At 38.5% G+C, this 121896-nt stretch overlaps 2 protein-coding genes across 4 annotated transcripts; both read right to left on the reverse strand.

Annotated features, from left to right (window-relative positions):
- Positions 1-22802: 22802 nt before the first annotated feature.
- SLC35D3 (solute carrier family 35 member D3) lies at positions 22803-25093 on the reverse strand. The gene is made up of 2 exons (XM_059941918.1): positions 24655-25093; positions 22803-23632 (listed from the first exon to the last, which is right to left on the reverse strand). Exons 1-2 carry the CDS (start codon positions 25091-25093, stop codon positions 22803-22805), a joined length of 1269 nt encoding a protein of 422 aa, XP_059797901.1.
- Positions 25094-28120: 3027 nt separating this feature from the next.
- On the reverse strand, positions 28121-119751 carry PEX7 (peroxisomal biogenesis factor 7). Of its 3 annotated transcripts, none has more exons than XM_059941118.1 (10): positions 119530-119751; positions 117565-117622; positions 116538-116688; positions 107739-107816; positions 107246-107354; positions 86373-86479; positions 84609-84722; positions 83313-83368; positions 54190-54289; positions 28121-33031 (listed from the first exon to the last, which is right to left on the reverse strand). In XM_059941118.1, the coding sequence occupies exons 1-10, from the start codon at positions 119657-119659 to the stop codon at positions 32963-32965; spliced, it is 972 nt and encodes a 323-aa protein (XP_059797101.1). In that variant the 5' UTR covers positions 119660-119751; the 3' UTR covers positions 28121-32962. The 3 variants fall into 3 exon arrangements, with proteins under 3 accessions (XP_059797101.1, XP_059797103.1, XP_059797102.1); XM_059941120.1 differs by lacking the exon at positions 119530-119751 and adding an exon at positions 119228-119490 and having other exon boundaries at positions 117565-117657; XM_059941119.1 differs by lacking the exon at positions 119530-119751 and adding an exon at positions 119228-119490 and having other exon boundaries at positions 117565-117660.
- Positions 119752-121896: the final 2145 nt, after the last annotated feature.

Here is a 121896-nt window from a genome sequence, read left to right on the forward strand (position 1 = left end):
CTATGGAGTTTTATCTTCCATTCTATACTAGTATTTCTAAGGAAAAACAGATGAGGTCAAAAACATAGTATAACTAACATTTATTTAACTTCAAAGGAACACAAATCTTTGTTTCTGTGGGATTGTTGGGCCCCTGGTCAGCATCAATTTCATTCTAATGGACACTCTGTTTTCTGTTTTACAATTTACATTTGAATTCCAAATATTTCCCTTTGATACATTTCCAAAAGACGATTCAGACAAATTGTCTGTTTTTTCTTTTAAGTGCAACATTAAAATCTCCTTCTATGCCACTCCCCTGGATGCCTCATTAAAATTTTTAAAAAGTCATCACCTTTGTTCTATCCACGGAGGTTTTTGGGGGGAGAGGGAGGTTGGAACAAGATGAAGAGGATGTTTTCATCAGAGGAGAATTGTTCCGGGATGAAAAAGCTCACAGGAATATATGATGTGTTTCAGAAGAATGAAGGAGAAAAAAAACAAAGGCTGGGAGAAATCTTCTCCTGTGGGTGTCAGCCCCGCCAGAGACACTGCTCACGAATGACATGTTTCAGATCACTTGACAGGGTCATGCAAGCAACAGAAAGCTATATGGTTTTTAGTCTTCAGGTAGCGGTGAAATGATAATGTGGGTGGATCAGGGGGGAAAAATGAGCTTCTCATTTTGTATTTAAATTACTTTTGAGCTAGTTCTAGACTGTGGAGGAGTCGATAAGCCACTCGATTCATACACACTCACACCTCCCTCCTCCTCCACATCCTCACCAAAGTTTCCCACAGACTTGCTCTAGCCAACTCATCACTCACTCAGATTGCATTTATGGAGGGACTGGTACATGTGGGCATCGTGTTATGCCCTGGCAAAACAGATGAAAGAACACATTTCCTGCCTCTAATGGAAAAGTCAGGCAAGTAGACAGACAATCACAATGCAGGGAGGGAAGTGTCCTGTTCTGAGCAGGATGCTATGAACCAGACACCCAACCCAGCTGGGGCTGGAGTGCAGAAGGCGAAGGTGAGAGAATCCTTCCCAGAGCTGACTGTGTTTTGAAAGATGAACGGAAGTTGTTCAGGAAAAGCGAAGGACATTCCTGGCAATCTCAGCTGCGCAATCTCAAGATATAAGATATGGAATGAAAAAGTGAAATTTGGAAAAGAGAGCCAGGGCAATCATAGAGGGTCTTGAAGGCTATACTAAGAGCTTGAGCTTCATTCTGAAGTAGATGGGAAGCGATGACTAGCAGGTTTAAGAAGGGATTAATCTGATTTGCATTCACAGCGTCAGTGTTGTACATAGGCTGTCACCTCCTTTCTAAATGACTCAAATCAAGAAAACCAACTAGGATAAAAGGCAGGGCTAGGGACTTCCCTGGTGGTCCAGTGGTTAAGACTCCATGCTCCCAATGCAGGGGGCCCGGGTTTGATCCCTGGTTGGGAAACTAAGATCCCACATACCGCAACTAAGCCCACGAGCCGCAACTACTGAGCCCACGCACTCTAGAGCCCAGTGCCACAACTAGAGGAGCCTGAGAGCCACAAGTAGAGAAGCCCACGCACCGCAACAAAGAGCCTGCGCGCCACAATGAAGACCCAGCGCAGCCAAAATAAATAAATAATTTTTTTAAAAAAAAAGACTAAATAATAATAGTTAAAAAGAAAAGGCCGGGTTAGAGCAGTGAGTGTGAGGACAAGAAACACATATGCTTCAAGAGGATTTATAAGAAACGAGGGTACCAAACCTATCGATGGATTCGTTGCTAGTAGTGAGGGAGAGCTAAAGCGACAGCATAGATGGTGGTACAATTCAGGGCTCAGGAATAGGGAGCCTGATAGAGGAGGAGGAAGTGGAGAGAGCGGCAATGGTGGACACAGCTGAGACGAGATGAGTTTAATCAATGGAGCATCCCACGGGCGACTGATACAGAGACGTAGAGCTCAGGAGACAGGGCACGATAGAAAGACACATTTGGGTGCCATCTGGCAGGTAGGAGGAGTCACAGGTGGGGGTGAGATGGTCAACGAGAGGTAGGGAGTCCTGGAGATCACCTGCATTTCAGGGACCCTGAAAAAGAGACTGAGAAGCAGCGGGCAGATGGGCAGAATGAAAACCATGAGAGCCATGTAAAATCCAAGGAGGGAATGTGTTTCAGAGACAGAGTGATCGACAGGGACAAACGCCACAGAAAAGTAATAAGATCAAGCTAAAGAAGGGACTTGACTTTTGTAAGCGTGGCATCTTTGAGGATCTTCCAGAGCGGTTGCAGTGGAGCGGTGGGGCTAGAACCCAGATCTCAGAGACTGAAGACTGAATGGGAGATGCGAGCGCGCAAACAGCAGAGCAGACTCAAATTTCAGGAAGCTTGACATCGAAAGCTAGTGGAAAGAGGGGACGGGAAATAGTCAGGAGATTCAGGTCAAGGAGGAACGTGTGTGTGTGTGTGTGTGTGTGTGTGTGTGTGTGTGTGTGTGTGAGAGAGAGAGAGACAGAGAGAGAGAGAGAGAAAGAGGGAGAGGGAGAGAGAGGGAGGGAGACAGAGGTGAGTTTTGCTTTAAGAAGGTGCTGTCACCTTCTATTTCCTGCCTGCTGAGAACTCTGGGACTAATCTGATCCATTTCTCAGGTTTTAAATGAAAAAAAAGAGTGGTGTGTGTGGTGCAGGAATTCATACAACACTTAGTGCCTGTCAGACCGTTGTGTGTTTTTTCCCTTTTATCATCCCAGCAGTTCTACCGTATGGGCATTATTATATTCTCTCTTTAAGCTTCTCAGGAAATTGAGTCAGAAAGGTCCACTGGTTTGCCCACAGCCCGGGGTACATAAACCATCGAGCTGGAATTTGGTTCCACATCTATCTGAATCTAAAGCACCAAGGCCCTGGGAGTGAGAGCGTCAGCCACTCTCTAGCAATTTCACCTCTAGGAGCTTGTTCCCTTCTCCATGAGATGAAAGCTTTGGACCAGGAGGTCACAATCATGACTTCCTTCTAGTGCACCAGGCCGTCAAGACCCAAGAGTTCTGTCCAAGAAGCAAACCACTCAGTAAACAAACCATGTGATAATCCATCTATTTATCTTCTTGCCACTTTAACTCCCATCTACACACCTGAACACACAATTCTATTCTTTTCAAACTCCAATTTAAGTCTAGGAGGAACTGAGTTAGTTTTAGCACCTCAAGCGGCTGGCTCAGCAGGACAAAGGCCCATTACACTAAACACAAACGCCCTTACTGGGTAGTTTCAGAAAAGTTAATCTGGAAGGAGATCTTTCTTCTTTCTCTTTATACCAGGTTTCTTAATACATACATACACACACACACACACACACACACACACACACATATATTTTTATTTTAACTTGTCATTGATATGTAATATACATTCACAATAGTGCACACACCTTAAGTATGTAGCTTGATCAATTTTCACAAGATGAACATATCCTTGTAACCAGCACCCAAATGGCTGCCTCTTTCTGAAAATTATTTGTTCTTTGTTTCCACAGTTATAAAGCTTCCTTGATAATTCAACTCCTTACCTCACAGTGAATTTAGAAGGGCTAGCTAATTATAGCTTTAACTGTAAAACACTTTGACAAACTTGAAGTAGTTAGAGAGCTGCTTAAATTGATTATAATGTCACATGGTTTCTAGTTAAATTATTTCACCTGGGAAAATGTCAAACTGTCCTCATTAACAGATCATGAAAGAGATGTGTTTGAAATTCAGTTTAATGGAGACTCGTGAATTTTTTTTTAAACCATTGGAAGGCAGCTTGTTAACCAGAAATATTCCTGTTTGAGTTTTGAGTCAGCCTCTTTCCCTTCTCATAGCTCTTTCTACATTCCTTTTTCTGTAGCAATGGGAAATTTTGTGTTCGAAAGTAATAGTGGTCCCCCCAAACCTCCATGTATTACAAGTTGGTTATCACCGGTCCTTGGCTTCAACTGTTGGTTTTCAGGCATTGTTAATAATGTCTTCTACAAAGCCACATTCATATTTTAACCTTCTCCAGATATGGACCACCTTTCAGAGTCTGATCTCATTCTAGGTCATTTCTAATCCGGAGGGGCATTGTTTGAAACAGCTCGGGTAGACTCATCTCAATGTGGGATGAATGAGCAGAAAAGCACCTGGCCTCTTTTGAGGATGATGCTTCTACCTCCTCAAGGGGAAGCGGGAAGGGAGAACCCTGTATGTGACAAGGACTCTGATGGTGAAATCTAGAGAATCCCAGCGTGAACAGTAAGAAAGGTTGATTTAGCTGCACAAGATTTTGGTCCCAGAAAGTCAATAGCACATCAGCCATTGTGGTTATTCCACAATGATATGAACAGAGGAAGAATAATGCTTTTTGTGGCACCTGAGAAGGAATCTCATTAACATTATTTCTACTTACTGATGCTTGGTGTCCAGTCATTCCAGCCTGCCTGGGAATTGCTGGAATGATTTGTCCCCTTTCCAATAGTTACTTTGATAAATCTAGTCATTTCACGTAGCCTCTATGAAATTCGTTTTTCTTCCACTTACTAACCTGTCTGAAGGATCTGGCTCACAATCTAGACTTGTACTATCTGTAGACCAATAGTTCTCATCCCCAAATTATATGCCTCTAATCTTTCAAGCTTAGAGACTTACCAGGGGAGTGAAATTTAATCCTGCTTTGGTAGTTACTAACTTTATTCTGCCTTGGAGCAAACATCTATAGTTTGCAAATGAAAGGTCTGTTGTTTTGTTTTGTTTTGCTTTTGGTACTGACATGTACTATTTTGGATTGTTAGGTCACTTGCCATGTACATATATCTTAGCTTCCCAAGGAGAATGTTAGCTCCTTGAGAGCAGGAGCTAAGTCTTATGTACATTTCTTTGTGTGCCCAAAGTGCCCTACTCAACAAAGTGCCCAAGAAATATTTGTTACCTGGATGATTGGTCAAGGAAAAAAAGAAGCCTAATAGATCATATTAATATTTTTCAAGTTTAGGTATATACTCTCTAATTTTGATCTGTCATGGTAGCTGTATAAATCCAGAGTCTTTTTCAAATTTAAACCACTGTTGCAGACACTAAAATCCATCATCCGAGAAGGTTGAGTATCACTCAGAGAGAGTGATAACACCTTTCTTTTAATAATTCTAATAAGAGCTTTGGACAAGGACCAATCATACTCCATCTCAGAAAAGGAAGACTCGTGGAGGTGGGTCTGGCAACTTTATGGGTCGTGGAGGAAACTTTGGAGGCGGTGGAGGTAACTTTGGCCGTGGTGGAAACTTTGGTGGAAGAGGAGGCTATGGTGGTGGAGGTGGTGGCAGCAGAGGTAGTCGTGGAGGAGGTGATGGTGGATATGATGGATCTGGAGGCGACGGTGGTAACTATGGCGGTGGTCCTGGTTACAGTAGTAGAGGAGGCTGTGGTGGTGGTGGACCAGGATATGGAAACCAAGGTGGAGGATATGGTGGCAGTGGGGGGGGTATGAAGGTTACAGTGAAGGAGGAAATTTTGGAGGTAACTATGGTGGTGGTGGGAGCTATAATGATTTTGGAAATTATAGTGGACAACAGCAGTCAAATTATGGACCCACGAAGGGGGGCAGTTTTGGTGGAAGAAGCCCGGGAAATCCCTATGGTGGTGGTTATGGATCTGATGGTGGAAGTGGTGGATATGGTAGCAGAAGGTTCTAAAAACTCAGAAGAAAAGGGCTACAGTTCTTAGCAGGAGAGAGAGCGAGGAGGTGTCAGGAAAGCTGCAGGTTACTTTGAGACAGTCGTCCCAAATGCATTAGAGGAACTGTAAAAACCTGCCACAGAAGGAACGATGATCCGTAGTCAGAAAAGTTACTGCAGCTTAAACAGGAAACCCTTCTTGTTCAGGACTGTCCTAGCCACAGTTTGCAAAAAGTGCAGCTATTGATTAATGCAACGTAGTGTCAACTAGATGTACATTCCTGAGGTCTTTTATCTGTTGTAGCTTTGTCTTTTTCTTTTTCTTTTCATTACATCAGGTATATTGCCCTGTAAATTGTGGTAGTGGTACCAGGAATAAAAAATTAAGGAATTTTTAACTTTTCAATATTTGTGTAGTTCAGTTTTTCTACATTTTAGTACAGAAACTTTAACAAAATGCAGTTTTGAAGGTGTTTCCTTGTGAGTTAACAAGTAAAGAAGATCATTGTTAATTACTATTTTGAATGAATTTTGCTAAAGTTAACTGTAAAGAAACACCTACTGACTTGCAGTTTAAGGGGATCTATTCTCCCCATTTCCAAACCATGAAATGAATGGGCTCTGACATGTGGAGAGAATAGATATTTGTATGTTTGCAATGTGTGTTTTAGATAATAGAACTGGGTATTTAAATTAACATATTTGTGAATTTAATAGCATTAAGATTTACCTTCAAATGAAAAATCTCAAAATTCCTGTGTGGTTTTTGTGCATTTTCTTTCAAAATGTAATCATATGATTTTAGAGTATTAGCTTTGCTGAGAGTCCTAGCTGTGTTTAGAACATCTCCATTCTACATTCACCTTGGTCACATGTGAACTGCTGCCATAATTTTATTTGGGTGTAAAGAATGTCTACTGCCCTCTGTTTAAATTCTGGAAAGGGATAGTGAATGTTTTCCCTTTCCTCTCACCTTAAGAAACATTCTTAAAATCTTCAAAATACAGGACCACTAAGCCTGCTGTATCTGAGCAAATTAGTGGCTACCTTTTTTTTTTCCTTTTTAAAGCACAAGAGGACCATAAATCTTCAGTTACTTTCCTTGGTTTAATATATATATTTTTTGATACAAGCTCTCAGAGCAAGAGAATAAAAATCATGCATTGTTGAACCCTTAAAAAAAAAAAAGACTTTTTTCCCATAAGCAGCTAATAAAACCATCACAAACAAGCTAGATGCTTCTCTACAAAATATTTTAGGTTATATTCTTACTCTCAGTTTTGCCAATTCATACAGTCTTAGGAAAACATCATTTTACATATCTGACAATGAAAATTATTCTCTCAGCAAAGTGCAACACCTCAAGCAAATCCATGAGAATGACATGAAGAGAAGGAAATAAGAAAGGCACTTTGGGATGCATGGAAATGAACAATGTAGGGACTTCATTGACCTTCTCAGAGAAGACAGTCTTTATAACTCTTGAATAGTGGTATTATTAAGTATTTCAAATGCAAAAATATGGATATATCTGTTTTGCTAATTAAGATGTCTGTTTAACACAAGTATTTGGCACCTCATTTAAATAATTATCTACTGGGGTACCTTGCACTTCTATGTTGTATATTAAGAGTGTTCAATCAGGAGAAATTCTAGCCTGCTTAGGAATGTTTGTTAGTTAACAAATTCGGAGATTTTAATCAGAGTGCCTCCAGCTTTGGGAAAATCCTCAAAGTTAAGCCAATAAAAATTACAGTTCTCATTGTTCATCCAGAACTAATAACAGTCTCTGGCAGGCATTTGAATGCATTCTCAGCCACAAAGACGTAGCTCCATTGATTAGGCCTCTTTTAGAAAGCCACCTTTCCTGCCCTTCCACAGCTGGACTCATCCAGCTTTGCTAGTTTCCCTGAGGATCTTTTTCCAGTTTTGAACCTGAAAACAAAACAACAAAAAACAAATTCTTTGTCCCTAAATGTCCAGCTTACATAACAGTGACTTGCCTAGGTTTGAGGACAACATAATTTGCAAGTAAGAAATGCAGGGCCGACTTAATAAAAAGGGAAGAAGAATTAACTGGATGTCTGTGGTATAATTTGGTTTTAACATTTTGACAACACTACCATAGCAGGAAATTCAGGGAGGATTTTCAGTGCATCACTGTTTTTCAAGGTCTGCCATGGAAGGGCCTGTGAACACCTTTTATTACACGTGTTTCTTTGTTTGAAAACATATTTTCAACACAGAAGGGATTCGTGCATTGAGCAAGCACTTACTAATTGCATACTAGGTGCTATAAAGCACATGGTCACTAGAAATACAAAGATGAACAAACCCAAGCCCTGCTCCGTGGAAGCTCTGTCTAGTGGGGACACAAATACACAAACATAAATAAAAACATAACTGGTGGAACGGTGGGGGGAGTCCTCTAACAGGTGTTGACGTGCATCCTTCTGGGAGAGGCTTGAGGAAGCTGAACAGGCTCTTCCGAGGCGGTCACTTTCTTTTTTTTCCCCCATGTGGTAACTTTCTAACCTAAACAGTGTTTAGAATCTGTAAAGCAAGTTTCTGCAAAGCAAATCATTTATTTCGTTTTTAGTCAGATTTTGACATATTAAGCTTTTAAGAATAACCAAGGTGTATTCATTGTTCTTAAAACAACAGCAAAAACAAAGAAACTAAAAACCTTAATCCTGAAGCTCTTTGATCATCCCAGTTTTCAAAGAGGAAAACTGAGACCACCCTGGGTAATAATGGGAGCCTGGTGTAAAGCATATGCTCGTGCCTTGCAGTTCTTCATACACATCTTTAACTTCCTGCTAACGTTGAAGGACTTGGTAACTAGATTGGTTTCTATTTTGGCAATTAGTCAACTGTCCTCTAAAGGGAAAAACCTCCTTAATTTTCTTATTGAACCATTAAACCTAAAAATCCTATTGGACCCAGGGCTTCTATTTGATTATCAAACAATACCTCTGATAATATGCATTTTTTCCCTTTGCATTTGAGTTGGTGACTACATATTTTTCTCTTTATCATTGTGTTTTAATCAGAGGTTCTCTTGGGTGTGACTTAGATTGTGTTAGCACTGGATACATATATATATCAGGGATATATATCATATACATATATATATTAGATTGTGTTAGCACTGGATAAACATATACATATATATATATATCATATATATATATCAGATACAGACCACTGGTTCACTCCCAACATCATTAAACTCTTCTGCTGTCCTAATTAAGGATCCTTTCTCAACAGCAAGAAAACAAATAATCCCATTAAAAAAGGGACCAAAGACTTTAACAGATACCTCACCGAAGAAGATATACAGATGGCAAATAAGCATATGGAAAGATGCTCCACATCATATATCATCAGGGAAATGCAAATTAAAACAACAGTAAGATACCACTACACACATATTAGAATGGCCAATATCTAGAACACTGACAACACCAAATGCTAGTGAAGATATGGAGCATCAGGAACTCTCATCCATTGCTGGTGGAATGCAAAATGGTACAGCCTCTTTGGAAGACAGTTTGGCAGTTTCTTACAAAACTAAATATACTCTTACCATACTATCCAGAAATCATATTCCTTTGTATTTACCCGAAGGAGTTGAAAACCTGAATCCACACAAAAACCTGGATGTTTTTGCAGCTTTATTCATAATTGCCAAAACTTGGAAGCAACCAAAATACCCTTCAGAAGGTAAATGGATAAGTAAACTATGGTACATCCAGAAAATGGAATATTACTCAGCACTGAAAAATAATGAGCTATCAAGCCATGAAAAGACATGGAAACTAAAATACATACTATTAAGTAGGGAAAGAAGCCAGTCTGAAAAGGTTAAATATTGTATGATTCTAACTACATAACCTTCTGGAAAAGGCAAAACTATGGAAACAACAAAAGGATCAGTGGTTGCCAGGGGCTGGGAGTGTGGGGGAGGGATGAATAGGCAGACCACAGAGGATTTTTAGGGCATGAAAATACTCTGTATGATATTATACTGATGGATGTGTGTACATTTGTCAAAACACACAGAATATACAACACCAAGAGTGAACTGTAATGCAAACTATGGACTTAGAGGGATGTGTCAATGCAGACTAATCAACTGTAACAAATGTATCACTGATGGGGGATGTTGATAATGGGGGAGGCCATGCATTGTGTAGGGAATCTCTGTACTTTCCTCTCAATTTCACTGTGAACCTAAAAATGCTCTAAGAAAATAAAGTTTTTTTTTTTAAAGGCTCCTTTGTTTTCTGCTCATTCACTGTCTTCTATGGTTCCTTCTTCCCTCACTCACTTGGTTCACTCTCTTGCTGTCTCTTTTCTAGTGTTATCCTTGGATGTTGCCAAGCTTCCTTAAGGTAACTCAGTGCTAACTGAGGAGCCACTAACTGTTCTGTGAAGACCCACATTTCTCCAAACTCAGTGTGACTGTTATCTCAGGGTGTCTTCTTTTGTGGGCCCCATTAGGGAGATTGCTGGCCTCCAATGGGCTCAGTCTAATCATTTCCTATTTATTAGTTATATTGATCACCATGCCCAGAGGGATGACAAAAACCCTGGCACAGATATTAACTCCACAAGACAGAACAAATTTGTTCATCGGCCAAGAGCTCTTTCAAACACTGTTCAAAAGATTAAAGAAAGGCCAGGACAACTTCATCCTTCATTTTTTGTCTGACCTATTTCTACCATTCCTGTCTGAATTGTTAACAATGTTCTATATTATTTTTCAAGACAAGCATCCTAGCCAAAAAAAAAAAAGAATAAAAAAGTTTCTTTATGAACATTTTTATTGGATTGAGTCAGAGCAAGTCTCCTAAAACCTGAGTGCATGGAGCCCCGGGGCGCCAAGAGTGCTGGGCGAGAGCTCCCCACCTCGCTGAGCAGACCGCCCAACAGTCTGCACCAAGCCTCCCTGCCTCTGCCTTTATGCAGAGACTACACAGCCAATTCCTTACCCAGCAGATTCAATTTACAGCAGTTTATTTTCCAAGAATGGCACTTTAGGGAAATCAGGCTTACCAATCAAGCCATCTTAGAAGAGCTTATAATCCAATGTAGTTTCCAATTGAATGAGAAAACTGAAGTTGTGCTTTGATTTTTCATGACTTGGTTTTCTTTTGTCAGTCAGTCAACAGATATTTATTGAGTGCTGGACCGCGTTCCAGGCACAGTGCTGGGCAGTGGGAAATAGGGCAGTTAAGACAGTGGAATACCTGCCTTTGTGCAGTGAACTGTCTGGCTTACTGACTCCCTTTCCACAGTCATTTCTCCATATGGTGATGGAATTAAAGGGGACAGTGCTTATTTACAAAACCATTCATCACATGGAAGAGGTAGTGCCATCCTATGATTACTGCAGCACTCTGGAAGGCTTAGGGAATATTAGGTAAAGTGAATTTGCCTTTATACCATCACAATGACAGTAAGTGCCTACAGAAATGGCCGTTTACCCAGTCAGTAATAACGTTTATAAAACATATTGCAGATTTTGGAAGACACCCACTAGGCGAATTGCAAAATGTAAAACTTTCCCCAATTTGCCTGTCTAATTCATTTGAAAATTGAACATTACTCCTGAAAGGAAAATAGGAAACTGGTCTTTTGAACTGGCCTGCTTGCAATGGGCTGCTTTAAGGGTAACTGGGCATAGCAATCATTGATGAGAAAGAATGGTAGCCCTTCGGAGAACTGGGCAATCAGTGTGAAAGCACTCCACATATAGTCAGGACTTTTGAATTTCAGACATGACCTGTCTTAACTTCCACTAATCCAAGGCAGGGGTGCTATATAGCAGAGATTTATAACTGGTGATGTTTTATTAAATCACACAATACATTAGCACTCTAGATTCATCATAATTGTGTGGAAAACCAGTCCAAGACCAACAGCATCTCTCATTCATTAAGAGATCTTTGATACAAGGACACATACACACACACGGCTATTTTGCATGAAGCCAAATAGCCAAACAAAAAGCAAGAAATTTGGTCCACTGTCCAGATCTCTCTGAATTAGGTCTGCATCAAGATAGAAAAACATCAAGATTATCAAGTTTTTAAATTTTTCAACAGGTGTTTTGGCATCAAACAATTGAAATCAACCTTTGTCTCTTCCATCACACCACAGGAAAAGGTTGATCCAGAGGCAGAAATGAACCAAACATATCTGGGATTACATCATGTGAAGAGACATAATCAAAGGCATGCCCTTTGATAATAAGTAATTGTTCTCTCTGTTGCACCAAATTTACTTTATGGGTTATTTTGAGGACATATCACTGAAGTTAATCCATTGCTACATTCTTGCAAGCTCTGAAGATCTACAGAATTAGTTTATAATAAAGGATGGATTTAAGAAAAGTGATGGTTTCTACCCTTTTGCTTTCATGTTCCATAATCTTTTCTGTAGTGAAATAAAAGGAACAAATGGCAAACAGACATTACTCAGATAGCTAGGGAAAAAATTGATTTGCTTATTTGAACATAGTTGATATATTCAATTGACTCTGTTGGCGTGAACCATGAACTAATTCTTATTTAAGTTCTACTGTAGAATATTGTACTCGTTGAAACTCCATCCACTGTGAATGAAATCAATGGAAAAAAATTGGATAGTAGTAGCTTACTCTTATATACAGTACTGTGCGTTCAGCAATTCTGTAAATTAGAGTAAAATTATGTAGTGGGTATAGGAATTGTGGAACCCTGGGACGTTGCTGGTTACAAATGGAGTGTTGGTCAAGATGACGGAGGGAAGGAGCAGAAGAAAGAGAGTAGGTGGATGCCCTCAATCCCTGTCTCTTTTTTTCAAAATCATTGTCTTTCTCACTGTGACAAGTGGGGTGACAGTGTTTGGGTGAGAACACTGGCTAAACTGCTGAACTAAAAAGAATCCTGAGTACAGAAGCTCAACAAACAAGTGTATTTCTCTCTCACAATACTCTGAAAGTAGGGGTAGGGTTGTAATGGTAGAAAACCTCACTCACAGGATTATTCAGGTTCCCAGCTTTCTTCTAAAGGTGTTTTGTCATAGCTGGGTCAGTGCCACATCCACAGTCCAGCCATGGGACAGGAAAGAGAGAGAGGAAAGGACAAGCAGGTTTCTTTTACTTTTTAAAAATATGCATACCGTACAATTCACCCATTTAAAGTGTACAGGTCAATGGACTTGGGTATATTACATTATTAATTTTTCTAATAGTGGTAAAATATATTGCTATGGACTGAATGTGACCCTCCCCAAATTCATATGTTGAGGCCCTAATCCCCAGTGTGGTGGTATTTGGAGGTGGGGCTTTGGGGAGATGATTGGATTTGGATGAGGTCATGTAGGTAGAGCCCCACGATGGGATTGGTGCCCATGTAAGGGGATGAACAGCCCAGAGCTCTCGCTTAGCCAAGTAAGGACATGGCAAGAGAGTGGCTGTCTACATAAGCCAGGAAGCGGGTCCTTACAGAACCCAACCGTGCTGGCACCCTGATCGTGGACTTCCAGCTTCCATGACTGTGAAAATAAATGTTTGTGGTTTAAAATGGTATTTTGTTATAGCTGTGTTACCAGACTATATATAGTAAAGTTTGCCCTTTTAACCATTTTTAAGTATACAATTCAATAGCACTGATTCCATTCACAATGTTGTGCAACAATCACTACTATCCATTTCCAAAACTTTCTCGTCAACAAGCAAGTTTCTTTTAAACAAGTGATATGGGCATCGTCCTCATTCTATTCATTCATATCCCATTGGCTGCAGCTAGTTGCAGGGAGACTTGGGATTGTAGTCTGAGGTCTGCAGCTAAAGCAAGGCGCTCCAGTACCAGAAGGAAGAGGGGAGAAGGAATGCCTGGGGAAAACTAAGTGCCCACCAAAGGTATTTATCTAAAATAAAATCTTTGTCTCTTTTGTAAGAACAATAATCCATTTATGAAGTCTCCCCTCTCAAGACCTAAGCACTTCCCAAAGACCCCACCTACTAATACCATCACATTTGGCATTATTTTTTCAACATATGAATTTGGGGAAGACACAAACATTCAGACCTTAGCAATCTTATCGGGCACAATCACATATTTTGAATTACTTTTTAGAATTTGATTTATTTATCCTCTATACTTTGGGGGGAATATTAAGGATTCACCAAGCCTTGGTGTATTTATTAGTGGGTTGTCAGTATCATGTTCAACAGCAGCCAACAAACACCAGTGTTTAGCAAGAACCCATGGAAAGGGGAAGTTGGGAGACAAACAGGCTTTGTTGGTCCCATCATGGAATGTAGTCACCTTTTTAAGTTATTATGCTAATAATTTTAAGTAGATAATTCACAGGACACAAAATCCAAATGGTACCAAGGGGTACACAGTGTGTCTTTCTCTGACCCCTGTATCAATGTCACCTGATTCCCCTTCACAGTGACAACTGTGAATTATTACCAACTTCTTCTGTAGTCTTCCAAAGATATCATATGCATACAAAAGGACAGCATCCCTTTTTGTAGACACATGGTAGCATACAATCCACACTTTTCTATACTGCACGCTTTTCCTAGACATATCTTGAAGATCATCCCCAAGTCTTTCTTTGTAAATGACTGCAGGTCTTCTATTGTTTGGCTGTATCATAAATTATTTAACCAGTACTCTTTAAATAGAAGTGTAGGATTCTTGTCATTTTTGGTATGGCAAAAATGGTTTAGTCCTTGTACATATATTGTTGTGCCCATGTGCAATCATATTTTTAGGATAAATTCCTAGAATGAATCGCTGGATGAAATAATAGCTGTGTCTTAGTCAGTTTGGACTACAGAATTCCATAGACTGAGTGGCTTAAACAACCGAAATTTATTTCTCACAATTCTGGAGGCTGGGAACGTCCAAAATCAAAGTGGTGGCAGATCCCGTGTCTGGTGAGGGTCTGATTTCTGGTTTGCAGATAGCCAGCTCCTCTTTGTATGCTTACATGGCAGAGAGCAGAGAGAGAAGGCACGCTCACTTGTCTCTTCTTATAAGGACACCAATCCCAGGTAGGAGGCCTCCACTCTCATGACTTAATCACCTCCCAGAGGGTCCACCTCCTAATATCAACACCTTGAGGGTTAGGATTTCAACATATGAACTGGGGGTAGAGGAGGGAGACATTAACATTCAGCCCATAATAAGGTGCATTATTTATTATCCATTTTCTTGTCTTCAGAGGTGGTACCAACATGCTTTCTCCTGAACAACCTTCGTTCCAACAGCCTTGCTGACACGCGTGTTTTCATTGTGGTTTAATTTGCTTTTCTCCTATTTAAATGATGTTAAGGATCCTTTCATCTGTATAAGAGACATTTGATCTCCTTTGCTAAAAACTTTCTTTTGACACTTTTTGCCCCTTTTTTATCACATTTCTGGTTCGTTTTTTAAACTCTTGGTGAATATGGGAAACATTGTCCAGTTGTGTCTTTCAGATAAACTTTAGAAGAGAAACCTTAGAGTTTTTATTGCCCTTTCAAAGAATGTTTGACTAGTCTTTATCTTCAAATTAGCCCTTTTGGAAGGAATCCTTCATGTATATAAAATCACTAATTACATTGACTATAAAGAAATATTTTAAAAAAGGAAACAAATTTCAGAAATTGGTATATAATATTTACTTAATAAATGTTGAATAAAGGGATAAAGTATGGATAGATGGGTTAAAATCAGTGTTGCAATGGAAAAAAGTTTTGCTTTTCAAGTGTATTTTCTTTCAGAAGCAAAATTAATTATCAAATTTAAATTATATCAGTTGGGAAGTTTTTGACTGAAAGAAAAAGAATGCCCAACTACAAATGACTTTAGAATAGGAATTTATCCTCTCCTATAACAGGAAGCCTGAAGTAGGCAGTTCCAGTGTTCCTAATTCAGCAGCACAATGAAGGTGTCAAGAAACAGACTCTTTCCCTCATTTTCTTGGTTGCCTTCAGCACACTGCTGTATACCCTTAGGGTTGTCCACTCATGGCTGCAAAATGACTACTGTAGTTTCAGACATCACATCCACACCAACTGCATGCAAAGGCAGGATAAAGGGAGTTTCTTCTGAAGAGCGTCTTCTTATCATAGCGAAATTGCCCAGAACCCCTTCCCTAGCATACTTGCTCATTCACCTCATTCTCTAAGTGGGTCACAGGCCCACCGCTGAACCAATCATTGGCAAAGAGCTATGGGTCCACCATGATGGCTTTAGAAAAATGATGACTAATCCAACTAGGGGGTCGGCCCATCTTCCCTGAGCACATTGCTGCTTGTACCTGAACAAGTTTAGAGTTCTGTGTGCAAGGAAGAATAGGAGAGGGGCTGGGAGATGACAGATGGGCAATCAACTTTGCATTAGTTGTAAAATCTTCCAGAGTAACTTTCTCTATCCATGTGTGTGTGTGTGTGTGTGTGTGTATATATATATATATATACACACACATATACATATACATATATGTGTATATATGTGTGTATGTATATATATGTATATATATATATCTCCCCATATATACATATCTGTGTGTGTGTGTTTTGTGTAGTAGGACAGAAAAGGGGTGATGCTTTAATAACTATGGCTTTTCCACATTCTAGGATGTGGTGAAGAATTATATTGGAGAATGATTGCTCTTTTGTCTTAGAGAACAGTATTATAGCCTTTCCGGTTACTTCTTCAGAAAAATATTAAGAAAATAAGGAACTTGGGGGCTTAAGTCTAGGCTAAGTGTGACTACGGGAAAGGGACTGTGCATAGCAGCAAGCAAGGGCCAAGTAGGGAGAGAAATACTCAGAGACACCAAGAGCGAGGACTCGCGACATTAACTTTCAAGTTTTCCTTTCCTGCACTGAAATGCCCTTATGATAGGGAGCTTCAAGCGTTTAGTAGATCTCCTCAACTGCATCCCAACATCAACTTTCTATTAGCAATACCTGGCCTAAAAAAGGAGCACAGGAGCAGGTTAGGAAGAGCAGCTTGAAAGAGCAATTTCAGGACAGCAGGAAGCATCCAACCAGAAGAGGCAAATCCATCGAGGCTGAAAGTAGATTTGTGAGGCTAGGGGCTGGGAAGATTCAGGAGAAATGGATAGTGACTTCTAATGGTACAGGATTTCTTTTTGGGATGACGAAAATGTTCTAGAATTAGATGGTGGTAACAGTTGTACAATTCTGTAAACATACTAATGACTATTGTGCACTCAAAATGAGCAAATCTTATGGATGTAAATTATATTTCAATTAAGCTTTTTTTTTTTTAAGTGATTGGCACAGCGGCTGGGAGCAGGAAGTAATCAACAGCACTGAGCATGCTCAAGGAATCCTCAGAAACACTCGTCTGAAGCTCTGTACTTTTCAGGGTTATTTAAGGTGAAGGATTAAGTTGTTTTACTTGAATATTAAATGAGAGATGGACCAAAAAGCCTGGAGATCTTGGGGACTTGGTTATAATAGCAATTGGACCCCTGTCTCTATTCTGTTTTCATGGTACCTCAACTGCTCTCTGGGTCCCTTAGTGCTCACAAACAGAAAACTGTTCGTACATACAAACATATAGGTTGGATCCTTTTCCTTTTTGAGGACAGCAGAAAGGAATCACGGATAGAGTCTGGGTCCTCACTGAGTTGCAAAATTAACAAGCATTGGAACTGCCCACCACCACTCCCACCTTCTTCAGCTTTATGATGTCAGGTTGAGTGCTTCTTACCAAGAGGCAGAATAGCATAATGGTGAGACAGATGGGCACTGGAGCCAGACCACCTGGGTTCAAATCAGCTCCCACACCTACAAGTTACCAGCTTTGAGACCAGGGCAAGTTACCGAGCCTCTTCATGCCTCAGTTTACCCTTTGTATTATTGGGATAATAGTAATGACAACCTGTAGGAATATTGTGAGAATTACATGAATTAGTCCATGTAAAACACTTAGAACTGCACCTAGCAAATAGCAAGCACTGTAATAATAAGCCTCAGGTATTATTATTTATAATAGTGTGCAATACACAACATTGCTCCAATGTCCAGTGAATTTGTGAAGCATGAATGTGGGATTCAACTGAATTGTAAACTGAAGGGAAAGACGACAGGTAAAACCATGGGTTGTTTAAGACCATGGGTGATACATGGTAGATGGTAATTTGTAAGAGACCAGGGTGACATATCTAATCCCTAGTCAGGTGCAGGTAACAGCTTGCATGGCGAAAAATGAAAAACAGAAACAAAACAAACAAACAAAAACCTCTTTTTTTCCTTCACCCCACCCTGTTGGCTAAGAACCATTCATTTATATTTGTGCCACTTGGGACTCTTTGGGTTGAAAGTGGCAGAAATCTCAACTTAAAATGACTTAAGCAAATAGCAACAATCAAAAAGACTTTGTTTTATACTAATGACAACTACCGTGGCAACCGATCTCAATGTGCATTGGCTCTTGCTCACACTTGGACTCAAAAGTTGCCCACACTCACATGTGTATATCACCACAGCTTGAGTGCAGGAGTGGCCAACACCACATGAGGTGCAGCAGGCAGGAGTTACAAGAAGGGCCAGTAGCTTTGGGTGCTTTTATTTTCTTTTGGAACCTTCCTTAGGAATGTCTACTTTCCCTTCACAATGGCTGTCGTTTTAGAAATTGAGCAGACTTTTCAAAAATCTTCAGCCAGGACTTCTGGTTCAGCTCCATCATATAAAGAGCTTGGAAGTTGTTACTACCTTCCTTACAAGCAGAAAAAGATGAACAAACTGAAAATCAATGACTTTTCAAGGACTCATCAGAGAACTGAGGTCACAGGGCAAACTGCCACCCCCAAATCTGGAGAGACAGATGAATCCAGAAAGTTACAGCAGAGACCTCCTTACCTGAAGCAGAAGCCATTGGAGCTATAAACTGGTAGAAACACTTAAATGGTAAATTTTATAAATTTCTGGAGGCTGAATGTGGACTATCACGTGAGAAACTCCTGGAGGAGTCTTAGGGGAGCCCCTACATTTTCATGGGTTTGACTTCCCGGAAACCTTGGCACTCTGGCAGAGGGAGGGAAAGAGTAATCATTCTGAAATATACCCAGAGGGTTCTTCACAACAGAGGCCTACTCTCCAGCAGCAGGGACTTACCAGACTTTCCCACCCTGGGGAAAGGGCATTTTTCCCACTGGAGGCCCCTCTGGTCTTCCTGTCCCATCTAAGGAGAGAAAAAAGAAAAGGCTAAGAAACACCTGTGAAGGTCACAAACCAGGGACACAGGCCCCTAACAGACTGAGATGTAATAATAAGATTGTAGAACACGTCCCCTCCCCTACACTTTACCAGCACACCGACAAGGCCCTAATTTAATGAGTGGATTACAGCTGTAAGAGCCGTGGTGTGTCAAACTCTACTTAAGGAGGAGTTCTTAGAGAAGCCCAAAGGCAACAGGGAGATAAAAACAAGAACGCTAAAGGAACTTAAAGACTCTGGCACCTACAGTTGCAGCAAACATTAAACAAAGTCCATATTACCATGAAATCTCACACTAGAAGCATATTTACCTCAGTTTCTATTATCCCATACATCACCTGGCTTTCAATAACAACAACAAAGTTATAAGGCATGTTAAGTAGCAAGGATGAAATATGTCTGAATAGACAAAGCAAGCATCAGGACCAGACTCAGATTTGACACAGGTTCTGGAATTACCAGACAGGGAATTTAAAATAACTATAATTAATATGCTAATGGATCTAATGGGATAAGTAGACAACATACTAGAGCAGATGGGCAATGTAAGCAGGGAGATGGAAACTCTAAGAAAGAATTCAAAGGAAATACTAGAAGTTTTTAAAAAAAACCTGAAACACTGTGACAGAAATGAAGAATGACCTTGATGGGCTCATCAACAGACTGCACATGGCCAAAAAAGACTCAGTGAGCTTGAAGATAGGTCAATAGAAACTTCTCAAACTAAAAGGCAAAAAAAAAAAATCTTCAGTCAGGTAAGGACTTGTGAGTTTCACCTAGCTTTGTCTTGGTGAACTATTGCTATTAATCATACAGACTAGTAGGCCCTCTGACACCACTTTTCAGGATGGCTAGTCTCATAGAAGTTTCGGTCACTGCTTCAGCTCTGTTCAGCAACCCACAGTAGCATGTACACACCTTCTCACCCGCACAGTTCTGGGAAATCTTTTACCCCAGAGCTTCTGATTGATCTATGACTCAATTAACAATAGAGGGCTAGACAGCATCTGGGTAGGGGTCCAGCAGCAGGGCCAGCATTGAGATGGCTTGACATCATGCTGTGTTCCACAGACAGATTCCAGCTGAGAAGTGGCAGGTGAGTGTGAGGCAGGGCCTCCATCCTGAAGAATTGATAGAGGAACAGATTGTCAATTGGGACCAGACACCAAAAGGGGTACAATGTGGGGGCATATTCTCAGAAAAAGGGAGAATCCAAGTTGTCAGAAATGGGCACAAAGACTGGGTCACTTACACGACAGTTGTGACTTCCAGCTGAGTCCCTCCCATGGTGATACTCCGGAGAATGTCAGAAGCCTCCTTCGTGCTTGACTCAATGCCTTGCCAGAGCCCAGAGGTCAGGGTGGACCTGAGTCTGTAGATGGACTCAAGTGCTACTGACCATGGAGGAAGGATTTGCAAACCAGGCCATGGCTGCCACCTGCTCACGCCCTCCTGTGGCTGAGCTCCAGCACTGACTCCTATGCTGCCCTGCCCTGTGACTTGCTTCTCCACGGAGAGACTCCTAAGCTTGGCCCAAACCAATGCATGGGACACTTTTGATCTTCCTGGGGTTTTTCTATCCTATCATACCCCCCCTCATCCCTCCTACCATAGGTGTCTGTGATGGTTACTTTTCTATGACAACTGTCTAGGCTGTGGTGCCCAGTTGTTTGGCCCAATAGTAGTCTAAATGTTTCTGTGGAGACACTTTTAAGACATAACTAGTATTTATACTCAGTAAACTTTGAGTAAGGGAGATTACCCTCCATAATGTGGGTGGGCCTCATCCAATCAGTTGAATGCCTTAAGAGCATAGACTGAGGTTTGCCGAAGAAGCAATTTTGCCTCAAGACTGCAACATAAAAGCCCTACCTGAGTTTCCCACTTGCTGGCCTGTCCTACAGATTTTAGATTTGCCAACTCCCACAGTTGCCAATTCCTTAAAGTAGATAGATAGATAGATCTTCTAGGTTCAGTATACACACACACACACACGCACACATACACACACACACACCTTCTTGGTTCTGTTTCTCTGGAGAATTCTAACTGATACAGTGTCTCCACAAGTTTATTGACAGAAAAGAGTTAATCTTTTTGTAATAAATGGAAACCAACAGTTTTAACCAAAAGGAATTTTTTTTTTCAGTGAAAAACAATCATTTTATCCATTTGCCTGATAGTGGACTTAACAAAAATATATATACTTCATTCAACTTCGCTGCTTTTCACTAACAATTCTCAGCTTCACAGAGTTGCAGCAGGATGTTGCCTTCCGGCATGCTGGCATTACAATTAATGCTTATTTTGAAAGAAGTCAGTATAACTCTAGCCAACCATTTCTAACTGCAGCCAAATGAGAGCTCCTACATCTTAAATGGCTTGTAGAGGTACCTATGAAAACAATCAACTGCCGTGAAAACAAGCAAGCCAGAACCAATCACAAACCATTACAATGTCACTTAACCAGCTTGTGGAGACAAACTGATGCCTCTGCTGTTTGCTCTGTTTTGATTTTTGGAAAATAAAGAAAAATAAAGGATGCCACCATCTGAGAGTCTCAGAAATATGCTGGCAAATAATGAGTGTCTTCACCCTCCAAGTACCTCTCCGGGAGAGGGCTGACTGGAAGACTTCCCCCTCGCTGCCCGCTAACATTATGTCTCAAACTCTATGTTAACTGAAGTCGGCTGTGGATGGCTTTCATACTACAGCATGAGGCAGGACTTTATTTTACTTTACTTTTCCTTGACTGGAAAATGAGAGTGCTTTTGATGCTGTTGTTGTTTGAAACCAAACTGTCGTGCTAATTTAGGAAGTTCCTGATGGGACGGGCCCTGCTTCCCAGATATTAGACACCACCATGGAAGGCAAACACAAGCCACACAACAGCAAGAGAACACAGATGTGTCTAAAACAAATTTCTAACATTATCCCTTTTAGCAGAGAGACTCATACTTTATTTTGACAAATTTAAGATAGAAAAATATCATAAAGTGAATATAGCAGTTGCTCTTTTTGTAACACGGTTTGGATGTGCAGTGCAACTTGAAAGGCCTAGCTTAACAGAACGGTCTCATTTCTGTTTGGGTTTCAGTTAATACTGAATTATACGTCAGCCGTTGCATTTATTTGAGAGAATACTGGACACAGTAAAACTGTTCTTTTAAAAAGGTTATGGCATTCAATAATAAATATTATAAAGCATGAACCAAAACAACCTCTCAAATTGTTTTTATAATTACTAAAAGCCAACTTTAAACTTCATGATTAAAGCTGAGGATTCATAGTTTCAAAATAGCTTTAACATTTTCTACCAATATATAATAGAATAATAGAATAGTAGAGCACTTATATATTTTTTAAAAGTGAGGAAATATTAGAGGAAACATATTTCAGATGACTATAAACAGTAAACATCAGTTCAGTGTACTTAAAAATGTCATTTCAATAATATACTCTTCCCAGCTGGCCATAAAAACTATAGTTCTAACTATCATCAAAAAGGTGCCCCTACATGTAATCTTTGAGTTTACTAAGCGCTGCCATCATTTCTACACTCCATCTTTGTAAGGGGTGGTTGAAGGACTCTTGGTACGTGCAGATATGTGGTTATGGTCATAATGACAAGAAATGTGCCAGGAGTCTGCAGCCGGAAACCCTGCCTTAATTCGTTAGTCACCTTCACATTCTTTTGTCTCTGTGATGCCTCGGCTAAACTCGCGCTAAATAATTCACACGCCCTTGCTAATTTTGTTGCTGTCAGGCGTTTCAGCTTCTGTCTTTGCTTCCCTTCCCCACTCCTCAAAGCAAAATATTGGGCGGCTCCTCATTAAAATATGTCATCTCTAACATAGAAAATAAGTGTATGTACATATATACATACATGCATTTCCTTTTCAAGGACTGGGTAACTCTTCATTTTCTATCAAATAATCCTTCTTCATATACTTGGCTCCCCTAACTAACCTCCACACTTCGAGGTAAGTATCCTTTAATGACCTCTTGCTCACTTCTTCAGGGCTGTCTGAGATCTGCGAGCTCCCAGCCACCAGCGGGACTCCTCTGGGGCCGCCCCTCGCCTCTTGCCCACCCTGCTGAGTGGAGCCACCTGCTGCCTTCCCACCTTCTGACCCGCCATTTCCACCCTCCGCGGGCAGCTCCTCCAAGCCGAATGGCAGCTGGTCTCCACTTGGCTGCGCCTCCTCTCCCCCAGGCTGCGTCTCCAAGTCCTCGTAGTTGCTTTGCTTTCTGGTTTCCAAAAATTTGGCCACGCAGTAAATGATGGAGCCCAGGGTGTTCACCACGACTCCGGCAATGAATAGAGAGGTGGGCTCCACGTCGCTGAAGGCCACCATACCCACCGTGATGGTGGCGATGCTCTTCACCACCCCCACGAAGCTGGTGGTCACCGCTGAGTTGATGTAGGTGCAGTGCAGCGTAGTGAAGTTCATGGCACAGCCGATCAGGATGCAGGCCACGAAGATGCACACCATGGCCGGGTCCTTCCAGCCGGGGAAGGTCCAGGCGTGGATAGAGTCGCTGCTGGCGAAGGAGAAGATGACCAGCAGCGGGGTGGCGGAGACAGCGATGACGTACTGCGCGGTGAGCGGCCCGTGCTCCGTGTCGGCGCTCGCCTTCTGGATGAGCACCAGGTAGGCGGCGTGCACCAGCACCGCCAGCACGCCCGTTACGTACCCGATGGGGTCGCCGGTCAGGTCGCCGGCTCCTGGAGCGCATCAAGAGGACGGAGGAGCCAGGGCAGGAAGGAAAAAGAGAAGACACCGGGTTGGCAAGGGTGGGTACCCACTGGGGCAACGGCATCGGTTGGAAAGTAGACAGGGTTCACGCCCCAGCTCTACCCACGCTTATCAAAAGGAAGAGCCAAGTTCAGTCAATGCCCAGTTCGAGGCAGGAGAGGCGCGCCTTCCCTTCCTTATCCCCGGGGGTCTCCCGTCTACCTCTATCCAAGACAGAGGCCCAGGACAGCGCAGATGCCCTCGGGGTAGGCGCTGTGGCTTCACGAGCTGGCACGGATGTCACCCAGGCACGTGGTACGCCTGTCGCCTCCGTGGGGCACCAGAGGAGCGAGCGGGCCCCGGCTAGTGGCTTCTAACCGCGGGCGGGCTGGGAACCGGGCGAAGAACGCCCTCCCCTCGACCCTCGAATGAAGGCATCCCGCTTCGCCAGCTCCCATCTCGCTCAGTCCTCCAAGCCCGACCCGCACGGGTCTCAATCCAGTTGCCTCTGCCTCGCGCCCGCAGCCCCCCGCGCGGCGCCGGAGATCCCAAGCTAACCCCGGGGCTCCAGCTTGGCTCCCGTCGTCCCTCCCTACTCCGGCCCCGAGTGACCCAGGGAAGTTCACGGCCCCCTCCTTCCGTCTTGGTCTGGGGACTCTAGCTCCCAGGCTCAGGCGGCTCTCCCACCCCTCCCGGAGGAAGGAACGAATAAAGGGGGAAGACGGAAGGGGGAGGGCGAGAACGGAAGGGCGATACGGAGTGAGACGGGCGGGGGTCGGAAGCCAGGACGGGGGGGGGGAGGGGGCTCTGAAAGGGGGAGGCCGGAACCCTGGGGTAGGCTCTGCTGGGTCTCAGAAGTACCGTTTTCGAGCCGAGCGACCACGTTCAAAGCTTTCCGCCTCTCTCTGCCTCAGTCTCCCCATCTGGAAGTGAGGGCTTTGCCCTAAGTGATCTCCGCGGTCTCTGACTGCTGGGGTGGGGCATACCGGGGGTCCGCGCGGGTCCCGCTCACCTGCCAGCGCCGCGCCGCAAGTGGTGATGAGCACGGCCGCGAGCACCCCCGGCGAGGGCGCGCCGTTCTTGAGCACCAGGACGCCGATGAGCATGGTGACCAGGGGCAGGCAGCGCTTGAAGACCACGTACATAGGCAGGCTGAGGCCGCGCAGGGACCAGAGCGTGAGGCTGGACTGCAGCGTGGAGAGCACGGTGACGCCCGCGAAGGAGCGAGCCAGGCTCAGGCCAAAGGGGGGCACAGCGATGAACCCGAGGCGCCGCAGCAGCTCCAGGCTCAGCGCCGCGGTGGAGCTGGTCAGGCACTGCACCAGGGTCAGGAAGGTGAACTGGTAGCGGCTGATGAGGAACTTGAGCAGGATGTTGAGGGAGCCCGAGAAGACCCCGTGCGCGATGGCCACCGAGATGCCCAGCACGCGGCCCCGGCACAGCTGCCGCATCGCGCCTGCCCCGCCGCACCCGGCGGTGGTGGAGCTCCGAGACCTGCGGAAGGAGAGCGGGGAAGAGAGCCGGGAGGAGCGGAGCGAGGGCGGCAGGGGTGCCCGCCCAACACCACGGCGAAGGGCAGGGGGCGCCGGCTCGGCTGCAAAGGGCAGCTCCAGCCAGGCGTCCTCGCGGCTCTGCGGCTCCGCGTCCGACTGCCCCGCAGCTCCGGGGAGGCAGTGACGGGGGCGGGGGACTCCGAAAAGTGGCAGGGGTGGGGGGCTGGTCTGAGAGGAGTGGCGGGAATCCTAGCGACAGCGATTTGTAAGTAGGTGACGAGCTGCGTTGGGTTGTGTCCCGCGCGGTTTCCCCGTCAGGGAGGACGCTCTGCGGTTGGAAGCCCCGGCAGCGGCCGCAAGCGGGACCGGACCTGCGCCCCTCGGGCACCTAGCACCCACCCGGGCGGGCTCTCGGGGCGCGGTCCTCTCTTCTCCCGCATGGCCAGCGGCTCCCGCTTGTCCTTGCTTCCCGGCTCCGAGGTGAGGGGCGCGGGCTGGGGGATCGCTGGCACAGCTAAAGATTTTAGAAACAACTGCGTTCCACGGTCGGGCACCGTTCATTAGCCGCAACAAGTGACGGCTCCCTCAGGCCCCTTCCCCCTGAGCTGCAGCGGCTTTTCCACCCACGGTTCCTCCCGGCGTAGCCGCGGGACCCTGTTCAGCTGCCGGCCAGGGAAGGGGAAAAGGTCGGTGCCAGCGGGCTGCGGGGCTCCCGGACGCTCGGGCGCCAACGCCCCAACATCGAAGGACCCCAGGGCCCCAGGCCGCCGCCGGGACGTGCTTTATTTAGAGCGGGAAGCTGGTCCCTCCCAGTCCCGGGCGACGCGCTCTTCTGTCTGTGCGCCTGCCGCGGAGGAACCTGGAATTACGCTCGCGGCTAGGGGCGGGGGGAGGTTCCCGGGGGCGCAGTGGCCTCGCGGGGCGGTCGAGCCTGGGGGCGGGGGCAGGGACACCTATTCCAAGTGAGGCAAAAATGTGAAATAAGCAAAACAGCAGAAACTAAGTCCAAGTAGCCTCTACTAGTTCCGGAGGATCGCCGGGGCAACGGTTCCCAGGGGCGAGCGGGGAGAGACTGGCCGCTCTGGGGAATGGGGTGTGGGCGGAGGCAGGGGAGGGAGGGCGTGGTCCCAGGGGCGGGAACCCGGACGTAGAGCCGAGACTGGGTGCAGCTTTCTCTGGATGCCCTGGAACCGACCGCCACCTGCGGAACTGTCACGGGCCGCTTTGGGGAGGACAACCCCTACCTCCTGCCTCCCCGGCCCAGGGCATGTCTGTCTCCCACAGGACTTGTGAACTGTTTACTTCTTACTTGGCTAAGAGTAAAAAGAATGAAATTCTTACTTTCTGCAGGTGCAAGACTTCTGTGTCCCTACGATCTGAATTTCGTTCCCTGGAAAGTAATGTCCGGACCCGTAAACTCGGTAGCAACAGCGGGTTCGCTCGGCAGAGGTCACCACAAAGAGTCAGCACAGTTTAGTTTTCGCGCTGCTTAAAAATTACCGGCTTGGCCAGGGTTCGGGAGCGAGGAAGAGAACGCGAGATCGCTGCGCCCTACCTCTCTTTTCCTTCACTTCTATTACCCACCCACCCCGACTGGGATCCCAACCTTCTAAGCACCACATTGCCCTAATACACACGGTACATTTCCCTACTAATTCTTTTGTTTTCTTCTCCATATTTCCACTTCTGTGCTAAACGCAACGCTTCCAGGCCAGATGTTGAAGCCGCGATTATTATTGCCGCAGCAGCAAAGTAACAGTTTACATCGGGGATGGGTAGCATCGCTGCAGTCCTTCATCTGGGTCAGCTTTGTGTGTGCTGGGAGCTCACTTTGGTGGGAGAGAGCTTGGTCTCGACCAATCCTCCTGCTGGTATGCCCAGGGCCTAGTAGGGCCCCCAGAGGTGGGCACTAAGAAAATGCTTGCGGAATGGCCCCCTGTGGCAACCGGAAAGCATTATACTGAAAACTGTGCTTCCGGTTCCCTGGGGAATTCTTGGGTTTTGTAGCTACAAGCTATGGTTACATTCTACTGGCTATTTCAGAGACTCTGTTTTTCACGTGTTGATGTTCTTCCTTTAGAAAATAATGAGGTTTGAAGCAACAGTTGAAATTTATGTTTATATGTGTGGTATAAGCATATATTCATAGTACACTCAGATAAAAACTTTGAAAATTAATTTTTTAAAGACAGCATCAGCAAATAACACATTTCTACTTCTGGGGACTGTTCCAAGTAAAGAATGGTTGTTTTAAGCCATATTAAGTGAATATAAAGAATTGTCTGCACAGACCTAGTTTTGGAATGATTCATTTCTGCCAGCAATTATAATTGCTTCCATTTGTGATACTAACATTAGGTAAAAGATTTGGGGCTGATTCAGCTACCTTACCCTTCTCATTTAGGCAAGAATATTTAGCTTAATGTTTGAAACCTACATTGGCATGAAACAGTACATTTTATCCATTTTAACTGCATATAATTTTTTCCATTAGGGCTTTCATTTAAAAAAAGATTTAATACCATCTCCCACACCAGTTACTAGATAATCTCCTAAAAGAAAAATGGGAAATCTTCTAAGGGAAAATGGGAAAAATAAGAATACTATGTTTAGCAAGGTTAATTGAACACGAATGTAGATCTGAAGGTCAAAAAGCTATTGGACCTACTGGTATCAAGGGTCAAGACTCAACCTCTATTACCTTTGGAGCTACACAATAAATTTTGATGGCATTAAATAAATCCTTTAGTTCATTCATTCAACAATCATATATAGAGCTACTATTTTGTACCAGGCAGTCTGTTAGCCACAGAGGATTCAAAGATGAGCACTCATCTTAGTCCTTAGGGATTCACAGGGGGAGGTGCGGCAACACAATGACACTCATGCAACAGTGGGGGCTTGTGGCAGAAACAGGAGAGTGCTGAGGAGGGCAATAACATCAGCTTGAGAAGGGTATCAGAGAAGGCTTCCTGGAGAAGGAAATATGGTCTTATTTCATTATTTTAATTGTAAAAGTAATACATGCTCATTATAGTACATAAAAGGAAAACAAACTTTGTAAGCAATAAGTGAACATGCTGTCTTCAATATTCCCCACCCCCAGACCCACTACACGGAGCTGGATACTGTTAAGAGTTTGGCGTGAACCTTTCAGTTTTTCTTGTGCATATATGTATACATACATAATTCTCCCTTTAAAAAAAATAAAATTAGGATATCATACACATTTGTCTATAAAAGCATATTGTGGTAACCAGCCTCCAAGAGAGTCCCCAGAGATGGCTGGCTTCCTCATATTTACACTCCTGTTAACCCCTCCCATATTGTACAACAGTCGGTCTGAGTGACCAGTAGAATGCAGCAGACGTGATGGCGTCACTCCTGAGATTAGTGTGCAGAAGACCGAGGCTTCCATCTTGAATTTTCTCTTTCTCTTGTATCATTCAGTCTGGAGGAAAGCCAGATGCCATGTCGTAGGGACACTCAGCCAGCCAGTGGAGGGTTCTACACAGTGAGCATCTGAGGCCAGCTAACAATCATGTAAGTGACTTTGGAAGCTGACCCTTCAGCCCCTGTTGAGCTTCAGATGTCTGCAGACCTAGGTGAGGGCTTAATTGCAATGTCATGAGAAAACCTAAGCCAAAACAATGCAGCTAAACTACTCCTGGATTCCAAACCTCTAGAAACTGTAAGATAAATAAATGTTTGTTGCTTTAAGCTGCTAAGTTTTGGGGTGATTTGTTACACAGAAATAGATAATACACATATCAATAACAGTCTGTTTTTCCATGTCAGCACACATAGTTCTACCTTATTCTTTTAAATGACTGTTCTATCATATAATCTTTCTTCTCCAGACAGGCGTCTAGGTTTTACCAAATACTGATGTAATGATTACACTTGGAAATTTGTTCTTAGACACTTCTGTAAGGATTTGGTGGGGGAGGCTGGGTACAGGCAGGGAATCCTAGACCTGAAACTGCTGGGTCAACAGCTAATTTAAAACCTTTATTGCCAAACTGCCTTCCAAAAAGGTGCATAACAGTACTTTCGCTTTAACCAATATTGGATATTATCAATATTTTAAATGTCTGCCAAACTAATAAGCAAAAAAATTCTTTGTCATCAACGAGACAAAGTTCAACTAAGTATCCTTTTGAAGTATATTAAACATTTGTTTTCCAGTTGATATCCTTTGTTGCTTTTATGTTTGGTTGTCTTCTTAGTGATTTTTAAGAGCTCTTTATAAATTCTGGATATTAAATCATTTGTTACGTATGTTGCAAATATATTCTTCCAATACGTCTTCTTTTAGCTTTGCTAAGAGTGTGTTCTGCTATTTTAATTTTTGTGTGTTGTCAAACTTTTTCTATAGTCATTTCACATGACTTTCAAATAAATGATGGGTAAGAATTTGCCAAGCCAAGAGCAGGGTAATCCAGGCACATGGACTACCTTAAGCTAAGATAGAAATGAAAACCTGCATTATTTACACAGGGAGTTTGTGAGCACACTGGTGTTGCTGGAGCACAAAGTTCGTGACAATGTGGAGAGAAGCAATGCTGCAGAGAGCGGCAAGGGCTAGCCCCAGAGGACTTTGGCTGCCTGGTTAGTGAGCTTGAACTTTTTCCCATAGACAATCCTATAAGCAGAGAAAAGTTTTACACTGAAATTGATGTAGTCAGATTGCATTTCGGATCAGCTTCTGGCAGCTGTGTTGAGGAGGATGGCTCCGAGGGTACAGAACTTGAAACAGACACAGCATTGAGGAAGCTGCTGTGATCGTCCAGAGAAAAGCTAATGATGGCCTGAACGAGGGCAGTGGTGTTTGGATTGAGGGGAAGAGACAGAATGGAGAAGTATTTAGGGTGTGAAAGGGATAGGACTTAGTGACCTATTTGATGTGCCTTGGACTGGAGAGGTGGGAATAAGGAAAGGAACAAGGATGGCATTTAGGTCTTTAGCTTGAGCGCCTGGGTGGACAGTATTGACAACAAATGAAAAAAGCATGTGCAGGAGGAGCCCATTTGGTGAGCAAGATGAATTTGGTAGAAAGAAAATGAGTGCAAAGGCTGAGGGAGACCCAAGCGGGGAAGGCAGGAGATTTGGGAGTAGTCAGTATGGAAGTCAAAAACATGTAAGCGGATTATCTCTTTCAAGAAGAGGCCAGTTAAGTAAGAAATTAATGAGTTCATTGCTGGAAGAGCCAAATTATAGCTAAGATATACAGAGAACACTCACTGCCAAAGGCAGAAGGGACAGCTGGCTCTCAGCCTGGGTCTCCCTGGGGGTGACATACCTCAGGGTCACCCCAGACCCAGGGTCAGCTTCTTAGCGCTTTAGACTTGGAAACACAATTTTGCCAGTTTTCTCAGGAACGATCAGGATCTAGTCACCAGAATGTCCCACAGCTTTACTATTTCTCAGTGGTCCAATTTCTGTTATTCCTAGGAAAAGGTGGCCACATGGCAGGACCAGATCCAGTCACAGCAGATTTCAAATTCCAGCTCCATATTTCCTGGCTACTATGACTCCCGAGAGCCTTCATTGCCTTGTCTGGAAAATGGGAGGGCTTCCTTGCAGGGATGTTATAAAGATGAAAGGGGATTAGATACAGAAAGCATCTCACGTAATGCCCAGGTCACAGAAGACGCTCAGTGACCTGGGTTCCCCTCTCCTGCATCCACTCCTCAGTCTGTGTCGTCACTGCAGGTGCAGGAGGAGCTTGGGGGGGGGCAGGCAGGATGAAACCCAAGAACTCAGTTGCCAGGAGACAAATTCTAATTTTCCCAACTAGAAGAATGAGGAGTGGTTGTCCTCTAAAGTCCAGAGGCTGCTCGGTTTGTGAATTACCAAGAATTCAAAAATCGTGTGCATTCCCTTTCAGGACACAATCCAGCTCCTTTTCCTCTAGTTTGCCAATCCTCGCTCAGGGAACTCACTGAAGAAATGTTCACCCACCCTCCTTCAGATTGAGAGACTCCAAGCACCTGAGTTAAGTATTATGAAGGTAGGGTTCTAGACATCTCTAACATCCCTGAAATAGAGGGGAAATAAATCAAGAGAGATATTAGTTTTTAAAATCACAAGTATTTGTTTCAAATGATACATGGTAGATTATTTTAATAAAATCTCTTGCATTCTAAAAGAAAAATGAGTAATTTCATTTCACTGTAAATATGATCTGGGTTAGGTATTTTAAAAGGTCTATTATAAATTCTGCCGATACAGAGAACATTCACTGTGAACCCACTTTTATTGAACTGCATGCAACACAAAGCAGCTCTATGAACCAACCTAATCATCGTGACACATCGCAGGATGTGTTTGAGCACCTTGTTCCTTACACGACCTTCATGTGAAGCAGTGTCCTCTCTGTGTGGGCCTCTCAAAAACAATTAGCACTGATTGGTCTAAGAACTGAAAAGAGTTATACTTTCTGTGAGACCATTCATTCATTTGACAAATATTCATTGAGCACTTTCTATGTGCCAGGCATGGTGCTAGGGCCAAGCCAGGGACTAGGACGAAGTCCTTGCCCTCAGGCCTTGGGCAGCATTGTGTACTTGACCAGACTTCCCATTTATGCTGCCAGTAGCAACTTTCTAGGACTTTAAGGCATATATTTTCAAGCACACTCCTGGCTCCACTTTATGTTTCGTTTTGTTCTTGTGGTCTTGTTTTTGTATTTTGTAAGCTGTCTTAATCTTTTTTCTGTAACAAGTAAACAGGGAAATATGTAAATTAGACAATATACATATATTTACATTTATTTTTGTTCTGATTACTACAAGTATATTTTGCTCTTTAAAGAAATCTCAAAAACTTGTTAAAAATTTAATGACAATTTTTGCCATTTATAACACATTTTATTTTAATATTATATAAAAACATAAGTGTTATGCAAGGTTGTCTATTCTACTAATTTTTCCCTTTTAACCTAATTTTTTATAGGTCATCACACCTAAAGGTTTTTTAAGACTTAGGGAGGTAGTAAGGAGGGTTTATAGCATTTCTTAGGGCTTTCATTACTTAGTTTCAAGGGTAATTGCTTGAAACCTTGGTGGGACCTAAGACTTTTTGCCCAGTGACCAGTTTTTTAAAAATTTGATTGTAGAGAAATAGGAAGAGAGACATAGGGTCATGGGTAAATATCTAAAAATATTTGAATAAATGTAAAATATATGTAACCTCTTAACTCTCTGAATCCATGTTCTTAAAGCATGACAGACACCAGTCCTTGAAAGAATCTCATTCATTCCGTGTATCAAGCACACAGTAGATGCTCAATAAATAACTGCGGAATAAATCAGTGATTATTAGAGCCCTGTAACTGAACCACAGATATATCTATATTATATAGTGTTATATATATATACCATATTAGAAAAAGTAACCTTGTTGGGGGTGTCATAAAATCATAAATGATCAAGGGATGCAGTTTATTGTGATTTTTATCAACAGCAGTGATTATATTTTCATCAAAAATATCAAATTAAAAATGAAATATATCACTATCAATATAATCTATAGATCTCTCATATTTAATCCATTTTATACTAGAAAGGTTATATTTTAATAAACACTACAAGATATACCATAACTTCAATATTCCTTAGGATTTTAAGAAATATGGCTTATGTACCAGGCTTAAATAGTGAGCCAAAGTCTTTATCAGCTTCCTCAAAACTGATTCCAGAATAAATTTTTAAATTTTGAAATCTGAATAGTATATAAAAACATAAACTCTATGTTATCAATCATTTATTTCCTGCTAAGCAGTTCTTCAGTCATATCCTTTGTTTCTGAATGGAGTAGTTTATCTCAAGCAGGCATGGTAAGACAAATAGGATCATATATCTTTATTGTTTCATCCCAAGCACAGTCAGCCACCTGAAAACAAAAAGGAAACATAATCTACAAATGTTCAAAACTGGCAGAAAAGCCTAAGTCTTTTAGAGTGTAAGTAGATCATCCACCAGGGAACATCTCTTTAAATAGGAAGTACACAGGGACACGTTTTTGAAAAAAGGTCTATTTTCCCTTTTTAAGATACACTTTGGGGATTGGTTCCAATTGATTGAAGTTGCCTGTAAGGATTTCCTGCCAGAGCTACATAATTCCCTATAGGTCCTGAGATAAATGCTGAAAAGATACATTCCTAAACTGTGAACCAAGGCACCATACTAGCTATTGTGGGGATAAAAAAGGAGGAAAAGTATAGCTCTTGCCTTCAAAGAATGGCTCATTCAAAACCAGAAGTGGAAAGTGCTCTAATAGAGAGTCTCAGGAGAGGAACTCTTTGAATCCAACTGGGGCAGTGTCAGAAGATTTCACAAATGCTGTGGCATTCACACTGGCCCTCTTTAGGGGCAGACATGGGAGATACGGACATTCAAGTCCAAAAAGTCACATAAAAACATGAAGGGAAGATAGTTCATGGTGCTCAGGAACTGTGTGTTAAAAATTTGGTGAGTGTAGCAATGTCTCAGGGTATAAGATTACTATATAAAATCAATCATATTTCTGTATACTAGCACGAAAAAAATTTTAAATTACAATCAAAAAATTCATTTACAATAGCATCAAATAACAAAATACTTAGTAACACATTTAACAAAAGATATGCAAAATGTCCACACTAAAACACGGCTGAGAGAAATGAAAGAAGGCCCAAATAAATGGAAAATATACCATGTTCATGGGTTCAGTATTTAAGAAGTTAATTCTCCCCCCAAATAATTTATAAATAATTCATAATCCCAGCAGGCTTTTTAATAGAAATGGAGAAAGTGACTTTTAAAGTTTAAGTAGAAAGGCAGAGGACCTAAAATAACCACAAAAATCTTGACAAAGAACAACAAAGTTATACTACTTACACTGTCTGACTCAAGACTTATCATAAAACTACAGTAATCAAGACAATGCAATACTGGAATAAGGATATACAAGTAGGTCAAAGGAACAGAACATACTCAGGAAGAGACCCCACACTTGGACAGCTGCTTTTCAACAAATGTACCAAAACAATCCAACAGGGAAAGAAAAGCCTTTCAACAAATGATGCTAGAACTGGATGTCCACATGGAAAAAAATGAACTCAACTCCAACTTCACACCATAAACAAAAGTTCATTTGAGATGCATGGCCCACAGACTGAAATATAAAAGCCAATGGTATTAAGCTTTCAGAAGAAAACACAGGAGAATATAGTCTCAATCTGAAGGTAAGTAAAGATTTCTTAAACAGGAAGCAATAACCATAAAAATTAGATAACTTAGACTCAATCAAAAATAAAACTTTTGCTCATCAAAAGACACTGCTAAGAAACCGAATAAGCAAAACACAGAGTGGGAGAAAATGTTCACAAAACATATATCTGGCAACCAGAATATATAAAGAACAACTATAATTCAATAATAAAAAGACAACACAAATTTAAAAATTTTGTATTAACAGATAAAAAAAGATATATGAATGACCAATAAGCACATAAAAATATTCACCATCATTAGGCATCAAGGAAATGCAAATGAAAACCACCATGAGATACCACTACTTACTCATGAGAATGGCTAAAATTTTAATTTTAGATAGACAATATCATATGTTAGCAGGGATGCAGAGCAGCTCCAACTCTCATACCTTGCTGGTATAACCACTCTTTGGAAAACTGCCCATTCCTTATATACCTAGTGATTCCATTCCTAGAGGGGTTTCCAACAGAAATGAAAACATCTTCACAAAGCAATGTATGCAAGGATGTACACAGCAACTTCATTCACAATACCGCATAATTGGAAACAACCAAAAGACAGACAGAAGAAGGGGTAACAAATTGTAGTAAATTCATGCAACAGAATGTTGCTAAGCAACACAACGGAGGGAACTACTGATGGGCACGACAACGTGGATGAATCTCACAGATAATAAGTGGAGTGAAAGAAGCCAGAAACGAAAGAGTACCTCCAGGAGATTCCATCATGTAAGTTCTAAAACAGGTAAAACTAATCTAAGATGAAAAAAAAAATTAGGCCTTTGGTTTGTTTTGTCTTTTCAGCTGGAGGGAGGGATGGGGCCAGGGAAGGTCTGGAAAGGGGTACAAGGGAATTTTGGAAATGTTTTGCAAATGTTTTGTATTGAGATGGGATGTAGATTACACAAGTGTATCTGTCAAAAACCTATATCTAAGATTTGTACATTTCACTGTATGTAAATGATACCTAGAAATAGTAAGAATAATAATGACAACAACAATAATAGCAATAATAATAATAATGAATGAGGAGTGGGACATGAGTAGAGGAATAAACAAAACAAGAATGTTGATAATTGTTGAAGCTGGATAATGGAAGTGCCTTATCCTACTGTTTGCTTTTTATACGTTTGAGATTTTCCACAATAAAATAAGAAGAAGAAATGAAAAAATGTAGATAGTAACATGAAAGATGAAGTAGCAGGAGAGGGATTTGACCCAAGTTATTTGCACTGTATTTCCCGTCCTTTAATGGTTGCAAAGGATGAAAGTTATATAAGGGAACTCACAGTCCTGGTCCATCTAATTACCTGGCTGTCACTATAGAACACAGGAACTGCTCAGATTAATCAGAACATACTAACTCCTTATCATCCATTAACAATACCTCAGATCAGAATCCAAGCTAGAGAAAGCATTAGAGACCTTTTAGTCAAACTTTTTTTATTTAAGCATTAAAAACCAGACTCTTCAAGATTTGGCTGCTACCCACTTCTTTTACTCTCACTGCACCAGGCTCACACACTCAAATCCTGGCATCTTGTTCATGCCTCTGTGCTCTTATCCTCTCACTGATCCCCTCCCCTGAATAACCTCTTTCTCCTTCCCTTTCCCTCTGCCCCTCACCTTGTTTTGCCTGGAGATGACACCTCTTTTGGGAAGAATCCGTTTAAGCATTACCTCCTCTGTGAAGTCATTCATTGTACCTATAATAATCAGCTGTGCTTATTTATTGACGCATATGTCTTCAGCTCTTTGAGGGCATGGACCATGTCATGGTCCATGTCATAACAATGACTCAAGGAAGATTAGCTCAAAGAATGTATTTTATAGATTAAGACTGCAGAGATTAACTTTTTCTCATAACCACACTAGAGCAGCAGAGTTGGAACCAGAACCTAAATCTGTTGAGTCTGTCCACTGAAAACAGTGCCTCACAAAAGGCCAACTGACACTCATCATCTGCCTAATCCTGCAATTGTAAATTTTTATACCACGGAATACAAAGATCATTATATAAATTTATCCGTCTCATCTATGTATATTTTTTTCCAAGTGCTGGGCCTTTCTGCAGGTTAAGTGTCAACTATTATGGAGAAGAGAATCAGAGAAATGAGACTTAAGCTTCTAATATAAGGTATCCATAAATTACCTTTCTGAATCCCTATTTAGCACCCTTCAATCCAGCTTCTTAATTACTCAGAACTTATAACTAACAGATGTCAAGGCCACTGAATCAGCAAATGTTCATAACTCTATACTACATTAATTGGTAATATGAGAAAGACCTAAAACTGCAATGATACAGAATTATGAATAGACTGACTCAAATTAATGCAAACACTATTTCTCCATTAACTAATTAATTAAACCCCATCTAGCGTTATAAGTTTTAAAAAGCTAACAATTAAAAAAAAAATAATAAGGTAAGAAGCACTTTAGTAAACTAACAATGCAGCTCCAGATTCTCTAAGGAAGGCACTGTAGAGACTTCCTGGTAAAGAAAGGTGACCGTGTGGTCGCTGTGGGTCTGGGGTTAGGGGGCGCTCGTTAATTACCATCACCACTCCAATGGCCTTAAAGGCATTCTATAACTTAGGGTAAACATGGGGCTTTTTCTTAATTTCCCATACTACCTATCTGAGGCCAGCCTAAAAGACATTTAAAAAACAAAAAAGACTTTGCTAAAAATAAGGGTTAACAAAAAGACCAAAAAATAAACAAGCAGATGACATGATGATAAAAAATCTGCTTTACTGGATGAGATCCACTCATTGTTCTAGCTTGCCAAACACAGCAAGGGATCTTTCCCAGGTCCCATCCTGCTTCTCTACAACGAGCCATCTTTCCCTCCCATCCCCGGGAATGCACTCCTGCCATGAAGACTCCTTCAAGGCCAGACTCAGCATAGAGAATGAGAAGACGATAACAGCATATCTCCTTTCTCATCTACCGAAGATCCTCTTTCTCCATTTCAGTCTCCTATATGAGGACTCATTTCTTTGCTCCTTACCTTGTTGTCAAGAAAAACTGTGAAAGATTGCAATCAGCAAAAAGATTGCTAGGTGTTCTTTCAGCAGAATGCTGGCATTGTCCTAGAGCCCCACAGGGTTACCTGATTCTATAGGGGTCTATGCCTTCCAATGTCTTTGACTGGATTATTTTACAACTCTAAAGTTATAGAAAACTGATAGTAATCAAATGATTCTCAGCCATTAAAATTGCAAATGAAGGTTGTCCTGTGGAGATGCAACCGATGCCTCATCCTGTCTCCCAAGAGATGATTCTAATCATTAAATGTTACTGCCTTATAGATACTGACCAGTTCTGCACCTATTAGTAAATTCATTTTCACATTCAGCAGTTGCCTATATGTGTTTTTTCTTAGGCTCCTCTGAGCTAGTTGTAAAATCCTTCACAAGTTACATAAGGTCTTTGATACATGTTCATGCTATATTTGTATGAGAGCCATGACTGCCATTTTGAAAATTATCCTTTAACATGGCCAAAGAAAAGCCATTTCATTAAAAGAACACACATGAAATGGGGATAAGCGGCCGATAATTATACTAGGAAAAAGAGGCTAAGAATAACTGCTAAAATGGGGTATGAAACTGAGCTCTATCTCCACCTTCTGACAGCAAAGCTGACAAATGCAAACAATAATGTAAGATAAGCAAATAGCATAATAAATTTACCAGTTCATCAGGGGAGATAAAGTTTTTTCTAGAACTTGACTATAAGAGAAATATATAATAATATACCTCCACTACAAAAAGCATTAAATACCAAAAGAGTGGATTTACAAGAGATACAAGTCATTCTTCACATGGCTGTTTTTAAAATAAACATCCCAACCCTCAATTAAGACAAAAGCATACTATTAAACTGCAGTTTCCTAGAGGCATTTCTATTGGGCAGTAGTTCTCAAGCTTTGGCGTGCATTAGAATCACCTGGAGGGCTTGGTAAGACAGATGACTGCCATCCTCATAGCACTGGTCCTCAAGGTGTGGTCCTGGGAGCAGCTTCATTGCTATCACCTAGGGCTGATCTACAGCCTGGGGTCTTTAAACCAAGGTCCACAGATGGGATTCAGAAAGTCCACAATGCAACATTTTGTGGGTATGTACATTTTGAGGGGAGGGGAGGGGAGAGAAAATCAATCATTTCCTTCAGAGTCTCAACCCCTGGCCCTCCAAAAGTTAATCCAGAGCATTCTCCAGCTGAGTATTATAAATACGTAGGGAAGATTCTAATATGCAGCCAGAAATGAGAACCTCTAATATAGAACCCCTGATATACAGTCCTCCCTTAGTATCTGTAGGGGACTGGTTCCAGGACCCCAACACACACCAAAATCCATGGATGCTATAGCCCCTTATATAAAATGCTGTAGTGTTTGCATGTAACCTATATACATTCTTCCATATACTTTTAAATCATCTCTAGATTACTTATAATGTCTAATACAGTGTAAATGCCATGTATATAGTTGTAAATACAATGTAAACGCTACAGAAATAGTTGACAGTGTGTGGCATATCAAGTTTTGTTCTTTGGAACTTTCTGGAATTTTTTTCCCCTAATATTCAATCCGCAGTTGGTTAAATGTGTGGATGGGGAACCCATGGGTACAGAAGGCTGACTGTATATCAATTAACAGGACTTTTGTCCTGTGCACTAACCTGGAGTTCTTTGGGAGTACTTTATGTGCAGAAATTTTTTGTTGTTGACTAAAAAGAAATTTAGCATTATTCAAATAATCTTCTAAAGGAAAATTTCTCTTCCTTTCTTGAGGAGAAAGAAGAGGTTAATTTGCCACTAATACAATGGAAAACACCTTGTGCCATATTTTCACATTTTTATTTAGAATCTAAGCTTCAAATCTGGTAGGTTGATATGTGGTAGGAAGACTGTGAATTGGGAGGAGGACTAAGAAAGAAGAAACATGACTGAACTATCTTTAAAGAAAAACACTAGTCCTACCTGAAGCGTTCTTAACCAAAAGTTTATGTAGCTTCCTGATCTTATTCTATTGATACGTAAGCAAGTATCCAGAATTTCTACTTAAACGCATTAGAAAATTTTATTACCCATTTAAACTATGGTTAATAACAATATTTTTATTTTACTCATTTTATTTGAGATTTGTACCCTGGTGAGTTCTAAATGGGCTAAAACCCACAGGGCCAAATTAAGGAAATGCAGATTTTTAAAAAATCTGTTCTAAAGGGAACAAATGGAGCAAAATCTTTCGGGCATCAGAGCTGAGCACATTACCACACTTGCACAATAAATTAGGCTCTAAGCTTTATGACAACTAAGAAGAAAGTGACAGTATTCTGGGCAATATAGCTTCTGTTTTCTAACAACATTCACATATGGATGTAAACACTTTTGTACAACTAAACCTAAACAGAATCTTTTTAGAGTCAGTGATTACATATCTTGAGCAAATCTGTATTCCTTGTGTTTTGTATATAATAAACCTTTAATAAATGTTTGTTGAATAAATGAATGAATGAGTGAATCCATGTATGAGCAGTGATTTTCCTCCTCCAAAGATTTTCTTGAGTAGAGCCTCAAACATGGTAACGAGCACCTAATCAGGTGTGAGGTCAGAGATCTGGGTAAAGGCAAAAAGTTTTATAGGATTTGGGGGATAAATGAAATTTCTGAGCACCATGAATACAGGTATACCTCATCTTATCGTGACTCGCTTTATTGTACTACGAAGATACTATGTTTTTTATAAATTGAAGGTGGCAACCCTGCATCAATCAAGTCTACTGACACCATTTTTCTAACATTTGCTCACTTTGTGTCTGTGTCACATTTTGGTAATTCTTGCAATATTTCAAGTGTTTTCATTATTACTATATTTGTTATGGTCATCTGTGATCAGTGATCTTTGACACTCCTATTGTAATTGTTTTGGGGTGCCACAGCTGTGCCCATACGAGACAACAAACTTCATCAATAAATGTTGTTTGTGCTCTGACTGCTCCACCAACTGGCCGTTTGCCCCATCTCGCTCCCTCTCCTCAGGCCTCTCTACTCCTAAGACAGGTCAATTAAAAACCCTACAATGGCCTCTAAGCGTCCAAGTGAAAGGAAAAGTTGCATGTCTCTAACTTTAAACCGAAAGCTAGAAATGATTAAGCTTAGTGAGGAAGGCATGTCAAAAGCCAAGACAGGCCAAAAACCAGGCCTCTTTCACCAGTTAGCCAAGTTGTGAACGCAAAAAAAAGAGTTTTTGAAGGAAATTAAAAGTGCTACTCCAGTGAGCACACGAATGATAAGGAAGTGAAACAGCTTTATTGCTGACATGGAGAAAGTTTTAGTGGTCTGGATAGAAGATCAAACCAGTCACAACATTCCCTTAAGCCAAAGCGGAATCCAGAGCAAGGCCCTAACTCTCTTCAATTCTAAGAAGAAATCAAAGTGGTGAGGAAGCTACAGAAGAAAAATTTGGAGGAGCAGAGGTTGGTTCATGAGGTTTAAGGAAAGAAGCCTTCTCTATAACATAAAAGTTGAAGCAGAGGGTGCTGATACAGAAGCTACAGCAAGTTAATCCAGAAGATCAAACTAAGATAATGAGGTGGCTACACTAAACAACAGATTCCCAATGTTTAGACTACTAAACAGGCTACTTTTGGAAGAAGATGCCATCTTGGACTTTTATAGCTCAAGAGGAGAAGTCAATACCTGGCTTCAAAGCTTCAAAGGACAGACTGACTCTCTCATCTGGGGCTAATGTAGCTGGTGACTTTAAGTTGAAGCTAATGCTCATTTACCATACTGAAAATCCTAGGGCCCTTAAGAATTACGTTAAATTGACTCTGCCTGTTCTCCAGAAATGGAACAACAAAGCCTGGATGACAGCACCTCGGCTTACAAAATGGTTTGCTGAATATTTTAAGCCCACTGTTGAAAACTACTACTCAGAAAAAAGATTCCTTTCAAAATATTACTGCTCATTGGCAATGCACTTTGGTCACCCAAGAGCTTTGATGGAGATGTACAATTAGATTAATGTTGTTTTCATGCCTGCTAACACAACATCCATTCTGCAGCTCATGGACCAAAGAGTAATTTCGACTTTTAAGTCTTATTATTTAAGAAAAACATTTCATAAGGCTACCATAGATAGTGACTCTTCTGATAGATCTGGGCAAAGTCAACTGAAAACATTCTGGAAAGGATTCACCATTCCAGAGGCCATTAAGAACATCCATGACTCATGGGGAAAGGTCAAACTATCAACAAGAACAGGAGTGTGAAAGAAGCTGATTCCAGCCCTCATGGATGACTTTGAGGGGTTGAAGACTTCAGTGGAGGAAGTAACTGCAGATGTGGTGGAAACAGCAAGAGAACTAGAATTAGAAGTGGAGCCTGATTGAATTGTGATTCAATTGAATGAACTGCTGCAATTTCATGATAAAACTTTAACGGATGAGGAGTTGCTTCTTATGGATGAGCAAAGAAAGTGATTTCTTGAGATGGAATCTATTCCTGGTTGAAGATGCTGTGAAGACTGCTGAAATGACAACAAAGGATTTAGAATATTATATAAACTTAGTTGACAAAGCAGCAGCAGGGTTTAAAAGGATTGACTCCAATTTTGAAAGTTCTACTGCGGGTAAAAATGCTATCCAACAGCATTACATAGTATAAGAAGTTGTTTGTGAAAGGAAGAGTCAATCAATACGGCAAATTTCACTGCTGTCTTATTTACGAAATTGTCACGGCCACCCCAGCCTTCAGCAGCCGTCACCAATGAGATAAGACCCTCCACCAGCAAAAAGATTACAACTCACTGAAGGCACAGATGATGGTTAGCATTTTTTAGCAATACAGTATTTTTAAAATTAATGTATGTACTTTTTTTTAGAGCTAATGCTATTGCACACTTAACAGACTACAATAGAGGGTAAACATAACTTTTATATGCGCCAGGAAACCAAAAAATTTGTGTGACTCACTTTATTGAGATATTCGCTTTATTGTGGTGGTCTGGAACCGTACCCGCAATATCTCCGAGGTCTGCCTGTATTAATTAGAGGTTTCATAGGGAGCTTTCTTTTATGTCCCAGGAGCTGTTAGTAAAATACTCCTCTGTACTACGAAGCTATCTAAAATATAATTCACATATACATATATACTTATATTCATCCATTTATTCAACAAATATTTGCTGAGCACCTCTTCTGTGTCAGAAGTGTGCTGGAGATACTACAGTAAACAAGATGGTCCTTGTCTCTGTCCCCACAGATCTGGAGTCCAGCAGAGAGATGAATAAGTAAATAGACACCTACAGTGCAGAGTGATGTGAACAATGATAGAAGAATGACAGGGTCTAGTAGAAACAGCAAAAGGATCACTATAACCAAATGTGAGGAAAGTGGATGCTTTCAGGAGGACATATTATCTAAGCTGTGGCTTAAAGAAGTATGCCTAAGCCAGAGAGCCTTTGTTTGTGGGGCAGGGATACAATGGAGAGAAGGAAAGTGTTCTAGGCAGTGGAATAAATAAGAATAAATGAAGACCAGAGAAAGAAAATACCATAGGATATCAGTTACATGTGGAAACTAAAAAATACTACAAATGGGTATACATGCAAAATAGAAACAGACTCACAGATATAGAAAACAAACTTACGGTTACCAAAGGGAAGAAGCAAGAAAGGAGGGACAAATTTGGAGTATGGGATTAACAGATACAAGCTACTACTACATATCAAACAGATAAACAACAAGGACATACTGTACAGCACAGGGAATTATACCCATTATCTTAAAATAACCTGTAATGGAATATAATCTGCCAAACTACTGAACCACTATGCTATACACCTGAAACTAACAGAATATTGTAAATCAACTATACTTCAACAACAAAAAAAGAATAAATGAAAAACTGAAAGTTCTAGCTTAAAGGTAACTAAATTGCATTGTAAGTCCTCTGATGAAACTCTTAATCTTTTGAGAGGCTTTTTTCTGGCTCCTGTCTGACTCCCATCTAGGGTTTCTTGAAGGCTGGCTGCCAAGGCCTATCTTGTGTGACCCTCTCCCCTTGCGGTGACTGTGCACGTGGACACCACAGGGTAGGAGCCTCCAGTCTCTACATCTTCTGCCCAAGGATATTCAAGTAGAAAATTTATTTCTCAACCTGCAAGCACCCAATGCAGTACATTTCATCCCTATGTCCTCTAAGTTTCCTTCAATCTGAGATCAAAACGCAAACCAGCCATGTGTCAGGAGTTACATAGTGAATTTATGCAAACTCCCTGATATGTATGTACTAAGTAAATGTTGAATGAATGAATGAATGAAAAGACCTTTTTTTAGTATATTAGTCAACACTTTCCTTACTTTTACTTAAACTCCATACTGATTAACATAATAAACCACGTTCTTCTCTGTTGTCACTTCCTTCCGGAAGCTGGTTGAGTAAATAAGACATATTTTCTTTAGCCCGTTATTTAATACATTGCAACATAATGTCTGGGCTGCTTTTTCAAAATTTGACTCGAATATCTACTGAAGAAAAAAAAGAGAAAGGAGAGAAGGAATAGAAGACCTTGTCCAGGACTTGGAAAGGCAGAAATACTTTGCCCAGGCAGAAGTGGAGGACGGTGAGGGGAAAAGTGGCAAACACATGGAGATCACAAATAATAAAATACAATTGGTATGAAATAGGGAGATTCCATAGGATGGTTGAGAAATAAAATTAAAAAGCAACATAGATTATATTGAGTCTTGAAAGCAGGATTAACAGTTCAGACTCTACTATGGAGGTAATAAGCTGCCTCTTGAAAGGTTTCTGAGAGGACATGATCAGGATGACAATTTAACTATGTCGATTTGTAAATTAAAACTGGTATGTAACCAGTATGGCAGAAAGTTAACGGTCAGACTAGTTAAAGAGCAATCACAGGAGTGACTGACCACGTGTTCCAAAAAGAGAAAGGCCTGTTAGGAGGCAAACGTAATATCTTTATAAAATGAGAAAGGCCTAAAAAAATGACAGCCGTAAGAAAAAAAAAAACGTGTTCTGTTGCAAGAACATGATATGTCTGTTCATTTATTCTAGTCTTTTTTAAAAGTCCCTTAGTGAAGGCATATACATTTTAAAATTTTTATTCTTCTTTGTATCATACATACACACACATAGTTGTTGCCATGTAAAAGTAATTTTTGCCATTTTATTTTCTAACTGATGATTACTGGTATCCACATGGTATTCATTTTTGTATATTTTAATTGATCTTCTTATTGAACACTTATTATTTTTAATAGGTTTAAAGTTGATGTTCTTGGATTATAACATTTGACAATAGTATGAAGTACAAATAATGATAAAATTTTCTACCTTTTAAAAATATTTATATTCCATTTTGTTTTCTCCTATTACTAATTGGCTACAATTTTTAGAACCATGCTGATTAACAGTAATAAGGGTGGCAAACTTCATCTTGTTGCTGCCTTTAATGGGGCCATTGATATATTTCAGGTCAAGGACTAACAAAATCAGACTTGCATTATGGAGAGCTCTCCCCATAAGCAGTGCTGAGAAATCAGTGGAATGATGGAAAGAGCTTAGAGACCAGTTAGGAGATTACTGCAGTCATCCATGGCAGAGATACTAATAAATGCTTATCTAAGGCAGTGGAGCTAGAATAGTATGGTCCACATTTCAGAGATATTGGTGAGGAAAAATTCATAAGCTTGATGCCCATTTGAATTTAGGGATGCAAAGAGAAACAAGAAAACTAGGATGGTTTCCCAGGTCTCTAGTCTGGCCCCATCATGCAATCAATTGACCACGTTAGGAATACTGAAGGATAAGTATATACTGAGATCACACAGTAAAGGCAATCGGATAAATGGGTCAAGCATCACTAACATATAATTAAACGCCAGCTTCAAGAAGAAGATGCATAAAAGTTAGAGGACTAAGACTTGTATATTGGAGAATATCTGCTTTTGGAAGGATGGTAAGGAAGAAACTGGCCTAAGAGATGGAGATATTTAGCAAACAGGTAAGGAAAACTGCTTAGCGTGGTTAGCATTAAAGCAATAGGAGGAGAAGATTTTTCTTTTAAAAAAATTAACATTATATAGCTAAAAAAAGTCTGAGAAAAGGCTAACTTGGTTTTCAGGAGCTTTTACTAGTGACCTTTTGGGGCTTAACTTCAACTGAATGATGAAAGGAAGACAGATACAGGGGCTTAAAAGAGAGTGTTGACTTTGAGAAACTAAAAGCAACAGGTAAACTACTAATTCTCAATGTCTAATACTAGATGAGAAACTGAATTTACTGGTAGGGAGGTAAGACAGTGGGATCAAGTGAGTTTTGAAAATAGAGAAAAGAACTGACTGATGGTCTAAAAACAAAAAACAAAACAAAACAAAAACCGGTGGATTACTGACCTGGATGAAGAAGCCAATGAGAAAATTAGGAACCTAAACAATAAGATAGGAGGTAAGGACAAACGTCCGGAGTGTTAATGATACTGCAGAAGATTGAGGAACGACATTGTGGAGAGTGGGTTACAAAATCAAAAAGACTTCAGAGGTAAGTTGAGTAGGACCAAGAGCCCAAATGAAGTTTTTTTGAAAAGTAACTTGTTGTGTGTCAAGTCTGTTTTTTAAGAAGTAATGCTCTATAGTCTAGAGAAAGAAAAATGAATAACAGAGTAAATGACTGATTCAGGAATGGGAGCCCAGAGGCAGCAGAGGCTAAGGCGTCAACAATTTCAGAAGCTCTCATTGCAAGGGCAACTCATGCAGTGCAGGGGGCAGTAGACACAGGGTTACACCAAGATCCTACGGAGCTGGGCCTGGGGAAGGTTTTATGGCTGGGGGAAAACAAGCATTTGTTATATAGTTTTAAGCTAAAAATTACACAATTATGAAAGCATCAAAGAAGAAACAACAGAGACTAATGCCTGAGGACACTGGGTGCTTCTGGCACGTGTTCTTTTCAACTCTAAAGCTAGTCTGCGACAGATGCAGAAAATATCACCTCAGATTAAAGGTGAACAGGACACATATATCCTAACTACCAATAATGCTAGCCATCTTCAAAATCTGATTTTCCAACCTCATACCGAGAATTTTAAAATATTTTATCCACTGTCAACCTTTAAACCTGATATCTAAGATTGTGGGAATAGGGATTTTAATCAAAACATGAGCTGAATTTTTAACTGATACCCTAAAATTTTTGTTGTTTCTTTATCATTTTATTTTAATTGAGATAGAACTGCCATATTACATCAGTTCCAGGTATACAGCATAATGATTCTATATGTGTGTGTATATATATATATATACATACACACACACACACACACACATATTGCTAATTTTTTTTGCTAAAACATCAATAAAGTCAAATATACTTTTAAAAACACACCTACAGAACTAGTTTAAATCAGAACCAAATCTAAGCATCCTCCACTGAAACAAAATGAAAAGGAGAGTACTTATCTTTGGGAAGGAGAAAGGGGTGTAAGATTTGGGAGGAAACATGAGTGGGCTTTTTAGGATGCTGGTAGTGTGTTCCATACTTAACCTAAATGGTAGTTACACAGGTATAGTTACTTCTTGATAACTTACTGAGTTGCACACTTAAAATATGTGCATTTTCCAATATGGGTGTTACACTTCAAATAAAAATTCCTTAAAAAGGGCTGAAAAGAAACAAGTTAATATGGTATAATAGAGATTCTTTCTAGAGTGGCAAAACCATGGGTAATCTTTTTTCTTTCTTCTAAATATAATTTCCCAATTTCATCATGGGGAAAAAAGATAAATTTATTAAACACATAGATGAGATGTCTTGGAATGAACTAATAATGCCTACTTTAAAGGGGATTTAAAAGAAAAATAACTATCTTCCAAAAGGAATGTGTAATGATATATAAACCTGTACCCAGCTTATACATACTAAACTAAATATCCATGAGCATTCAAAAGAGCAGAGTTGATACTGCAGAGCACAAAGTCAGGGATTCTAAAAATACATTAATACAGAAAATCCCAATTATACAAATGGACATATTACAGGTCTAGAATCATAAGCCTAAAAACAGAAAAAAAGGTTTCCAATATAGAGATAATAAGGATAAGAAAGAAAAGAGAAAATGCCTGGACTATACAAATCAAGATCAGAGGGAAAAAATTCAAAGAAAAATTTTCTGAAGTGAAAGATGATTTCAGCCTGGTTAACAAGAGGGCACAGAGTATTTCTCAGCAATTATCCTTAAAGAATGACCCCAGACACTTATTTGTCAAGTTTTAAACCTTTAAAGACAAGATCTTACACTCTGTCAAAAAGAAAGAAGGTTATAATACAAGAATGTCTTTGGATCTCATTTTTCAGATCTCTAAGAATGGAGAGGCTAAAAAGAAAAGTATAAATATAAAATTATAAATACAAGAAAAATCTCTTTTAAGACAGGGAATATATTAAGACACGGGAGCCCAAAAGTAACATCAGCAAAGTCTCACAGCTGTTAAGATCACCACAAGAGATGACAAGTTTTTGAAAGCAGATGGAAAGGTACTTTCTAAGAGAATAAACTATGAACAAAGAGTGAAATTAAATTAACATGCAACCAGTAAACCTGAATACATATTTGTGAGAATAAAGGATAAATATTATATGTCAAAAATAACTTAAACTACCAACTATACCAACAAAAGGTTAATGTGGTAGATTTTAAATGGCTACAAATTCTTTGCAGCTCCTCCCAACAAGAGGTGGAGTCTCTCTGTCACTCTCTGAATCTGAGCTGGCCTTGTAACTTGCTTTGCCACAGAAGGAATGTTGTGTGACTTCAAAGTCTAGTCCTGAAGACACCTTGCAGCTTTTGCTCTCACCCTCCTGGAAAGCTACAACTGTTAGGTGAAGAAACCTGGACTTATCTAGAGACACATGGATCAGAAGACAACCAGTGCTACACCCTACACATCTATGTGAGGCCATCTTAGACCACCCAGTCCTGGTTAAGCCACCAGATGACTGGAGCCACCTGAGACACCAACAGAGGAACTGCTTGGCTGAGCTCGTCCCAAATTGTTGACTCACAGAACTGTGAGCAAAGAAAATTGTTGTTTAAGCCACTAAATTGTGGGGGAGTTTGTTATATAGCAATAGACAACTGAGATAAAATAAGTGAGAAAAATATAGGGAGATGCACTAAGAACTTGATTCTTATTTCCCCTAGAAGGGAGTTTAATGTTACTTGGTAAAACTATACATTAATAATAAAAATAAATGTTTGGGTTAAAATGTGTTAATGTTAGATACGCTTTTTTAAAAAAAACATATTGGTTGGGATCATGATCTTAGTTTGAAAGGAAAGTTTAAAGCCCAAGACACAGTATAAATAAAATGGAGAACAGGATAAACTAATCACTGAAAATGTTATACAGAGTAACCAAATCCTAGAACTTGGAGTCAGAAAACCTCTTCTTCAAACCCCAAATCTGATAGGTCACTAAATCTTGACCTAGTCTTCTCAAAGTCCCTCACATATCTATCACTTTTAATGTCTTTTAATTTTGGTGTTTAGACCATTTACATTTTTTTTTTTTTTAAACATCTTTAGACCATTTACATTTAATATAATTGTTGAAATGGTTGGATTCAAAGGTTTCCACATATAAGATCATGTCATCTGAGAAAAGATATAATTTTACTTCTTTCTTTCCAATTTAGATGCCTTTTATTTCTTTTCCTCGACTAATTGCTCTGGCTAGGACTTCCAATATTATGTTGAATAGAAGTGGTAGAAGTGAACATCCTTGTCTTATCCCTGATCTTAAAGAAAACGCTTTCAGTCTTTCACCAATGAGTATGATGTTGGCTAAGGATTTTTCTATGTGGCTTTTATTATGTTGAAGTAATTGATTTTTAAAATAATCATCTCCACCATTGGCTTATTAATGATAGCTCTTTTTTAAAAATTTCTTAGAGGTTACCATAGGGTTTACAATATACATCTTGAATTTATCACAATCTACCTTCAAATAGTATTATAGCACTTCGCATGTAGTAATGCCTTTACAACAGTATACTTCTAACTCCTCCCTCTCTTCCCTTGTTCTATTATTGTCCTACATTTTACTTTTGCATATATTAAAAACCTTACAATATATTGTACACAAATGTATTGAATACAATACTACTTTTGCTTTAGGCAGTTAATTATTTTTCAGAGTGATAAAATTAACTTAAAAAGTGTCTGGTACATTTACTTCATTTTTGCCATTTCCAGAGGTTTTTTTTCTCTCTCCTTCTTTCCCTCCCTTCCTTCCCTTCCTTTCATTTTCCTTCCCTTTCTCTCCTTCCTTCTTCCTTCCCTCCCTTCCCTCCTCCCTCCCTTCCTCCCTCCCTCCCTCCCTCCTTTTCTCTCTTTCCATAGTTTCACGTTTTGGTCTGGGCTTATTTCTCTGCACAGAACTTCCTTTAACATTTCTTACAGCAGAGATGTGCTCTCAGCTTTCCTTTGTCTGAAAATTTCCTTATTTTCTCTTTATATTCAAATGGTACTTTCACTGGGTATAGAATTATGGGTTTACAGTTTTTTCATTCAGTACTTTAAAAAGACATTTCATCATCTTCTGGCCTATATGATTTATGACAAGAAGTCTGCTGTAATTCTTATCTCTAGTCTTCTGGATATGTTTCTTTTTTCCTCTGTCTGCCTTTAAAATTTTCTCCTTATCTTTGTTTTTTAGCAGTTTGAATATGGGTATGCCTTGATGTTTTGATTCTTTGTTTAAATCCTGCTTGGGTTTCTCTGGACTTCTTGGATCTGTGGTTTCACAACTTTTACTATTTTGGAAAATTTTCTTTTTTTTGGCCATGCCACGCAGCTTGCAGGATCTTAGTTCCCCAACCAGGGACTGAACCCGGGTCACAGCAGTGAAATCACTGAGTCCTAACCACTGGACCGCCAGGGAATTCCCTGGAAAATTTTCTTTAAATACTTCTTCCCTATTCTCTCCTTCCTTCTGGACTCCAATCTGATATTTTCCCATAGTTCCTGGATGTTCTGTTCTCTTTTACTTCCCTCATTCTTGTTTTCTCCTATTGTTTCAGCTTGGGTAGTTTCTAGTGACCTATCTCTAAATTTACTGATGAGTATGTTGAAGGACTGTATCCCTTGTACTGCACTTCTAAATTTTTTCTATTTTCATTTGATTCTTTCTTATATTTTCATCTCTCTGCTGAAATCCCTCATTTGTTCACACGTTGTTCACTTTTCCCACTATATCCCTTTCGTATAGCAGCTGTGTCTTCCTGTGCTTTGTCACAGGTAAAATAGTCCTAGTGTCCCATCTCTCCTTAGAGGAAGGGGTCTGTCTCTCTTTGGATTTCAGGCTACTTCTTTTCCCTGCCACCTCAGCTCTCTGATGGGTTCACAAAGTTCTGATTTTATAGTTTATCTGCCTTTTTTCTTATTTTTACAGTGAAAAGATTTTCATCTTTTTACATCTTAGGAAAAATCAGAACTTTTCCCACTCTATCTCTCTTTTTTTAAACAGCTTCACCGAGGTATTGGGTTGGCCAAAAAGTTCATTCAGGTTTTTCAGAAACAACTTATGGAAAAACCCAAACGAACTTTTTGGCCAACCCAATATAAATTAAATACCATAAAATTCACCCATTTTAAGTGTACAATTCAATGATTTTTAGTATCATTACACAGCTGTATAACTATTACCACAATCCAGTTTTAGAACATTTCCATCACTCCCTAAAGACCCTTTGTGTTCATCTGCAGATAATTCCCATTCTCAGCTCCTTCCCCAAGTAACCACTAATCTCCTTTCTATCTTTATAGATTTGCATTTTCTGGACATTTTATATAAACAAAATTATACAATATGTAGTCTTTTGTATCTGGCTTCTTTCACTTAGCATAATACTTTGGAGATTCATCCATGTTGTAGCATTGGTATACCACGTTTCGTTTATTCATTCACCAGTTGATGGACGTTTGGATTACTTCTACTTTCTGGCTATGAACATTCACATACAAGTCTTTATGTGGACATATATTTTCATTTCTGAGTATATATCTAAGAGTGTAATTGCTGAGGTGTATGGTAAATTTACATTTAACTTTTTAAGAAACTGTCAAACTTTTCCAAAGTGATGGCAACATTTTATATTCCCACCAGCAGCATGTGTGATTTTCTCCTCCTTGAACTACTATTTTCTTTGAACTTCAAAGATACCATACTTTTATAGTTTTTCTTCTACCTCACTAGTCATTCCTTCTCAATCCCCTTTGCTGGAATTCTCTTCTTTCAGGCTTCTAGCTTTTTCTGAGCCTCTTCTTCCACATATTCTCTCCAGATAATTTCACTCTGCCCCCAAACTTTTAAAGCCATTTATATGCTAAAAATTCCCATACTTGTGTCTCTAGCCCTAAACTCTTCCCTGAGGTGGACAGCCTCTATCAAACTGCCTATCTCCATTTGAATGTCTAACAGGAGACATTTGAAACACAACTCTTGATTGTTCCTATTTGAAGTTCCTTCCTCTTCCCCTATCTCACCTTGTTTTTCAGATCCAAATCCAAATTGATTCTTCTGTTTTTCTCATAGCCTACTTCCAATCCAGCAGCAAATCCTACAATCACTATCTCCAAACTATTAAGTTGATCCATATGAAACATCCAGCAATTTATTCTGAATCTTTCCATCTCTACATCTCTTAGATTTTAAGTCACCATTGTCTTTTGCCTGATTACTCCAAGATACTCCAATATGACTTCCCCGCTTCCAATCATATCTATGGTCTATTCTCCCACAACAGCCAGAATGACCTTTAAAAACACTAATCACTGGACAGCCACGTGCAAAAGAATGAAACTGGACCACTATCTTACACCATACACAAAAATTAACTCTAGGACTTCCCTGGTGGCGCAGTGGTTAAGAATCCACCTGCCAATGCAGGGTACTCGGGTTCGATCCCTGGTCTGGGAAGATTCCACATGCCACGGAGCAACTAAGCCCATGCACCACAACTACTGAGCTTGCGCTCTAGAGCCCACGAGTCACAACTACTGAGCCCACGTGGCACAACTACTGAAGCCCACATGTTCTAGGGCCTGCGTGCCACAATACTGAAGCCTGTGTGCCTAGAGCCCATGCTCCTCAACAAGAGAAGCCACTGCAAAGAGAAGCCCATGCACCGCAACAAAGTGTAGCCCCCGCTCACCAAAACTAGAGAAAGCCCACGCACAGCAACGAAGACCCAATGCAGCCAAATAATAATAATAATAATAAGCGTTGGTGAGGATGTGGAGAAAAGGGAACCTTTATACACTGTTGGTGGGAATGCAAATTGGTGTAGCCACTATGGAAAAAAATACTGGCGATTCCTCAGAAAATTAAAAATAGAACTACTATATGATCCAGGAATTACACTTCGAGGTACTTATCTGAAGAAAGTGAAAACACTAATTCGACATTTGGCTCTCTCCAAGACCCGGGTGAGGAACTGCCATGTGTCACGGAGGCACATGTGTTGCCTCAGGCCACAGTCTGGGGATCACAGAGATGGGTTAATAGAAATATATGAGAAGGAAGACATCTATTTAGGGTCATTTTTTGGGTATTGCCATATTTCAATAGGTACGTTACAACTTTTTTAAATTGGGATAGCAAATGGGTATAATTATTTTATTAAAAAATCATCTATAATAAATGTTTTTCTCAGAAAAAGAACTAGTACATTTAAAGCACATTGTATACACATTAAAGATAATGCCATTTCACCCCTCACTATTTCAATTTGTTCTCTTCTTAGATGCTGTTAAGTCATTTTCAAACAATTATTCTAATGTTAATGAGAATATTCTAATGTCTAATGAAAATATTTTAAACTCAGAATTGTCTTGAACTCCTAAAATAATAAGAAACCCATGTATTCACTTAAACTTAAGAATACAGTATTGAGAAATGTAATTTGTTTTTTGTCTAACTTCTAAAATTTATCATAAATGCATAACTTCTTAGTCATACTGTAGAATTTTCACATATTACTTTGTTCCATTGATATGTTGGTGTTTTCACATAGTCTGTATTATAAAGTATCTTATCACTCAACATAGTCCAGTGTTTCTGACCTGAGTTTACAATTTTCAAAACTGAAACTGCTTTTTTAAAAAACCTGAAGAATATATAAAATCTAAAATATTGACTCTGAAGTCCTCAAGAGAAAAAAAGGGGGGAAATGTGAACTTTAGTAATTAAAACAGTTGCCACTCTCCTCTACTTTGTTCTTCATGTAAAGCCTCTCTTCCGTTGTGGGGTGTGGAGATGAGGGTGACAGTCCTGACAGAGAAATGACCTGCCCGTCATCTCAAATGCTTAGCGGGACAGCTGAATCCAGGACCACATACTCTTGACTCCCACCAACCTCTGGGGACAATCCTTCCTCATTCCATTCTTCTTTTGTTACCCATTGGAAGAGGTCTACAATGTTAATAAGCACAATACTTTTGGGGAAGTTTCCTTTTCCTCTCAGACAGTCAATCTCTCAAAAGGAGAGAGGTATGCCAAGTTTCTGGATACCTCTTCTTCCCTAGTATTTCAAATGCTCAAGTTTATACAGCAAAAAAAGATCAGGTTTATTAAGTAAACGTACTTTGCCCTGCCCTAAAGGCAAGACTCTTGCTCATAAAAGCAACACATGCCACATGTAGAGGTATTTGTAAACTGTATGGGTAGAAAAAACATGAGGAGATTGATCCATTACCTGAGTAGGACTCTGAAGACTTAAATCTAAACCGCAAGTAAATTCTGTATGATGTTCCACTGTTTCAAGAAGAGGGTCAGGCTTTGAAAAGTTCCAGAATCTGTGAACATAAAGAAAAAGAAATAATTTAAATATTAAAACTACAAAAAATTTTATCTAAGAAAAAATAGATATTTAACATAGCAGATTTCATCAACAGGTTCAACCAATTCATAAATGCAGAGCCCCACTACTAATCTACATTTAAAAATCTAATAAAGAAAAAAATGTGCTCTTTTCTACTGTATATAAAAAGACAAAAACCAAATGGAATTATTAATCAATCTACCCTTGCAAAAGTTTATTATATTCCTATTAGCATACTTTGTAGGATGGAAGCCTAACAAGTTTTGGTTGTTTGTTTTTTTTATATAGTACAAGGACATTTGAGATGAGAGACAGTAGAGTTTTTTAGCAATTTCTAAAAGCATTCATGGCTATAAAATAAGGATATTGGATTACATGAACTCTAACATTTTGTGTTTTTAAATACTACTTCATTTCTCAACAACTGACATGAAAAGATTGCAGGTTTAATTTACATTTCAACAGCAATTCAAAGTCTTTAAAAAGAATCTGTTCTCTTATGAAAATCTCTGCAATTCTGAAACTACCTTTTTTCTGAGGCACAGCCTTTCTTATAGAGTCCACGTCAATGTAATTTCTAGCGTAAAGAAAAACTGAAATATGTTTTCCTGGGCCAATATTAAGTATTCTATTTATCCTCTATAGACTGGGAGTGGTAATATTTATCATAATATATCTCTGATTTCTACTGCACGGAGAAGAATTTGGCCCTATTTTCAATGCACAAAATAGTACTTTATGTCTAAAGCTTTATTTGCTCATCATCTTTATTATTTGACTCTAAACACACCACAAAAATGGCATATTCAGAATCATAGAGTCATATCCAATTCAGCTTCCCTAATGATCTACGACATGGAACACACTGAAGGTTTAGCAGATCTCTTTGAAAGAGAGTAAATACACAGAACCAACAGTCAGTTTGTTTAACCTGGTGGTATTATTTCCCTAATAAATACAGAGTCGGTCTCATTAAGTTTGAAAAGGATTGTTGCTATGGATAATCCACTGTTGGGTACCAGAGAGACAATGAATAAATAGCTCATTTATCAGATTACTGAAATCTACACAATATTTAAAGAGAGTGATTTTACTTTTGAAAATTTTCCTGTCCAAACAAATGAGGGAACAGGCTGCAGTCTCTCTCAGAAATCATAATAGCGGTCTCCACTGTCTTTGCATATTTGTTCCTTTGGGTCTAGAGACAGAAATTGTACTGAAATCTAATGTTCCAGATTTTGAATAACCAAAAGTAAATATGTAATTGTGTAATTTCATTCCTGAAACATGGTTATTTACTGATTTGCATTATTTGAAACAATAATCAAATGATTTTGTATATACCCACTTTGTTCCAAAAAATATTCAAGATGGTTTTTAAAATATGCATTTAATATGGCAAAAATATGTAAGTTAAAGGAAAAGTAAGGATAGTAAAGTAAATTCAAACCTGCAATGAGACTGGTAAACAAAAATATATTCATGAAGTTGTATATATTTGACAGGGAGGACCTTGAGACGCTAAGCTTTCCATCAGCCAAAGAAGAAAGGGAGACACGATCAGGCCCTGAATTCATAGTGTCTACATCTAAATTGCTCTTGGAAATCTCAGAAGGAAATTCATCCTTGGGAGTTCACAGAGAAGAAACCCTATGCTTAGGTAATGAAGAGCATCCTCAACATCTCTTAAGGAAACACAGAGATGTTGTTTCATGGGCTGTTACTCATGAGTCAATGGCATCACCCCAAAGGGTAGTTTAGCAGAGTCCTTCTATGGGAAGGTCAATTTAATCCAGGTATCAGCTCTCTGACTTCATTTGGGATTTAGATTTTATTTCAGTAGAATGGGTTACTCTTTAGACAAACCATAAAGACTGGTTTCTTTTAGAATTTTTTAGGGATAATAAAAAGCAACAAGGATTCATTTATACCCTCCTGACAAGTTCCTAGAAAACAGTTTTTATTGTTATTTTAAGCCAGTTAAAGGATAAGGCTGCACTGAGGACAGGAGAGGTGGGCCTTATGAAAATCAGGTTACCTAATGAGGACACATGTGTGAAACCATCCAACTTTAGCTTGAATAAGTGTGATAGGGAAAGTCACACATGCAGGAGAGCTGAAATTCTACTCAAAAAGTCAATTTGAATTTGCGCTAATACATAGCTTAATGGGCAGTCACAGCCCCACCCAGTTCCACACCACAGATTCATACCATCCTAATTTTAACACAGGAAAAACTATCACGTATTTATCTGCATTTTGCAAAAAAAACTCATCAAACAAAATGCATGCTAAAACTCTAAGGTTAGTATTTGGTGAAGGGAGGGCTAGTCTAGTGAATGCCATAAAAGTGCTATTGGTTATGATACCATTTCATAGCTCTGATAGAAACTATGTAATATACAAAGTGTATATTATGCTGCAAAAATGATGGGAGGTTCATTCCCAGCAGAATAGCTGACTAGGTGCCTAGACCAACACTCTTACTGAAAAAAACCAAAATCCTACATAATACAGAAAAACAAACACCACAAAAACTTCACAGAAGCATCAGTGAGGAACACGCAGGTAAAAACTATGTGAACACTGATGGGCTTCCCTGGTGGCGCAGTGGTTGAGAATCTGCCTGCCAATGCAGGGGACACGGGTTCGAGCCCTGGTCTGGGAAGATTCCACATGCCGCGGAGCAACTAGGCCCGTGAGCCACAATTACTCAGCCTGCACGTCTGGAGCCTGTGCTCCCCAACAAGAGAGGCCGCGACAGTGAAAGGCCCGCGCACCGCGATGAAGAGTGGTCCCCACTTGCCGCAACTAGAGAAAGCCCTCGCACAGAAACGAAGACCTAACACAGCCATAAATAAAATAAATAAATAAATAAATAATTAAAAAAAAAAAAAAAACAAAACTATGTGAACACTGAAACCCACAGGAGGACATGGAACATGAATCCAGCTGTTGCCTTAGAGGGTGTGTGAAATAGGGAGAACCTGAGCTTCAATTTTCTCAACCTCAAAGGGAGGAGCCAGGAAAACCAGAAAAAGCAATATTAATATTAATAATTTTCAGTAAATTAAAACGTCTTATCAAAAATATCAAGTTGAATACAGTAAATTGCGTAAGCCAAATAAGTTGAGAAAACCAAAAGCTGAGCACTATGACTATAAACTATAATTTGTTTTTTAATCATAATTGGCCTTTTCAATAAATAACAAAAGAAATGTATGTCTTTCTTTCCTCATTCCACCCTCCAAGGGCAACCACTGTTAACAGTTTGACATGTATACTGCCAGAATTTTTTTATCTATCTCCGTTCAAATTCCAACAGGAAGGGGTGAACTGTAAGGAGGAGGTGAGTTTTTCTCCAGGTTTTCTCACGATTGCTATTAAGGGAGTGGGCAAGGTCTCTCCTTGCAATCTTCCTCTGGACTCTAGGGCCCCAAAAGTTCTATATATCCGAGAGCCTTCATGCACCTACCACACAAGTAAAATAGGCTCCTTTTAATATGGGAGAAGTCAGGCTACATATATCATTAAGTGGTCAAATAAGGCACATTATTTTTAAGTGAAATGTTTGTTTTGGTCCAGCACATATACTACTTGGTGCCTTTTTGTCTCTTTGCTGATGAAATCACTGACTATTTAAGCTCTCTCATGGGAAGTAAATATACTGGACAGGCCTCCAATGATTAAAAATATTACAGAACTGTAGGGACATTTTTCATTTAAATTGGAGATGGACAGAGAGAAAAATTCATCATAGTACAATGTCTTGGTTGAGTTCCTTTTTGCCTTCTGACTGCACAATTCTTGAACAAAGCAAGCATGTAGCACTGTGTCAAATAAAAGACCAAAATTATTTCAAAAATTAAGCTGAAATTACTTTTTACTTGATTAAAATGTAATTTGAAATCTCTATACTAATGCTTTTGAAATTAAGCCTACAGGTGAATTCAGCAAAGGGTTTAAAATATTTTTCAAAGTTCTTCCTTTTTCTTTCCTGTTTTCAACTTGAGTTAGTTATTAACTCTTTGTGAGTCTTTCCTAACTACAAGAAAAAGATGGGGAAATGTTTTGGCAACTTTTCAATGCCTTACATGTACATTAATTTAAATTGGTTATTAATTAGTAATCAGATAGTAATTGTGAGGTTTTTGTTTTCACACTGCTCATAATTTAATTTTTTAGGGATCAGAAGGCATTTTAGGTCCTTCATTAGTAACTCATAGTCATCTAGTGTTTTTGAAATTTTAAGCAAATTGCACCATTGTAATTCCCTCTGTTTGCACTATTTGGGTCCAGCACTCTCTAGAGTGATGAGCAAAAATGTAACAACAGCTTCTTTCCTCATTATTTAATTACTTATTCATTCAACAATTTATAAGCCCTAGAATGTGTGAGGTATAAGCACTAGAAGCAAGAGAGACCTGGCCTCAGCCCTTCCACAGCTCACAGGCCAGTGGGGTAGACTGACATTTTTTTTTTAATCACAAAAACACAAATGTAATTGCAGTTGACAAATGCCCCAAAAGACAACGCAGAAGGATGTAAGAATGAACTCCCAAGGAAGTGACACTGAGCTGAAATCTGAAGGTTGAGGAGTTAGCCAGGTGGAAAGCAGAGAAAGCAGGTTGGATTTAAGGTGGTAACAGTGAAGATTAAGAAAGGTTCATGGATTGGAGATAAATTTAGGCAGAAGACTCCATAGGACAGAAGAAATCAAGAATGATTCCCATGTTTCTGGCTTCTATCATAATACTTACAATGCTTCCATGCATTTACTTACTTACAGATCTATTTTCCTCTAATAGGCACTAAGCTCCTTGAATTCAGGGACAGTATCCTATTTGTGTCTCTTACATGTATAAAAGTATCTGTCTGACACATGGACATCCAAAGAATATTTCATGAATGGATGAATAAAAAAATTAAGTGAGGATATTAAGGACAAGATAGATAACTAAGGCCAACCTCACAAATAAGGTAACTTTTAAATCACCTTTTGATGTGGTTCCCAAATGATGGACCAAAAACTCCTTATACCAGACATTCAGAAAATACACATTCCCCAGCTTTGCTGAGGAATTTTTTCCTGAAAATTCCAATTGACTGGGTCTGAAAGGAATCCAGAAAGCTTTTCGCAGGGAATGTTGATGCTCAGCCAGCTAGGTTTGGGAATCACCATCCAAAGCAGTACTTCTCCAACTTAACTTATTTCAAGATACAGATCTGATAAATTCCCATTAGAAACAGTAGTGATTTCAGGCAGAAGGTGAGGCCAATAGGGCAGTGGTTCTCAACCTTGACTATACTGGAATCAACCGAGAAACTTTTAAAAAATACTGACCTGTGACCACTATTCCTAGAAATCCTGATTTAATTGGCCTGGGGTGCACCACCGGCTTCGGGAGGTGCAAACATTCTCCAGGTGATTGTAACGTGCAGCCCAGGTTGAGAACGTCTGACCTCCGTGGGGGGGCATTACCAATTAATTGAGAAGCACTGATCTAGACCAGTGGCTCTCAAACTTAAGTTTGCATTAGAGTCACCTGGAGGGCTTGTTAAAACCAGATTCAGAAGTTCTGGAGTGTGGCTTGAGAATTTGCTTCAGAAACAAGTTCCCAGGTGAAGCTGATATTGCTGGTCTTAAGCCCACACTTTGAGAATCACTGACCACTGGTGGTTAACAAATTACTGGGAAGAATTTATTAATAACCTGTTAGTGTATTAACAGCTGTTAGTTCCAGCTTACCAATAATAAAGAACAAAGACGATCCAAAACTGACTCCTCCACTTTACCCAATCCATCCTCAGCAACAAAGATTGACACAGTTTACACAGTGCCTTCTCATTCTCTTGTACTGCTTTTGATCAGCACAAAAACTTTTCAAAGTAGATATACAGGGTATAATTATTCTCACTTCAGAGATGAGGAGAATATGGTCAAAGAAATTAAGCAGTTCATGGTGACATAACTAATTAACGGCAGCCCCAAGGCACGAGACACTACTGGCTTCAAGTCCAGTACATTCTACCGAAAGATGCTCCCATTCCCTTTTTCTCTAGGCCTGGGCCATGCCAGGGAATCTGGAATATAGCTGGGAAGGATCTGGGACTCTTCAGGTGGTTTTGATTAACATCCTGAAAATTCAAATGAACTGGACCAAGTCAGGCTTCCCCCAAACTCCTCAAACTCCATAGAAAATTTCATAAGCCAAAGCCCACACCAAGACTCCATTAGCCTGCCAATTTACATTCAAAACCAATACCCCAAGGAAATCATGAATTGGAATAAATCTGCATTCCCATGGCAAGAAGCATAGGAATCTTCCTTTCTCTCTTCTAATATTTTTGTATGTGCACTTACTGCATCCTCTCATCTACCTTGCTGTCTCTTCCTAACGTAGGTATCACTCAACTGATCAGCTCTTTTTGTAACCTCAGAGATCCCCATCCTTTTGAAGTCACAACCCCCTGAGTAGAACACATGAAATCATGGCCTTATTATTTTATCATCTGTATCACTTTTGGAGGGGATTAAAAAAACAGAAATTGTAGACTATCAAAACAATTTTTTAAAGAGGTAAACTTTCATTAATTAATTCAAAAATGCTTATTGAGTGCTAATGCTCATTTTATTTGAATGATTAGACTGGAGAGTTATTTGTGTTTTTTGTTTGTTTTTGGAACTGGTAATAACAAAATAAAGTTTAAAACAGAAAAATACTACTTGCCTGCTAAATGAAGAATATATGATTAATTTTGAAGAATTACTTAACAATTTTCACAGATGACTTTTAGAACACTGAATTACAGATATCCGGAAACCATACCATATTTACAAACTTTCAGGGTTAAATATGATAAAATTCTAGACTTAAGCTTCTTTATCCAAATGAATTAATAATAATATTTCAATTAAGACTTTAATTAGATCAGTATTTTAGATGGGCTGACTCTACTTCATCACAATAAACATTAAGCCCAGGAACCATACACCACAAAGCCTAGAGTACTTTGGCAAATTAAACAAAACCATTAGCTGATGGAAGGCTTGTTCTGGAAGTATTTATGGCTGCGATCCACAGGGATGCAGATGACTTTCCGAAGAATGCCACACCTCAACAAGAGGAGATAAAGGAAAAAAGAAAAACTCACACTGGGTTTGTTCACTGCTTACTGGTCCAAACTGAGGAACCATGAAATAATTTCGCAGTAAAGTTCCAAACAAATATCTGACTACAAAAGAAACTAACTAAAAAAGAAATGGTAAGAACGCTATCTACTCGTGAAGTAGTATCAGTATCTCAGGGAGAAGAATAGTCTATGTACATCTCAACTGTAACTGGTGCCAACATGTGACTACCTGGAGCAGAAGAGCATTTCACAAAAGTACAGACGATGACGTGATTAACATGATCAGGTGAGGCTGCAGTAGAACCTCACTCCACACCTCAGTGCTGAAGAACGTTCAACTCACAGCAGCTGCCTGCCTGTGCTCTGGTCATTGATTAGCTCTATCACCATGAAATACTTAATGTCTTCACCTCAGCAGCTAAGCATTTGTGAATAAACCCACTCGGGTTATCAGGCTGTGAAATGTCTGCACAGATTACAAGGATCTCCTTTGTTGAACAACTCTCTCCTCAGAGGAGGATGGATACAGTGAAGGGGGTGAGGGGAAGAACACCAGACCAAGTAATTCTGTTTCTTTTCTGGTGATTGGACATGAAAGCTTAAGGGAAAAACAGAAAAAAAAAAAAAAAAAATCAGTCTGCAGAAAGAGGAGGAATGATGAAGCAGGCATTTGGAGTAAAGCAGTTTCAGTACTTTCCTTAGGTTCTGCTACACGCCTACCCTTGGACTCTGAGGGATCCCATATTTTGAGAAATATTCCCCTTTTCTATTGAAGCTAGTTCAAGATGGTTACTGTTTTACACACACATGCGCGCGCACACACACACGATCTAATAAGAAAGAAAAGGGACGCTGCTGAGCTCTGTTTAAGATGAAAACAGATTAATAATTGGTTTTTATTCTCCATATAGTTCATTCTATTAGGTCAAATCTCTAAGAATTCAGTTTTAGAACATTTAGTATTCCCACATTGTACCCTGGGGTTTCAGGACAGCCCTCAAAGGTGAATGAATTATTTATCCCTGAGTTCTCAGGGGACAGAGTAAACTACTAACAGCTGACAGGTAAGTACCCCATTGATCTAAATAAAGAGACTGACTATGCATGCAAGTCACTAAGAGAGGAAAACACTGAGGTTCCCTGCTCTATAACTTTTTTAAAAAAACCGTAACTGCACAGATTAGAGTCCATTACTTCTACAAGGTTCATGACAAAGAGCAGCCGCTTCCTGCTGTACCTCCTCAGCCCTTCACCTCAGAGGCAATCACTTTAAATTCTTTTAGCTGTTTCTTCTGATATTTTAGTCCATATTTTCTAAATAATACACACACAGAATTCATTGATTATTTTCATTTTCAGATTTTATCTTCTGACTTCCTACTATGGAAGATGAGGCAAAGCAACATTTACATTAGATGCTGTATAAATATATACAGCAAAATCCACTCAGTTGCCTTTTGACACTGCACAACAGACTTTTTAAATTATAATGCAAATTAACTGACAAAATCCATAAATTTTCTGTTGGAACTAATCAGCACAATTCAGAGTTCAAAGCGGTGACTTCTACTGCATTAAGCTAAGGCTTAACATTCCTCACTCCTTTTATTTATTTATTTATTTATTTTTACAGTTTCCCAGAGTGGCCTTTTTTTTTTTAAACATCTTTATTGGAGTATAATTGCTTTACAATGTTGTGTTAGTTTCTGCTGTATAACAAAGTGAATCGGCTATATGTATACATATATCCCCATATACCCTCCCTCTTGCATCTCCCTCCCACCCTCCCCATCCCACCCCTCTAGGTGGTCACACAGCACCGAGCTGATTTCCCTGTGCTATGCAGCTGCTTCCCACTAGCTATCTATTTTACAGTTGGTAGTGTATATACGTCCATGCCACTCTCTCACTTCGTCCCACCTTACCCTTCCCCCTCCCCGTGTCCTCAAGTCCATTCTCTACATCTGCATCTTTATTCCTGTCCTGCCCCTAGGTTCTTCAGAACCATTTTTTTTTTTTAGATTCCATATATGTGTGTTAGCATACGGTATTTGTTTTTCTCTTTCTGACTTACTTCACTCTGTATGACAGACTCTAGGTCCATCCACCTCACTACAAATAACTCAAATTCATTTCTTTTTATGGCTGAGTAATATTCCATTGTATATATGTGCCACATCTTCTTTATCCATTCATCTGTCGATGGACACTTAGGTTGCTTCCATGTCCTGGCTATTGTAAATAGTGTTGCAATGAACATTGTGGTACATGACTCTTTTTGAATTATGGTTTTCTCAGGGTATATGCCCAGTAGTGGGATTGCTGGGTCATATGGTGGTTCTATTTTTAGTTTTTTAAGGAACCTCCATACTGTTCTCCATAGCAGCTGTATCAATTTACATCCCCACTAACAGTGCAAGAGGGTTCCCTTTTCTCCACACCCTCTCCAGCATTTATTGTTTGTAGATTTTTTGATGATGGCCATTCTGACCAGCGTCCTCACTCCTTTTAGATCTATTTCTTCATGTGCTTGCATTAGGTTTTGAATTAGACATGGATTTGATGTGATTCTTAAAGAAAAATGTTAGTACTAAATAATTCTGAAAAATGTTCTGCAGTTATAAATCAAGGTATTTAAAATCCAAAGTCTTACACATTTTTTCTAATTAATGTATGTGGTTTCATTTTATAGGAAATTATTTTCATTTTTCACCTGGCATTTAACTAGCAAAGTTATGCTTCACTTCATCAAAAGATATTTCCAGTATGAGAATAATTACCTTAAGAATTTTCTAATTTAAACAAGTCAAATGGAAAAAATCTTTGGGGACATATCAACGAACTTGGGAGTTACTGGTTCATACCTACAAATATCTTAACCATTAGGAATATAAAGCTTAAAGAGATTTAACAGCAAAGTGCATATTACGATTGTAGAAAAAAATAAAAATATCTTTCTGTAACTTTAGTTAACAATTAGGATACCAATAAAAGATTCCAAGTTTTGTTCAACAGTAAAATTTTGCAATCTAGTCATTACTGACTTAAATACAAGAGAACAGCAAGTTTTCTCCTTGAAAAATATCATTTTATCTCAGTAGGACTTTCCGTTTTAAATTTGGTTTTATTAATTACTACTTCAAACATAATTAAAGTGAAAACCTCATTTAAATACAATCTTTTGCAGGCTTTTAATATCAGAGTGACCAAAGGATATCATAAATTTTCATATAATTTAAATTCACTTATATTTATAAACAATTATTTAGTATATCCATGCCCCGGATGCCAGGGACAAAACAAGGAAACAGATAAGTCCTACCCTGTAATCAGGCAACATGCTTTATTAACATATTTGGTACTAAAATATCCTTGCAAGAATTAAACAAAGGTGTGAATGCAAATGTTCTCATTGTTAAAAAAGAAACCAAAGACGACTACATTAAGATGCTTTCTTAATATCAGTGATGAGGTTTACTGAACCTTTGCTACAAAGCAAAAAATGTGATAGAGTTACAAAGACATTTGTATCTAAGATCTCTGAAAGGCATGGAACATTAAACAACTCTTGGATCATTTTAAGAATACAGTGGTAGTTCCCACAAATATTAACAGTTAGTATCATATCATTAGCCACACAACTTCTTGCGGTTTGAAGAACAAATGTAGAGGAATTAAAAGCAACTATCTTAAAAGATGAAGCAAAATGATCATTTGAAGCCTGCACAGGCGCTCACATTCAGCCACATTTCTTATCTATTTACTTTAACTGACCTTTTTTTGTGAGTAAGGGGGACTAGGTAAAGTTGAAATGAAAGGTTTGTGAGACAGAGTACATATTCAGCTATACTATCTGTTTACTTTGGCTGACCTTTTTTTATGGGGAAGGGGAAGAAAAAGAAGTATCTGCTCGTGGAAATCTCTGTGCTAATAATCATAAGGATCAAAAAAAGCCCATCATGCACACCAAAGTAAAGACACTTACTGTATAAAGGCAAATCCCACGAGAGTAAATGTGACAAAGATAAAAGGTATTTCTGTGTCTGCTGCTTTGTTAGGCTTCTAAATTTACTACAATCCACCTAAAGGCCATTTTCACACTTATGCAACATAATAAAGCTATTTATCTTATTTTACAATTAAACATTATAATTAAATATCACATTTAATAATTAATTTAAAGGTATTGATAGTAAGAAACATTTTCAGCATCTTATTTTACATGAGCAAATACAGATTATTTTTCTCTCAAATGTTTTTATTTTAATTACCAACCCACAGAAAAATTCAAATAATATACTGAACATCCATATACCCTTCATCTAGATTTACCAGTTGTTAAAATTTTGCCACATTTGCTTTATCTTTCTCTCTCTACACATACGCATATAAAATAATATCTGCTGAGCTATCTAAAAATAAACTACAGACAACATGACTTGAGTCTTTTAGTGATTCTGCTTGTTTTCAGCAATTTCGATCAGAAATATAAAAGCCCTAGGCTTACAAGATGTTTTCAGGTATCAAGTAACATAAAAAGACTGGAAATAGAAGATCTAGGTTCAAGTTGGCTCTATGTGACATCAGCCAGTCTTTCTCTCTCTCTGAGTCAACTGTCTTCTGTATAAAATGAGCACACGCCCCACAGTAGTGTTGTGTGAAAATATAAGTTAGACCCAGGTAACCAAAACTAAGAAGTTAAATGTAAGAACAGATATTGATGTGGAAGGATTTTTGGCATAATAAAGACTCATCTCCCCTTGGCCCTATCCCACTCAGTGTTCCGACTGCCTGAAATCCAATCCAATCGGGGCACTTCTGACACTGGAGGAAGGGGAGCCAATTCCTAACTGTAGCGACTGTCATTGCCACTGCAGGACCTTATGCCTGGTCCCTGCCCACCAAATGCCAGTATTGTCTTCCACCATTGCCACAAAATCAAATATGTCCCCACTAAGAACTACTGAAGGTGTAACTTAAAGTGTAACTAGGAAAACATACACGTTAAGCCTTAAGCCCTTTTACCTCTGTATAAATAAATGGGTAAGAATGTTCTTCTAGAAGCCCATGGAGACAATGTGAAAGTTCCAGAAATCTAAGATGCACTGAAGGGAAAAAACATTCTGCCAAGGGGGCAGAAAGCCCCTGAAAGGAGAAGAGGTAGAGAATGCTTACGTAAAGTTTACCTGGTGTATACCTTTCCTTTCCAGACATTTTTCAATGAAAATGTAGATATATGCACATATAATTAGAGAAGTTTTTAAAAAATCAATAATTATTAAGATAGCAAGCATCTAGGTCTAGGGCCAGCCCCAGCAGAGTGCTGGAGCCAGCTCATTCTGGCTTGTGAGAGCTGGATGCGCACATCTCTTCCCGACCCCATGTTTACTGACATCATAACACACAGGTAGCTTGATACTGCCCTGGTGGGCGTATTGACACCACTGAACTCCTATCTCAAACACTACACATCAGGCTCCCCCCACCCACCTAAAGAGCTGGTTGTTAAATATCTATCAGCACACCACTGGTCAGCCCTCACTGTGTTTTATGTTGAATAATAAATTGTTAATAAATTCAAATGGTGTCATTATCAGATCTACACACAAGAGAAGCATTGATAAAATACTCTTACCTTGTATTTATATTTTTAGAACTCAGAGCTAGAACTATGAATGTAAAAGTTATGTACTGGAGAACATGCTGACAACAAGTTTCACACTGTCACTAAGAAACTGAACTCCAAGGAGGCAGGGGCCAACAAAAGGCCAGGTTGAGGCTGCCTGTTTTGTTGTCGTAAAATAAAAATTATCTTACCCTTGAAGACTAGAGCTGAAATGGGCCTCAACCCCACAGAGATGCTCTTCTGTCACCATCCATTCTGGCGATAATAATAATGACTATAGTAGCAAACACTTATATAGCATTTACTATGTGCCAGAATTTGTGTATATTAACTCATCTAATCCTCACAGCAATCTTAATGCAGTAGGTACTATCGTTATCTCCATTTTACAGATGAGGACATTGAGCCACACAGTTTTAAAATAACTTATTCAAGCTTATACAGAGAGTTAAAGGCAGTCTGGCTTCATAGTCTGTGGCCATAACTCCTGTGTTACCCGGGAATGTGCCAACCCACAGTTAGTCCCTTCAACATGTATCTTTCACTACCCCACATCTATTTTTGTGACTACATATCTCCCACTACGCCAACACAACTGACATGCTCGGGGTTCCTTTGTGTGCTTCTATTTCTCTTTAAGCCTTTGCTTTTATCATTTCCTCAGCAAGATATTCCAAACTGTCTACCACAATGGCTGACAGATAACAGCCATTCTGTAAAATATGCCTGAATTTTAAAGCAGAGTACAGTTGTACCATTTTATATCCAAAAAGGAGCTTAACAGTTGAGTTGGAAACATTAAAATTGCTGGTATGGGCAAAGAGTTTCACATCATACAAGCTGTAGATGAGTACAGTTTGAAAACATTGGAATTAAAATTCACTTCATATTTTTCTTGCCAAGAAAAAAATCTGTAAGTCTAAAAAAAACCCTGCTATTTGGTTTATTATTACCAAAGACCACCGATTTTAAAATGTTTTAAAGGTTAGAATATTTATAAAAGTATCATGAAACAGAAAAGTGTTACTCTGTTTGAGGCTAAACTAATTGTTTTAGCTTTAGCAATTTATGAAAGCTATATCTTTATCTGAGAAATATTTGCTACAACATGGAAAAGACAAAATATTCTTCCTAATGAAGAAACATAATTATAGCAGCTTTTATTTTTATTTGGCTTGTTGATTTCTGCCTGTGTTTATGAAATGATCTACTTGGTATAAAACCAAACACTAGCATTTAGAACTCAAACCATACCTAGGTGTGGCTGGTACAGCAAACACGGCTTGACAGAAGAAGCAGTAACCTAATGGAAAGTACATCAGAAGAAAGATAATATGCTAAAACCTATGGTGATAACATTCATAAAAGAATGGAAATAATCCACTCCGAAATATTTTAAATTTAGTACTATCTTCAGTGAAGTTTAGAGAGAACCAATGTCTATTTTTACAGAATATATTGCCCATCAGCTGAAGAGAGTTCTGATATTTTTTCCAAAAGGTTGGAGTTTTTATTTAACCTAAATCATACAAAATAATTTCAAATCTGTTTTATATATTACTTTCTAGATCTTTATTACTTACTTGATGAAGCATAATGAACTACTATACAGGTAAAGGACTTAAAGATTTTCCCTATTAGATATGATAATATATCCATGTAAAAAAATATGGAACTTGTAATTTATAAAACTAAAATATCCATCATAGTGTCGGTTTTGATATAATGCCCACCATATAAACTATTTTAAAAGCTTAAAAAACTAAACAAAATATAAATTAGCAAGTAAATGAAAACTTACATTTGAAGAGTTTACGTTACAAAAACTAGCCATACAGAATCTAGAGCGATATCTGTATAATTAACAGTGCTAAAAACTAAACAGGTTACTGTTGGTCTTATGTCTCAAATCTTTTTTGTTTTAAAATAATTTTTCTGCCACTAAAAATATCATCAATCCACTGAGATTTAAAATTCTTCAGAGGATAAATTTAACTCGTATCACATGGTGTAAAAATCTACCCAAAATGCACCTTTTCTGACCTTTCTAATGAGTGGTCACCACACAAAAGTAATGAGAGACTAAACTCACACAAGGCATTAGTACAATTAAAAGTCGTATTTTCAACATGTGATGAGTTACAAATATGCATACAAATACACATACATTCAAAAATTAAAGTTTTTCAAATCATTTTGTTTTCTTTTTTCTATTCATTTTCCTTTGCATAAGAAAGCCTTGATAATCCAACATTTGAATATACGATTAGTAGCCCCAGTTACATTTAGTATGAAGGTGGAACAGTAATAGTAGCTAGAATGTATGTTAAAATTAAAATCCTATTTCTGGAAGTAAAATGATGTCGCTTCTATATACTGCCAGTGAAGCAATTTGGTTTAAGTTTTCTTACTCCACTTTAGACTGGGAAAATGTTTACCAATTTTGTAGGAAAAAAGGAGAACTCCAGGTTTCAGACTTGACTAGAGATACTGTTCTCATTAACTGAGACAAATAATGTAGATAAATAAGCAAGCCTTGCAGAGGGAAGGAAGGGAAGAAATAAAGAGCTCAGTGTGAGATGCTTGTTTGGACACTAGGTGCCTGCATCCAGCATAGAGCTGAATAAGCAGGCCTGAAGCCCTCAACAGAGGTCAGAGCTGGAAAAGGGGGGTGGGCATTATCACTTAGAATGGACATGTAAAAAAGTACTAAGCCAGAGTCTGCCAAGTTTAAGGGGGAGAGAAAGAGATTCCATGATGAAGTACAAAAAGGAAGGGTCAGGGAGGATGAGAAAAAAAAAAAAGAAGAAGAACATTGGAATCCCTGGGGTAAGGAGTTTCAAGAAGGAAGGTGTGATCAACAATTTGAAATACAGCAGCGAGGTCCAGTGTGACAGGTGCTGAGAAGTGGACTGGATGTGGTATTACTGAGGTCAATGATGGCTTTTGACAGAACAATTTCAGTAAAGAAGTGTGGCTAAAGCCAGCTGTGGGCTTAGGAGTAAATGGACATATAGCCATAAGTGCCTAGGACTATACACTTTCAAGGGTCTACAAAAATGTCTAAGAGCTGAAAATTAAAATAAATTTTTAATTAAATGTATATAAATTAACATTATTAACTGATAAGTTTTGTATTAAACATTTCATTCCATTTGAAAACAATTTTTAAGTTAGAGTTTTTTACTTCACAAAAATTCCTAAGTAAGCATAATAATTGCCAAGAAATCATAATCAATCGTAAGTGAGCCACTCATTGCCAAATGACTTCAAAAGCCAAAGTATAAAAATCTTTTCAAGATAATTAGCCCTGTTTAATCAGTGATGTGGATCCATTTTACAGATTCAAATGATATGGGGTAAGACCTCCAAGCAGAGCACCCTGGGACTGCAGAGCTTTTATGGCCTTGGTGAATGGAGCTTAAGGCGACACTAAAAGCTTGGCTAAGAAGGAAAGAAAAGTTAAAGGAAAACACAGGATAAAGGAAGGAGTTACAGGCTGAGGAGAAAGCCAGTAGAGAGTTGGAGACTGAGGATGTAACAGAGAGAATAGGTAATTTAATGGAACAAAGTGCTGAAGGACACAGAAGTGTATGGGGTTAAGAGCACGCATGTGCAAGGCTTCTGAATAGCAGAGGAGGAACGGATAGGTATAGATTTAAGTAAGTTTACAGGCTTGCAGTGAAAATAGATAATCTGTGCTTGCATCCTACAATTATTTTTTTTTTAAAGAGAGATAAGGTTGTTTGCTGAAAGTGCAGGGAATAGGGCTGGGGGGATGGTGGCTTGAGAAGAGAAGCAAAGGTTGGAAACCGAGATAAAGAATTAACACAGCATTTTCAAGTATGTTCTCTTACACAGTTCTTATGATCACCTTGCAAGCTTATGAGGACAGATATTACTAATTCCATTTTACATAGTAAAGAAACCTGAACTCTAAGTTATATAGAAAAATTGCCTATTTGAAGTCTTTTTCAACTATGTTTAAGATCTCGTATTACCTAATTATAATCTCAATTTTTCCAAATGCTTACAAATCTAGCTCTGATGCTTTTGATCTTGTAGTATGTCATAGAACCATGACCTAAGCCATCTCTCTCTCCCCAGAAGCACTAAACATCTATCCCCCAATCTCCAGTCTTGCTCAGAATTCAGGAAAGAATCAAAGCCTAATTCTTAAAAGTGGAGAGAAAAAAAATCTATAAAAATACTGAATCACGGGCTTCCCTGGTGGCGCAGTGGTTGAGAATCTGCCTGCTAATGCAGGGGACACGGGTTCGAGCCCTGGTCTGGGAAGATCCCACATGCCACGGAGCAGCTGGACCCGTGAGCCACAACTACTGAGCCTGCGAGTCTGGAGCCTGTGCCCCGCAACGAGAGGGGCCGCGATAGTGAAAAGGCCCGCGCACCGCAATGAAGAGCGGTCCCCGCACCGCGATGAAGAGTGGCCCCCGCTTGCCGCAACTAGAGAAAGCCCTCGCACGAACCGAAGACCCAAACACAAACAAAAATAAATAAATAAATAATAAAGTAGCTATTAAAAAAAAAAAAAATACTGAATCACTATGTTGTACACCTGAAACTAATATAATATTATAAATCAACTATACTTCAATAAAAAGTGAAGGGAATATTAAGACACTGAGCCAAAAACTGTAATGATTTCTGAGCATAGTTAGGTACCTACAAGATTTTAGAGTACTGCAGTTTGCATTCAAAAGCCCAGTTTTAACATATTCCCGAGTTAAACCTACATCAACAAAGGTAAGGCATCTCCCAACTGGGTGTTTCAGGATACTTAAGTGTATAGATAAAACAGGGAGTGGTCAGTAGAATTAAGATCATAATGACAATTCTGAAAAGAAAGAATAAGTAGTCACTAGGTTTTCCCCTTTAGTTAGAAACAGAACAGTGAAATGGATTTAAGACGTCAAAAGATTAATGCTCCCACCTCAGTTGTCAAGACTTTGGCAATCAGCTTTAAACACCAGAAAAGACTTTGAAATCCGAGAACTAGATTCTATATTCGGAAATCCCTTTTGAGCCCACAGGTGACACTATGTAAGAGAGAAGATTCCAAGTTCACTCTTCATCTTGCTCAGCCTACCTGGAGGATCTCACATTACTGATCCACACCAGATCCACATCTGGTTGACATCCTCGCCAGCAGTTTCTCTGACATACTGCATGTTCTGGGGTCTCCTCCTGTTTTGGGTGGGCTGTTCCCTTCTTCCTTCCAACATTAATTCCCTCCTGAAGATAGTTTTTTGTTTTGTTTTGTTTTTGTTTTTTTGCTTTTCTTTCTCTAAACTTATCACCCTTTGATTGATGCATTCCTATGGACCAAACCATCAGTAAGTTAATGGTCTTCAAAGCCATATTTACAGCCCTAACCTCCAGCCAATGATCTAGCTCCAGAGATGCACTTTGGAAAAGATTGGGGTGGGTGGTGAACAACCGATAAGTTTTCCTCCTGTCTGCCAGGTTGCCGTTTTTTGGCTCCCAGGCTAAAAATTCTATAATCACTCCATACTATTTTATACAGACTATTAAAGAAAAAAACTGGTTATGGTACCCTTTTAATTGAGAGCTGAAAGACAGTGTGATTATATTTCCCAGTTTGTCTGCCTGCTTGTATTGGATCAGACAAAAAAACCAAGTTAGAGCATGTAATTTCTCCCAAGGCATTGTTCTAATTTATTGTTAGAATTACATTCTACACTAACAAAGTTACATAGCTTCTGCCATATCAAATACTGACTCAGAAGTAAAGGGGAGAGGAATTCTAGGTAGTTTGAAGCAATGAGGCCATGTACATCCAAACCTCTTAGTGTATCCTCACAAAAACCAATACAGAACAACAAAAAGAACAAATAAAACTCAGGCTTCAACACATCCAAACTTGTAATTACATGTAAAAAAACAAAACAAAACAAAAAATCCCCCAGAGTCCCAATGTGCATTCTCCCATGTTCCAGATCTAAGCTTTATTGGACAGCAAGGGCAATTTAGGAAAAACTGAATAGAACAGGGAAGAGCTAGGATAAGGTCTAAAACTGATTTAGAGCCACCACCAGAAAGAAAAAGCCCATCCTATGGGTGAAAATATTGAAAAAAGCCTAGCATAGAATAGAGTACAGATTTTAAAGTACATAGGACACAAGGAGCTATTTTAGGAAGTTAATAGTTTAAAGGGAAAAGAGGATTAAAAGGAAGGAAAGGTACTAATCCCAAACCATCAATCATGTACATGGATATGCAGAAACACATAAAGTCTTAATCTATTTTTTAAAAAACATAAAAATAAAATGGATACCATAAACTCAAACATTTCACCTGACAAAAGACCACCTCAGGGGCTTCCCTGGTGGCGCAGTGGTTAAGAATCTGCTTGCCAATGCAGGGGACACGGGTTCGAGGCCTGGTCCGGGAAGATCCCACATGCCACGGAGCAACTAAGCCCGTGCACCACAACTACTGAGCCTGTGCTCTAGAGCCCGAGACCCACAACTACTGAAGCCGGCACGCCTAGAGCCCGTGCTCCGCAACAAGAGAAGCCACCGCAGTGAGAAGCCCGTGCACTGCAGTGAAGAGTAGCCCCCGCTCGCCGCAACTAGAGAAACCCCACATGCAGCAATGAAGACCCAACGCAGCCAAAAATAAATAAATAAATAAAATAAATTTATTAAAAAAAAAAAAAAAAAAAAAGACCACCTCAAAAAAATAAATAGCAAAGTGTAAGAAAAACTGTAATATAACATTCTAAACTGAATATCGCTAAACAAGCATCTGGGGACAGGAAGGAAAAATAATTGACCTAGATCAGTGTAGTATAATAAGAAATATATTTGATCTTGGTCCGCAGTTCCTGGCACAGAGCTCCTAAAACCCCTGGAAGTTCCTGAATGATAGGAATGTCTTCTGTTATTCATAAGGAGTCCCTTTGGAACACACCTGAGTTTATGCTAATGAGGTGACTTAGGATGGAGTCCTTACATAGTCTCATGTGATTAGAGGGCTGGAATTTTCAGCTCCATCCACTGAACTCCCAGAGAAGAGGGAGGGCTGGAAATTAAGCTCTATAAAAACTCTTGAACAAGATTTGATGAGCTTCAAGGTTGGTGAACTTACCCATGTGCTGGCAGGGTGGGGCACTCCAATTCCATGGAGACAGAAGCTCCTGCACTCAGGACTCTTCCAGACCTCACCCTCTGTACCTCTTCATCTGGCTGTTCATTTTTATCCTTTACAATATCTTTTATAATAAACTAGTACACATAGTGAATGTTTCCCTGAGCTTTGTGAGCTATTCTAGCAAATTATCAAACCTGAGGAGGGGCTCTTGGGAACCCCAATTTACAGCTAGTCAGTCAGAAGTACAGGTAACAATCTAGGCTTGCAATTTGCATCTGAAGTAAGGGCAGTCTAGTGGAACTGAGCTCTTAATCTGTGGGATCTGATGTTATCTCCAGGTAGATAGAATTAGAATTGAGTTAACTTTGTAGGACACACCATTGGTGTCTGCTGAGAATTAGAGAATTTCTTGGTGTGGGAAAACTCCACATACATCTGGTGTCGGAAGTATAGAGCTTTCCCCTTACAATCAAGAATTCAAAAACAAAGAAAAGAAGTGGACAAAAACAGGAAAAAGTGAAATAGAGCTAACTGGACACAAGAAAGAAATAGAAGAAAAACGGCAAATTCATATCAGAAATGAAGACAAAATTACATGGTGCTCAAAGAATAAATTTACACAAAAATATAAGGACATCAAAGACAGGAGAAAAATAACCAAGGAATGAAAATGAGACTAAAAACGTATCAGAGAGAAAGTATCTGATATAGAAGACAAGTAAGAGAGATTCAATTTATGTTTAATTGGAGTCCCTATAGGAAAGAAATGTAAATCAAGGAGTTCATATTCAGCTAAGCTATCCTTCAAGCATCGAGACTACAGAGAAATAGTTTTAAATATGCGAGAGCTCCTGAGAAGTCTGTACCCATGAGCCCTTCTTGAGGAATTTACTAGAATATAAACTTCATCAAACTAAAACATGATGAGGAAATTTTAGCAAAAAGATTGATGATGAGCATTTAATATATATAGTTATGTACCTAAGATGAAAACAAAATTGGAGACAAGACTGGAAGAATAATATATAATATGATATGTATTACATGTTATATGTGGTATGTTCTAACAAAATATAAATAAAACAACTCAAAATTTGATGCAAAAGGGAGAGTAAAAAAAAGGAAGGTAAAATAAGCTCATCGGTTATTGTACATGCAGTAAGTAGGAGTTAAAATAAATACCATTAAAAACTCACAAACCTGCAAAAATCCTCAACAAAATACTAGCAAACAGAATCCAACAGCACATTAAAAGGATCATACACCATGATCAAGTGGGGTTTATCCCAGGAATGCAAGGATTCTTCAATATACGCAAATCAATCAACGTGATACACCATATTAACAAACTGAAGGAGAAAAACCATATGATCATCTCAATAGATGCAGAGAAAGCTTTCGACAAAATTCAACACCCATTTATGATAAAAGCCCTGCAGAAAGTAGGCATAGAGGGAACTTTCCTCAACATAATAAAGGCCATATGTGACAAACCCACAGCCAACATTGTCCTCAATGGTGAAAAACTGAAACCATTTCCACTAAGATCAGGAACAAGACAAGGTTGCCCACTCTCACCACTATTATTCAACATAGTTTTGGAAGTGTTAGCCACAGCAATCAGAGAAGAAAAAGAAATAAAAGGAATCCAAATTGGAAAAGAAGAAGTAAAGCTGTCACTGTTTGCAGATGACATGATACTATACATAGAGAATCCTAAAGATGTTACCAGAAAACTACTAGAGCTAATCAATGAATTTGGTAAAGTAGCAGGATACAAAATTAATGCACAGAAATCTCTTGCATTTCTATACACTAATGACGAAAAATCTGAAAGTGAAATGAAGAAAACACTCCCGTTTACCATTGCAACAGAAAGAATAAAATATCTAGGAATAAACCTACCTAAGGAGACAAAAGACCTGTATGCAGAAAATTATGACACTGATGAAAGAAATTAAAGATGATACAAATAGATGGAGAGATATACCATGTTCTTGGATTGGAAGAATCAACATTGTGAAAATGACTCTACTACCCAAAGCAATCTACAGATTCAATGCAATCCCTATCAAACTACCAATGGCATTTTTCACAGAACTAGAACAAAAAATTTCACAATTTGTATGGAAACACAAAAGACCCCGAATAGCCAAAGCAATCTTGAGAACGAAAAATGGAGCTGGAGGAATCAGGCTCCCTGACTTCAGACTATATTACAAAGCTACAGTAATCAAGACAGTTTGGTACTGGCACAAAAACAGAAATATAGATCAATGGAACAGGATAGAAAGCCCAGAGATAAACCCATGCACATATGGTCACCTTATCTTTGATAAAGGAGGCAAGCATATACAGTGGAGAAAAGACAGCCTCTTCAATAAGTGGTGCTGGGAAAACTGGACAGATACATGTAAAAGTATGAAATTAGAACACTCCCTGACACCATGCACAAAAATAAACTCAAAATGGATTAAAGACCTAAGTGTAAGGCCAGACACTATCAAACTCTTCGAGGAAAACATAGGCAGAACACTCTATGACATAAATCACAGCAAGATTCTTTTTGACCCAGCTCCTAGAGAAATGGAAATAAAAACACAAATAAACAAATGGGACCTAATGAAACTTAAAAGCTTTTGCACAGCAAAGGAAACCATAAACAAGACCAAAAGACAACCCTCAGAATGGGAGAAAATATTTGCAAATGAAGCAACTGACAAAGGATTAGTCTCCAAGATTTACAAGCAGCTCATGCAGCTCAATAACAAAAAAACAAACAACCCAATCCAAAAATGGGCAGAAGACCTAAATAGACATTTCTCCAAAGAAGATATACAGATTGCCAACAGACACATGAAAGAATGCTCAACATCATTAATCATTAGAGAAATGCAAATCAAAACTACAATGAGATATCATCTCACACCGGTCAGAATGGCCATCATCAAAAAATCTAGAAACAATAAATGCTGGAGAGGGTGTGGAGAAAAGGGAACCCTCTTGCACTGTTGGTGGGAATGTAAATTGATACAGCCACTATGGAGAACAGTATGGAGGTTCCTTAAAAAACTAAAAATAGAACTACCATACGACCCAGCAATCCCACTACTGGGCATATACCCTGAGAAAACCATAATTCAAAAAGAGTCATGTACCAAAATGTTCATTGCAGCTCTATTGACAATAGCTAGGACATGGAAGCAACCTAAGTGTCCATCGACAGATGAATGGAAAAGAAGATGTGGCACATATATACAATGGAATATCACTCAGCCATAAAAAGAAATGAAATGGAGGTATTTGTAGTGAGGTGGATGGAGTTAGAGTCTGTCATACAAAGTGAAGTAAGTCAGAAAGAGAAAAACAAATACAGTATGCTAACACATATATATATAAACTAAGGGAAAATAAAGGTCATGAAGAACCTAGTGGCAAGACGGGAATAAAGACACAGACCTACTAGAGAATGGACTTGAGGATATGGGGAGGGGGAGGGGTAAGATGTGACAGGGTGAGAGAGTGGCATAGACATATAGACACTACCAAGTGTAAAATAGATAGCTAGTGGGAAGCAACCGCATAGCACAGGGAGATCAGCTCGGTGCTTTGTGACCACCTAGAGGGGTGGGATAGGGAGGGTGGGAGGGAGGGAGATGCAAGAGGGAAGAGATATGGGAACATATGTATATGTATAACTGATTCACTTTGTTATAAAGCAGGAACTAACACACCATTGTAAAGCAATTATACTCCAAATAAAGATGTTTAAAAAAAAAAAAAAACGAACTAACAAACCAGATAATAAATGGTTAAATTTTTTGAAAAACAAGGGACTAATGATAAGGATAGCATTAAATCTGTATATTGCTTTGGGTTGTATGGACAATTTAACAATAGTAATTCTTCCAATCCATGAGCACAGGATATCTCTCCATTTCTTCGTGTCTTCTTTAATTTCTTTCATTAATTTCTTATGGTTTTCAATAAACAGGTATTTCACCTCCTATATTAAATTTACTCCTAAGTATTTTATTCTTTTTGATGCAATTGTAAATGGGGTTATTTTCTTAATTTCTCTTTCTGATAGTTCATTATTAGTATATGGAAGTGCAACAGATTTTTGTGTACTGATTTTGTATCCTGCAACTTTACTGAATTTATTAGTTCTAACATTCTTTATGGAGTCTTTAGGGTTTTCTAGATACAATATCATGTCATCTGCAAATAATGACAATTTTACTTCTTCCTTTCCAATCTGGGTGCCTTTTATTTCTTTTTCTTCTTTAATAGCTCTGACTAGGACTTCCAATATTATGTTGAATAAAAGTGGCAAGAGTGGGCACCTTTGTCTTGTTCCTGACTTTACAGGAAAAACTTTTAGCTTTTTTACTATTGAGTTTGATGGCCACTCCAATGGCATTTTTCACAGAATAAAACAAACAATCCTAAAATTTGTATGGAACCACAAAAGACCCTGAATAGCCAAAGTAATCTTGAGAAAGAAGAACAAAGCTGGAGGCATCATGCTTCCTGATTTCAAACTATATTACAAAGCTATGGTAATTAAAACAGTATGGTACTGGTCTTGTAAAAAGAAACAGGTAGGACTACACCAAACTGAAAAGCTTCTGCACAGTAAAGGAAACCATCAACAAAATGAAAAGGTGACCTATGGAATGGGAAGAAATATTTTAAAATCATATATCTGATGAAGGGCTAATATCCAAAATATATAAAGAATTCACACAACTCAATAGCAAAAAACCAAACTATCCAATTTTAATAATGGGCAGAAGATCAGAACAGACATTTTTCCAAAGAAGACATAGAGACGGCCAACAGGCACATGAAAAGTTGCTCAACATCATTAATCTAGGGAAATGCAAATCAAAACTACAATGGCTGTTATCAAAATGACAAGAAATAGTAAGTGTTGGAAAGGATGTGGAGAAAAAGCGAACCCTTGTGCACTGTTGGTGGGAATGCAAACTGGTGAGGCCACTATGGAAAACAGTACAGATGTTCCTCAAAAATCTTAAAATAGAATACCATATGATCCAACAATTCCACTCCTGGGTATTTATCTGAAGAAAACAAAAACATTAACACAGAAAGATATATGTATCCCCATGTCCCTTGCAGCACTATTTACAATAGTCAAAATATGGAAAGAAAGTGTCCATCAACAGACGAATGGATAAAGAAATTGTGGCATATGTATACAATGGAATATTATTCAGTCATAACGAAAGAATGAAATTGTGCCATTTGCAACAACATGGATGAACAAAAACAAAAACAAAACAAAACAAAAACAAATTCACAGATAGAACAGAAGATTGGTGGTTGCCAGAGGCAGCAGATGGGGAGAAGGAGAAGTGGGTGAACTGTTTGCAGTGTTTTTTTTTTAAGTTTAAATAAAACAAAATAAAGGGAATAAAAGCATTACAAAATTTATAAGACCAAAGGAAGCCACTGAAACAAAGAAAAAAACTTACCTAAATATAAATTTTTTAATAAAAGAGCAAAAAAACCCCAAAGCACAACAAAAAATACACCACACACAGAAACAATGAACAGAACATAATACACATAATAATCATAACATAAAATAATATGACAGACTTGCTATCAAACATATTTTTATCAAGAAATATGAATAGGTTAAACTTGCATATTATAATAAAAAGATTTTTGATTTAGCTTGCCAAGCAAAACCCAAATATATGCTCTATACGAAAGACATACTGGAAACAACATGGTTCAAAAAAACTAAAAATAAAAGTATGGAAAAAGGTATACCTGGAAGATGGGAACAATATGAAAGCAGGGGCAATGGTACTAAGAAGAGATAAAGCATAATTAAAACTAAAAAGCAATTAACTGTGTCAAAGAAAGAGTCTCTTTGATGCTAAAAGTCTCAGTTCACTAAACGTATGTTGTAAATATCTATGCACCAAATAATACAGCATATGGCTTTACAAAGTCAAAACTAGAAGAGATTCAGGGAGACATAGATAGAAGCCCACTGATAATAGGAGATTTTAACATTCCATTCTCAGTACAAAATGGATTAAGTGGACCAAAAATAGGAAAGGATACAGAAGATCTAAATAACATAATCAATTAGTAGAGTTTATGGTTATATATTTAACTTTACAGTGTGATAATAGAGAATATACCTTTTTCTCAATTGCATATGTAACATTCACAAAAATTGATCATTTATTAGGTTCTCCTCCACAAAAAAATCAACATATTCCATAAAACAGAATGACTAAAAACAGTGTTCTCTGATCACAATAAAACTAGAAATTATTAACAAATTTTCAAAAATTAAAAGGCACTTTCATGTGGAAATTAAATAACTTCCTACTAAACAACTTTTGGGAGAAAGATGAAATACAAATAGAAGTTACACATTTTTTTAATGATAATGAAAATAATTATATATCAGAATTTATGAGTTACAATTGAAATGAAAACTAGAAGAAAATTCATAGCCGTAAACACTTTATTAACAAAATGAAACAATAAAAATAAGTAAATTCCCAGATCAAAACTTGGAAAAAGAAGAAAGTAAGCCAAAAGAAAGTATCAAGAAGGAAATAAAGATAAAAGCAGTAATTAATGAGGTACTGAATAGAAAAACAGTAGTTCTCATTAATAAATCAAAATCTTGTATGCTGAAGAAAAAATAACGAAATAAACATGCCATTAGATAACTTAAAGTAGGAATCACATATATACAAAATCAGAAATGACAAGAGTGAAATAACCATTGAATCAGAAGAAATTAAAAAATCATGACTCTACAGACATCCGTATAAATAAATGTGAAACCTATAAGCAAAGGATAATTTCCTAAACTCCCATTAGAGATAGACAGTTTAAACAGACAAATTTCCATAGAAGAAATAAAGAAAGTTATCAAGAAGTACTCCACAAAAAGAACCATGCCTGGATGGTTTCACAGGGAAAATCTACCAACGCTTCAAAAACCAAATACCCTCTGTGTTGTACAAATTGTTCCAGAGCTTAGAAAATGTAGAAAAACCTCTTAATTCTTTTTTATGAAGCAATTAAAACACTGATACACAAACCAAAAATTTAAAAAAAGAAACAGAAAAAAACCCCTATGTGAACCCTGTGTGGCATGGGATCAGAATGAGGGGTATGATTACAGGTACACATACAAATATAGGTCAATATCACCTTCAAATATTGATGTAAAAGCTCTAAATAAAATACTAGCAGACAAAATCCAACACCATAGTAAGATAATGATACACAAAGAACAAGAGGGATTTAGTCTAAGAATGCAAGGTTGGTTCAATCCATTAATATAATACATTATATTAATAGCTCAAAAAAAAAATCATGATCATCTCCATAGATGCTGAAAAAGCCTTCAACAAAACTTACGATCAATTCCTGACTCTAAAAAAAAAAAAACACTCAAGAAAACTGGAGTTGATGCATACTTTCTTAGCATGATAAATAAGTATATACACTTTGTCTTAAAGTCAGTATCTTACTTTTAACAAGGAAACACTAGAGGCATTTTTACTAATACAAAAATTAAGACATCCTCTATAACACTATTTAACACTGTAATATAGGTATCTGCCAATGCAATTAGATAAATCAATTAGGGGCATCAGAATTGGAATTGAAGATGTAAAATTATATTTATAGATGATATGATCACAAACTTGGAAACCCCTAAAGAATCCATGATCTTGGGGCTTCCCTGGTGGCACAATGGTTAAGAATCTGCCTGCCAATGCAGGGGTCATGGGTTCGAGCCCTGCTCTGGGAAGATCCCACATGCCGCAGAGCAACTAAGCCCGTGCACCACAACTACTGAGTCTGAGCTCTAGAGCCCACGTGCCACAACTACTGAAGTCTGTGTGGCAAGAGCCCATGCTCTGCAACAAGAGAAGCCACCACAATGAGAAGCCCATGCACCACAACGAAGAGTAGCCCCCGCTTGCCACAGCTAAAAGAAAGCCCGCGCTCAGCAACGAGGACCCAACACAGCCAAAAATAAAATTAATTAATTAATTAATTAATTTTAAAAAAAAAGAATCAACCATCTTTAGATGGTAGAGAAACAGGGAGTCTCAAACACTGCTGCTTGGAATGGAAACTGGTATATTCCTTACGGACAGGAATTTGGTAATATCTAACAAAACTATATATATATATATATATATATATATATATATATATATGTTTACCTTTTAATCCAGCAATCCCACATCTGGGAATATATTCTGAAGCTAATTCTCTAGTGATGTGAGTGTATGTACTTACAAGGTTATTATTCATTGTGGCACTGTTTATTTATAAAATATTTGTAACAAGCTAAATGCCCATATGTAGGAGACTAGTTGAATAAACTATAATACGTCTACACAATGGAGTATTATGCAGAATGAAAAAGATCTCTATGAACTGATATACAGTGATTTCTAAACTACTTTCCGAGAATTCCAGGGTAGCAAATAGGTAAATATATTGTGAATAATAAGAATCAGGAGTTTTAAATCTGGAAAAGGAGAAAAAGTAGAATGAACCCTGTGTGGTGTGGGATCAGAACTGGGGGTATGATTAGAGATACACATACACATATTAATACATAGATACACACGTGCATACACATACATAAACGGTCATACATATATATTCACAAACATACATACACTCATGCTGATTTTTTCATATATAACAATCTTAGCCTTAAGATTCACATAATTAGACTGAAGAAATAAAATTTCATAATTTTTAAAATTTAAATTTAAAAGATACTGGCTATTCAATTTATAGCATAGGAAGATATTACAAGGAACAACTGTCAGGAAAAAAGGTTTTTAAACAGAGCAATCAAGCTAACCTTTAAATACTAAAGAATTTACTCATATATGTGGCCAGATCATAAAAACAGAAAAATATTAATCTCAGTGGCAAATATTCTTATGTGCCCAGCTCAGATTATTTTTGTATTAGTAAGATAACATATTACCCTTCAGAAAAGCTGCAAAGATGCAAATGGTACTTGGTATTTCACAATGAAACATATCAAAAGCCACTGTACCTTACAGTAAAATCATAGGAGCAAGAGGCCAACACAGAAGCATGAAATGGTGAAAACTACAAAAAAAACACAAAAAACCCTTTTTGAGGTTAACTGTAATTATAACATGCTACTTCATAAGGTCATTTCCATGAACATTATAATAAAGTTCATCTAACTTAACCAATTTTGTGAATACATATTATGATTGCTATTAGCACAAGTATCAAATAAACATTTAAATGTTAAAAGTTTTTAAATAATTTTTATGTTATTTGTATATCACATCTAATGAAAATGATATGAAGGTCAAAAACCGCAAATTTAAAGAAAGTAATATTTAGTAATAAACATGTTTCACCAGGCTGCCCATTGCAATTTTATTTCTTCCATGTTTTTCTTACCAGTACTTTAATAGTTATATACACATAAAATAATTACATTTGAATGCTCTTCATAGTTTGCAAAATACTTTCACTACATTACCCTATTTCATTCTCAGAAGCACTGTGAAATATATACAGAAAATATTTTTTAACTACTAAAACCTGTGTGCCATGAAAAAACATCAGGGCACTGTGTCTCATATGTTGAGTTGTAACCAGTAAAATTTAAAATATTAACTACAATTTAGAATTTTTTAAATAGGAATAACATAATTATCTTAATGAAAAGATCAAAAAGGTACCTTTTTATCCTTAATGTAAAAAACAAAGAATGAAATTGGGAAATGTCCCTTAATAAGATGTTTTCCACAGTGACTTAGCAAAATTTACCTAAATAAAAGCTGGGAAACTAACTTAAGTCACCTTATACCTGACAAATTTGAGGGGATCAGCAGAAAAAAGTTACCTCATCCTCTGCTGTTTACAAAGTGGAAAACTGTCTATACCCTAAACTTCTGAGAACATTCATATATACAATCATGTTAGGGAAAATAGAGAATTAACTCTCTCTCTGTGCAAGTTTCAACAAAATAAAGAAATCTTCCCACTGAATGAAAAATTGTAAAGAATATAATACTAAAAGTAAATTACTATAGTTAAAAAATATTAAAAGGAATAGTAGAATGGGGATGACAGAATGAGAAAAACATTTTATTTAATCCTAAGTACTGCTCGACTACATTATTACAATTCATTCAATAATTATTCCAGTATTTTACCCAATTTTATCTTTCAATATTCATTATCATTCATTGGATAACAAAAACATGCATAAAAAAGAATCAATAACCCCATCCCCTAAACACCTTTTATATATACTTCATTAATTATATTTTTGTTCTATGTATAAAAAGAAAAGATAAAAACTTACTTTCACTCTCCTAATAGCATAGGTGTGACCAAGAAGTTCAAATACTGGTTGTCGTACATTCCTCAAGTCCCAGCCTCTCAAACTACAATCAACTGCCCCTGTCACTAGCAAATTCTGAAAACAATTCAGAGAAAAGTAAAGTGTGACATCTTTGCAATTAAGCAGTACCCAAGCTTTCCTACTAGAAACAGTGTCTATTTTCTGGTATTTATTTAATCTGATCCCAGGAGTCATTCTTGAAAAGTTATATAACATTATAGAAAGGAGTCAGAATATACATCAAAAAGCAAAAATTAGTAGGACTTGAGAGAAAAGGAACTCAATATGCTTTAGGCATATGATGGAACACTATACACAACAGAAAAAGGCAGAGTCTCAAACAGCATTGTAGATTTTCCAATCTACTTTTAGGAATATTAATAAGAACATAAGATTTTAAAAATTATACCTGACAAATGAGCCCACCTTTCTTTTCAGCATCCTCTGAGGTTTCTACCAAGCATTAAAAGGCAAGAGGCCGGCTAATTTACAAATATTTGAAAGTGCAAGGTATAAATTAAATTTTTATGTTTTTCTAATTCTAAATCAATCACTGTTCTCAACTCTCATGGGCCATGTCTTAATATAATATGTAACACTATCTGAGAATTTATGCAGAAAGTGGTAAGTCTCCTATCTAGTCAGGTTTTATAAATTCTGCTATCTAGCACCCTAGGTGAACCCAGAGTTCATGGCTGAAGAGGCCAAGAGCTGCGCCCGCACTCAGCCCCATTCCACATCAACCAAGGCAGTAATCTATTGTCTGAACATTTTCCACTTCAATATAAGCTCCTCTGAAAAAAACCTGCAATGATTTTTTTTTTAATTTTTAAACTACTCTCAAGTATATATCAGCAACTTTTTTAGAATTCCCAAAAGTATAACACACAGTCCACAATTTCGTTTTCCTATTTGGAAAATTCATGAGAGAGATTTGAACTGTAGTCATCAGCACTGAAAATTTTATTAAAATCAAGTATTATTTTGAATATGTTCTATATTTTTAAAATCTATTTTATTTCTTTCTATTTAAAGAACTCAGCCGATACAATGTTCTCTTAACCTTCACTGATTACTTTAAAAGTGGGAAAAACAAGGCATATGTTATACTTATTTGTCATAGTCAACAGACTGCTTCAGGTACATAAATATATTTAAACAGCATATCAACACATATTTAATCCATTTCTATTTCTAATTCATATGCTCATATGGTTAGCTGAAGCTCTGCAAAAAGTTACAAATGGACACTGCTATCCTTACAGAAACATGAAGCTTGGTTAGGCTTATAAGGGAAGATGAAACAGAAAATTCTAAAAACTGATGGACTGTCAAATTAAAAATCAAGTTACAAATAGTTCAGCAGCCTCACTAGCAAAATGAACAAGAAATGAAAGCAAAAGATGATACAAATTGGCAGGGTTAACAGCAATAAAGTAAAAAATTAGGTAACTTGTAAAGCAGTTTCCCAAATAAACAAGTAAGGCTGCACTATTGAACTTTTGAGAACTTCTGTTTCTTATTCAGCCTGTTTTATGTGCACTTAAATCCAATTAATGCTAATGCAGGTCACTCACAATCATCAATTAGAAACGGAAGGGACTGAATTTAACTTAATGGTCCATAAACACTATCAAAGTCCACATAAACAAAGATAAAATAAAATCTAAAACATTTCAACATTAGGAAGGGCTCAGCAGCTCAGGATAGAACCAGACAGGGTACCTCATTGTATTTACACCAGTCACAACTCAGAATTTCTGCCTGATGTGCTGGAACCACAGTTCTGACTCCTGTTGTCTTCACATCCCAAATTCTCAAAGTCTGATCGCCTGGTGAAAGAGGAAGACTTGATCACTTTCCATCACACCACTTGGATACTCGGTACCCATGACAACAAATCAGGGGAAAACACACCACTTTCACTATCAGGATACTGCCACCTATAAATCATATATACATTGTTTTTGTACTATAATAATGCATAAGACATACTAAAAGTGATGAACTACAAAAAAATAAGGCACCATGATAATGTTTTTAGATCTACTCAAAGCAGGAAAATCTAAATCTCACACTAAGACAAACATAGCAGTGATTAAACACACACCCAATGCATTTTTCTTCAGGATAGGAAAAGGCCCTGAAAATCTTTGTTTCTTGTAAATAAAGTCAGCACCCTTTACCAGCATATTCTATAAGAAACAAAATGGTAATAGTTTTACTGTTAAATGTGTGCAAAATCTACCAAGTTGAAATGGATAATTTTCAAATCTTAGCTTTTACATTTATTACATTTTAAAGGGCCATCCGAAGGTATATTTTTCACCTTGGAAAAAACAAGTTGAGAAAATTTGTCATTATACTCTGAATTACTACAAAAATGATTATACTCTGAATTATTATACTCTGAATTACGCTGATTACTACAGGTAATACTCTGAATTACTACAAAAGTGATTTATATCACATAGCTGCACGAAGTCAACCCTGATCAAATGTTTTACATGCTGTTTGCCTTCAATTTTGTAAACTATGAGGAAATAACAAAATGACCAGATGAAAAACCCTGAATATATGTATATCTACATCAAAATTAAATTACAAACAATAACTGATCATGTGAGAAACCTAGTTCAGCTTAATGAAAAAAAGAAAAACAATGTGATGGCAGGCATAGTCTTGATTCCATTTAGTAGTTGTGTGACCCTGCACAAGTTATGTAATATCTCTGAGACTGATTCCTCATTTCTAAAAAAGAAACAGAATGACTACATGCATGATGGTATAAGAATTTAGTGTAATAAAGTTTCTGTAAATCGTTAGCATGGTCTCTAGCATATAGTAGATACGCTAATATGTGGTATATAAAAATGCTAAATTTTAGGACTTCCCTGGTGGTGCAGTGGTTGGGAATCCGCCTGCCAATGCAGGGGACACGGGTTCGAGCCCTGGTCTGGGAGGATCCCACATGCCGCGAAGCAACTGAGCTCGTGCACCACAACTACTGAGCCTGTGCTCTAAGAGAGCCCATGAGCCACAACTGCTGAATCCCGCGCGCCTAGAGCCCGTGCTCCGCAACAAGAGAGGCCACCGCAGTGAAAAGCCCGCACACCGCGGCAAGGAGTGGTTCCTGCTCTCCGCAACTAGAGAGAGCCTGCACGCAGCAACAAAGACCCAACGTAGCCAAAAATAAATAAATAAATAAATAAATTTATTTTTTTTAAAAACTGCTAAATTTAAAAAATTTCCTTTAGTTACCTACATACAATTTCCTATCATCCCAATTCTAAATCATACATCATTTACCTAAGTTCAAGAGTTTTAGACCATTTTTTTCTGATTTCTTTGCAAGTTGTTTAAGAAAGATAAGAATTAAATTGTTGGTGGTAGTGAAATGTAGAGGTTAAGAATGGGGGCTTTGGAGCTCCAGAGCTTGGTTCAAATCCAGCTCAATCATTTGGTAGCTGTTGACGTTTAGTCAAGTTACTTAACATCCTGGATTCTTACTTTCCTCACCTATGATAAAATATCTGTCTTATACAGACCCACAGACGTGAAGGACAAATTAGTGGTTACCAGTGGGGTGAGAGAAGGGCAGAGGGGCAATATAGGGGTAGGGGATTAAGAGGTACAAGCTATTAGGCATAAAATAAGCTACAAGGATATATTGTACAACACAGGGAATATAGCCAATATTTTATAATAATTATAAATGGTGTATAACCTTTAAAAATCGTGAATCACTATATTGTACACTTGCAACTTATATAACATTGTACCTCAACTATACTTCAAAAAAAAAACAACAAAAACAAATCCGCCTTATAAAGTTGAAATGAAATAAAGTTTTAAAAATAAAATAACAAAACATAATCATGATTAGAAGTCATTCCTGTCCCTATTAATAACATGAATAAATAATAAACTAATATTTATTGAATGCTTACTATATGCCAAATGCTGGTCAGCATTTTACATGTACAGTCAGTCCTCCATATTCGTGGGTTCCAAATCTGTGAATTCAACCAACCATGGGCCAAAAATATTCAGGAAAAAAAAATTCCAGAAAGTTCCAAAAAGCAAAACTTGAATTTGCTGTGCTGGCAACTATTTACACAGTATTTACATTGTATTAGGTATTTTAAATAATTTGGGGATGATTTAAAGTATACAGGAGGATATGCATAGATTATATGCAAATATGATGACAATTTATATAAGGGACTTGAGCATCTAGGGATTTTGATATCCTGGGAGGGTCCTGGAGCCAATCCCCAACAGATACCAAGAGATGAATATATTAACTTTAAAAACATCACAACAAGTGAGGTAAAAATTTTGATAAAATAAAAAGTAATTTTTGTAGTAATTTACAAATGAGGAAACTGAAGCACATGGAGCTGAAGTAAGTCAGCGGAGAGGAAACAATGGAATCAGGGCCTAGAATCGGAACCCAGGCTGTCTGGCTTCCTAGCCTGTGTCAACTATAACTACACAATGGTGCCCCCTAACGTTGTCGGAGGAGAAGTGCCACGTGATCAATGTTGGCGAAACCTTGAGGAATTATTCTTTTAATTTATACGTTAATTACTTTATAAATTGGGGGAAATTTTAATAGACACACACAGATAACATTCTGTCATATTTGCCCCACAATTATTTTAGAAGTAAAAGTAACAAAACACAACAGACAGTGTTGAAACCTCTACTGTATTTCCAACCCCATTCCCCATCCTCCTTGCCCAAGGCTACCACAATGCTGAATTCGGTGTGCCTCCCTGTAGTTTGTGTTTTGGTGATACTTCTACAACATTTTTATGTATTCATAAATATGTACTATTGTTTGCGTGTGAGATTAAAATTTTTTTTTATTTAAAAAGCATCATCCTCTTATTTTACAAAAGGTTGAAAACCACTCTGATAGAAGAGAGTGACTAACGTTTTTGAATCTAGCTAAGGATAGTGGGGATGAGACCGAATGATGAGTTTGAAAGTACCAAACGGAAATGGTTCAGAATCGGTATAGACTAGAGCTCCCAACATTTCAGGGGTCCTAATAATCATCACTGTCTGTGGTCTAGCCACCAGTCAGTAGAATTTCTTTCAGAAGTCTAAGTAGCTTTGATAAGATGATCTTTCATGACTTTCCCTAACCTTCAGAGTTTACAGCAGGGTGGTGTGGATGTCCAGAGTTTGGTCTGCCCAGCAACACCCTTCCAGGAACAGCACCCTCTTTTCACCATGTGATTCCAGAAAGACCTATGGCTCAACACAATCGACTGGCCAAGGACAGGTCTAAGCAAGGCCAGTCATACTATCTCATTTTCTGCCCCTGCCACAGCTGACAGGTCAAAAGTATCTACTTGGGATTTTTCTGAAGTATAACTGAAAAAACAATGTCAGTCCCTCTCTCACAGTAGAATTTACAGCTTATAAAATTGAGAAGCTGCTGGTGGCCATGTGTTTCACTGTATGGAGAAAGCTGGCCTGCAGAGTCAAGTCAACAAGCAGAGAAAAGTCCAGGTTAGAGACAGAGAATGTGTCCGGGGGTCATTTAAGCATCCCTTCCCCTTCTGGGGTTGCTTTTCAATAAATTCTACAAAGACCTAAGATTGCTCAAGTTCTATCACCTGTAGGCAAAGGCGAGCCCTTATCATCATGGAAGCAGTGAATGGGATTCACCTGAAGCTTCAAACTCTATAAAGCGTAGCCCCAGAGAAAAAGATTCGATTTGGCACAAGGCTTCCACTAAAACATAGGAAATGCCTAAATGATGTATACTAGCTTTCAAAAATTTATATGTAATACCAGGTCTGAAATCATAAAGTCTGCTATAAACCATGACTAAGCTTTGTTTAAAGTTCAATGAGCTTGTGTTCATCCTAATAATTACATTCCTCATAATTACATTTTATGGGTGTATGTGAATGCTTTAAAGTACCAAAATATTACAATAAACGTGGACTAGGAGATTAAGAAACAACTAGTAATTCCAGCAACAATATGGATGAATCTCACAAAACATAATGTTGAGCAAAAGAAACTAGACAAGAAAACATAAAAACAGGTAACATTAATCTATTACAAGGCAGTTCAGTAGTCACCCTCGAGTGGGGGTCGGGTAATGACTGAAGGATGTGAGGGGGGCCTCTGCGATGCTCTGTTTCTTGATCTGGGTGCTGGTACACAGAGGTGTTCATTGTGAAAATTCATCACATGCTTAAGATTATGCACTGTTCTGTATATGTATTATATAATGTATTGTTATGTATATAATATACATTATATATGTGTATTTCAAATTACTCTGGGACAATATTTTGGTTCTTCACCATCATATTCAAGCAATGCTGTTTAAAAACACCATGGCTTAGGTTGTCCCTTCTTGCAGTTAATTTAAAGGACACAAAAAAGTGAGAACTGCTCTGAAGGAGCTGAGAATTCCACTTCTGCTGCACACATTCGTCACTTCCTCCTCATCACTTTGCTTTCCAGGTAGGAGAGGGACCTCCTGGCCCACTGGTACCAGGACTCATTCAACTCTTTTAGCCCCCACGACATCTATATTTATATATTTTTTAAATTGCATTTTCCAGACAACTGGCCTTTCATTGTCAGCCAGACGTTTATCAGGGCCCTTGATAGTGCCATAGAACCACCTGAATTACCAGCTTCTCTTATCCGTTGCAGACTTGCCACTGGCTGCAGAACCAGTGAATTTAAGTGCATAATATGGTATAGGATGTACTGGCTACTACTATGTCTAATTCAAGTTGCAGCGTTAAGAAATTGGGTAAGGAGAATAAGTGTAAACAGTGAATCTGAAACTGTGAAGTGAAATGAGTAGAAAAAGGATGCATATTGGGCCCGAATAATTTATTTGAAATGCCAAATGCCTACCAGATGTAATATGACTTTTTTCTTAGAGTAGAATGATTTTTTTTAAACTACTGGACTCCACATATTCAGGCATGGCTATGATTTATGCAATTATATGGAGTCTGTAATAGCAGTAATTTAGTTTTCATGGTTCAAAAAAAAGTTTACTTCATATTAATCCTCTTTATGTAAAGAGCTCAAATATTCTTCCCTTTCATCTCACGTAATTTAGAAATATGAATTCTGTACTAATAGAACTTTCATGAACTAAACAAAACCAATGTCCTGAGAGAACTCTGCTAAGGAAGATCTAAATCTCTATATACTCCTCCCTTTTGGTCTGTCTTAACTTAGCTAATGATATATTTAGGTCTAGATTTGCAAATACCATACAACTTTGAAGGTGACCAGATTCTTGGAAAAACTCAAATGCTATATTCGCATATACTATCTTAAAATATAAACTGTTATAAGCAGTTGAAAGACATAATTAGCTATACGTGTGCCACAGGATTCGACATAAAACTACGTCTTGACTGCCTATCATACAAGCTTCTACCATTTGTAATATTTGTGAAGACAAATATTTTACAATACTGGGTTTCTCAACCATGAATTCTGCAGTTGAAACTATTTTTATGCAAAGATTATAGTATGTTTTATAGCAAGTTCTTGTCTGTAAGCAAGAAGACAAAGTAAGAGAATTAATTGATAAAGACCATAATATAACTCAAACTATAACCGACAAAACTGAGGAAAAAAACTAAAGAGTTCTCAATCCAAGGAAACCACTTCCTCTCTGAATTCAGCACTGAAACCATTCTGTCAGTTTTTTTTTTTAAAGAGATGAGTATATTTCTATTAAAACAAACATGCAATTTCCATTACATCAACAGAAATAAGCTATTTATTTAGGCATCTTAAACAGAGTGACACCATAGACTAGTACAGTGCTTTCCAAATTAGGCTGATCACTAGACTCAGCTGGGGTGATTAAAAAATGTACTTCTGGGGCTTCCCTGGTGGTGCAGTGGTTAAGAATCCGCCTGCCAATGCAGGGGACACGGGTTCGAGCCCTGGTCTGGGAAGATCCCACATGCTGTGGAACAACTAAGCCCGTGCGCCACGACTAGTGAGTCTGCGAGCCACAACTACTGAAGCCCACGCACCTAGAGCCCGTGCTCTGCAACAAGAGAAGCCACCGCAATGAGAGCCCGCACACCACAACGAAGAGTAGCCCCTGCTCGCTGCAACTAAAGAAAGCCCGTGCACAGCAAGGAAGACCCAACACAGCCAAAAATAAATAAATAAATACATAGACACATATATACATACATACATACACTTCTCAGAGGTATCTGATTCAGTAGGACTAAGATGAAGGCTAGAATTCTGTTGTTTTTTCAAGCTTCCCAATGACTCTGATGGTGGGCCAGGTTTCAGGATCACTGGACTAGTACGTTATTACACAAGCATGCATTCCAGATTCTACGTGAAGGAAGTTACTCTAAAACTCTGTTCTCAGAGTTTTAGTTTCTAGATAAGCACTGACTCTTAATCCTTAGAGCACATACGCACGCAAAGGCCATTCAGATCTTCCTCAAATATGCCCTGCTCTCTCCACATCCCCTCCCTCTGCTTCCCACTTCTCATCTCCTAACTCTTACTTGTTCATAAGGTAGCAGTTTAAACACTATTTCCTCAGAGAAGCTTCTCCGACCAGCCAACTTTGACAAGCTCAAGAATCCTTTGTTATGTTTCCACCGAATTCTGAGCACACAGGTTAATCATAGGAGGCACCACTCAGAGGGCCCTTACTCTGTGCCAGGCACTGTCCTAAGCCTTTTGCTCATACTAATTCACTTAATCCTCATCAAAACTCCATGACATGGGTATTATTATCACCCTTATTTTTTAAATGAGGAATGAAGAGACGGAAGTTAAGTAGCATGACCAAAGTCACGTAACAGTGGTGAAAGCAGAATTTGATCACAGGGAGCCTGGTTGCAGGGTCCATGTCCCTAACCACTGTGCTGTGCCCTCTTCCTCAGAGAACTTCATGCTCCTGATCGTTATTGTTGCTAGGTTTTTCCTTAGCATCTCTCTTTCCCACTGGACTATACACTCACTGTATCTTCAGTGCCCAGACAAAGGCGGACATTCACTAAATATATGACTGACTCACTGACAATGTCCCTGTCAACAATCAAAATGAATCCTAAATATGTTTTAAAAATTCTGGTAAGATGATTATTCCCATATATTATATAATAATAATCAAAAAATTTTAGTGTTTGCTTGTGTAAGGTGCTCAGCTATGTCAAAGAATATACATGCCCTATAGGAAATATACGAAAACAAGTCAAGCAAAGAAAATATGCAAAGAAGTGCACTGTACACAGCTTGGTAAGCAAATTTTCTTATCTCTCTTGAAATGGCAAAGGCACAATGAGAGCTTTAGAGCTTACCCCGACTTTTACTATGCCACAAACCCTCCTTTTGTAGAGTGGAAGAAAAACTTTAAATCTTTTCAACTTTATTAAGTAGGCTAATATTGGAAAAATCATCATGGAGAAATATTTCAGGAAAATGTCAAATGCTTGATAAATAAACCTTCCACTGAGTTTCCTAAATCATAAAATCTGGCAGAAAATGGCTTTACTGTATTCAATTTTTTTTAAGGAACATAGCTTACAGCTCACAGGTCCAGTGCTAGGTTTCTGTCAAATCCCTTCTGATTTATTCCAAGCCTTGGATGTGCAGACAATTTAGTTCATATTGACCCCCTATCCATCTTCTTCACCTAACCAGGATTCAGTCTTGCCATTCTCAGTGTATGTAGCTGGGTACCACCCTCTCTCCCGTTTCCCATTCTCAACTGCAGGAGCTGAGCCAGGCCCAAGCCAATCAACACATTACAGCCTCCTCTCCCAGGCACAGTGATTAGTTCAGGAACATCCACACAGGCCATCAGAGCCCATGAGAGAAAATGAAACATTTTTAGATGTCTGAAAAGGAATCTCCCACTTTCTCCTACTGGACAGAAACAAGAAAGGATGCAGGGGCTAGAGCTACTGCCATCTTGCTATCATGTGGTACCTGATACTGAAACCAACTTAACAGAACACAGAACGAAAGAGAGAGCAAGAACAGTCTTTGAGCCCTATATCCAGCTGTGTGTACATAGCCAGGTGTAATTCTGGACATTTCAACTATGTGAGCAAATAAATTATCTTCTACCTTAAGGCAGTTTGGGTCAGAATTTCTTTCACTTTCAACCAAAGACGTGCTGGCTGGTATAACCACTATTTACATTCATTTCTAATATAACACATGAAGGTAATGTCATTAAACTGTCTTTTTTTTTCTGTTAAAGCAAATGGACATTCTGTTGATAAAAGGCTCTTTTTATATACTATCTATTTACAAAGTACAGATACCTAAGTTTTGTAATTATACTGCTAACTCTCTACACAGTCTTTTTCTGCTATTCAGTCTTACACACTGAATATTCTATATATAACATCCAGAGTCAATATTATGTATACTATGCTACACAAAAGGCCAATGTAATACAAAGAAGTGTGTGTGACTCAGCCTGAATAAAGGGCTAATATGTACAATTCTGCCTGACTTTTATTTTTAACATCTTTATTCGAATATAATTGCTTTACAATGTTGTGTTTGTTTCTGCTGTATAACAAAGTGAATCAGCTATATGTATACATATATCGCCATATCCTCTCCCTCCCACCCTACCTATCCCACCCATCTAGGTGGTAACAGAGCACCGAGCTGATCTCCCTGTGCGATGCAGCTGCTTCCCACTAGCTATTTTACATTTGGTAGTGTATATATGTCAATGCTACTCTCTCACTTCCTCCCAGCTTACCCATTCCCTTCCCTGTGTCCTCAAGTCCATTCTCTACATCTGTGTCTTTATTCCTGTCCTGCCCCTAGGTTCATCAGAACCTTTTTTTTTTTTTTTTTTTTTTTAGATTCCATATATATGTGTTAGCATACAGTATTTTTCTCTTTCTGACTTACTTCACTCTGTATCACAGACTCTAGGTCCATCCACCTCACTACAAATAACTCAATTTCATTTCTTTTTATGGCTGAGTAATATTCCATTGTATATATGTGCCACATCTTCTTTATCCATTCATCTGTCGATAGACACTTCAGTTGCTTCCATGTCCTGGCTATTGTAAATAGAGCTGCAATGAACACTGTGGCACATGACTCGTTTTGAATTATGGTTTTCTCAGGGTATATGCCCAGTAGTGGGACTGCTGTGTCATATGGTAGTTCTGCCTTCAATTTTTTAAGGAACCTCCATACTGTTCTCCATAGTGGCTGGATCAATTTACATTCCCACCAACAGTACAAGAGGGTTCCCTTTTCTCCACACCCTTTCCAGCATTTATTGTTTGTAGATTTTTTGATGATGGCCATTCTGACTAGTGTGAGGTGATACCTCATTGTGGTTTTGAGTTGCATTTCTCTAATGATTAGTGATGCTGAGCATCCTTTCATGTGTTTGCTGGCAATCTGTGTATCTTCTTTGGAGAAATGTCTATTTAGGTCTTCTGCCCATTTTTGGATTGGGTTGTTTGTTTTTGTGATATTGAGCTGCATGAGCTGCTTGTATGTTTTGCAGATTAATCCTTTGTCAGTTGCTTCATTTGCAAATATTTTCTCCCATTCTGAGGGTTGTCTTTTCGTCTTATTTATGGTTTCCTTTGCTGTGCAAAAGCTTTTAAGTTTCATTAAGTCCCATTTGTTGACTTTTGTTTTTATTTCCATTTCTCTAGGAGGTAGGTCAAAAAGGATCTTGCTGTGATTTATGTCATAGAGTGTTCTGACTATGTTTCCCTCTAAGAGTTTTATAGTGTCTGGCTTTACATTTAGGTCTTTACTCCAATCTGAGTTTATTTTTGTAAATGGTGTTAGGGAGTGTATTAATTTCATTCTTTGACATGCAGCTGTTCAGTTTTCCCAGCACCACTTATTGAAGAGGCTATCTTCTCTCTATTGCATATTTTTGCCTCCTTTATCAAAGATATGGTGACCATATGTGCATGGGTTTATCTCTGGGATTTCTATCCTGTTGCATTGATCTCTATTTCTGTTTTTGTGCCAGTACCATACTGTCTTGATTACTGTAGCTTTGTAGTATAGTCTGAAGTCAGGGAGCCTGATTCCTTCAGCTCTGTTTTTCGTTCTCAAGACCACTTTGGCTATTTGGGGTCTTTTGTGTTTCCATACAAATTGTGAAATTTTTTGTTCTAATTCTGTGAAAAATGCCACTGGTAGTTTGATAGGGATTGCATAGAATCTGTAGATTGCTTTGGGTAGTAGAGTCATTTTCACAATGTTGATTCTTCCAATCCAAGAACATGGTATATCTCTCCGTCTGTTTGTGTCACCTTTAATTTATTTCACCAGTGTCTTATAGTTTTCTGCATACAGATCTCTTGTCTCCTTAGGAAGGTTTATTCCTAGGTGTTTTATTCTTTCTGTTGCAATGGTAAATGGGAGTGTTTCCTTAATTTCTCTTTCAGATTTTGCATCATCAGTGTATAGGAATGCAAGAGATTTCTGTGCATTAATTTTGTATCCTGCTACCTTACCAAATTCATTGATTAGCTCTAATAGTTTTCTGGTAGCATCTTTAGGATTCTCTATGTATAGTATCATGTCATCTGCAAACAGTGACAGTTTTACTTCTTTTCCGATTCAGATTCTTTTTATTTCTTTTTCTTCTCTGATTGCTGTGGCTAAAACTTCCAAAACTGTGTTGAATAATAGCAGTGACAGTGGGCAACCTTGTCTTGTTCCTGATCTTAGAGGAAATGGTTTCAGTTTTTCACCATTGAGAACGATGTTGGCTGTGGTTTGTCATATATGGGCTCTATTATGTTGAGGTAGGTTCCCTCTATGCCTACTTTCCAGAGAGATTTTATCATAAATTGGTGTTGAATTTTGTCGAAAGTTTCTTCTGCATCTATTGAGATGATCACATGGTTTTTATCCTTCAATTTGTTAATATGGTTTATCACATTGATTGATTTGTGTATACTGAAGAATCCTTGCATTCCTGGGATAAACCCCACTTGATCATGGTGTATGATCCTTTTAATGTGCTGCTGGATTCTGTTTGCTAGTATTTTGTTGAGGATTTTTGCATCTATGTTCATCAGTGATACTGGCCTGTGGTTTTCTTTTTTTGTGACATCTTTGTCTGGATTTGGCATCAGCATGATGGTGGCCTCGTAGAATGAGTTTGGGAGTGTTCCTCCCTCTGCTATATTTTGGAAGAGTTTGAGAAGGATAGGTGTCAGCGCTTCTCTAAATGTTTGATAGAATTCGCCTCTGAAGCCATCTGTTCCTGGGCTTTTGTTTGTTGGAAGATTTTTAATCACAGTTTCAATTTCAGTGTTTGTGATTGGTCTGCTTATATTTTCTAGTTCTTCCTGGTTCAGCGTCAGAAGGTTGTGCTTTTCTAAGAATTTGTCCATTTCTTCCAGGTTGTCCACTTTATTAGCATTTAGTTGCTTGTAGTAATCTCTCAAGATCCTTTGTATTTCTGCAGTGTCAGTTGTTACTTCTCCTTTTACATTTCTAATTCTGTTGATCTGAGTCTTCTCCCTTTTTTTCTTGATGAGTCTGGCTAATGGTTTATCAATTTGTTTATCTTCTCAAAGAACCAGCTTTTAGTTTTATTGATCTTTGAAACTGTTCCCTTCATCCTTTTTCATTTATTTCTGCTCTGATCTTTATGATTTCTTTCCTTCTGCTAACTTTGGGTTTTTTTGTTCTCCTTTCTCTAATTGCTTTAGGTGTAACGTTAGGTTGTTTATTTGAGATTTTTCTTCTTTCTTGAGGTAGGAATGTATTGCTATAAACTTCCCTCTTAGAACTGCTTTTGCTGCATCCCATAGGTTTGGGTCATTGTGTTTTCATTGTCATTTGTTTCTAGGTATTTTTTGATTTCCTCTGATTTCTTCAGTGATCTCTTGGTTATTTAGTAGCATATTGTTTAGCCTCCATGTGTTTGTATTTTTTACAGTTTCTTTTCTGTAATTGGTATCTACTCTTATAGCATTGTGGTCGGAAAATATACTTGATACGATTTCAATTTTCTTAAATTTACCAAGGCTTGATTTGTAACCCAAGATATGATCTATCCTGGAGAATGTTCCATGAGCACTTGAGAAGAAAGTGTATTCTGTTGTTTTACGATAAATAAATATCAATTAAGTCCATCTTGTTTAATGTGCCATTTAATGCTTGTGTTTCCTTATTTATTTTCATTTTGGATGATCTGTCCATTGGTGAAAGTGGGGTGTTAAACTCCCCTACTTTTATTGTGTTACTGTCAGTTTCCCCTTTTATTGTGTTACTGTCAGTTTCCCCTTTTATGGCTGTTAGCATTTGCCTTATGTGTTGAGGTGCTCCTATGTAGGGTGCATAAATATTTACAATTGTTATATCTTCTTCTTGGATTCATCCCTTGATCATTATGTAGTGTCTTTCTTTGTCTCTTGTAACAGTCTTTATTTTAAAGTCTATTGTATCTGATATGAGTATTGCTACTCCAGCTTTCTTTTGATTTCCATTTGCATGGAATATCTTTTTCCATCCCCTCACTTTCAGTCTGTATGTGTCCCTTGGTCTGAAGTGGGTCTCTTGTAGACAGCATATATATGGGTCTTGTTTTTGTATCCATTCAGCCAGTCTATGTCTTTTAGTTGGAGCATTTAATCCATTTACATTTAAGGTAATTATCGATATGTATGTCCCTATGACCATTTTCTTAATTATTTTGGGTTTGTTTTTGTAGATCTTTCCTTCTCATGTGTTTCCTGCCTAGAGAAGTTTCTTTAGCATTTGTTGTAAAGCTGGTTTGGTGGTGCTGAATTCTCTTAGCTTTTGCTTATCTTTAAAGGTTTTAATTTCTCCGTTGAATCTGAATGAGATCCTTGCTGGGTAGAGTAATCTTGACTGTAGGTTTTTCCCTTTCATCACTTTAAATATGTCCTGCCACTCCCTTCTGGCTTGCAGAGTTTCTGCTGAAAGATCAGCTGTTAAGCTTATGGGGATTCCCTTGTATGTTATTTGTTGCTTTTCCTTTGCTGCTTTTAATATTTTTTCTTTGTATTTATTTTTTGATAGTTTGGTTAATATATGTCTTGGCATGTTTCTCCTTGGGTTTTTCCTGTATGGGACTCTCTGTGCTTCCTGGACTTGACTGAATATTTCCTTTCTCATATTAGGGAAGTTTTCAACTATAATCTCTTCAAATATTTTCTCAGTTCCTTTCTTTTTCTCTTATTCTTCTGGGACCCCTATAATTCGAATGTTGATGCACTTAATGTTGTCCCAGAAGTCTCTGAGACTGTCCTCAATTCTTTTCATTCTTTTTTCTTTATTCTGTTCTACAGTAGTTATTTCCACTATTTTATCTTCCAGGTCACTTATCCGTTCTTCTGCCTCAGTTATTCTGCTATTGATTACTTCTAGACAATATTTAATTTTGTTTATTTTGTTGTTCATCATTGTTTGTTTGCTCTTTTGTTCTTCTAGGTCCTTGTTAAAAGTTTCCTGTATCTTCTCCATTCTATTTCCAAGATTTTGGATCATCTTTACTATCACTACTCTGAATTCTTTTTCAGGTAGACTGCCTATTTCCTCTTCATTTGTTTGGTCTGGTGGGTTTTTACCTTGCTCCATCGTCTGCTGCATATTTCTGTCTTCTCATTTTGTTTAAATAAATAAATAAATAAAATTAAAAAAAAAAAAAAAAAAAGTCATTTTGTTTAACTTACTGTGTCTGTGGTCTCCTTTTCGCAGGTTGCAGGTTCACAGTTCCTATTGTTTTTGGTGTCTGCCCCCAGTGGGTGAGGTAGGTTCAGTGGCTTGTGTAGGCTTCCTGGTGGAGGGGACTGGTGCCTGTGTTCTGGTGGGTGGGGCTGGATCTTGTCTTTCTGGTGGGCAGGGCCGCATCCAGTGGTGTGTTTTGGGATGTCTGTGAACTTAGTATGATTTTAGGCAGCCTCTCTGCTAATGGGTGGGGTTGTGTTCCTGTCTTTCTAGTTGTTTGGCATGGGGCGCCCAGCGCTGGAGTCTGCTGGCCGTTGGGTGGAGCTGGGTCTTAGCGTTGAGACGGAGATCTCTGGGGGAGCTCTCGCCTATTGATATTACGTGGGCCCGGGAGGTCTCTGGTGGTCCAATGTCCTGAACTTGCTTCTCCCACCTCAGAGGCTCAGGCCTGACACCAGGCCGGAGCACCAAGACCCTGTCAGCCACATGGCTCAGAAGAAAAGCGAGGAGACTTCCCTGGTGGTGAAGTGGTTGAGAATCCACCTGCCAGTGCACGGGACACGGGTTTGAGCCCTGGTCTGGGAAGATCCCACATGCCGTGGAGCATCTAAGCCCGTGTGCCGCAACTACTGAGCCAGTGTGCCACAACTACTGAAGCCCATGCACCTAGAGGCCAAGCTCTGCAAAAGAGAAGCCACCACAATGAGAAGCTCATGCACTGCAACGAACAGTAGCCCCTGCTCACCACAACTAGAGAAGGCCTGCGTGCAGCAACAAAGACTCAATAATGAAGACCCAATGCAGCCAAAAATAAATAAATATTTTTTAAACAGAAGAAAAGGGAGAAAAAAGATAGAAAAAAATAAAAATAAATAAAATAATAAATAAAAAGAAATAATTATTAAAATAAAAAATAAAAATAATGAGAAAAAAGAGAGCAACCAAACCAATAAACAAATCCACCAATGATAACAAGTGCTAAAAACTATACTAAGATAAACATAAAAATCAGAAACAAATCAGTCGCAGACAGCAAACCCCAAGTCTACAGTTGCTCCCAAAGTCCACTGCCTCAATTTTGGGATGATTTGTTGTCTATTCAGGCATTCCACAGATGCAGGGTACATCAAGTTGATTGTGGGGATTTAACCCACTGCTCCTGTGGTTGCCTGGAGAAATTTCCCTTTCTCTTCTTTGTTCACACAGCTCCTGGGGTACAACTTTGGTTTTGGCCCCACCTCTACATGTAGGTTGCCCTCAGGCATCTTTTGGGAAGTCTGAGGTCTTCTGCCAGCATTCAGTAGGTATTCTGTAGGAGCTGTTCCACATGTAGATGTATTTTTGATGTATTTGTGGGGAGGAAGGTGATCTCCAAGTCTTACTCCTCCACCATCTTGTAGGTCCCCTGTACCTGACTTTGTCGCTATCAGATTTTACCTTTGGTCATGGTCAGTAAAAGAACAATTAAAAACAAAGAAAGATAATTTGGGGGCCTTAAATAATAATACAAATTAATAGAATTACATGCAATAGTAAGGTAAAGGAATTTTTAAAAATCTATCAGTAATTTATGGTTTTATTTATTAATACTTTTCCAATTTATACTCATTATTAATTCTAGTTTATTACAAATGCTACCAATTAGAGCTCCTAGATGACATGTCTTCACTGCTTCACTAGAAGGGAAGTATGTTTCAGGTCATTCTGAAGATGGATCTATTCTATACCACTAATTCCTTCCAGAGTTTGAGGCGAATCCTCTGAAAATGTAGAATATAAGACCAAAGGGCATCCCTACACTACGAAAATGATGTTAATGTCAAACTAATTCACATCCTTATAAGAATTTTAATTGACCTTGTACTAACAGTCTCTGTATTAGGGGTTTTCACCAATAGTAAAATTATAAAATGGTCAAATTATAACCATTATGCTTAACTGCAGTCATCTTGCAGATCTGATTCACTATCAACATGAAACTCATTAGCATTTCCATTAAAAGCATAAAAATGACTAACTCAAGTTATATATGCAGGCTAAAGGGTTAGTTAACTCAAACAAGTGTATTAATATTGCTATCATTTACTTAATACACACCCAGCCTTATGGCTAGTTGTGCCACAGAAAGACTGAAAAAAATCAAAGAAGAAATTTAGGCTTGGAAAAGGAAATGTGACAAGGAAAAATATATTACCAGTCCCATCCCCAAAGACTTGATATTTCAGAAAAGATTTGGTTCAAATTATGGACTGAGAAACTACAACTTACACAACTTAGAAAATTTAAGAATAGTAGTAATAATTTTATCAATGTACCTTTCTTCATTCTAGAAAATACTATTAATTTTAATCAGCAAACAAAACATTTTCTGAGTTACCTGAACCTCTACACACAGAAGTTATTATAATTCACTATTATCTTAGGATCTAAAAAAATTGCTTAATCTAAATGGGACGTATTTGTCTGTTCACAATTTACCTGGAGGTTTCCACTTCTGAGGTTCTCCAACCTAGTCATACTTCAGAATTCAGGGACATTTGGTCATTTTTAAGTTTTAGAATTAAAAAACATAATAAACAAATAGAAAGGATTTCTGTGATATTATATTTCCTGTGGAACCCACTCAACATAATTCAACATCTCAGGGCATTGATTTAGCTTATTAGCAAGAAAGGAGCAATTATCCTACCGATTGCCTATCTTCAGATGCTAGATAATGAAACAAGGAGACAATACAGGAAGCACTCTTCCCCTCCCCTGCTATTGTGCCTTCTCTCCTCCCCTAAATAACCACACTGTGCAAAAGACCTTCCATCCCTTTATCTCCCCTCAAGACTTATACCTGGGGTCAGCAAACATTTTCTGTAATGAGCCCAACTGTAAGTATTTTTGGCTTTGAGGGTCATTCAGTCTCTGTCATAACTACTCAACTCTGCCACTACAGCATGAAAACAGACATAGACAGACAATATATAAATGAATGGGCGTGACTGTGTTCCAATAAAACTTTATTTACATAAACTGCCAGTGGGTCATTTGATTTGAGGGCAATAGTTTGCCAACTTGTGCTCTATTCTAAGCTTTCTTCTATTTAGTCTTTCCTGGGTGCTCTGATTTACTGCAATGGCTTTAGATCCCATTTATGAGCCAACAACACAGTTTTTATTCATAAGGTCTGATTTCTCAGCTCCAAACTCCACCTGCTCTTGACAATCCCACATGTGTATCCCACAGGCTCAACATGCTCTAAAACTAACTCAAGATCTTCGTTTTCAAATGTATTTCTTATCTCAGTTATGACATTACCATCCATGAATTTGTCCTTGCCAAGAATCTAGGACTTATTCTTTATTCATCCCTCTCCCACGTCTTCCACATCTTATAAAATCATCTCGAAATACCACTCAAATCAGCCTACTTTATTCCATCCCTTCTGCCACTATCCTTATCCATGCCTTCATCTCTCTCTTGTTTCTCTGCATCCACTCTTGCTCACCTCCAAACTATTCTCTACACGACAGCCAAAATGAGTTTTTAAAAATGCAAGCCTAATCATATCACTCCCAGGCTTAAACCTCTTCATGTCTTCCCACTGTCCATAGGATAAAATCCAGAGTCTTGAATCCAGCCCACAAGGCATGATCTGGGCCCCTGCCTGTGATCCTGACCTCATTTTTACTACCCTTTTCCTCTTAGGCAACAGTTCCTCTGGCCCTCTTTCAGTTTCTTAAACGCATCAAGTTCTTAATTTTGAATATACTACTCTGCTTGGAATGTTCTCTCTTGCTATGCCATCTAAGGCCTCCCACTTTTCACTGAGCCAACTCCTTATTCATCCTAAATGAAAGTCAGAAACCTATCAAGCAAAAAATTGAGTTTTGACTACCAAAAAGTTTCAATGCTTATACAGTAAAAATTAAAATATAATAAATAGGTTAAAGGACAGAAAAAAAATTGAGAAAATATTTGTAACAGACGTAAGATACAGAGAACTAATTCCTAAGTATAAAAAGAGCTCATACATCAATACAGAAAAACAACAACAAACAGGCCAAAGACATGAACAGGTGACTCACAAAAGAACAACTACAGCAGCCAGCTGACATACTGAATGTGTTCACTAGCCCTAGTAATCAAATACACAAATCAAAACAACAATTAGTTGTAACTTTTCATTCATCGAATTGGCAAACCTCTAAAAGATGGAGGAGACACATCCATTTACCATTTCAAGGTCCAAACCTTAAAATAACTGTTGCCTTGACACTATCAGTATTCTCATTATCAGAATAAACTGACATCATCTAGACCGGGAAAGTTGTTATTGTTTTGTCTGATCTATAAGGTGTTGCTGCCCTGAAATAAACACATTGTAAAATAACAAGTGTCATATAGATTATATTTATGTATACATTTTCCCAAATGGTCTAATTGAATCATTCCTCACATTGGAATACCCTGAGCAGACACCAGTTTCTCCTTCCCAGTATGTGTCTCCTGAGGCAGATGAAAGTGACTCAAGAAGGCAGCCTTAGAAAAGCAACTCTGCCCTTGCTTATGCCAATTAAATTGCTCACCTTTGTTTTATTTCTATGCTTTTTACAGCTTTAATGGCACTCAATACATTATACAAATTATCTAAAAGAAAAGTGAAGCAATATATATTAAGGTATCAGAGCTTTTAGGAAGGAAATAGTATCAGAAATCTTTCTTTAGCCAAATGTTTATTGGTGGTATATCAAATAAAAGAAACCTGTTGTACCTCTTTTTCTACTTTAGATTTGTTTTAATTTTATAAACTTAAATATGTAATATAAATGCATATGTATAATTCATAATATATAATTGGGAGATGTTCTCTTCCAACAAGCGTATTTAAACCTATAGTCTAAGAACTCTTTCTGAATGGTGGTATGATTCAGTCAATTCAGCTGTAATACTGGACTACAGCTACTAAGAAATCTCCACAATCAAAAATTGTTTTATAATAACAATGTTTTCAGTGGGGAAAATGAATTTGGGACAGGAGATTTTCTGACTCAAAATTACAAAATTATTTTCCTGTACAATTTCAACAACGACAAAAGTTTTATACCTATAAGCATGTAAAACCTAATATCACTAAGCAAATTCAGCCTTTAAAGATATCTGACTTTTTCCTGAAGAATATTCCCCATTAATATTTTTAATTTTTTGAACATATATTCTGGAATGAGCATAAGAATTTTTATGGAGGAATACAAGCAAATGTTAACAGTGGTTCTATAGGAGGAGGGGAATGAGCACTTACTTTTTACTTGGCATGTTTCTGTGTTGTTTGAATTTCTTTACTATGTATATGCTCAAACAGGAATTATCGGGATACCATTTCTGTTTTCTCTTTATAAATTTATTTTTTGAAAGTTATAAAAGAAGCAAGATATAAAGAGTGCTGATATTATCTTGTCAATCACCACAAATATTTATGATTAATTAACACATTCTTATAACTGTTACTCAACCTTTGTTCTGATAAACAAACCAAAAATAAAGCCATCTAAGCAAAGCAGCTCAGTAGTTAATAAAAGGAGCTAGACTGGTTCCCAACTTTCAAAGATTTATAACTGGTTATGATCTGCCTAAGACAGACCATTAATCATTAATTAACCATATTTATTCATTAATAGTTGTGCTTATAAAATTCACAGTATGAAAAGTCATACTGTGGCAGATATAATATCACTGAGAATTAATATTCCATATCCTTAACCACATGAATATAACCTCTAAATAACCTCTAAAAACCTCTAAAGTCTTCCAACATACTGTTTCCCCACTGGGAATGATTCTACCTTCTAACCATGGGAAGAAGGGAGTGTTATTCTTGTTATCTCAGCTTCTTCTCCCCATCCCCTTATGGAAGGACCCTTCCACTGAACTTGTCCATGTAAAGTCAGGACAACAGAAGGATGACAGGATACACTGGCAGAAAGAAAAGGTAAGAGGAGGAAAGTACAAGAGCTGTGAGGGCAGGGTTACAGGGTGTGAGAAGAAGGTAAATGGCCAGGGGAGACCCACTCCAGAGCAGCCAGGGGCGAGTGAAGATGAGGACAGCTATTTAAATGACCATTTGGCAGGTAGACCAAGCTTTTTTAAATGGCACTGCAGAGAAATTGTGCAATGTTTCTCTCCAAATTATATATAAAGTAGATTGTTCAGATTATACATGATTTAGGAATCGGCCAACAAACCAAATTTGTAAATCCTTATGCAAACAGTACAAAGTGTAATTTTAAATTTCTATAAAATGACTTTTCTCTACAAAAAACATAGAGACATATAAATGTAAGTATCCGCTTTATCTTAGAATTGCTGACATGAATCAAAAGTAAACAGTTAGGAAAAAAGATCATACCAAACATATTCTTGCTATGGCTTAGTGGCAATGAATTAAACAGACTATCCCTAAAAAGAAGGTAAATATCAAGCAAAGGAGGTTGACTGTGTGCTAGACATTTTACATGTTTCCTTATTTCATGCTGACAACAACCCCGTAAGTTAGACATTCTTAGCCCCATATTACTGATGCGAAAACCCATCACATCACCCTGACGCCCCACAATCAGCCACTGAAGAGAGTTTCCAAATTCAATCAAGTCTGATGCCAAAGCCCTCACTTTGTCCCTTACCTCTCACCTCACCAAAAAGGCACATGTTAAGTCAAAGGTTTAGAAGCAGGCCGGGATAATTCTTAACTAGAGACTGAGAAAGAATGAAATAGTCTCAAGAGTTCAAATAGGAATGTAGTCCCTTTTCTTCTCCAAATCTAAGGTACACAGTGCCACCTACTGGAGAAAGTGAGGCCACCATTCCCTACAAATAACGCTTTTGGTAAATGAATTCTTTACCTGAGGCTGAAGCAAAGCAACCAGGGATGTGGGGCGACCAGATCGTGCTATAAATGACACTTTCATGGCCTCTAAAGGTGCACAGAGACTTTCCAACAGTTGGATCCCACTACAAATAAATGAATAGATCAAATACTTAACAGAGGCAAATTCATTATGCTTTATATATACAATATATATGATATACCATATATATGTATTTATACACACACACAATATACATATATATCTCAAGGATTTCTTTAAAGTCTATTTTTATATAAAGCAAGATGGTATTTAAGGGGCCAAAATAATCAACACTGAGCTAATTATTAGTTTATAGCTAGAAGATTAGAAAATTTTAAATTCTAATAAATGCTTTAGTATATTTTTTGCAAAGAAAATTAACTGCCTAACTGAAAAGCAATAGAAGTATGTTCCAGAAAAGAAAAAACTTCAGTGGAAGCTTTGAGGAAGGGAATATTTGGTTTTAAATACAGTAATGCTGACATACCAGTTTGATAGTTTGATCCCATGAGCCAGACACCACAAGCTGTTCACATCTGGTTTGACTCCAGTCAACACTGTACACCTAAAAACATTTTAAAGTGTCATTTAGAATGCAAAAGAGCATCAAGTTCAATATTACATTAATCTGTTTGTAACGGTGATAGCCAGTTAGAACAACTAATTCACTTCGTTGAAACATCAAATAAAGTCCTACAAATCTCAATATGGTGTCTGAGAAAGGGAAAGGTCATCTTGTCCGTTCCTCCAGCCTTACCCTTAACAGATAAGACTCCATTCTACTTTAGCAGGATCCTACAGAATATTTCCAAAACCTTCTTCACTAAAACAAATTATACATATTTTTAAACCTACCAACAAATCACTGTTTGCAGCACCCTGAAGAAATGTCAGAGCAGATTATAAAGTTAGTCATCTAAAAAAGCTTGCCAGGTCAATGTTTATCAGAAAGCATTAAAATTCAATTAATATCCCTTTCTGGCCTTTCTTTGAAAAAGCTTAGCGGAATGACGTGATACTTTCAGATCTCTTGGTAAACAGCTTTAGTTATCCAATGCTGCTCTCAGTAAACCATCTCAAATGAATTATATGAAAACTTATGGAAATACTTTTAATTCTGTTATTTGATACAACAGATTATATACAGATCACTATTGGAAGCTAAGTTCAACCAAATATGTGTATAATTAAACTTTACAAAAGTAGTCCTGCCATGGACCTGAGTATGCCATTAAATGTGATCAGCCAGCAGGTTATTTTGAATCTAAAAACTCTACCATATTTATGCAGGAAGCACGACTGTCTGGGGTTTGTTGTGGCTTAAGTATGGATTCCCTGTTCTCTACTGCCTAGTGCTATGCCTAGCCATGTTGGAACCTGAGTTTAAAACAAAAAAATAATTAGTAATACCGATTATGTCCTTACTTAAAACTTTGATATTTTGTTCATCGTAGATTTTTCTTACATTAATTTTGATTTTTTAAATACTGCATTAAGAGATTATTTATCTTGACTACTGAGTTTTGGGGCCCCCTTAAATTATGTACTTAAATTATGTACTAAGGTGAGTGTTTCAACACCCAGTTCTGGCCCTGCTGCGGCCCATATTCTTGCACAAGAGAGAAAAGCAGTTGGAACACTAAAGAAATCATGATCCAGCAACAGAGAGTAGCTCATAAAGTATACAGAAGGGTCAGCAAAATCCAAAGTGCTGCTGCAGCCATCTGTCAGTTATGGATGGAAAAAGATAGGCTCGGAAGCAATCAGGGAAGAGCTTGAGACCAAAAGAGGTTGATTTTACCCTCTAGGCCAGGGCTCAGCAAGTTTCTTCTGTAAAGGGCCATATAAATATTTTAGGCCTGAAATATTTATATAATAAATATGTTAATATATTTATTATGTTCATAATAAATATATTATGGGCCATTTGGTCTCTGTCACAACTACTAAACTCAGCCTTGTAGAGCACAAAGTAGCCATAGATGATACTTAATAAATGGGCATGGCTGTGTTCCAATAAAGCTTTACAAATCAGACAGTGGGCTGGATTTGGCTCTGGCCCACGAGTAGTAACTGGCCAACCCCTGCTCCAAGCTGATGTGAACAGTCAAAAATAACCACAATAGGAAATCTTTACTGAGCACCTACTGTTTGCCAGATGTTGTCATAAGCACTTTACATATTTTATCTCATTTCATCTTCACTTCTGTGAAGTAGATACCGTGCCAAGGCCCAAAGAGGTTAAGTAACTTGTCCAAATTCCCACAGCTAGTAAGCTGCAGAGCTGAAGTCTGAACCTGGGCAGCCTAATCGCAGAGTCCACCTTTAATCATGATGCTAGGCTGTCTCTACAATATGTTGCATGAAGGCACTTTAAAATGGAACTTTTCAGTGACCTGGCACTGTGATATTAAGGAAATAAAACCCTGCCCTTGTTGGTATCACCCTTCACTGGAGCTCCATTTGGGCCCAGACTGATTCCATTTTGTTTTCATGAATTATCCGTACCCGTATTAAAGCCCCTACCTATCTATCCACTTGGTGAACCCCCGCTCATCTGTCAAGACTCAGCCCCTTTAAATCTTCTGTGAAGTAAGCCTCCCCTGATGAACCCCTCAGGCATCGAGGAGTCAGATGCTTCCTTCTGTGCACTCCGACAGCATCTTACACCTACTCCTAGTTCAGCATTTACCATGTTTTACTAAATTTAGTGTCAAATAACTGCCATACCTGCTATATTTTGGAAGAACCATCATAAACAAAAGCATCCTGTTTATGCTCATTGCAATATAATAGGCACTCAAGAAACTGAGCTAAAATGATTTAACCAACCAAATTTATCTCCACAACCTGCGCTGTTGCTAAGTAGTTATAAAGAGCTACTGTTTTCATTTTAGAGGATAACTGAACAAATACAATTAAAAGATAACATCATTAGCTCAGACTCCTCTACTTCTACACATTTCCAACATGACAGAGGACTTGAAACCTGACAACTTCTCACCTTTTAAAACTGCAAGAGCCTCCGCGGGCTCAGAGAGAACCCAGCCCCAATGAGAACAAAAGACACGACGTAAGAAAACTATGCTGATACCAGGGCTGCTGCCAGCTCTTCTGTGTGACTCATAACAAAGTGGCAAGCATCAGGGTCTAGGACAAAATCAAGCATAGGATATACATGGTGAGGTTAAAAATGGGATAAAAAAGAAGGAAATAGGGTTTCCCTGGTGGCGCAGTGGTTGAGAGTCTGCCTGCCAGTGCAGGGGACACGGGTTCGAGCCCTGGTCTGGGAAGATCCCACATGCCGCGGAGCAACTAGGCCCGTGAGCCACAACTACTGAGCCTGCGCGTCTGGAGCCTGTGCTCCGCAACAAGAGAGGCCGCGACAGTGAGAGGCCCGCGCACCGCGATGAAGAGTGGCCCCCGCTTGCCAGAACTAGAGAAAGCCCTCGCACAGAAACGAAGACCCAACACAGCCATAAATAAATAAATAAATAAATAAATAAATAAATAAATAAATAAATACCACTTCTGTGCAACTTCCACATTTCTATTTAAAAAAAAAAAAAAAAAAAGGAAATAAACGTGACTCAATCAATACATACTTTTTGTTTGTTTGTTTTACTGTGTTTAATATACTAGGACATGGGAAAGAAACTAACAGTATAAGCCAGGATATAGAGTTTAAAACACAAAAACCAAAACTGTAGACCATAAATACAAAAGCTGGTGGGATGGAAAATTCAGCTTGATGCCCAGAAGAGAGGTATCCTAGCAGGGCCCTGAGGGCTGGCTAAAATGTCAATAGCAGAAAGCAGAGGTGAAAATAGTGACCAGAAACTCCCCCAAAGGCATAAACGGGGACATAAAGCACCCTAGGGACTAGGACTAGTGAACAACTGCAAGACAACACCAAGGTTCTGTGCCTCAGAACTGTCAGTGACGGTGGCATTAACAAAACCGGAAGACTGGAGGAAGGGAGATAATGTGTAATTTTAGACACAGTGCGTTTGAGGTGACAGCCTGACAGTCAAGTGGAAATGTCTAGGAAGAACAGGGTTTGGGCATTAACCTCAAGCCCTGAAAAAAGTTTACAACCAGAGAGATGTTTGGGAGACAGCTGAAAAGGGATGATTAGATTCCATTATCCCAACCTCAAGTCAAATAACTATTCAATACATATTTATTAAGCACTTACTATGAACAAGGCATGTGGGAGGGAGAGTATAGGGTTAGACAAGACAGATAAAGCCCCAGCCTTCATGGGTCTTATACTTTAGCAAGGGAAGATAGGCTGTAAGCATAAATACACAATTTCAGGTTGTGATTTTTTAAAAACTACTAAGAAAAATAATGTAAAGTAAGAAGACTAGAAAATAATAACAAATAATAACAAGGGCGGGAGACTAGAAAGCACATCTCACATTAGTCTACTCTTACATCTTTTCCCTATTCCCAATTCCCCCCTGCACTCCCACTCAAATAGTGGACACAGGAAATATAAAAAGAAGAGAGATATGCAGCTATGCTTTAAAAGCAGGGTCCTCTAAAGGCTTATCTTAATGAAATTACTCTTGGTAGTGGTGAAGAAAATTAATTGGGAAACTACACAAAGAAAAAAGAAAAACACTGAAGAATATTTTGTGCTGCTTTATGAAATCTGAACTTCATCAGAACCACAGTTTGAGGAGGACAAATTTTATTACTGAATCCAATTCCCAAAGAGCTCATTTTTAATCTACTGTACAGTGTTGCCCTTTTTAAGTTGGTCTGTTTAATTAAAAATCATCAAATAAAAACTGTGTCCAGAATGTTCATATTTATCTGTATCAATACAAAGGAAAGGGACACTGACTTTTAATTACTGAGCGATTAGAAAGGGCTACATATTTCTTTTAATGTGAAACTTAAATTTTTTTTCATTATAGATATTTTAAAATGCACATAAGAGTAGAGAGAATAGCATAATAAATCCCCAGGTATCCATCACATACCTTCCATAATTATCAATATTTTACCCATCCTGTTTCATCTGTTCCATTACTTACTGGAGTATTTTAACATTGGACCATTTCACTCACAAATACTTCAGAAGAAAGAATGTTTTCACCTTTTACATGAGCACAAGGCCATTTTCACACCTTAGATTAACAACAGTTCCTTAACATCATCTAATACTCAGTCCATGTTCATATTTCCCTGATTGTCTCAGAAACATCCTTTTATAGTTGGTTTATCTGAATAGGATCCAAACAAAATCCATATTTTATACTTAGCTGTTATGTCTCTTAAGTTATTTCTAATCTAGGAAAGTTCCCTTTCCCACCTTGGTTCAGGTCCCCCTACCCCACCAATGACATTTACTTGTTGAAGAAACAAAGTTGTTGGTCCTATGGAATGTTCTAAATACATTCTGGATTTGGCTAATTGTTTCCTCATGGTGGTGTTCAACTTTTTCCTCTACCCTTCCTATTTTCTTTAAATTGGAAGTTAGATCTAGAGGCTTGATTTGATTCAGTTCAATCTATTTTTTAGCTTCCTATTGTATTAGGAGGTGTTTAATTTCTGGTTGATCCACTTTTAGTGATCCTAAGATTGTTCATAAGATGGATCACTCTTAAATTAATGGTTTTAGCATCCACAGATAACCCTTGCCTAGGGTCATTATTTCATTAGGGGCTACTAAATGGTGATTTTCTAATTCTATTATTCCTTCTACATTTACTAGGTAGAATTCTATTACAAGAAAATTTCCGCACCAACGATTTGATTACCCCACAGTGAAATTCATACAGGAAAAGCAGGATAAATGCCTTGATTCTTTACCTTTATTTATAAATTCATGATCAAAAACTTTAAATGGATCAAATATCTTTTAAAAATTTTCAGCAAACTGATAAGCCTCACTATTTGACAATGAAGACAAATTTTAACTATTTTTAAAAACTGTAATAAGAACACTGAGAATTAGATGCTGAAATAAATATTAAACTGAGTCTGTCATCTTAAAGTCATTTTTAACTCACTCTCAACAGCACAGTGCTATAAGCCATGAAGTCAGAAACAAAATTCTCAATTACTCTCTTTTTTCTCTTTCTTGCTGAACTTTTTAAAATTTTCTTATTCTTCCATTCTTATTATATATTCAGCAGCAGGCTAAGCTGAAGGCATTTTATGGGGTTCAAAAGACATAATGGCCTCTGCAGTTAAATAATACAGAGAAGAATCCAATTCCTGCTTTGATGCTAAGTTTAGAAGCCATGCAAAGGGACTCTTTCTTTCATTTCACCAGGACCTTTATTCCTTAAGGCCTAAAATACATCTAGGTCTTGGAATTTTCCTTTTTGCTTCAGTAACTACTTATCTGACTATCTGAAAACTGACTGTTGGACTTTATTCAACACTATTTGTTGAATATTCAACAAATATTTATTAGCTCCTCAAAACTCTATTTGACCTTAAATCAATCCTTTTAAGTGTTTCTGCATATTTGGTATAAGAGACAAACTTTAAATAAATGCTGTATTTCTCTTTAATGATAAAGTATTTGGGATTATAATACTGAGCTTTAGATTGATCACCAGAAATTCTTTCTCTTAACAATCTCATGGAGGACAACCTTTCTGAGTGTCCTACAGTTCTCCACTCGTCATCCGGCTTGGTGTGGTTCGACTTTTACTAACAATCGTGAGAAAGACAGGAAGTAATATTGTGGCACATAGTGATGGGGACTCCCCAACCACCAATCTCCCTTTCTCCTTGCTCACAGAACCCCAGTTTTGCCCTTCAGGGAAAGCTCTGTCCTTTCCTCATCCCAGGGGTGAATCTTACTTAGATGAAAGTACGAGTGGTGACTTGCTTCCCTCACAAGTGACAGAGTTACGACCGGGCACGTGATGAGACGATAACTGGAACTATACGGAGCGTTAGAAGAAGGAAACCCACTGTGGAGAGCAGAGTGGAAAGGCAGCAGAAACCTGGGCATCTGACGACACTGCCAAGCCTAAGTGAAACAAACCTGGACCCATTCCCAGCTCCATATCCTTGGTTATGTGAAATAAAAAACTCAGATCGTTGAAAGCACTTTTAGTTTGGTTTTCTCTTAGGGTAACAGCCAAGGCATCTAACTGATACAAAATGCTTATCAAAAATTGCATTTGAAAAGAAAATGAGGAAGGACAACCTAGAACAACAGTCTGAAAAAACAAACAATAAAATAAGTCTTCAGTTCAAAAAACCAGTCACAGAATTATAGAATGATGTAAACCACTGGTTTCACAGTAGTACAAAGATCTTTACACGTGGACTGAAAGTAACCCAGCACTACAATGTGGTTGAGGAAAATGCACAGCCATGTTAGGTAATATTATTAGAACTAGAGGCTCAAGATCATGGTGGCGAAGTCATATAAAACTCAGCACTAATAAACACATTTCTGGAATAAATTAGGTTTACAACATTAAAAGCAACACTGTAAAACAAGAGATTACCCAAAGGAGTTTACCAGGAGGGTGAAAGATATAGAGACCATGTAACCTGAGGACAGGTCAAAGGAATTACAAATGTACAGTCTGGAAGAGGGAAGACTTACAGGGGGTCATGACAGCTATTTTCAAGGATTCTCCTGGAAAAGAGGGACTGGACTTAGTCTCACCATGTCAGAGAAAGGAATCTGAAGCAACAGTTCATTGATATTGAAGGTAGATTTAGGCCTAAGAGAGCAATTATCTAACCAATAGAGCAATCAAAAAGTCAAATAAGTTATCACATGAGATAGTGAAATTCACTTCCACTGAGCTGAAGTAAAGACTGCGTGACCATCACACGGAACATTCTCGAACAGTAATTTCCAGAGTAGTAACAGTACAAACACCATTGGTTGTACAAGAGATGATTTTAACTGGTACATACATTTTATTTTATTTGTTATATATTTATTTTACCATACATGAAATAAATGTACATACTAAGCTATCAATTCCATGGTTTCATGAATATGTGCTGTTTTAGAATAAGTGAAATAACTATGTAAAGTTCATTTAAAGAAAAACATTAAATCAGTATCTACCATTTAACAAAACTGGATATATTATTTTATGATTTGTTAGCTACAGCCCTAGAATTTATATAGATAACCATTACAAGGCCCAAAGATTTAAGAAAAAGAAAGAAAACTTTTGAGAGGAAAAATATTTTTAAAAAAGAAAGAAAAACATTAAGTTAATCATAATATAAGTGGTATAAGAAAATGGCAAAAATCATGAAGGTACCACAAAAATGTCTGAATTTTGGACATGCTGCTTTGTGGGGATTTTTGCATTGAACATGCTGAAACTAAAGCTCCTCCTTTACCAAAGTTGTCTTGGTATTCAGTGGTTCTATGAAAACACGATCATTTATAACTACATTTATTCAAAGAGCCTCCTTTACAATAAAATGGAGGAACTAAAATTTTCTATTATTTTCAGTCAGATCTTAGAGGTACTCATTTTTAATAGCTAGAACTATAAAAATGATGTCTAGAATCCTCACATAACCAGTCTATTATTACAAAAGACTAACATTCTTGCACCTAATGCATTTACTGAGGTCTTTCCATGAGCCAGGCACAAATTTGAAAGTAAATTTGCAAGTTTTCATTTGAAGCATCTATTGCTACCTTGAGAAAATTCTTAAAACATTTAAGGTAAAACACCAAAAGAGAATGTCTTTACCATCATGTTCATGAAAAGTATATATGTACTTTAATATGACTGAAGGCCAAACTATTCTCTATGCTACCCATACACACACACAATATCTAGCACATGTAAGAGATTTAGTTTTTAAACTTCTGCGGTAAGTTCTGCCTTATAGTCAGTATTTCAAGCTCTTGCTTCAATATATTCTGAAAATCCTTAGGAATCACAGTGAAGTCCTAAAGGCAATCTTATGATGTCTCTGTGAAAAGTCCACCTACCTCTATCTTAAGGCAGCGTATGGAGACATATCCTTCCTTACAGCGTAAAGAAAGCGATGCGCCTCTGGAGGAAACAGTGCCACAGTATACTTCCTACCGGAGGCGTTTTTACTGACTAATGAGAAGCCTGACCTTTTCTTCTTTCCCAGCTCCTTAGGCTAAAAGGTACTTTATGTTTGAATAATCAAATAACAAGTGACATCTAACATGCACAAGAAACACTAAAGCTTAAACTTCTTGTCCCCTGAAGACATTTCCCCATGTTTCCACCCCCAAATGGATTTCAACCAAAGAAAAACAATCAGCCCAGAAAGACTCCCTTCCTACCTCCTGAGTGTGCTCCTTGTAGACCTGCAGTGGCCCTGCGGCCCTGGCGGTGTCCCAGAGCTGTAACGAGCCATCACCACTACAGGTGACCAGGATGTGCTCATTGTTCTCACTCCAGGTCACATCAAACAAACCATCGTTCCAGTCAAAGCTACACCAGGAAAATTAAAACAAAAAAATCTAGTTACATAGGCAGCTGAACATAAAATAACAATCATTGTTTTTTTTTTTTTACAGTTTATCACCTATTTTAACACACATTATCTCACGTGGTCTTCACAAATATGGGAGATTCGTAGAGCAGGCACTTGCCAGATTCAGAAACAACTTCAGAGAGCTTAAAAGAACAGCCCAGTCATACAGCCAGAAAACTGCACAGCTAGGTTGAAATCAGGGCTCCCAACTAGAAATATGGCACCATTTACATGAGGACATGCTGCCACACCTGGGTGCTCACTGCTTTCTGTGTTTCATAGGAGGGAAGAACAAGCACTTGAAAACACTAATTTAGATCAATAATTTCAATGTTTTCCAAAATCTTTCACCTGAGCTATCAGCAGGTAGTTATTTTCTGAGGGAATTTCCTTTCCTTTCTCTACCCTTGACTAACTCTGATGGAGACGTTAATGAGTCTAACAGTCACACAGACAAGACAGGCATGGAAAGAAGAAAGGGAAAGAAGCGATGATCTACAAAATGGATAATTAGTTCCTGAATGAGTAAAGCTGAAGTACATTAAGAAGAAAGCAAAGACAGGAATGTCAAACAGTATACCAACTAGCTCCCATTTTTTTATGTTTAAGTTTTACAATTTATAAGTGAATACTAAGAGACAAGAGCTTTAGAAGAAAAGTGACATAATCACAAGTTCATGGCAAAAATAAGCTCTATCCTATGCAAATCCTGAAGGTTCTTTTATACTGCAAATTAAAACATCTTATTGATCACAAAGATTCAAAACTAATTCTATTAAGGTCTTAAAAGCAACAGAGAACACATATAAGTTCAATAGTTCGAGTCATCTTACCTTCTAAAAAGCCTAAGCCCAGATTCATTTTGATCCAGTATTAGCAGGGTTCCACAGCCTAAGGAGAAAAATGCTGAGGTCATGCTGTTGAACCTGCTGGGGGACCATGTCAAGGCAAAGAGGTATCAAGTACTGAGTACCTAATTTTACAGTCACAAATTTCAAGTTACTTGAGGCCATGTATACAAAATGATCAGGACTCTGTCTCTCTCTCTACATTGTGCTTAATTAAATATTAAGCTTACCATCTCACCTATGCTTGGAATCCAGACACAGCTCTAACAGGGGACAGATATTTAAGTGCATACTCTATGGCCAGGCAGGATGACAGGCACACAAACCTCCCAAACAGGTGTTATCATCCCTATTTACAGGTGAGAAACCACAGGCTAACAGACCCCAGGGATTGTGTACCTTCTACATCACACTGCCTTCACAATAAATCTACAATACATTCTGGGACTTCCTTGGTGGCACACTGGTTAAGAATCTCCCTGCCAGTGCAGGGGACATTGGTTCGATCCCTGGTCCAGGAAGATCCCACATGCCACGGAACAACTAAGCCCATGCACCACAACTACTGAGCCTGCGCTCTAGAGCCGGCAAGCCACAACTACCGAGCCCGTGCACCTAGAGCCCATGCTCCACAAGAGAAGCCACCGCAATGAGAAGCCTGTGCACCACAACAAAGAGTAGCCCCCTCTCGGTGCAACTAAAGAAAACCCGCGCAGAGCAACGAAGACCCAACGCAGCCAAAAATAAATAAATAAATAAATTTATTTTTAAAATAAAATAAATAAAGAGTACTGGTTCCATACTTTAAAAAATAAAATAAAATAAATTCAGCATGGAATTTTAAAACAAAATGCCTAGTGGAACTTACCACGTACTCGGTGGTAAAATGCTGAACACAACATATCATTATCTACCAAAGAGGAATTATTTTACTAAAGGATCAGCATATTTTAAAAGTTATATTTGTTATTGAGTTGAAGGAAAAAAAACTATTAAACATGACTGACTTAAAAAAACGTATCAATTCCTCTTAAGGCGTTTTTTTAAGGATCTAATTTAAAATATCATTACAAACTCACGAGTCTTCAACCTAAACGGTAGGCAAGTATTGTAAACCTGAATTTGCAACCACTAAAAGCGAATGGTGAAAATATTAAGGCAAATATTTCTCTCCCTCTCAGTTTTAGAAATCACTAAATCACAGTAGGACCCAACAAATACTGTTGAGAGCTGACATTATGCAGTGAATTTTTTCATAGACCTTCAGTGCGTATACAACAGCTACGAGATGAAGTAAAAGAAAGCCCGTAAGTCAAGAATAGAACCCCGCCTTTCAACCTAGTCCAGGACCAGAGACCATTAACCTGAACCTCTTAACTGCCTGCAAATGCTTGTATTCCTCCGGAGACAAGAAAAAGCAAGAAAAGCACGTGATCGATTTCGTGTGGGCACTTGCGGGGAAACGCCTGGCGTCTGCTCAGGAGCATCCTCAAGACGCACAGCCGGAATGCAGCCTGTGGGGAATGTGGTCCAATTAGCGGGTACTGGGGTGACCCTGCAGACCGTCTTCCAAGGGCTGTTGGTCCCGTCGGACCGGTAGAAGGGGCCCCACACAGGTTCAGCCCGCTCTCCGCAGGGCCACGTGTACCTGGAGGGGTGTGTGTCACTAGGGGCGACGGTGTCGGTGCGCTCTAAGGCATAAGGACTAGGGGCTCTAGGCATCTTCCACACGCTACTTCCGCACTGTAACTGGAAAAGGTGATGGACTCGACTCTAAACCAACTCCCCACACTGGACAAAGGCGGTCAGAGAGCCAGGCGTTCCTCTGCTTCCCCCGGTGTTCTTTTCTGGCGCCGTCTACTGTCGGAAGTGCTTTTGGACCACCAGAGGGAGCTGGAGCTCGGCTGGAACCCGCCCCCGCCCCGGCGGCTCAGCGCGGCCCGGCCTCACCCGCGATGCCGTAGTGCTGCGCGGTGGCGCAGGCCAGGCGGCCCGGCAAGTACGGGGAAAACTCGGCGGCATAGCCGTGGCGGCCGGGCACCCGCAGCGACCGCACCGCTCCGCCACGCGCCGCGCTCATCCCGCCCGCCGCCTGCGTGCACGCCGCCCCAGCCGCCGAAGCCCTTCCGAGTTGGAGGCGGACGGTCCGGACTCGCTAAGAGAATTAGAGATCCTAGCAGCTGAGACGGAAGTGAGGACACCGGGTGCCCTGAATGCTAGGTTTCGATTGGTCCGCAAAGGAAAGGGAATTGACTCTGACGGAGGCCATTTTTGTCTTGGGCAAAACAGATGCTTGGCGCCCGCTGTGACGAAGTAGACGTGAGGGCAGTATTTCCAGAGTTAAGTGGTGATTCTGACACCTTTTGTTTTTGCCTATCAGCCTCCACTGCGGGCTATCTTGTTTTTATTAATTTATTGACCTTTTGAAAGACTGGCATCAGGAAATGTGGCTGATGATTACAAAATGAGACAAGTTACAGCAAAGTCTGAAACCATGCTGCGAGTCCAAAAGGCAATTGAGCGCCGTGTAGCCCGAGGTAAATTGAAGCAAAGTTAAATCAGCGGTAGTCAAGCTAAGGAAAAAGACATCGTAAGAAACTCACTTAAAAAATGTTTTTAATTCTTCCTGTATTTATTGTATGGTAGTAAGTGCTCAGATGCCAGAGCTGAAAATGAAGGCTCCTTCATCCATTCAAATATTTACCAGGCATATACCATGTAGGGTGGCCATATATTGCTTATCTGCCAAACAAGACCCTTTTGAGAGTAAAAGAGAGTGCAGTTAATAATTGAGCCAGGTCAACAGGTACAAACCTAGTCATATGGCCACTTTATACACCAAGTACAGTGCTAGGCACTGGGGATTCAAATGCAATAAGATATAGTTTGTGTCATCAGTTAAGTGTAATCAAAAAACTGTAGGTGCTATGAGAAATATATAGGGGCTATTTTTAAAAGGAATTGTCAGTGCTGGAAGATGGGGGATGGGAGAAAAACCTTCAGAAAGCAAGTAATGTTTGTGTAAATGATGATAAGGTTTTCTTTAAATAGACAAGGAGATGGAGGTCATTATAGGAGCAGGAATAACAGGAGACCTAAAACAGCATGACCCATAGGAGATTGTGGCTGCCAGGTATCAGCCTGCCCAGATGAAAGGGGTATGGTGAAGAGTATTGGACGGAGAGACTAGAATATTGTATTGGTTCATGAAGAGTATTGGACGGAGAGACTAGAATGTTGTATTGGTTCATGAAGAGTCTTGTGTGCAATATCAAGGGAATTTGACTTCTACTGTAATGTGAACAATGGGGAACCATCAAAGTTTTCTAATGTGAGAAATTAGATGACCAAGTTTTCATTTTAAAAGATCTTCTGGCAACACAAAACTGGAGAACAGAGATTGGAAATGGGGAGGCCAGTTAAGACTTTAGCAATAGTTCAAGCAAAAGATAAGAATTTAAACAAAGATTATGGTAATGGGAGTGAAAAGAGTCACACTCTACAATATTGTGAGATTTACCCCTAGGAGGCCAGCCAGTTTCTCACAGTAAATATCAGGAAAAATCCACTTTGTGCTTCCTGCAGGGGGAAGAGAAAAGGAACCATTTTGAAATAAGCCAGCGCATTCTGTTCTTCTTAACAAGGCCTGGTCTCAGAGAAAACTAGTTAACCAGAGCCTAACCTAGTAGGATATTTTCAGAGCCTAACTAACCTGAAAGTTCCCTTGTGCCCGTTTTCAATCAAACCCACCCCTACCCCCTGATCCACCAGTGACCTGGTTTTTCCTGTTAAGGACTGCCTGAAATTCCAGTACTAGAAATGTATTCCCCGTGAGTTTTTTAACTGATTATTTGAACATTCCTCTTTTAAAGGCAAGTAGGCTATAGGACAAGGAATACTGAGGTTCAATCTCAATTTGCCCTTTACTTTTCAGTAATATACTTTCCCTAGATTCTTGTTTCTTCCTATGTAAAAAGGAAAGGTTTCAACTGAATCAATCATTTCTAGCCAGGAGGTCTTGAAAACTATAACAGGATTAGATAAACTAATCTAAATATTTCAAAAGCCAAACAGGAATTGCACATTTATAATTCTGCATCAAAGGCCAGCCTGAAATTCTAATTTTCTTTGTTTTTAGGCTGAGGTTATATGAATGCAGTGTGGTTACACTCATTCTCTAATGTTGATATTAACTTCTGATTGATTGCTTATGAAATCGTAATGTTTCTGGAGCTCATGGAGGAAAAAACTTTGAAAAGGTTTATAGATATTGAACAGGTTGGTCTCTAAGGTTCTGTGCAGCCAAGAGGATTGAGG

The sequence above is a fragment of the Balaenoptera ricei genome, chromosome 12 (genome assembly GCF_028023285.1).
Source record: "Balaenoptera ricei isolate mBalRic1 chromosome 12, mBalRic1.hap2, whole genome shotgun sequence".
Lineage (NCBI taxonomy): Eukaryota > Metazoa > Chordata > Mammalia > Artiodactyla > Balaenopteridae > Balaenoptera > Balaenoptera ricei.

What these genes read in the sequence shown, in the direction of transcription:
- PEX7 (XM_059941118.1), bottom strand. Translation starts at nt 119,659, where the DNA reads ATGAGCGCGGCGCGTGGCGGAGCGGTGCGGTCGCTGCGGGTGCCCGGC. An exon ending in ACTGGTGTAAATACAATGAG is followed by an intron (nt 84,723 to 86,372) that starts GTACCCTGTCTG and finishes AATTGTTTTCAG; the next exon opens with AATTTGCTAGTGACAGGGGC. An exon ending in ATGCTATTAGGAGAGTGAAA is followed by an intron (nt 83,369 to 84,608) that starts GTAAGTTTTTAT and finishes TTTTTTTTGTAG; the next exon opens with TTTTCACCATTTCATGCTTC.
- SLC35D3 (XM_059941918.1), bottom strand. Translation starts at nt 25,093, where the DNA reads ATGCGGCAGCTGTGCCGGGGCCGCGTGCTGGGCATCTCGGTGGCCATC. An exon ending in TTGCGGCGCGGCGCTGGCAG is followed by an intron (nt 23,633 to 24,654) that starts GTGAGCGGGACC and finishes GATGCGCTCCAG; the next exon opens with GAGCCGGCGACCTGACCGGC.